We start from the raw sequence: 139,860 nt of genomic DNA, 5'->3' as shown, positions 1-139,860 counted from the left end.
TGTGTCCATTTATTCTTTTACGTAGAGACTGTCCAGCTTGGCCAATGTACATGGCAGAGGGGCATTGCTGGCACACGATGGCATCTATCACATTGGTAGATGTGCAGGTGAACGAGCCTCTGACAGAGTGGCTGATGTGATTAGGTCCTATGATGGTGTCCCCTGAATAGATATGTGGACAGAGTTGGCAATGGGCTTTGTTGCAAGGATAGGTTCCTGGGTTAGTGTTTTTGTTGTGTGGTTGCTGGTGAGTATTTGCTTCAGGTTGGGGAGCTGTCTGTAAGCAAGGACTGGCCTGTCTCATTTCTGGATCTTGTTTGAACTACAGGTGAAAAAGAATAATTACTGGAGGTCAAGGCTGCCACCTACTGGCCAACACACCTCAGTGTGGGCTACCACTTATTTCTTCATTCTAGTGCTTTGCTTTTCTGCAGCTTCTCCCGCCTCAAGATCTCAAAGCCTGTTACAAATCTTAATTAATTAAGCTTCCCCGTAAGGTGGTCAGTATCATTATCCCCATTTCAGGGATAGGTAAACTGAGGCATAGAGCGGGGATGTGGGTTGCCCAAGCCCACACAAGGATTAGAGTCAGGTGTAGAACCCAGGAGTCCTGACTCACTCCCCTGCAATAACCATTAGGCCAGACTCCGTTTTGCACGCATGGTCTGTACATCCGATAGTTTCAGTGTTCAGATACTAACTATAGGGGAGTCCCGGCTGAGGCCTTGTGAAGCCTGGTACTTGGGGGAGCAGTAGGACTCAGGGGAAGAGCTCCGGAACTGGGGGTCAGTGGGTGAAGGGATCTCAGGATGGGGGGTAATTCCTGGAGGGGAGTCAGTAGCTGCAGAAATTGGGGGGAAGGGTGAGAGGAGGGTTTGGTGGATACTCCTTGGAGGGGGGCAGGAGCAATGACTGGGAGGAGTCAGTCCCGGTTGGGGTCCTAGGGGGTGTCAGTGTCCGGGCGGAGTTGGGGGGTGTGTCAGTCCCATTTGAGGGTCCCCAGGGGTGTCAGTGTTTGGGGGGGGTCAGTCCCAGTTGGGGGTCCCGGGGGTGTCAGTGTCTGGGGGGAGTCAGTCCCAGTTAGGGGTCCCAGCGGGTGTCAGTGTCTGGGGAGGTCACTCCCGTTTGGGGGTCCCGGTGGGGGTCAGTGTCTGGGAGGAATGGGGGGGGGAGTCAGTCCCGTTTGGGGGTCCCGGGGGTGTCAGTGTCTGGGGGGGTCAGTCCCAGAGCGGGAAGAAATCAGTGGCTGGGGATCCCGGGGTCCGTGGCTGGGAGGGTCCGGCCCGGAGAAGCGGGAGGTCCCCAGCGGGGCGGGGGCGAGAGGCTGGGTGCAGGGCCCAGGAGCTCAGTCCCTGGGCCCTCGTCTGGGGGGAGGAGGAGCTTCGCCTCTTCGAGAAGCGTGTCCCGAGCGGCAGCCCGTAGCGGCGGGTCACATGGTCTCACCTGGCTCAGGTGAGGGAGGGGCCGGACGCCGTTCACCTGGGTCGGCACAGGTAACTCCAGGGCTGGGCCTGGCCAGCGACCCCCCCACGGCGGGAGGGGGCCCGCTTGGGGAGCCCCCCACCCCGCGACCGGGGGGAGCAGGCCCCGCCCTGCCCAGGTCGCTCCCCCCCGACACACTGCGGGGGGGCGGGCCCCGCCCCTGCCCGGCTCTGGGCGCCCCAGACCCACCTCAGAGACCCCGCCGGCGGGGGCCGCCCCGGGGGACCGTTCAGACCCCGCGCGGGGGGAGCGGGGGCCCTTGGAGCCGGGGCGGGGTTCTCCCGCCTCTGCTCGGTGGCTAGGGGTTTGTGTGCGGGCCCCTGTGGGGATCGTAGGCATTGTGCGCAGCCCCGCAGGGGTCCGCGGACCAGAGGGTGTAACCCGCCGGCCTCGTGAGATCCAAAGCCGCGGATTCCTCGCTGCCTTGAGGCAGGGGGAGCTCTCCGTCCCCCTCCCCACGGAATCGGTCTCCGCTCCTTGTGACAGCCCTTCTCCAACATCCCCCTCACACACACACACACACACACCCCACACCCCCCCAGCAGGCTGCCTGTTTGATGGTGTGACATTCACCCAAGCACTCTGTGTCCCCCTCCCTGCCTCCCCCAGCCTGCTCGCTCTGGGGGCGGGGGGGTCGCGCATGTTGTGCTCCCTGTGTGTTGCTGGGCTTGGGAGGGTCCTGGGCTCCATGTGGGATGACAGATCTGGTGTGTGTGTGTTCAAGAAATGTGATCAGCTTTCTAGGGAGCGTGTGATTGACTGGAACCACAAACGCCAGTGCAGCCCTTGCCACTTCATGTCCTGTCCTCTGAAAGAGCTGCTGCAGACCCAGTACCTACAGTGCCATCGTTACACTAGATGCACGTCTGTTACTCTTTCTTTGGAAAATATTTTTAGTTAAGTTTTTAAAAAGTAGCAGTGTGCTGTGTTGTTGGGAACGCCCAAGGTGTTTGTGTCAGAGATAAATGTACCTCCATTTATGTGAAAATAACTTTGTCTGTAGTCGCAAAAAGACAAGGAGGACTTGTGGCACCTTAGAGACTAACCAATTTATTTGAGCATAAGCTTTTGTGAGCTACAGCATCCGATGAAGTGAGCTGTAGCTCACGAAAGCTCATGCTCAAATAAATTGGTTAGTCTCTAAGGTGCCACAAGTACTCCTTTTCTTTTTGCGACTACAGACTAACACGGCTGCTACTCTGAAATTTGTCTGTAGTGAATCTTCAGGAGAATGAACAGTTTCTTATGATTTGTACAACAGTGGTGTCTAGGATCGCCAACTGAGATTGGCAACTCCATTGTGCTAATGTACAAACGTATAGTGAGAGACGAGCTTTTGATCTAAATAGACAAGACAGATGTGAGGTGGGAGGGGAAACTAAGGCACAGCAGCAAAGTGACTTGCCCCAGATTGCCCAGCAAATAAGTGGTAGAGCTGGGAATAGAACCTGGATGTCCTGAGGCCCAATCTACTGTCAGCAAAACCACTGTAAGGCAGGTTTGAACCATGGCAGCAGTGTGGTTTTTGAAGAAACTGTAAAAGCTATTGAGGGTTGTGTGTGTTTGGATGCAGGTCACATTAGAAATCAAGAAAGGATTAAATTTGAAATACAGCAGTTTGGATGTTCTGAAAGGCCCCCTTTTATCCAGTGTTTCCAAATCCTCCAGTACTAGATAGGGATGAGTCAAAGCTGTGGCCAGCCTGGTTATTGGCTTACTGGTTTCGATAATTCAGCTAAAATAACAAGGAGTCTGGTGGCACCTTAAAGACTAACCGATTTATTTGGGCATAAGCTTTCCTGGGTAAAAAACCACTTCTTCAGATGCATGCAACTGAAGAAGTGGTTTTCTACCCATGAAAACTTATGCCCAAATAGTCTTTAAGGTGCCACCAGACTCCTTGTTGTTTTTGTGGATACAGACTAACACTGCGACCCCTTAATACTTGATAATTCAGCTCGTTCTTATAACTGATTTTGAAGGAGATTTCCTCTCCCTCTCAACAAGGAAGATCTTAAACCCTGGATAATTAGAAGTTCCAACTACTCACAAATACCATTCTTCTGAAATGGATGCTTAACCTCTTTAGAAGGATCTTGTTGGTTCAAATAAGATTGATGCTTGAGGAGGAAGAAGGCTACCAACTTCATTGTCAGTGTCAATTTGGCAAGTGGGTTTTAACCCAAATATTTATTTGCCATTGTTATGCAGCTGGTTACAATTTAGCATCTGGGCTTACGGTCAAAGGGAACACGTCTTTGGAATCCTGGTAGTTGGGCTTTGACTGTAGTTTGATATCTGTGTTGGTTGAGAAGTCTTTATAGTCTTAAACTTGTGATCTTGTGGTGAATACAGTGTGCAGCTGTGATCTAATGGATTGAGCACAGGATGTGAGCAGGAGATAGGTTCTATCCCTGACACTGTATTTTGCACAACCTTAGATAAGTCATTTAACTGCTGTGCCTCAGATATTTTTTCTTCTACAGTGGCAATAATACCCACTTTATAAGACACTTTGAAACCTCAGGATACTAAGCGCTATATAAATGACCATTACTTTATGGGCTTTGGATATATGTCATTCTTTTAACATGACCTCTGTATTATGACTAATCTGTCTTCCTGCTGACCGGTAATAGCTCTCCACTTGGAGAATTTGATCAGCTCAGATGGGTTTTTTGGTGCATGAAAACTTGATGAAATTGAGCAAAAGCTGATGGCCTGACTCAACAGTGCCGAGCACCCACAGCTCCCGGTGAAGGCAATGCGAGCTGTGGGTGCTTATCCTCTTTTTCAGAAGGTGCTATCTGAGTTTTTATATTTAAAATGTCTAGGAGTCTAAATGTCTAAAAGGGGAACTCTCAGGGTGTGTGTTAATCTTATAAAATACATAGGTGAGACCAGATGGCCTGAAGAAGAGCTCTGTGTCGCTCAAAAGCACGTCTCTTTCACCAACAGAAGGTGGTCCAGTAAAAGATACTGCCTCACTCACCTTGTCTCTTTTATATCCTGGGACCAACCCAGCTACAACACTGCAAGATACATAAGTATCAGCCAAGGCTAATGAAGCCAAAATGTCCATGGAAAACAGTGGCACGGAGGCTAGGGAAGCTTATCCCCAATGTATAAATATCTGCCAAGCACTCCCAGTCCCCATGTCAGTTACTTTGGCAGGGCTACTTTTAAAAAGTGGCAGTGGTCGCCCTAGTTAGGGTAGGAGTAGAGAGGTTATATTACCTTTGTATTTGACACTGGTGTGACCACTGTTGGAATACTGTGTCCAGTTCTGGTGTCTACATTATAAGAAGGATGTTGATACATAATACAGAGGGTTCTGAAGAGATCTGCAAAAATGATTAAAGGATTGAAAAGCATGCCTTATAGCGATAGACTCATGGAGCTCAATCTGTTTAGCTTAACAAAGAGAAGGCTAAGGGGTGACTTGATCCCAATACCTATAAGTACCTATATACGGAGCAAATATTTGATATTAGAATCATAGAAATATAGGGCTAGAAGGGACCTTGAGGGGCCATCAAGTCCATCCCCCTGCACTGAGGAAGGACCAAGTAAACCTAGTCCATCCCTGACAGGTGTTTGTCCAACTCATTTTTAAAAGCTTCCAAAGATGAGGGGAGGGATAGCTCAGTGGCTCGAGCATTGGCCTGCTAAACCCAGGGACCACCCGCCTTCTGAACAACTTCAGAGTCTGAATCTCCTTCCATTTATGCTGGGGAAGCATCTTCTGAAGGTTATAGGGACTCTGATGCCGTTAAAAGTAGCATTTTTTAAAAAATAAGTGGCTTTTCTGACTTCCTGCTTCCTTTTGGAAGGCACTTAAAACTCGATGTTTAAAGCACTAGTAAAAGTACTGCAGGGAACATTGCCCTGGTCAGGGGTTGGGCAGTGGTTCTCAAACTTCATTGCACCATGACCCCGTTCTGACAACAAAAATTACTACATGACCCCAGGAGAGGGGACCGAAGCCTGAGCCTGCCTGAGTCTCACTGCCTAGGGTGGTGGGGTCAAAGCCTGAGGGCTTCAGCCCTTGGTGGGGGGCCTGTAACCTGAGCCCTGTCTCCACAGGCCGAAGCCTGAGCCTTGCCGCCCAGGGCTTGAAGCCCTCAGGCTTCAGCTTTAGCCCCAGACCCCAGCAAGTATAATGCCAGCCCTGGTGACCCCATTAAAACAGGTCACAACCCACTATGGGGTCCACACCCACAGTTTGAGAACCACTGGGCTAGATGATCCAGGTGTCATCCTTCTCTGATGATTCTTAGACGCTGGCTGGAGACAAAGTTACTGTGACAATGGCTCTAAATTTGACATGAGACCTTCTTGTTCTTCAGGTGCCTGAGGTGGTGAGCCATGCTGGGCAGGAGAACAAGACACCCCCAAGAAATAATCAGCAAGCACCGGATGAACCTATCCCACCAGGATGCTGTGCCCCAAAGGATCAACCCATCCAAAGAGTGTGACATCAGCCTGGAGGTGTTTAGCAAATCCACACCTGAACTCAAACAGAGCCGCAAGCTGGCACAGCAAGCACGGGACAGGAGAGCCCGCAAAGCTGACCTCAAAGACTCCAACGGGAGGGAGGCAGAAACAATTACCTTTATTTCTGGCACAGCAGAGGCTCCCCAGACCCAGAGCTTGTGCTGTCTTTCTTTGTCTCAGGCCTGGAACGCCTCCAAGGCTGTTCTCTGCTGTATAGTGGCCTGTGGGGGCTGCTTTAAGAATTGCAGCATTCACATCCCCTGCATGGGTCACACGGAGACTTCAACTGATGATGGAAGAAACAGAGAGCAAAATGGACGTGTGCCTAGCAACAGCCCTGCCAACATCTCCCCTGTTGAAAAGAATGGGAACCAGATCAAAAAGAATACCATGGGGAGCAGCTTCAGCTACCCAGATGTGAAACTGAAGGGGATCCCTGTCTATCCGAACCGGAGCCCTGGCAACCATACAGATGCAGATTCGTGCTACAAAGAGCCCCTGCCAGAGAAGACCTTCAGAAACAGCATAGAAAAGCCACCACTCCCCAGCAGCCACCGGAGCTCGGAGGAGTATTATTCCTTCCATGAGTCTGATCTGGATCTCAGTGAGTTGAGCAGCTCTATGTCTAGCAAAGAGATTGATGTCTTGATCTTCAAGAAACTGACAGAGCTCTTCAGCGTCCACCAGATTGATGAGCTGGCCAAGTGCACATCAGACACAGTCTTCCTGGAGAAGACCAACAAGATCTCAGACCTGATTAATAGCATCACTCAGGACTACAACCTGGATGAGCAGGATGCTGAGTGCAGGCTAGTCCGTGGCATTATACGCATCAGCACCCGGAAGAGCAGGGTCCGGCCCCCCATTTCCATTCCTGCCACCAAGAGCCACGAGGAGAAGATGAGCAGAGGAAACCCACCGGACAGCGGCAATGAAACCATGCTGGAGTCCCTAATCCCCAGCCAAGACGGTACGTGCAAGTCCCTTGTCCACACTAGCTTTGCAGCTCAACTCCCTGTGTTTGAGAGCTGGGTTCACCCTGGGATATGGAAACCCTGGTCTTGTGAGGCTCCTACTTTGGAGTTTGCAGGGAGTGGAGTTGGAAACTGAACTGTAGCATCAAGGTTATTTTCCTGAGTTAGGGGGATCCTTATTCCCCTTCTAAATCCTGAAGATAGCCACTTAATACTGTCCAAGTCCCTGAGAACCCACTTTGCAGCTAGTATCCTTCTTGATAACTCACCATACTTTACTCTGCCAGAGGGGTTTGTGCTCAGTGATATAAGGGGCTGGCGATGCTGGTTCTGTGCTAGTCCTGGCTCTCCTCCCTAACCCCATCTTAGGAAGCAAGGCCATGAGTCAAACTCAGGTCACTGGGATGATCAGATCCGGCACATGCCAGAGCACTTCCACTAAGGCTAGTAAGCTGGCCTTCTTAATTAAGCTTAGCCAATGTTGTTCTTGGATAATGTTCACCTCCTGACGCTTTCTTCCCCGTGTCTCATTCTCAAGCCAAAGGAATCATTGCCCATAGTATGAAGGAACTTTCCCAATCTAGTAACAAATCTGAAACAATTGTTTATCAACAGTCTTGGAAAACTGGCTGGGTGTGTGTGGTGGGGTTTCACCATGTTAATTTTCTAATCTTTCATTCCATTTCCGGAAAGCCTTTCCTTCCCCCACTCTCCTCCTTAACTTAGAGTCCAGTAACGTAACAGTATACACTTCCAGACTTCTGAACTGCACATTGAGGCCGGTCACTAGCTTGTCCCCTATCGTTCTTCTCTTAGGTGTTAGTTACCTGCAAGTATCTCAAGTGCTGCCTAACCCTAAAAGAAAAGGGGGAGCTGCTGACAGAGTGGGAGGGCCTCTTTCTTTGGAATGTGCACCCCCTGTCCGAGTACCTGAAACTGCTCACCTCCAGGACATGCCACAAGGCGCGCTGTCTTAGGGCTCTTGAAGAAGCAAATATTGTTGGATGTGATGGGGAAGAAGTAAGACTATTCTATTTTTGGGCTCGCTGGTTACTTAGTTATAGGGTTGCTTTATTGTATTTCAATAGTTGTCAGAGGCACAAGAATGTTTCTTAAACCTAAAGAATAAAGAAGTAGTGAGCTTAGTCCTGATACTCAGCTGGATACATGCAAATGATATTGGCTGTTGGGAGAGAACTTTATATGTTGCTGGCAGGTTTGTCTGCTCATGGCACCATATACACCTTCAGTCTCTCCCCTCTCAGCACTTCTGAATTCTCTTTCCAGATTTGGCTGTGCAGATATCAGAGGAAACCACAGCAGATGTGATAGCCAGGAACATGAGGCGGTTCAGCGCTGCAGGTAACACCTCTGTCTCAGTCATAGTGAGAAAGCAAAGGCTACAGCTCTTCCAGCTTCCATTGTGACTTTGGGATGCGGCACTTGTTGAATAGAGGCCATTTCCTTCATTGGGAGGACCCAGGCTAGTACGTATGTACGTACACGCACACTCTTTTCTCCTGGGGCCTGAGACCAAGCCTGAGGGTTTTCAGTCCCCAAACCTCTTGACAAAGTTTGAAGGGAAGTGAAAGCATAGTTAGGATGGGATTTTGACTTCAGCCTGAGGGTAACTTACAGTGAAGTGAAGCAGCGGGGGCGAATTATTTACCAGCAGATGCCTTGGGCTCTGTTCCTCTCCCATATTGCTTTTAATGTTTTGCATCAGAGAGCGGCCGTAGGCTGAGCTGCTAGTTCCCCTGTGTGTGTGAAGTGACAGGATCTCTTCTGAAAGTTGCCTCTGATACTCTGGGCTGTTCCCTGCCTGAGGGCGTCAGCTGCTTTCTCTTCCCTCGCCATACGTAAGCCCCTTCTTGGCAGCTGTATCTGTGTAGCTCCTGAGGATTTTGCTGCTGCAGTCTGTGCCATTTTATTTGAACTTATTCCCTCCCCCCCTTTTTTTTTTTCCAAGGATCTCCAATGAGCAGAGCTTCCTCCTACCAGGACACAGAGACTGATTCGTCTGGAGCACCGCTGCTTCAGGTTTACTGTTAGAATAATGGACCAAGGCAGGACTCTGTGGCGGGAGAGGTCGCTGGGCCTTACAGCAAACAGAGTTCCTCATCTCTTTTCATATAGAACATGCTATGCCACTTTATTTTCTTCAGTTCTCTTTTTCCCTTGTTAAAGTTCAACTTGCCCCTCAATCTGTGGGGTGCATTGGATTATTTTTCTGTGTGTGTGGGATCATAACAGAACCTTGAGGAAATGGACCATGAATCTAGTGAACTTATTCAGACAGTGGGACGTGAGTTCTGGGAACAGAAGATGGACAAGGGGATACTGACAAACGGAATATGTTCTGCCTTTGTGGGAACTTCCACTCTTGGAGTGCAGTTTTAGTACCCAATCAGACATCCAGCTGTTGCCCAGCTCCAAGAGTCAGCTGTACAGTTTTTGCCCTTCTGGTACTGTAGATGTTAATGTATGTTGTGTAGCTTTGTTGATGATAGGAATGTCTTTACATTTGTAGCAATTCTGTTGAGGTGAACTCCAAGGCTGTAAGAACACCTGTTTAAGATCCCAGATGTCTACTTACCGTTGCTGGCCTTGATTGTCCCAGAGGCTGAGTCCTCTAGGCACAGTAGCCAGACAAGCTTTCTTGACAAAGTGCCTTACACCTGTCCTGGAGGGACCACCTCAGAAAAGAGAGGGTAGTTCAGCCTTCAGGGTTCGTTTAATCCTTGGCCTCTTTGTAGTGGGTGCCAACAAAGCAACCAAGCCATTTAATGCTAACTACAATGTGGACAACTTGTTGACGAGACTAACTGGACTGCGACCCAACTCTTGTCTCTCAGGTTATCATGCAACCATTGAGTAACAACTTTAAATCACTGCCAGTCTGGTGAGAACCACTGACATGAGGTATTAAATAGACAAAGGTGTTGATTTATAACTCATTTGCCAATCAGCTTTTCCCTCACTCACCTGCCAAGGCTTACATAGCCCTTGGTGATCATGTGAACTGCTGGAGAAAGCCCTGACCTTGGGTCTTAGCAGGTAAGTGAAAGACCAGACTTTTTTTAAAATTACAAATCAGTCCTCCCTGTAACTCTGCCTGTGTGTTTGGGATCTTAAATGCTCCTTAGAAATGCTCCCTGGAAAACTTTGTTGTTGCCTTTAAAGGGAGGGAGAAGGGCTTTTTGGGGGAACTCTCCATGAAGTATATGTAGGGAACTGATTATTGCTGTGTAAATGTGACTCTCACCCCCCTTCGCACAGGGGTGTTCAGTGTGCTCAGCCTCTTTCCTAGAAGCTGTGGCCACCCTAAAGGCACCAAACTGGGTGACCTTGAGGGCTGCAGCTTTGCAGAAGCCTGAGGGCTGCACCTCATTGGCATCTCCACTGGCTCGTTATCAGAAAGTAAACACACCCAGCCGTGAGATTTGTTTATACACCTCGGTGCCTTAGCAGGGGAATAGGAAATGCTCGTTGGTGGAATTAACCAGCAGTGAAACCGGTGTCCAGTGTTGCTAGAGACAGACAGTGGCAAAGGTGGGCTCTTGCCCTGGTGTATGCCGCACTTCTGTGCTTAAGCAAAGGAAAGGTGTCTTGAGCTTGTAGGTTGGGACTCTAGAGCCTGTGTTTGCCTCCTGTGCTTTTCAAAGATTTGTAGCTTTTGGTTCCTCACTTCACTAAGTAGGGCTTATATAGCTGCCAGTTGTGGACAGAACCCCTTTGAAACATACCATTCACCTGAGCCACATTTAAGTCCCACTCAGACCTACTTGCTGTTCTTGTAAATTACTTGCTTTTAAAAAATACAGATTCAATCATATCACTTGAAACATCAGAAACACTGGCTCATGAATCAGTGTTGACTCGGCAATGATATTTAGGCTAAATAACTGATCCCACATCACTTCGAAGCTTCTTCCACATTTGCCTGTGTTTTCTTGTGGCGCTGTGTTCCACGTTTGGGCCTTTGGCGGGCTCAGAGGGATGGTCTGGCAATGCGGGGGCCACTGAAGTTTTGGTGAGTTCGATTGTATTTCCTTAGGCTTTGTTTTTAAAGCAATGAAATGTAAATTTGAAAAAGCCCTCCCACTTGTTCATGTGAGGACCTGACTCCTTGCAAACAGAGACTGACTGTAAATACGTAATATTTTACATACTACATTTGATGGGCCTTGCTGACTCTTGGCTTCTGAACTAGTTTGTAAATATGTATTTGGATAAGTTTGCTTTTTTAAATGCACATTTACGTGACAACGTAGCCTGGCGCCTACTGCTGGAACAAACTGGTTCCATATAGCACCTATGATGAGGCAGTTTCAGGAAGAGCTGCCAATGGCTGCTGCCCAGATGCAACAGCAGACTTTTACAACTGTTTATACAGCCATTTATGCCAATGGTGCCTGACAATGTATGCGTCTTAAAACTCCGAGTGAAAAAACCAGTGGGTGTTAGAGGTGTAAAACAATTCCTGAAACTGGCAAACCTGTTGTATGTTATGTTGGACTCCGTCTTTCTGTTTTTTGTTTTTTTAATTGCTCCCTATTTAATTATGCTTTTAAATTTCAGCCTGAAGCAGATTTTAAGCACATCCTTTGCTGAAGGGTCTGGGAGGGAAGGGCGTGTGTAGTGCCCTGCAGCTGGCAGACAGCAATGGTCCAGCTAGAAGTTTCTCTTGTGGTTGACCATTGTGTTAATGACAGATTTCAGAGTAACAGCCATGTTAGTCTGTATTCGCAAAAAGAAAAGGAGTACTTGTGGCACCTTAGAGACTAACCCATTGTGTTAAGTCTGTATATCTTTTTTCCCCGGTTGATTTAATGCAGCCTGGTGTCTGGGGAGCAATGAGGGTCTGTGTAAATAAAGTAGCCTCTTGGGAGCTGTCTGTGTGCAGGGAAATGTGTGTGGGGGAGTTAATAAAGGGAAGACACTGTCAATGACAATTCTACAGAACTGAGGACAATCTTCTCTACAGTGTCTCTCTTCTCCCCCCCATCCCCAAATCTTGTACTCATTTAATCCATCTGGAGGAGCCACACCCTCATGAAGCGGGGGGCGGGGGGGTCAGAGCTTTTTGTTCTCCTGACCCTCTGACTTGAAGGACCAGTTTTGCCTTTTTAAAGTCAGTTACTCATCTAGTAGCTAGTTTGCAAAGTCCTGCTCCTGCACCTGCTGTCGCGCTCCTTTTTTGGGGTGGGGAGGGGATGGGAGGGAGATGGTCAATCAAAGGAACTCCCATGTTTCTCTAGCCTTGTCATTAGACGAGGGAGTGTGGCTGCTTGTAGGGTAACTACCTTGTCATACACTTTTTCAAAGGTATGGGGGTGTGGTAAGAATTGGTGCCAGACCCTTCTTTCTCCTCTTTGCAAGACACTTCCTAGTGGCAGTGGGGCTCCATTGAGACCCGATTGTTGGATTGGAAGGTGGTTGGTTTGGGGAGAGGGAGGGATTTAAATCCCCCTTGTTAGGTCAGGGATTGCTAGGAGCCTTTCAGTCTGATCTGAAATCTGGAGCTTTCTACATCTAAGTTGCCATTTGAATGGTGCTGCAGGCAGTAATGATTGAAAACTCCCCACTGTTGCGTGGCTGGTGTGAAACAAGCTGGTTGGTGTCAAGCCAGTGATTCACACCATGATTGGAACACAACCCCTGTTCCATTTGGGAGCTACGGTTCTCTGTCTAGAGAGGCAAAAGATTGAGACCAAACTCCCCACTTGCTCTGCAGATAGACCCTCCATGTGGAGGTCCAGGGAAAGACGTTTGGACTGCATTTACCCGTTGGGCTAAGTAGAGGACATCAGACTGTAGGCCTGTCAAGCTGCCATCTTCCACCAGCACTAAATATCCAGTCAGACCCCTGCAGGGAGACAGCCTTCCTTTTTAATGTTCTTTATTTTCATTTAAAAAATATGAAGGGAGGAAAAAATCCTTGCTCTAGGCTGGTAGTGGGTGTTGGCTGGAAGGGATCTGCCAGGGAAGAACCTTTGCTTGTGAACAGAGCTGTTTTATTGGTGAACCAGGGCAACAGGTATATAGAACTAATACGGCCAGCTCCACTTAAGTGGCAGTAACTTAAGCTGCCTTTCAGCCAGCTTTCTGAATAGCTGCCTCATCCGGGTCCTGCAACTGGGCTCTGGCCACAGAATGTCTTCTCCACTATCCCAGTCTGTTTCGAAGCAGCTTTGGAAGAGGGCCCGACAGCTTGCAGCCAGCTAATCACAGGGCAGCCCCCTCACAAAAAGCCACTCTAGGATGCGCCACTTACTCTTTTCCAGCTGCTTTATGGGACCCAAGTAGGTTTCCCTTCTGTTTGGCCAGCTTCCTGTTTGGGGTTAGCTTATTTTGAATTAGTGGTGGGGAATGGCTGATGACCACAGAATTGCTCTGTTGTTTTGTACTAGTGATCAGGCATATTTTTGACACACCAGGCCATCCTAAAAGCTGTGACTCAAGTTATTACTTATTTGTACTGCAGCCGTGACTAGAGGCCTCACCCACAATTGGGAGCCCATCAAGTTACCCACTTTGTACACACATGGTGAGACATGTCCCGGCCCCCAAAGAGCCATGTAATCATACTGAGCTGGCCCTTGGTTCCAAACCCTCATTAATTGCTGTTCTCAGAATATTTCTAGGGAGTAACTAGGATGTCTTCTGCCACCTTAGACTGCTTAAAATAAAGATCTGACAATGCATCCATCTCACTTCTTGGTTCCTTGTAGAATAGCAGTGAAAGTGCTTTAAATTCTCACTCCCGAGCCTGGGTGTCACTTTGTTTCTTGACTGCCGTGTTCTCCCCATTCATGCCTGGGTGTTGAATGAATTTGCAACATCTTTTTGCTACTGGAAGAGTTGTCATGTTTGTCAGTCCAGCAGTTTCTTAGCCTGTGTCTACACTACACAGCTTTTAGCATAGCTGCTGTTTGTCGCCTTTTCTGCTGACAAAAAACTTCCACCCACAACGAGCGGCATTTGCCGGCAGCTCTCCTGCTGACAACACACAGTTCACGCTGACGCTTGTCGAGGCAGAACTTTTGTCTTTTAGGGTTGTTGTGGTTTTTTTTAACACCTCTAAAAGACAAAAGTTTTGTCATTCAGTTGTCAGTGTAGACCTAACCTTAGTTGCTGTATCTGGATCCACTCTGAGTTTCAGTATTGGGCGTGGTACTGAATGGGGCAAGTGATCTTTTGGGAAGAATATGGTGACTAGGGAACTAGTGCCATAACACTAAAAGAGACCAAGAGCTGAGCAACACAGGAGGACAGGGATTTTTAGGCAGACTGGTTTTAACATACATTTACCTCCAATGTCTAAATGAACACCTGTGAGAGAGGATTTCCCCCCTCCCACCGCTCAGTTGAGAGCTCACAAAACCTTCAACTTATGGGTGTTTCCTTAAAAGAGAGTCTGATTCATGATGAATCTAAGTGTCAGTACTATCTCATTGTCTCACACCTGTTAGTTACATAAATATCTGTGGATTTAACCCGAAGCAGTCTTCATGATGAACATGCAGCTAAAATCAGCAGGAGCAGGACTGAGGTACGTTGGGAAACCACCTGTGAATTTACTTCCTTTTGGGAACTTGAGTCAGCATCTTTATTTCACTGTTGACGTCTTTGATTTTTTTGGTTAAGTTTTTCAGTGAAATAAATAGCAAGTCTCTACTGAGCATGTGTCTTAATCACCATTGGAAAACCACCTAATGGTGCTCTTCAGAGATTTTATGATCTGTCACATGACTATGCCCTTAGCAGAAATCCAGGACCATGCAGGTCATTGACCAGAGCAACCATGGTCCTATTGGAAAACCCGGGAAGTGGGTAGGCGCAAGCCCATGGTAGCACCTTCATCCTGGCTGTGTTTCTCTGCATACATATGAATCTAGAACATCCTTGTGCAAAAATCAACTCTATATGCACAGGCCCCTGCTTTCAAACCCCTTGGCAGTGATTCAGTTTTATTTTGTTAAAGTTAGCAAAAAGCGATTGATCTTCCTGTGAATGAACAGACTCTGGTTAGGTTTGGCAATTTTGATTGTATTCCTGGAGGTTTCATCACATGACATCTTTAATTCCTAAAGACTCTGGGACAATTCTGGAGGGTTAGCAACCCTAACTCTGGTCTGTGTTTTTTTAATTACTGTTTGGAGCATGCAAAGAAAAGCAAATAAACACCATGTTCCTCTCACCCACCCACCTCTTGAAAATGACTGAATGGTTTCTTTCCATGTGGTCAAAAAGTGATGTTGGAAAATGGACTGTTCTACCTTGATCCTTTCCCAGCCCAGTCCTTATTAGCTTCCTCCCTTAAAGTGAGAGCTGCAGCCTCTGTTCAAACTAAAAAGCAGTGATTTTAAATGCCTAGTACTTGTTCTTTCTCCTGCAAGGCTTTGCTACTGAATAGTTTGTTTGTAAAATAGTACCACAGCCTGGTTTGCTTCTCGTACTGTTTAAACATGTAGCTTAAAAAGCTACACCGGGGCTGGTGTTAGAAAAAGGAAAGTGGGAGGGGGAGAGAATTGTATTTCAGCCTGGAAACACCTCTACAAAGAGTCTTCAGGGCTTTGCCTAAATATGTGGGAAGGGAAGAGCTGAGGCCCCCTGAGGATATGTCTACACTGCAGCTGAGAGTGAGCCTCCCAGCCCAGGCAGCCAGATTCAAGCAGGGCCTGAGCTAGCCTGGATGTTGCAGCTTGGGCTGGAGTTCAGGCTCTGAAGCTTAGGAAGTCAAGTGGGCTTGAGAGCCAGAGCCCCACTGTATACATGACAACTGTTAGGATGCTAGCTCGAGCCCTGCTAGTAAGTGTCTCTACCAGGGCTGGGAGCCTTGCTCCCAGCTGCAGTGTAGACAAAGCCAAAGAGGTGCATGATAAATTGCTGACCTAAGGAACCATTGTTGAACCCAAAGGCTCGAGTAGATTTTTCGTGGGTGTTGGGCTGCTTCTGTTGTTCCTGCTCTTGTCTGTCACTTATGCACAGTGCAGAGCTAGCTCCCCTGTCTGCTCCCTGTAGAGTTCTATTGCGTGGAGGCATGCTTGCCTTCGGCAACTCCAGCTCCTGTCACAGGATGATTGATTTTGTTGTGCTTCCTGCATGCAGTTTGAGTGTCCACAGCAGGGCAGTGAGCCTGGGGACATTGCCCCTATCTTGAAAACCACCTTTCAAGTTAAACCTGCTTGGGAATGGTGACTAGTATTAACATACTTGTGTGCTGAATTCTCCTTTCTTTGCCAAGGGGTGGCAGCACTGACCCGCATGATTGACTGACTGCTTTTGTAGCAAAGCAGTTAAAAGCAGTGGATGAGCTGCCAAAATCTTAACAACCGGTTCCCTATAAAAAGTTCTGATTTAAGGGATGTACCTCTGTCCTGCCCCCTCCTGCCTCCCTAGGCCCGTTCTCCATCCCAGGTGCCTGCTGGTGGTGCAGGAGTCCCACCACCCCCTGTTCCACCCCTTCCCCAAATCCCTGGCCCCACCTCCTCTCCCAGGCATGCCACATTTCCTCCCCCCCCTCATTGCTTCCTACGGCTTCCCCCTGCAACCTCCCGCCCTAGCTCACCTCCGCTCCACCTGCTCCCCGCACCACCCCGCTGCTCCGCTTCTCCCAGGCGTGGGAGAGGCAGAGTGGAAGTGAGCGAGGGTCACAGGGGAGCACAGGAAGTAAGGGGGGGGGTAGAGGAACCGCTCCCCACCCCAGCTCTCCTCCACTCCACCACTGCCGCCTCCCACAACTGAGCCGCAGCTCGGCTTCTCCCTCCCTCCCAGGCTTGCCGTGCCAAACAGCTGTTTGGAGAAGCGGAGCAGCGGCGGTGCGCTCAGGAGAGGAGGTGGAGCAGAGGTGAGCTGGGGCACATTTCCAGGGGCAGCACGGCACCGGAATGCCACCCCTAGAAATGTGCCACCCCAAGCACCTGCTTGTTTTGCTGCTGCCTAGAGCCAGCCCTGTCTCCAACAGCCCCCTTCTATAGCCCTACCCCGTACACCCTCCCTAGCACAGCGAGTCGGGGCCCCCTTGGCCTGGGGGGCTGCCCCAGCCGAGCCCCATCCTGGCTGGGACTTTCTGGGCCAGTGACTGCCTACCCAACCCCGCCCTGTTCCCTGACCGCTGCCCCCCCACAGAACCCCTGCTCCTTATCCAACCCCTCCTCCCAGCCCCGGCCCGGCCCCCTTATCATGCCACTCAAAGCGGCAGGCGCTGCAGAGCTGCCCGGGAGTGGTCCAGAGCGCTGGCGTGCTGAGGCTCTGCGAGCTGGGGGAAACCTCCCCAGCTGGGAGCTCAGGGAACCCTGACAACCGGTTCTAAAACTGCTTCTAAATTTAACCACCGGTTTGTGCGAACTGGCTCCAGCTCACCACGGTACTGGTGGGAGGTCTAAAGCTTTCACCATTACCAGGGATTACTGGCAATTTAGCTCTGGAAAAGTTTTTCAGCTGATGTATCAGGGCTTTTGGGAGCCTACTTACATCATGTGAAGTATGACTCCTGGTCCCAGGAAGTGTCTACAATGCGTGTAACTAGACTGCTTCACATCTGCAATTGTGGATCCACCTTCACAGCTGCTTGGAACCAGAAACCCCCTTTCCCTGCTTTGGTTTATTTCACTCCAGCATGACCCATTCAGTTGCGGGTGTTGTTTTTACTGACCTTTCCCTGGCAGGAGTCAATGACACCTCAGCAGTGGCACAGGACAAGGTCAGCAGGGAGAAACACCTTCCATTCCGCTGGCTGGAAGGGTTGAAGTTCAGGGGCTTAGGCCTAAAGCCAAGCTTTGATTCACAAACACAACCTCGGATGTTAGCCGCTGCAGTCTATTCCCATAACTTGAGCAGGGCATTCTTAGGGGGCGTAGATTTCCCTGCACACATGAATCAACAGCAGCTACCTGCTAACGTGATAGGGGTGCTGCTGTAGCAGATTCTCTCTCAAATCCTGGGTGGCTGGCACCTAAAATGGGAAGTCTGGTGCCAGATTGGACTAGAAAATTGAGATTTAATATCTTAAGGGTATGGCTGAAGTCAACCACCATCATGTGCTGTATAAGATAGGTTTTGTCCCCTAACAGCCATGAAGTGAACAAGAACAGCGGCTAAGCTCAGCGTCAGGCATTGTCTCAGTCAAAGCAAGGGGGAGGCTCTGTATTTAAAAAAAAAAATTAGTAGAGGTGCTTGTCAAAAGGTTTCTCACATCAGTTCTAGAGACAGCTGCATCCCAATGACTTTTGCTACCTTTGATCTGCTTATTTCCATTGCTGGGTTAGCAATAACTATTCTTAGGGCTGCCTATGGATGCGAGAGCCCTGCTTGCTGCGGACTGAACCCTGCTCCCACGTGGGGTTTGCACTATCTGAAGCAAGAGGTGCAGTTTGCTCATCTATCTTCCTCCTCACCTTTGATCTGACCCTACTTCCCTCCACAAAACAGGGTGACCGAACTCTATTTCTCCCACACCAACCCCTGCCAGCCAGGGATGAAGTGGGGCTGGTGAACTGAGGACATGGTTCGAGGAGGGCGGTGCTACAGGCAGGTCTGGCCTCTGATCAGTCTCTGCCACTGCAGCTGCTGAAACTTGACTCGTTAGGAGGGGCCCGAGGCTGGAAGCTAAGCCTAGTGCAAGCATGGAGGTTAGCCTGAACTTTCCCACTGCTCCTGCTGTTCTCCCACCTCAAGGGACGGACAGAACCCGACAGGCACCTGCCCTCAGTGACTTCCTCTCTACCCCTCTCTGAGCTCTGCAGTTCAGCATCACGGTAGGCTCTCAACACACATGCCGCAGATATACTGACCTGATTTTTTGGCCTGCTGTACACCAGAACTGGACAGAAAAGTTGGCATATATAAACCATACATTCCAGGAATTTAATGTAGCTGCTCAGCCTGCACAGGAGAGAGAAATAATGCTTACACATGTCATGTTAGTGGCTGGCCCAGTCAGTTTTAATGTAAGACCCTGAAATACTTTTTTCTTATGTCTGCACACTTGACTTCAGTGAGGGCAGAAATGATGAGAACTGGTGGTGAAGTGACAGCATAGCCTGTCCAGCGGGGGTGGAAGCTCAGGCAGAGTGTGTAAGGAAGCACCCCTGCACCTCAGAGTGACAGTTGTCAGGGCAGGTGCCCAGCTCCATGCTCTGTTACAAGGCTGCTGCTGTAGGGGATTGTGCAGGCAGTACTGACATCTGGGGCCAAAATGTACAAAAGCTGAGACAGAACAGACTGGCCTTGGCTCAGCTGAGCGCAAACAAGCTGCCGTGTCCTGCTGCTATAAACCGAAAACAAACAGCCCAGGCACATGGGCAGAGGGGACTTTACCCCTTTGCCCAACTACCCGTTCTGGCAGTTTGACTAGCCCCTCCAGTGATACCAAAAAGCAGCTTTTCCACTCCATCTGATACAGAGGCAGCTGATGTGAGAAATAAAGACCTGCTGCTCTCGCTCCATAAGCACACCAGGGCTCAGGCCTAGTTCCTGCACAGCAATGTGTGTGGTGAAAAAAAGCCACCATGGCATGTTATGCACCAAGCCTTTTTCACAGGCGCAGCACTGATCAGGCAGGGGGGGCAGCTACTTCAGATCGAGCACCAGGGCTGCTATAGGCAGAGGGTAGGCCAAAGAATAGGGCCGTTGGCCAGCCCGGACTAAAGTGTACAAGCTGGGCCCAGGCTCAGTCACAGGCCGAGCTGTGTGCTTCAGGAAGTGGAAGTCAGAGGTGGTGCCCGGCCTTAGGCAAGCTGAGTGTTAAAAGTCCCAGATCAGCAATGCACCAGCCTCTTCCTGCAGACCCCACCTCATTATTGCTTTCAAATGTTTCAGACAGGGCACTGCAGCTCACAGTTGGTCCAGGCAGAGTTTGAGACTCCCTGGCCTAAAACCCCTCATCAGTCCAGCCCTTAGTGTTCTCCATTTCCACCTTCTACTGCTTTCAGACCAGGTGCTGCCCCATTATCAATCCCCACCCTACTTACCACACAATTACACATGCACGTCACCCTATTTCCTTTATTTTACAAGTGCAGCTTTAACAATGATATGAACATGCAGAAAACAAGTTACTCAAGTCAGCAGCACCCCAGAGAGGAGAGAATGTAGGGGACACTTGCTGGCCAATCAACAGGTGAAAGAGAGGAGGCCTCTTGGAAAACACTAACTTGACATAGGTGGAGAGATCAAGCTTCCAGCGGGCTTCCTCCTGCCTACCATCCACCCCCTCCCTTTGCAAAGGCAAGAGGGCTTAAGTGCTCCTCCTTCACAGGACAGCAGAATTTCAGCACACCCCTCTGTCACTTTAGTGACCTCTCCCCTCAACTCTGTAGTGAGCCACTTGTCCCACTTTCACCAAGCTCAACAACAGCACTAAGCCAATCCCATGCAGTGGGCAGATCAGCCACTGAACCCCCTCACTCCCCAGGCCCAATTCAGCTCTAGGGCTTCCCCCAAGCTAGAAAGGCCATAAAGTCCCTTCCCCACTAATTTGAGCAGCAGTGTGGTGACTAGTGGCGCAATGTCCTCTGATAACTGAAATGGATTTGTACCAGTGTGGACTGGGAGGAGTAAAAAATCCTTCTCTGTTGTAGATAAAATGGTGTTTAATTGGCACATTAGCCTCTACTCCAAAGACCAAGGGTGAAGGCAGGCCTTATTGAGGACCTCCCCCACGGCAAACAGATGAAGGCTAGGAAAGCGTTACAGAATAAGCCAACTGTTCCTACAAGAGAGCAGAGCAGTCATGCAGGAAGAGTTAAGGGACTTACCCACTGTGAGCAGTGCTATATTACTGAAGGTAGGACTAAGACCCCAAACGCCACAGCTGTTCCACTGATAAACACGGGGGGGAAGGGGCTTAGCCAGGGTACTGTGTCCTGTAAAAGTTTTACAGGTGCAGCTTGCTTTGGAGCAGGTACATATGTGGGGGGGAGTGGGGGGAGGAGAGAAGATGGAATTTTGCCCATCAAGGCTCCAACTGCCCAGTTTCAAAGCAGGAGCTCGGAGGACAGCTGCATCAGCTGCCCTCCTGTCACAACTAGACTGGTTCTTAACCAAGGACTGGGGTTAGTGGGTCCCAAGAGGCAAGTGACAGTCCCACGAGATGTTCAAACATTGCTTTAGCCTGACTTGCCTAGCCTTTTTTGCTTTACTTCCTCCTCTCTGCCAAGCAAGGGCCTCGGGATCTATATAAATGTGAGCCAGCTGGCTACGGGTCTGGCAGGCGCTGCTGCTGCAAACTGATACAAGGACCTTGCATTGTGCTGGACTGACAACAGCAAGGATGCCAGTCATGAAGCTGCTTCCGTGGCAAGTTCACTTGGGGACGACAGGAGTGTTTACTCGCCCAAGGTCAGGAGATGACCCTTCCCTCCCCCCGACCCATGCACATCCTGCCCCATTCCATGGTATGTCTCAAGGGGGTGGGGGGGAAAAGAGGGGCTCAGTTGAATTTAGCCTTTGAAAAGTCCATTTCTGGATGCTGCTCCATGAACCTGTAAGAAAGAAAGGTGCACAAGTGAATGAGCTAGGTAGGCTGCATGCTACATAATGTTACTTTGCAACATCAAACACACCAGACAGTATGACATTTCCTAGGCACTGTTCAATCTATCCTCACAACAGCCCCTGTATAGTGGGGAGGCATTAATCGCTGCTTCCACATAGGAAGAGGATAGCAATGCCCCCTCTACTGTCACTTTCACTTGCTATCATGATGGCTGCTGCCCTCCCCTTCCCCAGGCCTGCAGGTCTCACATTAGCCATGTTGATTTGCAGAGCTTCCCGTGCAAGGAACCCTGGACACCACCTCACTCCTTCCTGCTCCCGTTAGTAATATCAGTAACATTACCCAGTCATCAAGGCCAACAGGTGTAAACGAGCAACGGTTATTAATGGGACACACCCTTGGGAACTATTACCTTCAGGCCAGACACGTAGCAGCTGCGATGTTGATAATGGGGGTGAGGGGATTCTGATCGAACCTTAGACATATTACTTAGTCATACATATTACTGGGGATGTTGGGGATGTCTCCGCTACTGAGGTAGTGAGAATAGTAGCAAGAGAAGGATAGCACAGAAACCCAGCTCCAGTAAAGTTAGGCCAAACCCTGCCCAAATGTACAGCTCTTCCAGCAGCTTTGATTAGCTTCATGCTCCGTCTGCCACTGCAAGCAGGTTTGGAAATACTGCATCATGCAATGTGAACAATATGGTACAAGGAGGCGACCCACCGATGTAGTTCAGCACTATGCAACTGCTGGCTAGGCAGAGGGCTATATGCAACCACATTCCCATTCTGCATGACGCTGGAGAAGTGCCGTTGCAGCGGCATGTCAGCAGAGAGGACTTTGTTGCCAGAGAGCAGGAATGTAGCTGGACATCACCAAAGCCCACTATGGGCCGGACAGTCTAAACTTCAAGCCCATTCTCCACCAGTCAAAGAACACTGAGACTAAGCTTATGGAGAACATTCAACAAGTGGTCTTGTGTACAAGAGATCCTGTCTACACTGCTCAGGGAAGCAAGGGCAAACCCAGATTCTTGGTGAGAGGAGACCATCTCAGTTTCGAGTCTGATGTACGTTTTGGAACAAGAAGTCATCTCACTAGAGGCACACAGCACATAACCCTCATGGACCTTTAGCTTGAACAAGCCCCTATGGTGCTGATCAAAAAACTACATCAGATAGTACTGCCAGTAAAGTCTGCAGAAAAACTGTCCTGCTAGACTAATCCTTGTTTCACCCCAGGGAAAAGAGGCAGTTTTGCATTTACAAGGGGAAGCTGCACAACCTACAGTTACCCTTCGTCTCACCACCAGCAGATGTGGGCACTGACCCCATATAGCCTTGCCAGGAAAGTTACTCACAGGAACTCCAAGGTGCAGTTACGCCAAACAGGGCTATAAAGATATAAACGTGCTATTGGCTTGGAGACAACTGTCTAATATAGGATGTGTGGGGGAGGAAAGATTATCTGGGCTACTAGGTTGAGGGAGATTAATGAGCTTTTATGTGATCTCACTGGCTCCATAGAGACAATACCTCCAGCCAAGACACCACCTGCTGTGTCTTACTCCCTGCACTTGAAGCTAGCCCTAGAGCAGAGCTGTGCAACACAGCACATTTCACGGAGGGTCAATGTCTAAAACATTGCAACTGAATTCTGCACGTGAATGCAGACAGGTTCCAAGGCCAAACCTGTCTCACACGCCATCAGTCATTCTCCCTCCTCCCATTACTCCATGACATATGGCTGACACACAAAATTGCTCAAGGGAGGTGGGGAAGAAAGTACCCATGGATGAATTCTCTGTACGCACTTTTTCAGTATATCCTGCTTCTTCTGTTCATCAGATGTGGGGAGCCCCATGGATTTCTGACGTTGATCATACATCATTTTCTCCACCATGCTGCGAGTTTCACTGTCCAGGTCTGACAACTAAAACCCAAAGAGATTCTGTTATAGATGGAGGAATAAACCACAGGCCCCATGGCCTACATACAGAACCTCTGCTTACAGTGAATTAAGACAGTAAAATTTCAGTCCACTATAGTATGCAAACTACAGACCTACTTATAAACTGACCTGTAAATCCAACAGCAAAACCTTATTGCAGTGAGTGCAGGATTCAGTTTGCAGGGTAGCTTTGAAGTAGCCAATACCAGCTCATGCTTTTGAATTATTTAACTTGCTAGATCATCTCTTTCTAGTTATGCCATCCATAACCCCAGTCAGGGAATACACTCACAAAGTCTCTCACAAATATTCAGTTAGTCATACTCTGATCCAAAAACTGTTCCATGAGGAGGCAACATGTCTCCTCATGTTCCTTTTAACATGCTCCCTACACCACTCCAGGTGAACACTCACTGGATTCTATAGGAGCAAACTTTTCTGGAGTAACACTGAACTCATGAAAACAACAAGGAGTCTGGTGGCACCTTAAAGACTAACAGATTTATTTGAGCATAAGCTTTCGTGGGTAAAAAACCCACTTCTTCAGATGCATCTGAAGAAGTGGGGTTTTTACCCACGAAAGCTTATGCTCAAATAAATCTGTTAGTCTTTAAGGTGCCACCAGACTCCTTGTTGTTTTTGTGGATACAGACTAACACGGCTACCCCCTGATACTGAACTCATGGTATTTGAAGTCAGGGGAAGGGGTTTTCCTTACACAGAGCAGAGGTTTCTTCTCAGACTAATGCAACATTGTCACCATGGGCAGTGGCAAGTTTACACCTTATTTTCCCAGGACACAAGAAATTCTACAGTCCCACTTCTAATTCAGACCAGGTCTCTCATGGGGCACTGAGACGAGTTGTGTGCCACACTTCTTATAGTTTCATAGGTCAACATTTCTCCCAAGTCTTCATCCCTTTTGGATTCTGTGTCCTTTGGCCCCATTTACTTTGCTTGCAGATTGAATACATGGTAGAGGCCAAAAGGTTTAAGAAAACCTTGATCACAAGTTGATCACCGTACACAGCCCCTGTTCACTATGGCTAATGGGGTGACAAACAGATATTACCTTTGAGTTCTCTGGGTTAATTTTCTTGGTGTTGATTTCTGGGTCCGTGGAGACTAGCTTGCTCCACCATTCCATCTTGTTGATCTAAAAAGAGGAGAGGAGGCAGTAAAGAACACTTCACAAAACAGCAGATTCTCTGAAAATGCTCATCTGGATATTTAGGTGGGTTACTTTTTTGTTACAAAGAAACAGAGTTACTGGAATCAAACCCAGCTCACGTAGCCCTTAAATGACAATGACCGCCAGAAGATAAAGCCTGGGTATAAGGTGGCTTTCCCACTCTCAGTCACCTCAGTTTAATCCCAAATGGCAGGAATTACCAACGCTAGCAACAATCTGCAAGGAGACAGCGTCCAGAATGGGCAAACCCATGTTCCTATTATTAATCAACTGCAACTGAAATAACATAAAAGGAACACTGCCACACTGAAACCTGCCAGCACATGACACACTAACTGTGCCCAGATGTTCACATACCACAGGTGAAAGACAGATCAGAACTTTGCTCCAATAATCCACCCAACTTTAAAGAAAAGCAGACTCCATTCTCAAAGAGTGAATGACCAATCCAGGACCAATTAAAAGTTACAGCTGAAGATCTGGTCAGACTCTAGTCCTCAATACACTGATGTTCCTAAGTGGAGCAGTATATAGGCTCAAGCAATACTGTACCAAAGAACAGGAGTGGAAGTACAATCTTAACTCTCAAGGTTCCTGGCTCTAGGAGATGTATAACAGACATGAGCCTGAATGCTATCACTGATTCATCCTGCTGTACCTTGTACAGGATGTGAGAAAAATTTCCAGACCTGAGCCATTCTTTTTAGGTGACAAAACTGAGGCCTGGTCTTCACTAGGAAATTAGATCAGTATAACTATGTCACAGTAAAAAATCCACACCCCTGAGCAACACGATTAAACTAACCAAACACTAGTGTAGACAGTGCTAGATCGATGGGAGAATTCTCCTGTTGATTTAGCTACCTCCTCTAGGGGAGATGGAGTATCCACTGCTGCACCATTTTAAGTCTACACATGCCCTGAAGAACTGTCCGAGATTGAGGTGTCAAAATACTGTGTGTATGGATCACTGGTCTGACCCAGTATGGCATTTATGTTCTTACCTTCTCCAGGTGCACGGTGACTATTTTACCATCCTCAATCAGCCAGGAGCTTTCCTCCACCTTCACTTCATTGTATAGATCTCCTTCAATCACTGGGGGGTGACCCTTCAGCCCCACTTTCAGGTGCCGTCTCTGAACGTCCACCACCACATCCTTCCCCTTCAGCCGAAAGCTCACCTTGAATGGGATGGCCAGCTGGACAGGAAAGAGAGAAAGAGGGATCAGAGAGATCTCTCACTTTCCCTTGTGTTACTGCTCCAAGACTTTCTACCTTGAGTTCATCTGAGCTACACGGTATATGCCAGAGTAGGACATGCTCTTTGTGCATTAAATATATGGATTCTGTGGGGGCTGAAGCAGACATTTGGCAAGATGATGCCCGACAGGTCTCAAGTGGGTTGCACAGGATGAGCAAACTATGAGTGCTGTCTCACTTCAACAAGGTCAAGATTGAGGCAGAATGACAAAAAGGCCTCAAAGCATCTTGTCTACTAAGCTCTCTCCCTCTATGGGTGTGCTACAGCTGAACACTGTTACTATTATCTTCTTGGACAACCAGAATACAAAGCATATCATTGAGCTAGCTGACCTTGTTACTCATCAACGGCTCCACAGTTCATAGCAGTGCCTGCCCTCAAGTTTCAAGGCTAGAATTCCTCACATCCCCAATCAAAGGCAGCACTTACATCCAATTCAGAAAGGGTCTGTGTCCACCTATAGTTTGGAAGGTCAGCCCCATTCCCAGAGTTTGGTTTAAGTTTTCCTTTATCCTTCTCATCTTCTTCTTCTTCGTCATCAGTCTCCTAAACAGACAATTTAAGCATCAGTAAAGAGGTCTTCAAGCCTGCATATACATTTCACTAGTAAGAATGGCTCTTTAAATTCATATGGGATTTTCCAGTTAATTATGTTTTTTGATGCCCAAGGCACTCCACATAGATCCAGCCTGGAATTAGAGGGCAGAGATTTCCTTTTAAAGCATCAGATTTTTAATACATTAGGAAATGTCTTTGAGAATCTTTTGCACTCGCCAAATGGGCAGGGAGTAGAGATGGCAGAAGCACTGAAGACCTCCAGCGCACGCTCTCACAGAAAGAGGACGCTCCACACTGTTCAAATGGCATACTCCTCCACATACCGAGAGGCCACCTCAATGTTGTTCAGATGCACACTTCCTCCTCCCCAGAACTGAGGAAGTCTCTGGGAACACATTACCTGTTTGCTGGGCTCTGGAGATTCTGTTTGATTCTCACAGGGTTTCACTGAGACATCTTTGGGCTCATCTTGTTTTCGCTCTTTTTTCTGTTTTAAAAAAAACCCCAAACCCCCAGACTGATTATCTGATATCTGTGAAACTCTGACAAGTGAAATGTACTAATAAAGCACTAGGTGGCCCCATTTCCTTCTATAGATAAAGCTGCAGACCTGCGCATGACTCAGAACTACAGGAAACTTGGGGGGGTTTCCAGCTCTACTGCACCACATAACAGGAAAGCCCCACTCTCCGAGAGGCAGTCTGGCATGGTGTCAGCCCTCCTCTGCTCCCTTCCCCAGTGTAACTGCACAGAGAGTTACTCAGAGACCGTGCCAGAGCGCTCTGTTGCAATAAGAGCACTTGCTGAGGGCACTGGGGCAAAGTAACCTGTAAGAGAACCAAGGAAAAGAAAGATTGGACAGGCTTAGATTAACTTGGAAATGCAACAGCTGCTCCAGCCTGGTATTCTGGATATTTGTACAAGCACAAAGCTTCTAACTGAATTATACCAGTCACTACTGATTGGGCTGCACACAAGCCAACAAAGAAGGCTGGCTCTAGCCCCAGACAGTCTCCTTTTAAAAGGCAGATGTGTGTGTGCACACACGTGCACCATACTGAGCTCTCACCTGGTCAATTTCCTGTTGCAACCTTTCCGCCTCTTCCTCTGTAAGCTCCTTGATCCTTGGCTCATTATCCTCCTGCTTCTTTTCTTTAACGAGTTTGGCAGCTCGCTCTGCCTTTTCACGCCGTTCTGCCTCTTGCCGGGCCTTTTTCTCCTTCCGCTCTTTCTGAGCCAGCTTGTTGTGGTGGTTGAACGTCTCTGTGATTAACTGAAAGAAAGAAGCCCAATGATGGAGGAGTTTTAAGACTTCACCATACTCCCGAACCTGGGTGGCAGCAGCTGAAGGGAGACTTCACCTCCCTTATACGTCTACTGCAGAGCAGACACGTTCCCCAAAAGCACTGACCTAGGGATATTTCCCCCTCTTTTCATCCCAGATTTGAGATGGTGTCTGACAGAATATCTGGGAAAGTTCAAAATACTTTCCAAATCCCTGCCCATAGGAGAAAAGTACTCCTTGAGCTGGATTCTCCATTGCCCTGTACCTTGTGTAGTGTAAAATCCTACCATTTGATTTGACAGTGTTTAACAGCTACTTTGCAGAGGTGAAAGTGCAATGGAGATTCAGGACCCTAGTTTGTATATTCAGCTCTGTGCCAAGGATTTGTAGTCTCACCTTAAACTATTCATGTAGTCTCTGTGCCTCACTCATCTGTAAAATGAGAAGAATACTGTCCTAACTCACAGAGGACCAGGAGGCTCTGATAACTAGTGTTTGTCAATGCTTTGAGATTCCCCCCGTGGAAGAAGTTATAGGAGTATAATAACTGGATCCGGATGCTTTCCAGGTGGAGTACACTGAAGACCTTTCCCATCTGAAGCATCCCCATATACACTAGATGGATAATTATCCAATTTAATATTTAGATGGTAAGCTATTTAGGATGGAGAACTTGCATTCATACTATTTTTTGTAAACACCTTGCATTGTTGGCAGAAGGGGGCTGGGGGGAAGAAATAACAATGAATACTTAAAAACCTAGAAGGTATAGTTTGTGGGAGAGAGATTTTAAAAATTTGAAAACCAAATTATATTGCTTGGGACCAAGTTACCATATAACCCTGCCCCAGGAGCACCCAAGAAAGGCAGAATATCAAGGTCTGTGACGTAAATGGCTGCACTGCTTGGAGGGAGAGTTGAGTAAACAGGCAGGAAGCCAGAGAAATAACCCAGCTGTTGATAATGCCAGAGGTACTGTGCAAGGCAGCACGTAGTGAAAACATAGTTCTACTATGGAAGACACACAAGCTCTTCAGACAGGAAAGAGAACATCTGGGGAGAATGTAATACAGGGCAGGTGGGAGCAATGCTGGGTACCCCTGGTAACCATCACAGATGGGAATCAAGAGGAGGGGAAGAAGAGATTCCTTATATCAAAGGGTATGAGTTTAATCAGAAGAAGTGCCAAGGATGTGATTGACACTTATCAGGGTGAACTAAGCCAAAGCAGCTCAGAGATTCTGGACCTCAGCTAATTATACAACTGACTGCAAACCAGTACAGGGGGAGAAAGATACAATTATTATTAAATCTTTATGTACACAGCAGGAGTGCAGTACTCTGTTCCCTCTAAGCTGAGGGACCACCCAGGAGTGAATCACGCACTTGATTAGCAGAGCCACGGCAGCATGTGCTCAGGTGGCCCTCCCCCAACTGCTCTGCAGTCACATTGCTCCTGCCCTCTATCTTGGAACCCCTGGACAGCTGCTCCTGGGACCCTCCTGCTTGCTGTGGAGGGGGACAGAGGGGGTGCCGATATCAGGGTGTCCTGCTTCCCCTGCCTCCCCCCCCCCCCCGGCCCATGTACCCCATTTCCACAGAGCGGGAGGAGAACACAGGGCTCAGGAGCAGGAGAGCTGCTGTGATGAGTGAGTGCCTTAAAGAGATAGCGCACAGTCCCTGACTTCCCCAGCGGCCAGAGCATGCACACTGTCTGTGTCTCTCTCACACGCACACTCTCTGACACATTCACCTTCCAACACATACTTGTGTTGTTGTTGGTACTTCTTGGTACTTCCTGCAGTGCACATATATTCTATGTCATTTGATTCTTTCGAAGTGCTATTATTTTAGTTTCTGGACTGGTCTATGCATTTCATAATTTTATTTCTTTTATGCTTAAAATTTAATTCTTTGAGTAGTGAGTTCTAAAATGCATAATTATCCCTATGGTAATTAAAAAATTATGGGGCTTTTTGTTTCTACTGGTGACACAGATCTGCACATTACCTCAATATTGGTGCACATTACAAATTTATTCCACACATGGATGGAAAAAATTAGAGGGAACACTGGCCTGTAGTATCTTCTTTGATATGATATTCAAAACACACTCCCTCTGTTGTATACATAGAAGTGGAATTGAGTCTCCAAAAAGCCAAAAGGATGGTACTACTAAAATAGCATTCTAATTCATTTGGGGAAGGGAAGTGAAAAGGAGACAGGTGTGTCACAGGGTAACACTGGCCCTTTAAGAGGGAAGAAGCCAGTGCACCTGCAACTGGTCAGTTGACCCCAAATTAAGCTTAAGAGAGGGCATCTGGGCACTAGAGGACAGGAGATTGGGAGAGTCAGAACAGGTGAATAGTGCCTGAACCTGAGAGTGAGCAGCAAGGAAAAGGTGGCAGGAGTTGCTTGGAAGAGAGCTGAATTCATATAAGAACTGGAACAGAACTGCTGGTGAGAACTCATTGAAGTGGGGAATCCTAGATGAGTGGAAGGCTTGGGTAGTGGCTCCTAGGAAAAAGGGGATGATACAGCTTGGTGAGGGGAAGCCAAGCCTGGAAGAAAGAGGGTTGATGCAGGAAGTGGATCCCCTGCCAAGGGGCAGGGCTTACAGGAAGGGAGGCCTGGAGGAGTGGAACACTGCAGGAGGGGAAGCTCTTATGGCAAAGACCTGAGTGAAGGGTTGCAAGAAGACTGGTCACTCTCAGGCAGGAAGGCCTGGAGAGAGGGACTCTACACGGGTGTAAAAAGAACTTGGAACAGAGTGCTGTTATTGACTTGGGTCGGTGATGTGGCAGAGCTCAACCTGAAGAGGGGAATGGCGGGGGGACCCACTGTATCTTCATATGTTTACTGTGGAAACTGCAGAATGGCTTTATTACAAGGTTTTTGGGGAATAACTGCAATGGTGTGTACCAGTTATGCCCAGGGCAAGCTTTGTATCAGAGACAGACTATGTTCTCTTCATGTGTGGATAAGAAGGAGAAACTGAGGCTGGGAGAACCTGTCAGGCCACAGCCTGTTGTGGGGGTGCTGCTTGGTGGAGCTGCCCTATGAAAAGATTTTCTCCAGAATCTTTCTCCCTCCACAAAAGAGGATTCAACATTATGGTTTTCCTGCCTCTACAGCTAGTCAAATTCCAAGCTATGATCCCAAAGAGCTGCGTGAAACAGGCTCAGTGTTCTTTCCCAAATGGAGGTGGGAGAAACATGCTATTTCTGTCCACCTAACCTACATCTCAGGAGAGTCAGGGGCTGAGATCAGGACACTGATGCATACCCAGCAGCAAGTGGCAGGGTGTTCTGCAACCATTTGACGGTGAAATTGGCTCTGTTTCAAATGTTGGAAGACCCTTAAAGTTGCTTCAGCATTTGAATAGCCATGACCAGAAGTACAAAATATGTATTTGCATGTAGTATCGTTTACTGCCTGTATAGTGATTTGTCAAAGACTTGCCCTTACTGAGGAATGAATCCAAAGTGAGGATGATAATTTTAAAAACAAACCCTCAGTCAAACACAGGAAGGTTCTTTTAAAAAAAAAAATGGGGAGGGGTGTCAGTCATCTGAAACTATCAGGAGTGCTAATCACATTTTCTTTCTATAACTATATGCCAATCTTTGTGATCTTGAAGATTTCTAACTAGTCTCTCCCCAGACTGAGGGGAGGAAGAAGAGTTAATCATTTGCATCATTTTCATCCTAAAGCTGCTTTTTCCATTTCATAGATTATGCAGCATTGACAAAACCATATGGCAGTGGTTCCCAAACTCTGGCATTCAGATCAGCAGTGGTTGGTAGAGCACAGAATTTGTTAAACTGCATTAAAGCACCTACAAATATATTAATTTCCCAATACTGATTTTTGTTTTCCATGCAAGAATGGCTGTAGTTGCCGGCCACACATGTTATTCAATAGCCAGTAGGAGGGGATGTGATCTGTATGGAAATTAATGTTTCCATGAGATGTTACTAAGACATAGTCCATAACATGAAGAAGTTTGGAACTCCTATGTAGCTAACTACAGAAGGCATTCAGAAAGTTTAGGTACTTCATATTTGAGCACTTAAGTCTGTTGTGAGATTAAATATGAAATGTAGTACTCTGCAGTAGGGTCAGGAATGCCAGCCTGCTGGAAACTGAAGGGTCCAGTTCTCCCACACCCACACAGCAACCACCAGCCTCACACCAACACTGTCGTATCCTGCAGCTCAGAGACAAAGTGGTAACTGCATATGCAGTGAGACGGACTTTGTGCTTTTTCTGAAATGAACAAACAAGGTAACCTGGGGTTATCAATCCTGCGGTGTCTGTCACAGTTAAATCAGTATGTCTGGCAGGCTTGCTTTCCAAACAAGCCTTTGGCCAGAGCATGGCCAAAAAAACCAACAACCTTTCACCGCTGATGCCACTCACACAAGCAAACATGCTCAGCTGTGGATGGGGCAGTCTATTATTACCTTGTTTCCTTAGTATGTTTCAGCAGTTTCACAGAAAGTCAGGCCCATAGAGCAGTAAAAAGAATCTGATGGCAATAGGAGAGCATGTGGAGGCAGAGCAGTAACTGGAGAATATGGAGAACTCAGTCTGCCACAGAAATGAGTGTTTCCAGATAGAGCAAGCTATGCTCTAGATATGTAAGAAATCAATCATGAAAATATCAGGGGAGTTACCTTCTCTGCTACTCCCTCTTCTCCTCCTATGAAGAAATCAGTTTTACGTCTGAGGAAACTGAAGAACGTGTTCACAAGCTGAAAGACAAAAGACAGGTAGTTTCAGAAGACTTGGAAAAAAGATTTCAACTTCCCAAGAGAAAACAAACAAAATAACTTTACTCTTGGCCTGCCAGGACACCAAACTGCCACCAGATCAACAAGAGATGCTAGTTCCCATCAGTACTTCTCGCCTCAGTAAGGAGAGGTTTGGTTTTTTTTGATGTTCTGTACAGTAATCCCCAGCCAAGTCTACTTGGAGATCTGTTTAAATCTTGACATCAAACTCCCGTACCTATTTATCAGAAACAATTAGCGTATTCTGCAAAGATATGCCTTCTGGATTCTCTACCTTCAAGAGATTTTTATGAGATTATACAATGGGCAAGGACTGATAAATTCCTTTTGAAGTCACCTTCCTTTAGAAGCACCATGACTACTATAGTTACAGTGGGGGCTTCTAGAATTATAACCTTAAAACTATCTGGTGCGTGAGGATTTTTTTTTTTTAAAAATAACTCTCAAACTTAGGTCTCTTTGCTCATGTAAAAACCCCAGTAGTTCTCTCTCACCAAGTCATTCCTCAGCTCTGAGCAATGCTGTAGTAGCCATAGGAGACCTTATGTGATCAAATCTTTTTTTTTTTGAGAGAGAGACTACAGCACACTTACTTAAATATGAAGAATTATAAACTGCAGCTATACTTATAAGAAGTAAAGCACATGTGAATCAGTATCCTAGACTTCACTAAAGAAAATTAATCTGTAAAATTTTGTAATTAACAATGGCCAGCAATGCAAACTAGAACAGGAGTATTTTTGGCACCTTAGAGACTAACATTTATTAGAGCATAAGCTTTCGTGAGCTACAGCTCACTTTATCAGATGCATAGAATGGAACATACAGTTAGATATAAACACAGATAAGTTGGAAGTTACCATACGAACTGTGAGAGGCTAATTAGTTAAGATGAACTATTATCAGCAGGAGAAAAAAACATTTGTAGTGATAATCAGGATGGCCCACTTAGACAGTTGACAAAGTGTGAGATACTTAACTTAAGGAAATAGATTCAATATGTGTAATGACCCAGCCACTCCCAGTCTCTATTCAAACCCAAGTTAATGGTATCTAGTTTGCATATTAATTCAAGCTCAGCAGTTTCTCGCTGGAGTCTGTTTTTGAAGCTTTTCTGTTGCAAAATTGCCACCCTTACATCTTTTACTGAGTGGCAACAATGCAAACAAGGTCTTAATACCTACTGCACTGGTTTAATAAAGCCAACCTGTTGCACAGCTGCAAGAAAAGTCTGTAAGTCTTGAAATAGTTGTTACAATCCCTTATCACTTTTTCCTAATCTTATTAGTATCACACTGAACAATTTTTTTTTTTAAACAGTCTGGTAAATGAGAACTATTTGAGCAAGTATTCTCATTTCCAGGCCCTAAACCAAGAAAAGTTCTTACTGTCCAAGGAAAGGATACATGGACTCAATAGAAGCAGACAAATAGATACTCTAATATGGCACAGCTAAAGGATAGCATTTCATAATGGTCCAGATGCATGGGCTGCAAAAAGGAATTGCTTCCATCGGACATCTGTAGGGCCATACAAAATTCACAGCCATGAAAAATGCATCAAGGACCATGAAATCTGGCCACCCGCTGTGAAATTTGGTCTTGTGTGCTTTTACCTTATATTATATAGATTTCACAGGGGAGACCAGAGTGTCTCAAATTGGGGGTCCTGATCCAAAAGGGAGTGGGGGGGGGGTAGGGGAGGTTATTTGGGAGAGGGGGGGTGTCACACTACTGGTCAGCCTTCTGCACTGCCTTCAGATCTGGGCAGATGGACGGCGCTGACTGTTAGCCGGGCGCCCAGCTCTGAAGGCAGTGCCCCGCCAGCTGCAGTGCAGAAGTAAGGGTGGCAATACCATCCACCCTTACTTCTGTGCTGCTGCCTTCAAAGCTGGGCGGCCAGAGAGTGGCAGTTGCTGACTGAGGGCCCAGTTCTGCAGGCAGCAGTGCAGAAGTAAGGGTGACAATACCATACTACACCATCCTTACTTCTGTGCTGCTGCTGGCGGTGGCTCTGCCTTCAGAGCTAGGCTTCCAGCCACCAGCTGCTGCTCTCCAGCTGCCCAGAAGTAAGGGTAGCAGTACCCTCCCCTCTACAATAACCTTGCAACCCCTCAACTCCTTTACAGATCAGGACCCCTAAAATAACAACACCATGATTTAAATAGCTGAAATCCTGAAATTTACTAATTTTTAAAATCCTATGAATGTGAAATTGACCAAAATGGACCTTTAATTTGGTAGGGCCCTAGACATCTGACAAGACTAGACTACATAGGTATGTTTCAGCATGGCAATTTCTGCAAGAAATTTAAAATTTCTGGGAGATGGTAGAGGAAAGGAAAATAGTGCTCACTGAGACTAAATCCTACCCACACCTCAGCTAAAAGCTATACTATGTCAGTAGGAAGTGCTGTTGCTACTATGGTTTCCCTGACTGATGTGGGCAGGGACTTGATCCTGAAACCCATGGTAACCTCACCATCCTATTTATCTTCCAAGGTCATTTGAAACACCATGTAAATGGTCATCATAACATTTTGGGATGATTATCAGTACAGAAATCTCTGTGGCCAAAGAAACGGCTCACGTTTAAACAATTTTGCTTGTATCAGGGTTGCGACGCTAGAAGCTGGGACTGGATGGCGGGATGTATCACTTGATAAATTGCCTTGTTCTATTCACTCACTCTGAAGTACCTAACACCAGTCACTGTTAGAAAATGGGATACTGTGCTAGAAAACCATAGGTCTGACTCAATATGTTTTTTCTTAGGGTCACACTCTCCAGGGATAGGACTCAATGACATGATTGACAAACAAGTAACCTGCCCTATAGATATATATGTAATGTAGCTGTGTTGGTCCCAGGATATTAGAGACACAAAGTGGGTGAGCTAATATATTTTACTGAACTGGGATGATAATTTCCAGACCTGAAAAAGAGGTCTGTGTGGCTCCAGAGCTTTTTTTCTCTCACTAATAGAAGTTGGTCCAATAAGAAAGAGAGACAAGGTGGGTGAGGTAATCTAATATAGCTACTCATTCAACTTACTTTTATATTACATCCCTTTGCTTGTATTTTGTCTATTGAAATTGTAACATGGGTGTGGATTTTGTCTTCTTGGCTGTCTCTGAAAGCCCATACATGTCAATAGCACCATATTAATGGGAAATACATTCAAGTCAATGTCTTCCAGCCATTACCCCAGGCACCCTGAGTCCTGGGGACTCTAGGGGAAGCAATAACAACGCGTGTAGAGGCTGCTGGCAAACAGCAACATGGCAACCTCTGGGTGACCAACAGGAGCATGCCTGCCTCTGAAACGACTACCCCAGCCGCAGACCCAGGACACAAGCACCATACCGACCCCTTCCTCTTTATTAAGAATCACCATTTCCCTACCAAAGTCGCCAAGCACGAAGGCAGGAGGGGAAATAACGGGCACATCAGATGGCGGGGGAGGGAAGAGAACCACATGGCTTAATGCAGCCACCAGAGCACGTGCACAGGAGCTGGGGGGTATCACAGCTTTACTCCAGACTCATCTCCAGGGGGCTCCCAACCAGGGTGGGGTGAGCCCTGCACCCCAGCTCGCCCGCCCCCGTTCCCATTTCACGCGGCCCCGGAACAGAGTTCGGAGCTCAGGGGGGAGGAGTCGAAGGTGGGGGAGGGGCGGCCTGACGAGCGCGTCCATCCGGGCGTTACCTCCCGCACGCCGCCCTGGTGCTGCTGGGCCATGGCCAACAGCATCCCGTCGAAGCGCTCCTCCTGCTCCGCCGCCTCCGCCGCGCTCGGCCCCATCATTGGCCCGCTGCTGCTGCTGCTGCTGCCGCTGCCGCCGCCGCCGATGCGGATGCCTCACACCGGAACCGGAAACCCCGCCACCACTCGGCCGCTGAGCCCGTCAGCCAATCCTCGCGCCCAAATCCCCCCAATCTGCTAGTTGATTGGCTGTCGCCGCGGCCAATCCACGGAGAAGAGGCGGGAGCCCCGACACAGGGTCTGCGCTTGGCGTTGGTTTCTATGGTTACTGACAACGTCCGGGACCTTCCAGAAAAATCTGCGCAGGGCCGCGTAGTCCTAAGGGGGAGGGGTCAAAGGTCAGGGGTTATAGGGGCGTAAAGGGTCCTGGTTCTGGGGTGGGAGCCCTAGGGTGTCCGGGGGACTCCTGTATTAGGGTCAAAGGGAGAGGCATGGTGGTAGATGCCTGTGATGGGGTCAAAGGGAAGGAGTCATGGGCCTTGGTGATCAAAAGGGAGAGGTTATGGGACTCCATGTTCCTGGGAGGGCATCCTGGGGGTTGAAGGGGGGGGGGGGGCGGGGTGCTACCTACCAAGGGAGGGCTATGTGGGGAGGGGTACCACACTTTCTGCTCATTCCACTTGGGTAGGGATTAGAGGAGCCTGTTTCCTTTCCCTCTCCTCACGGGCCTGGCGGCCTTGATGTCTGGGTTGCAAACGCTGTGAGGGAACGTTTAAACTAGGGCTTCTCAAACGCCTCCAAAGGATAGGTCAGCCTCACATGTGGAACCAAGGGCAAAGAAGCAAAACCAAGGAAGACAACTCTCTGTTGCTCGAGGGCAGCCAGATTGCTGATGACAAGCTTGCATACTGACTGAAGGAAGTAACATGTTCCTGACTCTAATCACAATGAAAAACACCAGGAGCAGCAAACACATGACCAAGCTGATGCATCCACTTCAATGGTCAAACATGCTGCTGTTGATAAAGGACGGTATCACTATAGTCACTAGAGGAAATGGCTCCTAACTCTTACCATGCTGTTATTAGTAACCCAGACCAATTTCATGACTGAGGCCTGGAAAGACAGATCATTCTCTTAAGCAACACCCAACATGTCACCCTTTGTATAGAACAGTTTCTCTCTGTTTTCACCCTTTCTGGGCTACTCTGCTCGTTGCTGAGGCACCTACACAATTTAGTGATTAAACTGCTTGGGACTTTTTGACCACAGTGTGACTGTATCAGGTTCCCCTCTTCTTGTGCACTGGAATGGGAAGGCAAAATATGGGCTCTTTTTAGACCGCTGCAAAACAGTGGGGTGGAACAAGAGATAAATGCCAGGTCCATTTGTTCTGAGTGCAATATATCTGATCAAAACAAAGCGCCCCATTTTCACTCTGCTCTGCTTCAGAGAGATCTCGGTGCTTTCCAGTGTTAGTGGTACAAAGAGGCTATCTTGGGGAGATGTTTGTTTAATGATCTAAGAATCAGTTTTGAAATATTGGGATTCTTTGGAACTGCAGGTACTAATAATTAGGCTCTCTTCAGCCCTTTGTTCTTCAGAAGAAGTTAAATTTATTTCCATGTAGTTTGCTACATGTGGGTTTTTCAGACAAGATCTTCAAAATCCAGTGGGATGATTTTCAGAGGTGCTCAGCATCTGAAGCTCCCCTTGACTTCACTGTGTGCTCAGCCCATCTGAAAATCAGGTCATAAGGCCCTTTCAAGCTGCACTTTCAGTAAGAACTGTGGATTTGTCTCACTGTCCTTAGCCAAAATCTCCATTCCACTCACTGTTGAATACAATATGTACCGACTATCCACTGTTGTGGGAGCCTTCAGCATGAAAGCTGCTGTAAAAATGACATCCAATAATATGCTGTAAGTGCAGTTCAAATAGAGGTTAGAAGGAATTTGGAAATGTGGAGGTACTCCTTTGGGTGAAATTTGTGTTTGTGTTTCCTTATCTTGTTGGTTGCTCAGATTTTGGAGGGGAGAGAAAAGCTGAAATAGTAGTTGGTTAAGTAGGTTCTTATATTTTCACTCACAAATCCATTGCTATTCGATCTTCTAAATCCAGGGCTGAAAAAATTAAGCAACATGTATGTATCATATTGAAGAGAAAATATCTACGTTAGGGTTCCTTGGAGATGATGTGTAGTAATGTGGAATTCGGGATTCTTAGTGGTGATTAGAAAAGGAGTACTTGTGGCACCTTAGAGACTAACCAATTTATTTGAGCATGAGCTTTCGTGAGCTACAGCTCACTTCATCGGATGCATACCGTGGAAACTGCAGAAGACATTATATACACACAGAGACCATGAAACAATACCTCCTCCCACCCCACTGTCCTGCTGGTAATAGCTTATCTAAAGTGATCATCAAGTTGGGCCATTTCCAGCACAAATCCAGGTTTTCTCACCCTTGGACAGTGGGGTGGGAGGAGGTATTGTTTCATGGTCTCTGTGTGTATATAATGTCTTCTGCAGTTTCCACGGTATGCATCCGATGAAGTGAGCTGTAGCTCACGAAAGCTCATACTCAAATAAATTGGTTAGTCTCTAAGGTGCCACAAGTACTCCTTTTCTTTTTGCGAAGACAGACTAACACGGCTGTTACTCTGAAACCTGTCATTAGTGGTGATTGTGATTCAGAATATGGAGCTCTTCCTTCTGAAGCAGTTCTGAGCTAATGCTCCAGTATGGTATTAGGAGATCTTGTGTTGCTGGAAGTGCCATCTTTAGGCTGAAATGTAAAACTGAGATCCTGAGCATTTGTGATCACTAAGAGTTCCATGGCACATTTTGCAAAGGGGGCCCAGTGTCCTGTATTTATTTATTTAGAATCCTAGACTATCAGGGTTGGAAGGGACCTCAGGAGGTCATCTAGTCCAACCTCCTGCTCAAAGCAGGACCGATCCCCAATTAAATCATCCCAGCCAGGGCTTTGTCAAACCTGACCTTAAAAACTTCTAAGGAAGGAGATTCCACCACCTCCCTAGGTAACGCATTCCAGTGTTTCACCACCCTCCTAGTGAAACAGTTTTTCCTAATATCCAACCTAAATCTCCCCCACTGCAACTTGAGACCATTACTCCTTGTTCTGTCATCTGCTACCACTGAGAACAGTCTAGAGCCATCCTCTTTGGAACCCGCTTTCAGGTAGTTGAAAGCAGCTATCAAATCCCCCCTCATTCTTCTCTTCCGCAGACTAAACAATCCCAGTTCCCTCAGCCTCTCCTCATAAGTCATGTGTTCCAGACCCCTAATCATTTTTTTGCCCTCCGCTGGACTCTCTCCAATTTTTCCACATCCTTCTTGTAGTGTGGGGCCCAAAACTGGACACAGTACTCCAGATGAGGCCTCACCAGTGTCGAATAGAGGGGAACAATCACGTCCCTCGATCTGCTGGCAATGCCCCTACATATACATCCCAAAATGCCATTAGCCTTCTTGGCAACAAGGGCACACTGTTGACTCATATCCAGCTTCTCGTCCACTGTAACCCCTAGGTCCTTTTTTGCAGAACTGCTGCCGAGCCATTCGGTCCCTAGTCTGTAGCGGTGCATGGGATTCTTCTGTCCTAAGTGCAGGACTCTGCACTTGTCCTTGTTGAACCACATCAGATTTCTTTTGGCCCAATCCTCCAATTTGTCTAGCTCCCTCTGTATCCTATCCCTACCCTCCAGTGCATCTACCTCTCCTGCCAGTTTAGTGTCATCTGCAAACTTGCTGAGGGTGCAATCCACACCATCCTCCAGATCATTTATGAAGATATTGAACAAAACCAGCCCCAGGACCGACCCTTGGGGCACTCCACTTGATACCGGCTGCCAACTAGACATGGAGCCATTGATCACTACCCGTTGAGCCCGACAATCTAGCCAGCTTTCTATCCACCTTATAGTGCATTCATCCAACCCATACTTCTTTAACTTGCTGGCAAGAATACTGTGGGAGACAGTGTCAAAAGCTTTGCTGAAGTCAAGGAACAAAACGTCCACTGTTTTTCCTTCATCCACAGAACCAGTTATCTCGTCATAGAAGGCAATTAGATTAGTTAGGCATGACTTGCCCTTGGTGAATCCATGCTGACTGTTCCTGATCACTTTCTTCTCCTCTCAGTGCTTCAGAATTGATTCCTTGAGGACCTGCTCCATGATTTTTCCGGGGACTGAGGTGAGGCTGACTGGCCTGTAGTTCCCAGGATCCTCCTTCTTCCCTTTTTTAAAGATGGGCACTACGTTAGCCTTTTTCCAGTCGTCCGGGACTTCTCCCGATCGCCATGAGTTTTCAAAGGTAATGGCCAATGGCTCTGCAATCACATCCGCCAACTCCTTTAGCACTCTCGGATGCAACGCATCTGGCCCCATGGACTTGTGCACGTCCAGCTTTTCTAAATAGTCCCGAACCACTTCTTTCTCCACAGAGGGCTGGTCACCTCCTCCCCACGCTGTGCTGCTCAGTGCAGTAGTCTGGGAGCTGACCTTTTTCGTGAAGACAGAGGCAAAAAAAGCATTGAGTACATTAGCTTTTTCCGCATCCTCTGTCACTAGGTTGCCTCCCCCATTCAGTAAGGGGCCCACACTTTCCTTGACTTTCTTCTTGTTGCTAACATACCTGAAGAAACCCTTCTTGTTACTCTTAACATCTCTTGCTAGCTGCAACTCCAGGTGTGATTTGGCCTTCCTGATTTTACTCCTGCATGCCCAAGCAATATTTTTATACCCATCCCTGGTCATTTGCCCAATCTTCCACTTCTTGTAAGCTTCTTTTTTGTATTTAAGATCAGCAAGGATTTCACTGTTAAGCCAAGCTGGTCGCCTGCCATATTTACTATTCTTTCTACACATCGGGATGGTTTGTCCCTGTAACCTCAATAAGGATTCTTTAAAATACAGCCAGCTCTCCTGGACTCCTTTCCCCCTCATGTTATTCTCCCAGGGGATCTTGCCCATCACTTCCCGGAGGGAGTCAAAGTCTGCTTTTCTGAAGTCCAGGGTCCGTATTCTGCTGCTTTCCTTTCTTCCTTGTGTCAGGATCCTGAACTCGACCATCTCATGGTCACTGCCTCCCAGGTTCCCATCCACTTTAGCTTCCCCTACTAATTCTTCCCGGTTTGTGAGCAGCAGGTCAAGAAGAGCTCTGCCCCTAGTTGGTTCCTCCAGCACTTGCACCAGGAAATTGTCCCCTACATTTTCCAAGAACTTCCTGGATTGTCTGTGCACCGCTATATTGCTCTCCCAGCAGATATCAGGGTGATTGAAGTCTCCCATGAGAACCAGGGTGTGTGATCTAGTAACTTCTGCGAGTTGCCGGAAGAAAGCCTCATCCACCTCATCCCCCTGGTCCAGTGGTCTATAGTGGACTCCCATCACCCTTGTTGCTCACACTTCTAAACTTAATCCAGAGACTCTCAGGTTTTTCTGCAGTTTCATACTTGAGCTCTGAGCAGTCATACTGATCTCTTACATCATTACATAAAATACCGCAATCCTAACTCAGACAAACATACTGACTTCAATGGGAATTCTGCATAATTCAAAACAGTGAATCTAACTAACCTCTCTCTGTCCAGGTTCTTATAACATGCTCATCAGCATAGTATCTGAGTCCCACTGCAGGAGAAGGTGAGAGGTTCTGCCATTAAGTTATTTCCTCCTGTGATGCTGGTAGATCAGATGCCAGCTTTTGCCAAGGCTGAAGATGTCAGCTGAGCACTGACAGATAGATAGCTGGAAGGAAACCAAACTAGCTCACCTGTATGTTAGTATTATTCAAGATAGGTGTTAGACTTGTAAAGACATGTTTAGTTTCTGTAAAATGCTTGTAAATTGCTGTATGCATTAATCTTACTTGTAATGTCTGTATCCCATTCTATAATGTAATATGTCAGTTTTATTTTATAGCTGTAAAATGTTGCTCTGAATTTGTGGACCCAGGCAGGAGGAGTGGTTCCCCCACCCATCAAGAAGGGCTATCAAAACTAAGTGGACCATTGTGAAACATCACGATACAAGGACTGGATTAATGGTCCTCTCACACCTATGAAGGTGCTATGTGCAAGGAAGCTCATCTCATCAACTTGGGTTATGAAAGGACATGTAGATAGCTGGCACAAAAATTTGTCGTCTCTTTGCTGTTTGGACTCTCAAAGGGCTGGAGCTAGGAAATTAGCAGAGATCCTCGGGGTCAACTTGGGTTAGCCCTAAAAGACATTTGGTTCTGACAGATTACTACATCTCTGTCACCTTTTGAAACCATAGACTGTAACTCATGTATGTATATCTGTTGCCTGCTTTAACCTGCAAATAACTTTTTTCTTTTTCCTAGTTAATGAATCCTTAGTTAGTTTACTATAGGATTGGCTACAAGTGTTATCTTTGGTGTAAGATCTGAAATACAAATTGACCTGGGGTAAGTGACTGGTCTCTTGGGACTGGAAACAACCTGAATCTTTTTGTGATCTTTGGTGTATGGCAACCAACTATCACTCATCCAGCTTGCCTGGGTGGCAAGATAGACTGGAGTGCCCAAGGGGACTGTCTGGGACTCCATGGTAAGATTGTTATAGTGCTTCAGGAGTTCACATTTGTTACTGAGTTGGTGAAATTTAATTATTGAACATACAGCCGGTTTGGGGTGTTTGTCTGCTTTTTGACAGTCTGCCCTGAGGTTGGCACTCATGGTCGTGAACCACTCCAGACAGCATGACACCTCCCCCTCTGATCCTGCTGCTATAGGTAGAGAGCTATAAAGCTTGCCTGGGATGCAGAACTCCTGAAAGAGCAGTCAATTTTCCTTTCTTTTGCTAAATGCTAACTCTGGTCACAGAGCATCTGATTAGGCAGGTTTGCAGCCCTTTCTCCAATGATATGCCATCTTAGATGGCTTTCTCTTCAGTTCTGCCTAATCTGATCATAATAGCTCATATGTAACCCAGACCTTCCTCTAGCTCTCTTATCCTGGTTTTAATTCCACAGTGAGATTTGTGGATTCTGGCACTGATCATATAGTAAGACATCTGGGGACAGAAGTGCTGATCTTATTTTATTCTAATTTCATGCAGAGAGTAAATCAATGAGAGCTCAAATCAAACCTTTACTACTTACAATGCTGGTCTGGTGGACAGATGCCCGTGACTCAACCTGTCTAAATGAACCTATTAACATTATGAAAATTACACCGTTTACCATTGGGAGAAGGGGGCCGGCAGTCATTATTTTCCTAAGACTTTTCATAGTTTGGTGATCTCCACTGGGCACCTCTAGTGACAAAAAGTTCCCCTCTGTCCTGCACTGGGGAAGTGGATGTCTTCTGCTCCCTTGTAAACATGTCATCTACCTCTTTCTTCACTCCATTAGGTCCCGCTCTGTATTCCCACCTAGCTTTCCCAGCTGCTTCCCTCCAACTCACTAAGGCAAGGAACTAGACAGCATGGCTCTTCCTTCCTTCATGTTCTTTAGGATTGGGCTCCAGGAGCCTGGATGGGATAGGGGTTTCAACTAAGTGACTTCTTCCTGCCCTAGAAATTCATCTGAGTCATGGCACTCAAGTTCAAGTTGCAGTGGGGGAGATTTAGGTTGGATATTAGGAAAAACTTTTTCACTAGGAGGGTGGTGAAACACTGGAATGCGTTACCTAGGGAGGTGGTGGAATCTCCTTCCTTAGAAGTTTTTAAGGTCAGGCTTGACAAAGCCCTGGCTGGGATGATTTAATTGGGGATCGGTCCTGCTTTGAGCAGGGGTTTGGACTAGATGACCTCCTGAGTTTCCTTCCAACCCTGATATTCTATGATTCTATGATTCACTCCTTGAAATGTGAAGACATATCAATCCATGTATCTAACCTGTGTCTAATGCAATTCCTGTCTATAAACTGATGAAATCTCCAGGGAAATCAAGACAAAAAATAAAAAGACCCTCAGACTCCCCTGTATTTCCCCCCTCCCTGAAACACGCAAGAATACCTGAGGCTCCAGCCTTCCTCTGAGTACTAGAGATGCCCTTTGTAGTTCGTTGGGTTTCTTTTCTTTATCTGCAACAACGGCAGCCTGTTGTCAACAAGGTTAAACAAACAACCTGCTGATAAAATGACTTCCAGGTTGCTCTTTCCAAGGCCGGAGTTTACAGGCTGTTTTGCTACTGGTCTCTTGCTCCAGACAAGGGCTCTGTGTGTGTGTGTGTGTGTGTGTGTGTGTGTGTGAACTCTTTGGCAATGACACCTGTCATATAGCATTGCCTGATTACATACCTGGGGCCTTGGTGCCATGGTACGGGCAAGGTTAATGACTTCATTTATACTGTTTGGGTAATCCAGATAAGAAGGCCACTCAATCTGTCATCCAGATCCTGTCCCATCCTCCTGGCCCCAACTGGCACTTTCATTGAGAAAACTCTTATCGGCACCACGTGGAGGCCCCACTTCCCTAGCCAATTAGTCCAGGGTCGAGTTGTTTTTCAATGAATGCTGCTCGGTCAAAGAGAAGTCAAGGCTGCTAAGGGGGTGTTTCACTCATCAGAGTCTTATAAATAGAGCCAGGAATAACAGCCAAGGAGGTGAGAGGGGCTACTGAGCTGGGAGAAGCAGGCTGCAGTCAGAGAGCTTTGATTGATAGAGCAGCATTTGCAAGGGACTAGTCGTGCTCACAGATCCATCCGGCCAGGTGCACAAGAGTTTCATCCTCCTTGGGACCTGACAGGATCCGCTTGCCAGGCTCAGCAATGACTACAAGCAACATGGACCTGGACTATGAGAGGTGCCGGTGCCGCAGTGAGGAGAACCGAAACGCCATCCTCTATACTCTCCTGAGCCAGAACCTGAACCACAACTGGGGCAGCCATAACCCATCCCAGCAGCGCTGCCTGTGTCAGAAACGTCGCACCGTCTGCCTCCAAACCCCCCAGGTCACCTGCCAGGCAGCCTCTGATGTCCTTGTGAAAACGGTCAGCTTCATGAAGAACCTGCCCTCCTTCCAGCTGCTTCCTTGGGGAGACCAGTTGCTGCTTCTGGACAGCTGCTGGGCTCCCCTCTTCATTCTGGGGCTGGTTCAGGAGATGGTGACATTCGAGGTGATAGAAACCCCAGCCCCTAGCATGCTCAAGAGGATTCTCCTTGATGGCCAGAGTAAGAGACAGGAGCCTGAGAGGACACAGCCCACCCTAGCCGGGGTGCAGCGGCTGCAGTGCTGCCTGAACACATTCTGGAGCCTGGACCTGAGCCCTAAGGAGTATGCTTACCTGAAAGGAGCCATTCTCTTTAACCCTGGTGAGTGCCTAATCCTCACATACCTTTCCATCGGCAGGGAGAGAAGGCATGGCTCACAATAGCATCTAGCAATGAATATCTGTCTATCTATCTGTCTATCCATTCATCCAGGGAGCGCAAATCACTTTACAAGCTGGAAGGAGTATCCCCATTTTACAGACAGGAAAACTGAGGCTCAGAGCATTTTAGGGGCAAATTTTCAGAGGTGCTGAGCATCTCCAGCTCCCATTGACTTCTGGAATTCAGGCTGTAAGTGACTTTCCCCACTCAGTCACCTGCTTTAATTCATAATTTCGGAGTCAACTATGCTGATAGGGATGGCTCATTAGGTTTGCAGTCTCTCAAATCCTAACAGGGTTGATTCAGTTCTTCATCTTTCTAAGGCAGATAAACAGAGTCCTATGCAGTTTACTGTGTGTGAAGAGGGAAGGGGATATTTTAAATAAGACTTTAAAATGGAGTTCTTGCATATCCTTCAGGGACAATAGGATGTTAAGGCATGTTTTGCTAGAGCTGGGGTTTGCCCTGGCTTCACTGATCAACATTTCGCCTCCCTTGTTGTGTTACACACTATTAAAGAACTGGTGCTCTCCACCCCAGAAGTGGCTGCATTTCAGTGGTGCTCCATGTATGAGTTAGTGAAGTACTTTAGGGTCCCTTGGAAGGTATGTATACATGCTAAGGCGGCGTGTATATTTCTCTGCCTGTGCCTGTGTGCGGTCAGTAGAAATTGATTGTGACTCGCTAGCAATAGTGCCTAGCCAGCCTTCAGCAGAGGCACATGCACGGTAAGAGTCTGGGACTGAGGCTCTGCTTCCCAAGCTAAGTCCAACTTTAATTTGTATTTCCTGTTGTTTCTCTCTCCATAGACGTCCCAGGTCTCAGGGCCTCTTTGTACATTGAGAGCCTCCAACGGGAAGCACAGAGAGCGCTCCGAGAAGTCCTAGTGCCCCTCCACCCAGAGGACAAGGGCCGCTTTGCCCGCATCTTGCTGATTGCCTCCACCTTGAGGTCCATACCTCCTGCACTTATCACCAATCTCTTCTTTCGACCGATCATTGGCAATGCAGACGTTATTGAGGTGATCACTGAAATGCTGTACGAAATAACCAGCAGGCGACTGACTCTTTCATCACACACAGCCTCCTAAGAGATCAGATTCAGCGGCCACTCTCACATGCACCTCCTGAGGATTGAGTTGCGTTCCAAGGGACGGTAATGTTAATCTGGGAGTGAGGATTTAGTGGGAAAGATACTGTGGACTTGCAGACACCTGGATTTGTGTTTATATTTCACTTGGGCTCAGGCAACAGCTTGAGCGATTGAAAATCTCAGCTAAGGCACAAAACACTTAAGAATGTAACTCTTATTTAGCATTTGTTTACAGCAGACATCAGCCCCTGTACATACTGAACTCATAAAGTCAAGTCGTTTCTGAAGTGTGTGTGATGTTACTATTTCACTGCACAGTAACGTGAAAAAAGCACGACCAATGTCCTTAAAACATTCCATACAAAATAATCCTCTGGGCTAACATTTTCCCTGGGAAATATTCAGGTCAGAGAAGCACTTATCTGAGAAAGGAGGGGATTGAAACAAGGGCTTTGAACTAAATGGAGTCTTACCGTTTTAAAGGATAAAATTGCCATAGAAAGCCTCTGTTACACACACATAACCTGATTTTTAGATGTGCTCAGCACTCACTCTGCCTGCCATGCTCTGTGGATTCTGTGGGTACTCAGTACCTTTGAAAACAGGCCTGCAATACACAACACATTGGATTAGAGCATGATCCAAATTTTGTGATTCAGGGTCAAATCTCAGCCTGTTCTGCCATTGATTTCAGTGAGGCCAGGATTTCACCCTCACAGTCTATGCATACATACGGGCCTAATTCTGCAAACTGTATTAACGCTGAGCAGTACTGAGAGTGAATGGAATCACTGATATGAGTGCTACCAGGTATTGTGGAATCAGGCCCTTATATAGTACCTGTGTGTGTATTGTGTGACTGGTTAACTAAGTGCCTTGGAATCTTAGAGAAGTAGCCATAAAACATCTATCCCTGTTTCAAACAGACGGTATTAAAGCTAAAAGGGTTCACAGAGAGTCACATTTTGCCACCCTTACTCAAACTGAGTAGTCATGTAGAAGAAAATGGGACTACTCTGAGTAATGTACCACTTAATGTTTGTACCACTAATGTTAGGGTGGCAGAATCTAATACCTTTTGTTAATGCATGAGCTCAAGTGGCTGAGGGCTCCATTTTAGCTAAATGTTATGAAGGTGTTTGCAGTGATATTAAGAACAGGTAGGGCTGGTGATCTTATGTCCATTTGTGTAACAGTGAATGATATTACGTAGATGGTACACACTATAGAGGAGGAGCTGTAGTGGTTGCACAAGAGCATTCTGCAGCAGAGCGTCTGCTTCCTAGCCTACTGACTGGTTGCTCCCGCTCCCCCATACTAGGTGCTGATCTATACAAAGAAAACAGCCTTTGCACAGAGTTCAGACATCAGTATTTTGTGAGTGAATGTTAGTCTGTGATTTGTATATAAAATTCAGTAAATTATTTTTTTTTAAAATAAAATGTATTACATTTTGGAAAATGGTGGTTCTGTTTTGGAAACATTGGTGCATGTTGCATTTTACTGAAACTTAGAAAAGCCTGCCACAGGTTTGAGAACCCAAAGATGATTCAAATGGGATGAGGCACAGTCTCCAGAAAATGCCCTCAAAAATGCATCCTGTCTTGACAGCATTTGTCATCTTAAACTGCAAAACAAAATTAATGTTATACATAAACATTGCTGAGGAAAGGTGTCTGATTAATAGTGATGGAGACTGAACAGGAAAATCACAGGAAGCAGAATTGCAACTTTTCCCCTCTGATGCTTCCCTTCACCAACCATACCTCAGTCCCACCCTGAAGGCACTGGGCCAGGTTCTGAAGTGATACGTAAACGAGACTCCCTGACACTCACTTAGGGTGTCTCCATTAGAAAAGCTAGAGTGGCGCAGCGGCAACACTAGACTCCCTTAGGCCTGGTCTACACATAAAACTTCGATCAACCTGGTTACGTTGCACAGGATTTGAAAAATGTTGTTCCCTAAGCACTGTAGTTAGGTAGACCTAACCCCTGGTGTAGGCATGGCTATGTTGACAGAAGGATTCTTCTCTCGACGTAGCTACTGCCTCTCAGAAAGATGGGTTACCTACATTGACTGAAAAAACCTTTCCCTCGACGTGGGAAGCATCTACACTACGGTGCTACAGACACACAGCTCCAGTGCCCTAACTGTGCTGCTGTAGTATAGACGTGGCCTGTATAATCTGTATACCGGGGGCCAGATTCAGAACTGATGCGGAAGAGTTGGGTGTAAGTGGGTGTTAGCCTCAGGGAGCCTTAGTTGGTGTAACATAATGTGGGTGGTCCCTACCCCTGCCCCCAGCATAGACACACCTCAAAATTTAGCCCCCGGGCACTAGTGGTGAAAATAAAGTTCAGGCTCCATGTCCATTCAGTCTTTGGCCTCTCTGCAGAGCCTGCTGATTAACTGGGCCAATTTGTGCCAGTGGCTTAGTGTTGTGGCTTAGTGTTGTGGGCTGAGATCCATTAATTGATTTCACACAGTCCACACCAGTCGCCAGATGGTTGTTTTATTCTTATTTTATTGAGCATGTAAGGAAGTGATGAATGCGTGAGTTATAGCATAGGTCAGTGGTTTTCAAGCTTTTTTCATTTGCAGACCCCTAAAAAATTTCAAAAGGAGGTGCAGACCACTTTGGAAATTGTAGAGACAGTCTGCAGATGCCCAGGGGTCCATGTACCACAGGTGGAAAGCCACTGTTCTATGGTAATGACACCCTTTCACGGACCCCTTACACATGATCTGCAGACCCGAGAGTCTGCAGACCACAGGTTGAAAACCACTGGCATAGGACGTAATAAACAATGTCATTACCACAGATACACCTGCTAATACAGGGCCCATTTTGTCAAAGGTCTAAAAAAGCATCAGCACCCTCTGCTGTCTGTTCACAACAGGGGTTGCCACAAGGCTCTGCTTGTAATTTCTGGGTTGCTCCCTGTTTTGTCTGGTCATTTTTTCTTTGATTTCAGCTCCCAGTACTGCCAACCCCAAGCGTTCAAAAAAAATGAGTCATGACCCCGGAATCATGAGATCACCTTAAATACAAGACTTTAAAATAATCCATTTGGGTTCTTTTTATTTACCTGTTGTGTTTTTAAGCTTTAGGTTGCACCCAGGTCACGCTGCCAAGCTTTTTTCTGCAACCACGAGGGAGGTGGTGGAATCTCCTTCCTTAGATATTTTTAAGGTCAGGCTTGACAAAGCCCTGGCTGGGATGATTTAGTTGTGGATTGGTCCTGCTTTGAGCAGGGGGTTGGACTAGATGACTTCCTGAGGTCCCTTCCAACCCTGATATTCTATTTCTATGAAGGGCTAGTTGCTTTGGTTTTTGTTTTAAGAAAGCTGACAGCCTCACATGACTCCAGGAGCTGGGGCTTTAAGAAAAAACACCAATTACCATGAGTCTTGCGATAAAAATCACGAGAGCTGGAAACACTGTGGCACACGCACAGATCCTAAAATCACGGTGTTCCAGGCCCCCGGGGCTCCCATGACGATATGATATGTTCATGTGCTGGGCCATGCTGGGGCACATTCCTAAAGGGAGGCTGAGGTCATACCGCTGCGCCATAGGGTCACCCAGCTGTGCCACTGTTGTGACATCATCAATGCGCGGCAGGGAAATGAACCCCTATCCCTGCCCCCTTGCAACAGGATGACGTCGCCCCTTCTAGTGACGTAATCACTTAATCTCGCGAGAGGCGTGTCTGCGTCGACCCTCCCCCTCCCCCACGGCGCTGCTCACGTGACCTCGGCCCAGTGGGTTGAAGATGGCGTCGCCCGGGAGCTCTGAGCCTGGCTGGGGCCCTGCCCGCTACTGCCTGGTGAGCCGCATCCCGGCCGAGCTCCGCTCCGCCCAGCTCCGCTCCTACTTCAGCCAGTTCGCCGAGGCCGGCGGCTTCCTCTGCTTCCACTACCGGCACCGGCCCGAGCGCAGCGACCCCCCGGGCCCGGCCACTTGCTGCTGCCTGGTCGCGGTGCGGCCCGGCCAGGCCCGGCGTCTGCTCCGCATGTACTCGGGCAAGCGCTGGCTGGATGCCCAGGGCGACGGGCTGCCCGGCCGCTGTGTGATCCGCAGGGTCCGAGTCTCCCCGGGCGCAGGTACGGGGCGGGCGGGGAGGGGAGATGGCTTGAACGGGTAATAGGGGTGGGGGGCGTTCGGGGGCGAGGAGGGGTTGCTGACCATAGCAGGGGAGTCTGTGAAGCAGTGGCTCCTACTGATGGGAGAGGAAGCTGGTACAAGTCCCCTATCTACCTTCTTTCATTCCCACCACTGCCAGATGCATCCGATGAAGTGAGCTGTAGCTCACGAAAGCTTATGCTCAAATAAATTTGTTAGTCTCTAAGGTCCCCCAAGTCCTCCCTTTCTTTTTCCCAGAAAGTAGTTTACTTCCTAGGCTTGCAGGAGCCTCGGTGGCCTAGAGGTGGTGGGTTCAACCCTTGGGGAAAATTGTTTATGTAACCCCCTGTTTCTCCCCTCCAAATGGCCAGTGATCTTCCTTGTGAAGCTCAAGGGGTTCCACCCAGTTCTTTGTGGGTTGGAAGGATGGCATTCACAACAAAGATATCAGTGGGCGGTAAAATGGGTAGAAGTAGGACAGAGGGGTTGCTGAATTGCAGCTGCAAAATTCACCCACCCGCCAGGGGGAAAAAGTAGTCTCTATATACTTTGTTGGGTTACATGACTTTCTGGGAGGAAGCACTTCAGGTTTGTTATGTGCAATTACAGCTAGCATGTGTTCTGGCCGCAAAGTATGAAAGCTCATCTGGCATACGAGAGCCCTGAACTATAGATACCTGGTTGGCGGTTCCAGTAGTAGAACGCTTCACAAAAGCAATTGCACGCTTCAGAGAATGATATATTGCTTATGACTTGAGTAACTGAAGACCAGAAACAACTCTGTCCTGCTGCATAAAACAATGCCACCTTGCTATTGGTATGGACTTGTAAAAGCTTGAAACAAACGGCTGATGAAATTCTCAGTTAACATATTTTCATAGCTTGATTCTTAAACAAGAACAGCCCTCTGACATATCCTCTTCTGCAACTCTTTGTTAAAATCTGTATCATGGGCTCCCTTTCTTAGTCTGCCTTCTATTTCTAGCTTGGTGAAATTGCGCTCTTTGAGACAGAATCACAGATTTGATAATCTACTATTTATTTCTCTTAGGTTTGGGCGTGTTCCCATATAAAAATAAAAAGGAGCTTCATAATAAGACCCAGAGTGAAATGTTTACCCAGGCAGACTTAAAGTGGCTGCCTGAACTGAATCCTCCTGTGTTTATGCCCCATGGGAATGTGGGAACCCCTCTGAGAGTCTTTCTGGAGCTGATCAAGGCCTGCAGGCTGCCTCCCCGAGTTATTAAGAAACTGCAGCTACGATTCCCCAAGACAGGATCCTCTCGCAGGTATGGGAATGTGCCCTTTAAATATCGGGACACTGAGACTGTTGAACAAGAAGACCTGGTTTATACAGACATGGGGGAGGAGATCACAATGGAAAAGGGACCCCTGGCAAGAACTGGGATGACTCAAACTAGTGATGAGAGAGACTGGGAAGGACCAGGAAAGGAGGAAGCAGAAGAGTCTCATTCAGATGATGTAAGTGGCTTTCTCCTGTCAAATTGCAAGACTAACCATAGACACTTCTACCCCAATATAATGTGACCCAATATAACAGGGGTTCGCATACAGCACGGTAAAGCTTCGACACACTGCTCTGAGCAGTGTGTAAAAGAGGCGGGGCCAGGGCCGAGGGGTTGGATAAGGGGCAGAGGGTCTTGGGGCTGGTCAGGGGCTCCCCCCCACACCAGGGTCTGGGAGGCAGGAGCTGTGGGGGAGCACTTTTGGGGGCCCCGCAATCCCAGAGTGGTCCAGGGGATTAACAGGGGGCTGGGAGCAGCCTGCTTTGCTTTTCTTGCCCCAGCCCCAGCTGTGTCGCTCGGAGGAGGGGGCTTGGGGAAAGGGATCCTCCTCCTCCCCCGCACTCACCGGCAGCCCGCTCCGCTCCACCAGTTGTCAGCTGTGGCGCTCCGCTTCCCGTTGCCAGTGCGTGCGGGACCTTTCTCTCCCCACCCCCCGCGACACGGCTGGGGCCAGGGCAAGGAAAGCGGAGCAGGCTGGGGCCGCGTCACTCCGCTTCCCGCCACCGCTGAGTGCAAAGGATGTCCTTTCCCCAACCTTCCCACACTCACGGGTGGTGGGAAGTGGAAAGCCGTGCCTGGGAGGTGGTGGAGTGGAGCGGGCTGGGGCCACATTGCTCCACTTCCCGTCGCTGCCGGTGAGTGCCTGTCGGGGTGGGGTGTGTGGATAGGGGTCTGAGCAGACAGGGGACAGGGAGCGGGGAGTTGGGTGGGGTCCTGGGGGTGATTAGGGATGGGGGTCTCTGGAGGGGGTGGTCAGGGGACAAGGAACGGGGGGGAGGGGCAAAGCAAGTTAGATAAAACAATCTCACCTATAATGCAGTGAGATTTTTTTTGTCTCCCAGGGACTGCGTTATACTGGGGTAGAGATGTACCTGTAAACAGCAAGGAGGGAATGCTGCTGCTTCCTGGGGTGCTGATATCTACCTACGTAACAGTACCATACAGATAGTATCTTGTATCTGAGAATTGTATTATAAAGCATGAATATATACTAATCTGTATATGCTAAGCTCTGGCTATGAGGCTTTTGGTGCTATTTCATGTTCTCTTAGATAGCAAAGCTTATTTTATCGTAACCAAGTTGTTCTCCATGGGAAGCTGATTGCAGGGTGGCAGTGCAATCTTTCTGATGGGCTTGGCATAGAGTTGTGAGCACAGGATCAGGAGGCTGGAACTTTTAAACACCCACCTCCACTTTGACGCACTTGCCATGTGGCAAGTCCTCTAGCTGCATTCCTTACTCATAAAATGGTGCATGAATGGGGTTAGGGTGGAAAGAGGGAATTAAGCTCTTTCACCAGCTCTCCCAAGTAATTGACTCTGAAAAGCCTTGCTCAGTGGAGGAGTGAGGGGACTTGCACTGATAATGCCAGTGATTGGAATTTGCAGGTGATGTGCCCACAATAGAGTGCATTGACCAAAATGCCTCTGTTCTATAGAGAACATATTCAGCAGGGCAACTGGAGAGTGGGTGATATGATGGGAGCTGGGGGAGACTGGGTCTGGGCAAGTGCCCTTGCTTTATTGGTATCAACCTTCTTCCTTGTTCCTTTGCAGGATGATGATAGGTGTGAGGAGTGGGAACGACATGAGGCTCTGCATGAGGATGTAACCAGTCAGGAACGCACAGAGGAGCGACTGTTTGAAGAGGAGATTGAGCTGAAGTGGGAGAAGGGAGGCTCTGGGCTGGTCTTCTACACAGATGCTCAGTACTGGCAGGAAGAGCAAGGAGGTAATATTGCTCATGGCTCCCTGGGAGGGTGGGGCATTTTGTGCACAGTAGTTATCTAAATATGAACACCTTTTATCAAGGGCTCAGTTGTATGAACCTTTACAAGTTGTCCGATAATCAAGTGTTCTGCAAAAGGATTTGATTACAAATTACAGCAATAAATCTGGAGAAGCTCTGGGTATGTTTTATAGGAATCAAGTTAGACAAACTTATAAACAGATGGGAGAGAAGTTGTAATTTGTAGGAAGGACTCCTTCCTTTTATCTGGTTGGTCATCCACATGGTCAGCAACTGGTCCACAGTACCTCACATGGAAGAGGTTGTATTTATAAAGAGTTTATACGAGCCAGGCAGTCAAAGTACCCTTCAGAAGTCCCAAGTCTTTCAAGTACTCAGTAAACTTAGCGTTGGTGTGTTGATGCCATGTTGGCAGCCCTGGAGATGGTCTCTAGCATGGACAAAAGCAATGCAGGTTTCCTGCCATTCAAATGTTCTGCTAATGGTCATCCTCCCTGAGCTGGAGGGTGACTGCTAGGGATGAGAGGGCGGCTTGTTTTCAGTGTCCATTCAGAATTCTTGGTCTGAGATACCCACCACTGCCAGCAAGAGTGCTAGTTATTTTTTTGGATGTAAATGTGTGTCCCCTGGGTCTGGGACTGAGTGCTAACTCTGATTACGTAAGCCACAGACTCAGTACTGGGGGTAACGAGACTTGGGGCTGAATTTTCAGAAGTGGGCCCAACAGGTATAACCACAAATAGTGATCGGTGAGTACTGAACCATCCCTGAGTGAACTCCTCTGTGGCTATAAGCACTGCAACCCTGTTCGGAAAACTTACCCCTCAGACATCACAAATCTGGGCTGGATTTGATCCAGTGACTGGAGACAAGGCTCATTATGCTATCACCAATCCCCCTGGCAGGTCTTTCTGTAGACCCCACAAATGTTGTATATTAACACAGACAAGGTGGGGGAGGGAGTATCTTTTATTGGACCCACCTCTGTTGGTGAGAGACAAGCTTTGGAGCTTACACAGAGCTCTTGTTCAGGTCACAAGAGTTTCTTCATACTCGATTTGAGGAAGAGCTCCAAAGCTTGTCTCTCACCAGCAGAGGTGGGTCAATAAAAGATACTCCCTCCCCCACCTTGTGTCTCTAATCCTCAGATCAACAGGGCTACAACAACACTGCATACGGATATTAACACACTACTTCTACTGTGCTGGGGAAAATGCTGTGCTGGATGGAGGGCTATGCCCCTGACAGAAAAGCTGCTCCCGTGACCCAGATCCTTTATCTAATTTCCACAAACTGTTTTTCTCTTGACAGACTTTGATGAACAGACTGCAGATGACTGGGATGTGGACATGAGTATCTACTATGACAAAGGTATCTGAGCTGAAATGTGCGGTCTCCCATATGTACAGGTGGTGGTGGCAGCCCAGCAGCAAGACTCATTGCACTCCCACTGGGGCTGCAGTTAAACCAAGATATGCTCAAATGTCTAGCATCTCCAGAACCAGGAATGCAGAGAAGCATGGCTGCCTCTCCACCAGGCTCCTGTGGGGCCGAAGGGATCTGAACGTTAAGTGGAGTTGGGAGCCACAGCAAGTTCAAATAGGCAGGGACCTTTGAACAGAAGTCTGTGTAGTGAGGCTCTAGTTTGGTAAGAGGGAGATATTTAATGCTTTGTATAAAGCCTCCTGTTTTACCCTCTCTGGTACAGGGATGCAGACGTTAAATCTCATAATGACTTTTCCTCGTGCCACTGCCAACTATAATATTCCAAGGCCTTGGCTCTGAAGATGACAGTTATAAAGGGACATAGTTAGTCAACAGTTCAGAACTGAAAAGTCTAATACTGTGTCTTATTGAGTGTCCGTAGAAGACAGGATGCTAAACTTTCCCAGATTAGCACCTGAGAATATTGAAATAGGAAACTTTAAAACTCTGAGCATAAATGGCTACTTAGCAAGGCATTGTGCTTGGGACAGCCAAACTAGTGAACTGGTTTCACTCCTGTTCTCATCAGTTTTGGTTTCTGTACTATAGAACAGTGGCTCTCAACCTTTTTAGACTACTGTACCCCTTTCAGGAGTCTGATTCGTCTTGCATACCCCCAAGTTTCCCCTCACTTAAAAATGACTTGCTTACAAAATCGGACCTAAAAATACAAAGTGTCACAGCACGTTATTACTGGAAAATTGCAGACTTCCATTTTTACCATATAATTATAAAATCGATTGGAATATAAATATTGTACTTACATTTGGTGTATAGCAGCAGTTCTCAAACTTTTGTACTCATGACCCTTTTCACATGGCAAGCCTCTGAGTGTGACAACCCCCGCTTATAAATTAAAAACACTTTTTTTTTAATATATATTTAACACCATTATAAATGCTGAAGGCAAAGTAGGGTTTAGGGTGGAGGCTGACAGCTCGCAACCCCCCATGTAATAACCTGGTGACCCCCTGAGGGGTCTTGACCCCCAGTTTGAGAACCCCTGGGTGTATAGTATATAGAGCAGTGTAAACAAGTCATAGTATGAAATTTTAGCTTGTACTGAGTTGCTTGTCCTCTTTATGTAGCCTGTTGTAAAACTAGGCAAATACCTAGATGAGTTGATGTACCGCTTGGAAGACCTCTGTGTATCCCCAGGGGTACACATACCACTGGTTGAGAGCCACTGCTATAGAATGAAGCTGTTGAGTTTCCAGCATTGCAGGTGAATGCGCCAACTTAAAACAAATGAGATTGTCTCTGAAACGCTTTAATGAAATTCTCTTGTTCAAATCTGACTTACTGTAAAACCTGCATTTGGAGCCAGGTGCCTTCCTCTCAAGATGCTGCTGTGTAGCTTGTCATTTAAAGCTAGTTTAAATGAGAAATAAGAGGTCAACATAGTTGGAACAACAACATTCCTGACTTGGCAAAGGAAGCTGCCAGAAGCTCCCCTGCTCACTGGTCTCTGGGGAAAGGACTGTAATATCACATTGTTTTCCCTTATAAGTTCTGCTGTGTCTCATGTTTGTCCTCAGATGGAGGTGATAAAGATGCCCGTGATGCAATACAGATGCGCTTGGAACAGAGACTCCGGGATGGTTTGGAGGATGGCTCTGTTTCAGGGCAACAGATTGGAACCTTTGAGAAATATACCAAGGTAACACTAGAATATGTGCTGCTCATGGTGTCTGGGCCGGAGGCAAATGATAGTTGGCAAGAGGAGGCTTGAAATGACGGAGAATTACAGGACTTGGACTAACTAGCAAACTGTTTTTTCTCTTAGGGTTGCTTTTCAAAGTTATTTATAAATCCCTGTAAAAGTGCAGGTGTCATGGAGCTGGGTTTTAGTTAGTGGCATATTGGGAAGGTTGGGGGCTTTGGAAATGCATGTAACAGCTGCAGAAGACACTTGGCCAGGATTGACTAGCCTTCTCATTAAGGCTCTGCAACAGAGGCTGTTTATGAAGCCTGATCCCTTGGTGTGTCACTGACCTCAGTGTAATAGCTTGGCCCACTCACTCCCAGAATTGATGATGGTTTACGTGGAGTGGTTTCTTCTCTTCCAGGGTATTGGTAGGAAGGTGTTGGAGAGGCAGGGCTGGATGGAGGGACGGGGTCTGGGGAGCAGCAACTCTGGAATGGCCGAAGCGTTGGACAATGAGGGTCAGCATCCCAAGTGCAAGAGAGGATTGGGGTAAGTGCTACAAACTTCTGGTGTTCTTTGCTTGTGCACAGTGCCACTCAATGGCCCCATACCAAGAGGTAAAATGTAGTAGGTAATTGACAACTAAAAGGAATGTCCCCGGGGGTTCTGCGGCAGTCTCTATAGGCAGCGTTGATGTGAGTATTGATACAACTCATGCCATTTAGAGGTGAATGGAATATGCTTCTGTCCTTATGGTTGTGCAGCTCAAGTGAGATCAAGTCCTGAATCTTGGACCCTTGTTTTTGCTACTCAGCAGTCCTCCAGCAATACCTGGATTGTCTGTAATGGTCCCTTCAAGGCTTGAGAATCTGTTCTGGCTCTTGCTTTGTGAACGGTTTCTTTGCTCCCTTATAGGGGAGATTGAAACACATGTGGTGCGTGACCTCAATGATGCAGGTGATGGGGTGTGCACACTTTTGGAAACTAAAGTGCTGTGGCAGAGCCTACAGGGGGTGGTACCTACAGTACTTGTTTGGCAGATCCAGCGAGTGTGGAAACAATTGATCTAGGTACAGATGCTATGTGCAGACCTAGTAAACATTATTAATTGTTCTGTCTCAGCTTTGAGTTGGCCAGCTCAGGTTTTATGCCTAAACTACTTCAGATTCTCTGCACCTTCAGAGCTCTTCATGTATATAGGATACAGATACTTTACAAACATGCCTCTTAACGGCCTGCAAAACGGGTATTCGCTCATTTTGGAGCATGTTAATGAAACTATACCTAGAGGTTGGTGCCAGTCAGGAACAGGACCTAGGAACTATGATTCCTAGTCCCCATGCCCTAACAATGGGCCTGGCCCCTTTATTAGTGTTTGGTAAATATGGGCTAGTGTAGAGCAATTTCTCGTGTCCTAAACAATGATGCACTGACACTGCTCTCTGCCCACTCCTCTCTAGGTACCATGGAGAGAAACTGCAGACTTTCAGCAAGCCGAAAAAGCCTCCCCGGGATGGCCCCATCCTCATCTCCACGGTCTACGATGAGCCCCAGCCTGTAGACCATGGGGACCAGCTACTCCGGCGCCAGCTGCCCACTGCCATGAAGTACAGACAGGACATGGCATTTGTCCGAGCGACTCAGAGTGCTCACCAGAGCCCCAGTGCCTCATGAGAGTTGCTGCTGAACGGAGACTTCGGGACTCCTTCACTAGAGCAACAGCAGAACCTTTGTATTAGAACAGCCTCTTCCACGCTGCTTTTCACCTGGAGGCTGACTTCTCCTGCTGTCTGACCCTAAGCAAAACGTTAATATATTTTCTGGAAGAAATAACAGACTCTTCTGTAGCATTTGCAAGTCTTCCTGTTTTAACAATTGCTTTATTAGGAGGGGGTCCCAGTATCCCTGCCACCAGCTGAGGTATTTGATCCTATTTGTTTGGCAGTGGGAAGGTTAACACTAATACTGTAAGCAAGGCTGTTGGGTGAAGCAGCCAGTGTTTTGTTTAGGCTCCTGCAGTGAGATGTTTTCAGATGAACTGTCTACAAGCAGGAAAAACCTAACTTTTCTAGAAAACTTACTACTGGTCCAGAGCATCATTCAGTCTCTGGTATTTATACTGCACTCAGATAAAAACTTACTGGGGCAAGATGACCTTTTTGGTGGCCTTCACTGTACTAAGTGCCAAAGATAAAATGAAGACTTCTATAGTAGTAGTGAGACTAGCTGTGCTTCCTCTCTGTACAGCACCTGACACTAAGTGGGTAAAAGCACAAGCTAGGATGTGCATATCAAGCTCCCTTCTCCAGTGACTAGCACTTGTGTTCTTTTTACCCACATGTATTTAACTACACACTTCTCCACTGAGAGTTGCCCCACCTTCTCCCTCATGGCTTTGCACTGCAGCTAGAAGAACTAATTAGCAGCAGTATCTGCCCAGGAAGGCTGTAGCCTGTGCCTGTTGACATAGCCACAGTCTATGGCTGTGGCATAAACTGGCCATGTGGTGAGAGGAATGCAGAGTTCAGGTTTCTGTTCTTCTTTTACAGTTTTAGGTAGCATCAGCTCTATATTTAGGAATCTCATTACTGGCCTCTCCTGCATTGAACTAACCTAGCTGTCACATCTTAATTAGTTTAGCACAGGCTATAACTCTAGTTTCTCTTCCTTCACTCAGGCATGCTTGTTAAAACAACACATGCTAAACATTGTACCTTCTTTCCTTGTCTTGACAATCTGCTTTACCCCTAGACAACCATGGCAGAGGAGCAGCTTATGGCTTATTCTTGTAGTATGAGCCCGTGGGGTGAGTCCTTAGTAAACGAGGCTTAGAAACAACCTGCTGGAAAGAGTTTGATCTAATTATCCACTCCCACTATGGCACTGTTGCCGGCACCCAGTGCTGAGAGGCAATACAACAGCAGGGTTTGATTCGCTACCCGGTGTGCTTCACCCAATAATCACAACGGGGTGGAGAAGCGGAAAAGTTTATTCGAAGCTTCAAAAAGACTACAGGGAGAATAGAATCTCAAATCCTGCACACAGAGCAGGAAGTTACACAGGCTTTTATAAAATCCTTTCTTCAGCATACTTATCCAATAGCAAGCTGCCCTAAGTATCCATATAGCCAGCCAATCCAGTTACCAGCTAGTTCCCTTGTTTTTTGTATCATTTGTTAAACTATACATAAAGCTGCTTTATTCAGCATTTTTCTTCCCTATCTGCCCTGTTTGGCCTTGTTTAGTTTCAGGCAGTCTGACTCTGCAACATATTGTTGCAGATCCTCAGCATAACTGCTGTGTGTGCCTCCAGGCGGGGGGGCCAAGGACACTTGGGCCTAGTACGCAGAGCTGCTGTGAGTGCCTCCAGGCAGGAGGGGGGGCCAAGGACACTTGGGCCTAGTGCAAGGGGGCTTCACCGACACGCGTGGCCTTCCATACCCTCGAGTTACCTAGTGGCCATGCCCCCGTGACCCCAACAGCACTAAAACTAGTTTAAGGATGTAGAGTAACTCCCTTTCCTCACAAACCTCTGAGAGCCTCCTCTGCTAGTAGGCCTGGTCTGCATCCTCCACAGCCTGGCTCTGGGGAATCATCCACTGAGAATAGATGGCTAGTTTCACACACAGAATGAACACACCGAAACTCATGCCTATTTATTTTTAACAATAGCTGGGCAAATTCATTTTGGGCTATACTAATCAAGGCCTGACCAAGAAGTTTAACTCTATTTTCCAGCTTTTTAAAATCTATCTGTACAGCACTTACCCCAATGGGGTCTGGGCCATGAGTGCTACTCCTAGGCCTGCTCATACAAAAACTTTAAACATGTCACACACAACTACTTATTAGGGGAGGGGCAGAGCTCCTTTCTCAAGTAAATCTCTATCATTAAAGAAGCTTCTTACAACCCTTTTATTTCTACAGGAGGGCATCTGTAAATATAAAGCTTGGTCTCTGCGGGACGTGCCCCTGGTCAGCAGTGCCTGGGTGCTGTGTGAATGCTCTCCTCGTTTCAGCTGGACCAGAGGGCCACCTTGATACCTCTTGCTCACTACTCTAGCTGTTACTTACAGGCTTAGCCGCTGTGGGGGCAAGGGCGCAGCTTCCCTGCAGGAGGGGGGCTGAGGCTGGCCTTAAGGCTGCGGGTGCATGATTGTTAATGGTGTTCATAGAATATCAGGGTTGGAAGGGACCTCAGGAGGTCATCTAGTCCAACCCCCTGCTCAAAGCAGGACCAATCCCCAATTAAATCATCCCAGCCAGGGCTTTGTCAAGCCTGACCTTAAAAACTTCTAAGGAAGGAGACTCTACCACCTCCTTAGGTAATGCATTCCAGTGTTTCACCACCCTCCTAGTGAAAAAGTTTTTCCTAATATCCAACCTAAACCTCCCCCACTGCAACTTGAGACCATTACTCCTTGTCCTGTCCTCTTCTACCACTGAGAATAGTCTAGAACCACCTCTCAGGTAGTTGAAAGCAGCTATCAAATCCCCCCTCATTCTTCTCTTCCGCAGACTAAACAATCCCAGTTCACTCAGCCTCTCCTCATAAGTCATGTGTTCCAGACCCCTAATCATTTTTGTTGCCCTTCCCTGGACTCTCTCCAATTTATCCACATCCTTCTTGTAGTGTGGGGCCCAAAACTGGACACAGTACTCTAGATGAGGCCTCACCAATGTCGAATAGAGGGGGACGATCACGTCCCTCGATCTGCTGGCTATGCCCCTACTTATACATCCCAAAATGCCATTGGCCTTCTTGGCAACAAGGGCACACTGCTGACTCATATCCAGCTTCTCGTCCACTGTCACCCCAGGTCCTTTTCCGCAGAACTGCTGCCGAGCCATTCGGTCCCTAGTCTGTAGCTGTGCATTGGGTTCTTCCATCCTAAGTGCAGGACCCTGCACTTATCCTTATTGAACCTCATCAGATTTCTTTTGGCCCAATCCTCCAATTTGTCTAGGTCCCTCTGTATCCTATCCCTCCCCTCCAGCATATCTACCACTCCTCCCAGTTTAGTATCATCCGCAAATTTGCTGAGAGTGCAATCCACACCATCCTCCAGATCATTTATGAAGATATTGAACAAAACCAGCCCCAGGACCGACCCCTGGGCCACTCCACTTGACACCGGCTGCCAACTAGACATGGAGCCATTGATCACTACCCGTTGAGCCCAACAATCTAGCCAGCTTTCTACCCACCTTATAGTGCATTCATCCAGCCCATACTTCCTTAACTTGCTGACAAGAATACTGTGGGAGACCGTGTCAAAAGCTTTGCTAAAGTCAAGATACAATACATCCACTGCTTTCCCCTCATCCACAGAGCCAGTTATCTCGTCATAGAAGGCGATTAGATTAGTCAGGCATGACCTTCCCTTGTGTTCCATGCAAGTGGGCTGCCTCTGCCTTAATGTTAAATTAATTAGCTCAGAACGAGGGCTGTGGGCGGGGAATGGAGCCCCCCCCCCCCCCGCAGCATTTAGTGTCCTGGATAAATAATTTTCGGGGGTCTCTGCCCCGCACGTGAGCCATGGCCAGGCCTGGAAGCTAATCAACAGCGAAACCAGTGCAGTGCTTGAGCAGCGTCCGAGCAGGCTGCCTGTCACCCCCAAGGCTGTAGGGGGCGCTCTGCTGTGCTAGCTCCTGGCGCCAGAGCCTTTGGGCTTTCCCGCTCTGCTTCCTTTTCCTGTCTTGCCGCCAGGGGGCGCCAATCTCCTAGCTCAGCCCTGCCCGGCGGGGGCAGCGCCTCATGAATATTCATCAGCTTCGGACAACGAGGACGTAGCGGGCTCCCGGAACCTTCCCGCTCGCTCCCGCCCCGCCCGCCGGACCCGAGCAGCTGGGACACGCGCCGGAAGCGGCGCGACGGGCAGGAGGGGGCCCTCGGCGGAGCCGCGGAGGTGAGGCTGCTCGCGGGGCGTCGCCCGCCCGCCGCTCCCACGGGGCCTGGCGGGGCGGAGGCCGCGCTGCCCCCGCTCCCCGCCGGCCCCCCAGCGCCTGAGGGGCGGGCCGCTCCCCCGGGACGGGCCCCGGCCCCTCAGCGACCCCCCCCGCCCCGCTGACGGCCCCTGCACCCCCCAATCCCAGAGAGACCCCCCCCGCCTCCCCGAGCCTCACTCAGCCCCCAGAGCCCGCGGTCGCAGGGTGTCTAACGCGAATCACGTGTGCGGGGCTTTGTCGTTCCCGGTATAAACGGCAGCAGTCAGCGGGGATCAGTAGCTTAGTGAGCTCAGCGTGTGATCATGTCCTAGGTGCACAGGAGAAAGGGTGACTTGTCTGTTTCAAACGCGTGAACGTTTACTTGGCCAGGGGTTATGAGACCCCCGCCCCCCCCCACACACACACAGTCTCTCTCACGCTTTTTTCAGGCTGTTTTATGAACTGGCTTTAACCCTGTTGGTGGACCCCTGATCGCCTGCTCCGTTAGACCCTCCGTCCCCCTGCCCAGCCTTCCCCAGACCCTCCTCCTCTCTCTAAGCTTCTCCAGATCTCCTAGGCATCTGCTAATATCCCCCACTCTCTGCCCCCAGTGGTCTAACCTCCCTCAGGTTCCCTCCCCAAACCTCCCTTACCCCATCTGCTCCTCCTGACCACCACCCTAGCATCTCATCCCTCTCCGTTATCCCTCAGGCCACCTCCCCAGCCATGCTCCCATCAGTGACCCCACAAAGCTGAGCCTGGCAGTGAAGAGGTGTTACAGGCTCCAGGGCCTTAAATAAATGTGCTTCCTATTGTTTCTAAGCTCTCTGCCCAGGGATTTTTCTCTTGGGTTTGATATTAATATTTTTACTAGCTTGAGAACCAGTTACAATGACTTGACTTTGTGTCCCAAAATGAGACTGACCACTGAATTATAACGTCAACCAAAAGCCATCTTCATCCAGTGGAAAATAAAATCCTCTGACTATCCAGGTGCAGGAATCCCTGTCGGATAGTAAAGGTAACCGTAATGGGTGCATCTGAAAGTAACAGTCCTAGACAGGCTGAAAGAACTTCAAAGACACTCAACATCTTGTCAGCAAGAATCTGAATCTGCTCCCCTTTGCGGCGTAGCCCTTTATATCGTGGTTATTTTCTGCAGCTGGTTTGGGCCAATGGACAGACTGAGATATTGCCTACTCCACTGCCTGGAAGGGACTGGAGACTGTCCAGACAGGAAGGATAAAATGAGGCTTACTCTCCTGTCTTGGCATGGTCCCTCCATCTTGCTCAGGAGGTGAAAGGGGGGTGTTACGTGATAGGCCCCCCTAGGTCTGAGAATTACTTGGCAACTTCAGTTTTCAATGCATAATATTCCTATAAACACGAATAAAGAGCACTGTCTTAACCTTTTCCTTTTCTCTTTCTAGGAGGAGAAAGAAATGAGCTGACATGTCAGAAAACCATGTGTCTTGCCTGGCCTTTGGCCAGGCAGTGATTGGGCCACCTGGCTCGGGGAAGACCACTTACTGCTTTGGCATGCAGGAATTCATGTCCAGGATTGGGCGGAAGGTGGCTGTGGTGAATCTGGACCCAGCCAATGAAGGGACTCCTTATCAGTGTGCTGTGGACATCTCAGAGCTTATCACCCTGGCTGATGTGATGGATAATCTGAAACTGGGCCCCAATGGTGGTTTGATCTATTGCATGGAGTACCTGGAAGCCAACTTTGACTGGCTGCAGGAAAAGCTGGCTAAACTCAAGGGTCATTACTTTTTGTTTGACTGCCCAGGGCAGGTAGAACTCTGCACCCACCATGGCGCATTGAAAAATGTCTTTGCACAGTTAGCTAAGTGGAACTTCAGGGTATGTTTTGGGTTTTATGTATAGTAATAAGATGGTTCAGCACCCGTAGCTCTCGCATGTTTGCTGAACCACGTTTAAAAGTGTTATGTCTTGCAGACAGGCCTTATGAATCTGTGGAGTGTATGTAATAATTAATAATATGCTCTTGCTTTGTATTGGTCCATTCAACCAAGTATATAAAAGCACTTTACAAAGGTAGGAAAGTATTTTGTGGGGAATGAGGCACAAAGAGGACTTGCCCAAGGCTACCCAGCAAGTCAAAAGAATAGAATCCAGGGCTCTTCCTTTGCTCTACTCCTAGTGTCTTTCTACGAAGTTTTCACATTTTAACCCAGTGAACGTTGTAGCTTGGGATAGGGAGGAATGTTTGTATGCCAGATTACTCTGGACCTGAAGGATTCTATCCCAAGAAATTCAAATGATCTTTCAAGATGTGTAACCCAGATCTCATTCAGTTAACAAAAATTATGGGGCAAATTATATTTTAATGTGCTTGATGCAAACATTTATTTTAATGCAACATTCTTGTACGTTGAAACACACAAGCCAGCAAATGCACAAGTGAAGGTTTCCATAATAAAACTGTCTTGCTTACATTACATATATCTCATACTTTGGATTACTGGCTAGACCATTAATGTATAACCGGTATACTGGACAATCAAGGAGGGTAAGGTAATTTTACTTTCTGAGTAACAGCCATGTTAGTCTGTATTCGCAAAAAGAAAAGGAGTACTTGTGGCACCTTAGAGACTAACCAATTTATTTGAGCATAAACTTTCGTGAGCTACAGCTCACTTCATCGGATGCATCTGATGAAGTGAGCTGTAGCTCACGAAAGCTTATGCTCAAATAAATTGGTTAGTCTTTAAGGTGCCACAAGTACTCCTTTTCTTTTTGCGTAATTTTACTTGAGAATCTTATTTAGAATCTTAACTTTTGCATTTGTGTGTGTGTTTGAATAAACATGGTGGTGCATTCACATAGTTCTTTGCATCTAATTTTTATCCTTTCTGAAAAAAGAAAAATCACTATAGAGTTGTATAGATGAGTTCTTATGCACGTCTGTAAGCTTCAGTACACTATAGATACAGGAAAAAATCTATCTGTTGACACAATTGAACTCTGTAATATGGAGTTATACATTTGTGCAATTTCATAGTATGACAGGTAGTAACGGAACTAAAATCCTAAACCAATCTGTTTCATATGTATGAAAAATAATTAATCAAATTGTTTATAAATTTATTAATTCTTTCACAAACCACACTGCGACTGTTCGTCCTAGAGAAGTTGGATGTTATAAAATTACTCTGTTATTGAGTTATTTTGGGGTGAATACTTGTATGGGAAAGGTGGAAAAATTGTATACAGTCCAGTAATTCAAAACTGGTTTTAACGTGGACTTCCATCGCCTTTGGGCTGAGACCAAGCATGGAAAGTTTCATCCCGAAAGGAAAGAAATTCCAAGCAAGTGAATAGAGGGGGCTGAAGTGGAAGAAGAGTTGCAACTTTAACAATCTCTCTTGTTGTTGGTGAAAGTTTGGCACGTCTGTAACCTTTTTTCATCCATTGATACCAAAGTACTTTATAAAAGTGGGTCAGTATCATTATCCCCATTGTACAGATGAGGAAACTGAGTCATAGCAAAGTGATTTTCACAAGGTCATTCAGCAAATCAGTGACAAAGGTGGGAAAACAATCCAGGTCTCCCGACTCTTTGTTTGGTCAATATCCTATACAGTGGATCATGCTTAGTGGTCAGAGGTATACAAATAAGTATATCAAACATCTAGGGAGAAGTTGGCTGATGGTTTTTTTTCTGATTAGAACCACATGAGTCTGGAGGGCTGGATGCCTTTATCTTTCTCCTGTGTCACAGATTTGCCTTAGTGACTTCTGCATATTTGCATAGGCAGATTCTGCCCTGCCTCTGATTTTGCACTATTTCTCGTTTCCATTTTGCAGTTGGCTGCAGTTCATTTGGTGGATTCCCACTACTGCACAGACCCTGGAAAGTTCATCTCGGTTCTCTGCACCTCCCTCTCAACCATGCTGCATGTGGAATTGCCCCACGTCAACGTCCTCTCTAAGATGGACCTGATAGAACAGTATGGCAAGCTGGGTAAGAGCCTTTGGGAAGGAGGCCTGCGTGGAAGGAAAATGAGTGGACCCTGCAAAGGAGCAGAGGGTAGAAGGGAAGTGCTGTGGAGCTGACTCTTATCAGAGAGAAACTAACCTCCTGATAATCGGCAACTTGGGGATGATGGACAGGAAAAGTATATAACATCTCCCAGAATTCTTGGTGAAATATTCTGGACTGTGCAGTTAGCTGTGTGCATGAGTACTCTCGTAAGCGCTTTCAAAGCCATTCAGTAAGAAAAAGGAGATCCTGAAGTGGCCACAGGGTCCACTGGTAGCACCGTAGACCTGTCTGTTCTTTCTTCTGCCTTTTCTGTTCCAGCCAATCATCAGCCTCCTCTCTCTGACATTTCACACAGCCTCGCCACTCTTGGGGCCAAATTCAGTAAGTCTCAGGTGGTATAGCTTGCACCTTTAACATATATTTTAAACCAACTTAAACTCAGTGGGCGAAATTCAAATGATGTGTAAGGTGGGGGTGTTAGTTGTACATTGGTGGGTTGGTGCGAATCTGAAGGAGTCCCTGTTTCAGTAACGTATTTGCTGAGGAATCTGGAAGTAGTTGCACCTGCCACCGTTCTAGATGTGATTTGATTCACCTGCTCTCCCCTCTCCAGCCCCTGCCATGTGGAACAGCCTCACTCCATCTCTCCACCTCTCTAAATCTCCTCTGAAGATGTATCGTCTTGCTTGTCTTCACATCTCATTCCTTCCCTGCTTCTTGTCACTCTGTATTTGACTCTAAAAGCAGATGGGACATAGTCTGTGTGAGACGCTACACGAAATAGTTGTCTTGTACCTGTTGGGGAAACTCTCAGCTCTGGAGCCTCTTGTGCTAATGGGATTGCTGGGGAGCTGTCTGACTCACCCCTCTATGGGGAGACTCGCTGTTCACTGGGCTTTGTTGCATATTCTCATTTGATGGTAGGATGGCATTGGAGCCTTTGAAGAGGGAGCTTGCCCTGCTAGCCACACTGAGGAGTTAATGTTGTCACAGAGCATGTTCAGAGGGCAAAGAAAGGGGTGGGCCAGGACCCCCCCACCTCCAAACCCATAGGAAAAATGCAGACCCTGGAAGCTGGTCCTGAAGCTGCTTCTCTTGTCTTTCCTTGCAGCCTTCAACCTGGATTATTACACCGAGGTTCTAGATCTCTCTTATCTGGTAGACCATTTAGCCACCGATCCGTTCTTCAAGAACTACCGTCGCCTCAATGAGAAGTTGGTGGAGGTGATTGAGGACTACAGCCTAGTCTCCTTTGTTCCACTCAACGTCCAGGTAACCCAGCTTGAGGTGTGGGTGGGTTGGAAATGACAAGGAATGTTTTGCACGTAGCTTTCTGATTCATTAACTGCCTAGAGTAAGTTTGTGGGCTTCTAAAGGGAGCTCCGTTCTCCCAATGAGCACCTGACAATAAAATCTTGTGTCACTGCCCATGTTATTTTTTTCCAGACTTCAGCTGTGTCAAGTAGAACTGTAATTTCACAGCTTGATTTCTGTAGCCTTGAATAAGCATACTTACAGGGTTTTTGGGTTTTTTTAATATATTACCCATGCGGTATTAAGTCCAAGTTTACTTAGTGCCTTTGATAATGGTCTAGAAGTGGGCTTTGGGAGACTAATGAAACTCAAATGGTACTAAACTTGGAGAAATTGCAAACTCTGGTCAGGACAGAGAAATACAGAAGGGAGGTACAGAGAGTGAAAACTTGAGCAGAAAATAACAAATGAGTCTCCTCCTAGAAAAATACAGCTAATATAGCAGGGTGGGGAAGGAATCCAAAATATGAGATACTCAGTAGTATGGAGAAAGCCAGGAGGCTATAATATTGAGAGAGACACGGTGGCGAGAATGGAGAGCAAATCAGGCCTGAATTTATAAATGCCATGTGGCAGCAAAAGTAAAGCTAATGCAGTTTAGGGATGCATAGGCATTGCATCATGGAGCAGGGAATTAAGGATCCCCACTCTACACAGTTGTCTTGTAACTGTATGTGGAGTTCTGCATTCATTGCTGGGCACTGTGTCACCTGAAATATGCCGATAAATTTGCAGCAAGAGAAGAGCAACAAAAATAAGCTGACAGGCAGAATAATGTTAGAAGAAAGGATTAAAAGGAGTTAATATATACTAGTAATGTATACTAGAGTTGTGTAAGTGACTATAGGGGAAGATACAAATATTTGAATGGAGCAGGAGGGAGAAGAATTATTTATATAGCACTTCACGTGTTGAAGCACTGTGCTGGCATTGGTATCACCCGGCACCACTTATAGGTTAAGTTTGTAAGTATCAGTATCCCTGTTTTATGGACAGATTAGGAAATTGAAGCATCAAGAGCCTGATCCAACTTTCATTGAAGCCAATAGAAAAACTCCTATTGACTTCTTTGGGCATAGTATTGGACCTGGAGCGGGGAAGTAACTTGCCAAAGGCCACGCAGCAAGTCAGTGGCAAAGCCCAGTTTGCATCTCGGGATCTCCTGACTCTCAGTCCTGCACTCGTTCCTCCAGATCACGCTACTTTGCCGCAAAACCCTCTGACAGTGGGGTGTGGAATGCTGTGGAGGACGCTTCCTGTGACACTGGTGGAAGCCTCATTACCTGGTCTTTTAAAACTAGACTGAACAAATCCCTAATTATAGAGAATAATTTTGTACTGGAAGGGAGACAGTTCTTCAGGTCCCAATATTGGCACGCCTTTTTTTCCCCTCTGATGTCTACGATACAGCATGTTACTTTCTTTAAAGTGTTTTCCGCACATTAATCCTCCTACACACTCTGTGATGTAGGTCAGGGTAAGTGTCGTTCACTGCGTTTTAGAGATAGGGATGCTGCGGCAAAGTTGGGTTACTTGCACAGGAGGGAGTCATTATTAGAGTTCTGACTGTAATTTGGGACTTGCTGACATATAGTGCCCTGCGCTTGCCACTAAACCACTTCCTGTAGATCACTGAATTTCTTCAGGGGAAATGGAAATTTTATTTCAAGAGTAGGCTGCAGAGCATCCTCAATGTAGGTTCAGAGCAACTGCCTTATTTAGACCAGGTTATCTTAAAAGATGGCCAAGTCCATCCATTATATTGTAAGCCCTTTGCTACAGAGATCTGTCGGTTATGTTTTTCCTTGGGCATTTTGGCTGTTACATGAGTAGAGCCAGTGCCCAATGGCTGGAATTCTGCGCCCTTGAGTGAAAGAATACGCAATATAGCTGCTGCAGTTTTCCCCCATCTCTCTCTCTCTCTCTGTGTCTTCTCCCCCATGACCCCCCCCCCAAAAAAAAAAAAAAAGCCCTGAACCTCACATTCGCTGATGTTGGGAGCTGCACACACACCTCATTTCTTCATAAGGAAGAAATCCCTTTCCAGGGAGAATTGTGAGGCTTTCCCTTTCCTCTACCCAGGCTGAGCATGCGGCTGTGGCATTGCACCCATCCCTGCTAGTTGTTCAGACTGCTTGACTGTTTTTTCTTCTTAATGCTTCTATTAAAGCTGCTGCTTCTCATTTTCACCCCCACTGTGTGTCACTCTTCCCAGGACAAGGAGAGTATGCGACGGGTGATGCAGGCAGTGGACAAAGCCAATGGCTACTCCTTCGGAGACTTGGAGCAGAGAAGCCTTGAAGCCCTGATGTCTGCAGCAGTGGGAGCTGATTTCCACTTCACATCGTATCCTTTAGCTGCGCTTCTCTCCTGTGTGGAGTCTTGAACTCGGATTTGTGGCTCTGGGGATTTCATATAGGCCTGTTATCTCAAGGTCTGAATTCAGGCCATGTTATTAGTACCTTTTATCTGATGCTGTTTAATGGCATGTGTACAATGAGTTGTTAGGTCTCAACTCAGATCCTATTGGACAAGGGTCCACATCAAACCCACCACAACCACATTTGGCACTAATTGGGATCTTATTTGGGGGGGTGTCATTGACTGTATCTCTGTAATTCATGCTCACTGGGCTTGTTCCTTCCACAGAGCGTAATTAATCATTTGAATTAATGCCACTTTGTTTGGAGCTTGTTTGGACCAGCAAGAACTACAAATGCATTTGAATATTGCATCATCTTACCAATGCTACTAGTTCCCATGTTAGCTTTCAGGCTAATGTTGAAGTCTATTCTCGGATGAGAAGGTTAGAGCTCCTTTGTCTCATAGGGTGTTTTGAACCCCAGCCGTTCTTGCTGCCTTGTTTTCCTTGATTCCTGGATTATCAGCACACTTGCAGTCCAGGAGAAATATGTGCAGCCTCAGGAGAAAACCGTGGAACAGGAAGCAATGGAAATATAGTGCTCCTGTATCTTTCAGCAGGCTTGTAGTGGAAGGAGCTCCCTTCCTGTTTTAAGTTTGTCCCACCTCTTCCAATCAGGAGCATGAGGGGGCCCTCTGTGTAGTGTGACTTGGACCTGGTACTTCCTGGGCAGAAGTCCAGCTGTTAAGCTCCCTCTTGGTATGAATGCAGTCCTGCATCTGGATCCTGCTGCATATGAGCTATGTTTTTCTGGGTGACAATGAGATCAGGACCTCCATAGCTGAGTGCAGGGCAAATTCAAGATCTCCTTACAAGAACAAGAGAGAATTTTAACCTGATCTAGGACATCAGCAGCAGCAGAAGAACACAACTTCTCTGTAGAGCAGACAAGATGTAGGAGCCCACTATTGCCAAGTCTCATCCCTCACCACCATGACCAAGGCCACGTCTCAAGTGAAAGACAAATCAGCATTTACTGCAGTGAATGGAGCTCCTTCTTGTGGAATGAGTTCTCCATGTATTGAATGGGACCTCTGTGCATCCTCACAGTGAGGAGTATCCACTCCTTAGAGAGCCAGCCACCTGTCCATTCATCCCTGGGAGGGAGGAGAGGTGTGAGTTTTGTTGTTGTTGTTTTTTTTTTATCATCAGCTCTTTCTTAACAAAAATACTTCTCCACCCCTTAGTTTCACCCTGTACTTTTGAGTTTGCTGTGAACTCCCCTGAAGTGGAGAAAATGCAACAGTGCTGCAAAGCATGGGGGACAAGACGAGCCATGAATAGGTTCCTTATCGCAGATGCGGCCACATGTTTCTATTAAAAGCACTCTATTCTCTGTGGTTTCCTTCTGTGACCTACCTGGAAGCAGGACAAGTATCTGCTTGGGATGGGGTGGAGGAAAGGAGGTCACTTCTTGTGCACTCTGTTCCAGTGGACAAATTCTGTCTCTCTGCCCTGCATGACAAAACCCTGCCAATGTCCTGTTGTGAGCTCCTGAAAGCTTTGCCCAAACTGTACTAACAGGAGTGTTCATAGGCTTATGACTGGGGAAGAGCCTGTGTGGTTCAGCAGAAGAATGTCTTTGGCTCCGCAAAGGTTGTAGCAAACCATAGAAGTTAACGGTCTTTCTTTGTCTCTACTAGGTCCTTCACTGTAACCTTCCTTTGCTATATCCCTCCGTCTTTGTGGGATTGTTTTCTACAATTGATTGTCCAGTGCTTTACCCACTTGAGTTTTAAACATCCCAAGCAATGGTGTGTCCACTACTTCCCTGGGGGAACCCTGAGTAATTCTGCTCCTACTTACTGTAGAGACAGTTATCAGGCTAGTTAACTGCTGGTGTGAACGCACCTATCTCTGCTAGAATGGCATCTAATGATCTGAGTCTGCCCTGAAGGAGGCTGCTTGAGACAGGTACATGTTGTGTTTTTTAAACTGATCATGCCTGGCAATTAGCTTGTAATGTTCAAAGCCATTTACAAATGGATTAATCCAAAGAGCACCCTGGTGAGGCTCGTGATTAAGTTGTTACAGTTTCATAATGTTTTACAGATGGCAAAACTGAGACACTGAAAGGTTAAGAGACTTAATCAAAACTTCAGCAGCAGAGCTGACATTTTAATGGTCAGCAATTCCTGGCTCCCAGTCCTGTGCTTAGGCCAAGTTTTCCATCTCTTTTCGACTGAAATATTGTAAAGAATAATCTAGTTGCTTTGTGCTGTAGAACTTAGCAGGAGAGTTTCCCTCTCTTCCCCTGTACCCTCCCCTGGGCAAACAAAAGAATTGTAGGCTAACAGCTGGTAGGAATATAAGCGTGGGTGGTACTAAAGACTCATGGTAGAAGAATGAGATCTGCATTTTCCTACATCTCACGGTATTGTGGCCGGGGCTCAGAGTAGGAAACTTTCTACTCTGTTGCTTGTTGGTGACGGAATGGGGATGCACGTGACACATACATAGGGTTGGGTTGCCTCATATCAGTCATGTCATGAAGACCACTCTGGAGTTTAGAATTGAAAAAACAAAGTTCTGTCTGCTCTGCATGTTCAAAGTTTTTGGGGCACTTTTTAGAAGAGTAGGGTCTTGCCTGCATTATTAAGCAGTGGGTGTTGTGTCTGCTGGTGGTATTCTCTGCCACAGTGGTAACTACATTGCAGTGATTATGCATATAGATTGAAGTGCCGTCTCATCATGTATTTAGATTGAAACTCCCTCCTTGACTCACCTTGTTGCATGTTGGTACTGTAGTCCACATGGGACATAAACTTACCTGCTCTTCTGTTAGCCGTACTGTCGCTTGAGTGTGTGTTTGGAATGTATTCAATCTTAAATGTGAATTTTATGACTCAGAGAAATGTGGTGCTTTAAGAGGGCATTTTTAGGTCAAATTCGATAGAAATGTTTCTATTGGTCTTCAATTTTATATGTTGTTTGGCTTTTTTTAATTTCCAAGGCAGAAGTAATTTTTTTAAAATTCACCTGTAGTGTTTGCCATTGGAGCACTATGCTAGTGCAGGAGAATTGAGAGTCCCTTTTCTTTTTCCAGGCAGAGAGAAATGCAAAAAAACCAAACAATATCAGTAGTGAAAAGTAAATGTTCAGAGTTCCAGTATTAAGGTGTTCTTAGTAATAGGTCAAGAAATCCATTTCTAAGTCCCATCTAAATTTTAACCTTTTCAGCTTCTCTAATTAGAAGACATCTTGATAGCTGGAAGTATCTTTCTTTATTATTTTACTTTCTCTCCGTTCTGGCTAATGGTAGAAGTTGCTCTCTGTGCTATCTTGTCACTTAGGAACCTTAAAACCAAGTGTAATGTTGAAATTCTCTCCCTGCCCTTGGAGGGTTTAGGACCCAAGGAGGTGGGGGAGATGGAAGGAGCATAACCAGATGAAAGCAATGTCTCACTTGGGTATTAGAATTTCCTCATTATGCGAACCCACAGAGATCATAGAGGAGAGAAGATAGCAATTGCCTGATCAGCAAACACAAGGCAGCAGACCACCACGTATGGTAACAGACCTCTACGAAAGTAATAACGAGGCCTCTCCTGTTCGTGAACTAGGTGAGTCAGACAGAGTAATTAAATTGTACCTCTCTATGAATTATTGCTGCTTAGGCATAGCTGTAAGTGTTGATATTACAACTGGATGGACGTAATGGGATGATTGCTCCAGTGGAAAAACCCGCAGGGAAATGTTGCTGTCTCCACCTCTCAGTGCAAGTCTTGTCTGTTGAACACTCAGGCCCCAGTGTACCTGCTGATACCCACATGTTAGAAGACAGACTCAACATGGGTGAAGAAGAAAAATGAAATGCAGGGGGACCAATTCCATTCCTGTTGATAACTCTTTCTGCTAAGTGCCCTTGAAAGTGAGCTGGAACTGGAGAGCCTTAAATCTGAGGTGGTAGAAAAATTGCTGATATAAGTGAGTTTGCACCCACTGAATTATACAGCCGATTATACAGGATGTATAATCTGGGAGTTTCCCGAAGCAGGGAAGGGTTATGTTTTGGATCATGTCTCTAGTTAACAAAGACATCATGTGGGGTAAAGGACAGTAGTTATTTCTGAAATGTGAGTTAAATGCAGGGCAAGCTTATGTGGCTCTGAAAGTCTCATCTTATGGAGCAGGAACTCTACAGAGCTGATCTATCAGCAGGACTCCCCAGCTCCCAATTGTAAGTCACTGCTTGTATCAGAAGCAGCAAATTCCTTCTGGTCTTCCCTCTTTCCCGCAACCTCGCATTGCCACATACCTCCAAGTTAGATATTTGTCGACAAATGACTCAGGCTAACCTTCTGCTGACACCTATGTGTGAAATAGCCTCACTCCTGGAACACCCAAGAGCCAAAGCCTCATTCCCACTTCCCTGATTCATTTTCATTTAGGAGGGATCACCAAAGCAGAGCTGGGCTGGGTATGTTTACAAATTAGCTATTTTAGAGAGCTTTCAATCTTGAAATGTTCCAGTGACCTGAAGTGAGAATCTGGAATCCAGCTGGGATTTTTAATCCATTCTCCAGGAAGTGATTAAATACACTGACGGTTTTTCTTTTTTTAAAATTTTTTATTTTTTTTATTATAATATTTGTTGGATGACATCTCACTGAAGCACAGTGTGTTCTCTCTTCCCTTTTCCTAAGGAGCATAGTAAAGTTTGACCCATGCTAAAATGGTGAATAGTATTTCTTACTATTAATGAATATATATTTTTATTCCAGTCACTTTAGTACCTGTAGCTCTGGGTCTTTGACCGTAGGGGAAGAGGCAGGGAGTGGAGGGTGAAGTGAGTACAGAGGCACAGGATCACACTGACTAGAGGTGGCAAAGCCTTGTTGATTCATGGAGCTTATGATCCCCCAATAAGGAGAGGACCGAGTCCGCTGGATGAACTCTTAAGCATTCTAAGCACTGCATTTTATGACATTATATTGTTTTGTTGGGTGTTTGGTTGTGTGCCCCCCCCTCTCTCCGGGTTGGTTTTCCAGTAGGATCTGGGAAGGATTTGAATAACAGGCTCATACACACATTTTGAGGAGCTTTGAGAGCAGAGGTAGTGGAATCTGTAGAGGAAGGGGCTGTAATGATCGGTCACAATAGGCCAATGGCTTATTATGTGTGTGGATGAGTCTCTCTATTAAAGTTTGAGGTTTGCCCTATAGTTAGTCTTAGTAGAGGGTTTGCCAAACTTCTGGGAACACATGCGGTCGGCTGCTTAATTTGGAGGAAGCAGTCTTGGTATCTGAGATCAACTTCCATAAGGGAGGAGCAGGAAGATGGTAAATTGAGAGCGTGATTTCTTACAGCCAGGATGCCTTATTCCAAAAATTTATACCTGCTCCAAACCCCCTTATCAGCACTTAAATCTGTAAGAACTCTTGGAGGGTTTCAATCTTCAGCAAAAGGCAAACAACACTTAGTTTTCAGAAAGGTTTATTTACAAGTGAAGTTCTATAAATAATACACAGCTTTTCAAGATCTTGGCCCATACATTTGAAGATCTTATTTCCTTTATTTGGGTCTCCTATGTGCAAGTGATAACATGCTGACTGGCTGGACGTTTGTTATGCTGGGACATGCGCTCTACAAGACAGCATTCATTTGCTCCACCATCCTGAGAGTCGGACAGGTTGCATCTTTCTTCTTAGCTTTACCCCCATAGTTTGGAAAGCTAAATCTCTCCTTGGAGATATGCCCTAGTGCTGCTGAGCACAGATTACCACCTGTATCATCCTCTGGTTGCTCTATAAGAGTCTGTCTTCCATCTTATGCCACAGCCTTTAAACAGTGGAGGTTCTTAGACATGTTCTCATCTTGTAGGACTATGCAATCAGCTATGTTCTGTGAGAGTAGAGAGGTTCACACCATTGTGCAGCTGCCCCTTTCTTTGCCCTCTGCCAGCTTCTTTCCAGTTGTTTTTGAAGATGGAAGAGGGCAGCTTCTCAGTGTCAGTAAGTCTGAGTGACTGTTGCCCAAGTGGATGCCAGACGGGGGATAGCGGAGTCACACTGACCATCACTCGAGGGCACCTCTGCCAGAGCATTGTTGTAGACTGGGGATGTGGAGGGGGCTGATATAGCAGAGGCCAAGCTGCTATAAGAAACCGAAGATCCTCTCAGGAACTGGGGGTTGGAGCTGGACTGCGGAGCAGGACTGATAGAGTTGCTGGTGACGGACCACAGGCTGGGATATTGACTGTAAGGTGAAAAGAGAGTTACCATCATGGCTTATCTCACTCACTTCCAGTAGTGCAGCTGGTCTTTCCTCTCCTTGGCGTCCTTATTCTGATACACTCCTCCATGCTCAAAGTCATTCAGCTGTGAGGAAACGGGATGAGACTAAGGCTTATGAATGCACTTACAGCCCATCTGTAACTGCACCACAGGCTTATCAGGAGACTGGTTAAAATTTGCAATGTGGGCAGAACATAACTGTGTTGTAACTAGGTCATGTAACCCCTCTGGAGACATGCCCAAGGCTTATGGCATAAATATAACGCGGGTAGGGTCCCTCTGCGCTACACATTTTCACTAAGCCCTTGATGAGGTAGCTCTTGTAGAGGAGACAAGCCCCCTTCAGGGTGAGGGGTGCCCCTCCTGCAAAACTCCCTCCTCACATCTTTGGCAGGGGAGAGTAGGGAGCTTCACCTCCTGCCTTTGTCCTTCCCTACAAAGCAAATTCTAGGTGGGGAGAAAAAAATTGTACCTCTTTAGCAACAGGCTAAGAGTTTAGCTTGCAGCCTACCTGCTGTCTTGATTCTCCATTCACCTGGTGTTCACTCCCCTAAATGCTGTGCAAATCTACCCCTGCAGACACAGCTGTGCTTGATTTACACCCTCAATTTCTGCATTGCTGCCCCCTCTACCTGCACCGGTCCATGCTACTCCAGTCGTGAGCCCTCTTACACCTATCAGTAAACCTCAGCCGATATCTCCTGAGTACCTGCTTTCCTCAGTCATTACCATCCCCTGGGCACTGCCAAAGCTCCTCCGCTCTGAGCTGTCAGGCTCATTCTAACCCTAAACATATAGAGAGGACAATGTGCTCAGTGTCCTGATGCAGGTAAAGTTCGGCTAAGGACTAAACTGAGACACCATGTTCCCTCTCCATGTGGTTAAAATCAGGGTGTGAAACCAGCTACCACTGGACATTAACCCCACTTAGCTTCCTTAATTCTTTAGTCTAGGAATAAAAGCGCTCTCCCCCTTTGAAGAAAGGATCCAAGTCTGTGCCATACCTTGTGGTAGAGGAAGTGCTGGGTAGAACCCCCATAGAGCTGGAGAGACTCCGGCCAGGCCAGCTGTCAGGGGCAGGCACCATGGAGAGGCCCGTGGAGTTATCTGCATAATTAGCTAAAGCAAAAATAGATTATTTGGACGTAGAGCAAATGGTGACACACAATAATAAAGAAAGGAAGGATCGCCTGGTGCAGTGGTTCTCAAACTTTTGTATTGGTGACTCCTTTCACGCAGCAAGCCTATGAATGCGACCCCCCCCCCACTCACCCCCATAAATTAAAAACACTTTTTAATTTAACACTATTATAAATGCTGGAGGCAAAGTGGGGTTTGGGGGTGGAAGCTGACAGCTCGCAAACCCCCACATAATCTAGTGACCCTCTAAGGGGTCACAACCCCCATTTTAAGAACCCCTGGACTAGTGATTAGAGCAGTAGCCTGGGAATCGGGAGACTTGGGTTAAATTCCCTGCTCTGCCACAGACTTCCTGTGAGACCTTTGGCAAGTCACTTAGCCTCTCTGTACCTCAGTTCCCCATTTGTGCTCAAATGCTACAGTAATAGATGCCAGATCAGTAGCACAGACTGAGATTAAATGAGATTTTTGTCTACGCCCTTTACAAATGCTATATAGAAAGACTTCCCCCAATACTGAAATCCAGCTGTCTCTGGGTGGAGCATAGAAGTGATTGTCAAGTAGCGGCCCGATTCTGTTTTGCATTGTTTGGCAGCAAGCTCTAGTTGTGCACCCGCACTGGACAGGACTCCATGCAGCAGGCCCCCCCTTACCCAGAGAGGAGCAGGCCTGGGTGCTCACTCTCATCGGTGGAGATGGGCCTTTCTACCCTGAGGGTATCCAAGGGTGAAGGCAGCTGTGGTGATGCCTCTGCTGGGCAATGAGGGTCTGATTTCCAGCAGGTGCTAAGCACCCACAACTCCAGCTGAAGTCAGAGCTGTTGTGGCTCAGCACCTCTGAAAAGCCACCCCTAAGGGAACAATTTAATAATGTGCTCCATCTGTTTAAAGGACAATTCTCTTTCCCCTGCCCCGCTCTCTGCATTGAGTCCTGCAGTTAACTTCATAGGCAGCCCAAGTCTTGGGCCAGTCCAGAGTAGGGAAGATGAATGTGGTTGGGGTGTCCTTACTCGGTGAGGCGTTGATCTGGCTGTATGGGTTCGGATAAGGGGAGGCCCTCTGGTTCCGCAGGCTGGAGTGTGTCTCGCAGTATGAGCTGTGGCCAGACGAGAGGCCAGGACTGCCTGAGAACGCAGACTGGGCAGGAGAGGAACAAAAAGAGCTGGTGCCTGGCAGAAACCAACCCCCAACTGCGAAAGGAAAACAGTCAAAGGTAACTCAAGGCTCTTTAGGCAGCTAGCATCCCTGTCAGAGATCTGTCCAAAGGCATGGCACAGAGCTGGGCTGGAAACGAGCAATATCAGAAATACAAAACCATGGAAACAAGGGGCGCATTTTCAGAAGTTCCTAAGTCATGTAGTAGCCAGAGTCTAATTGGTTTTCAATTGGACTTGGGAGCCGAGGTCACTTCGCTGCTTTTGAAAATGCTACCCATAGTCTCTAGAATGTCAAGAAATGACGATGGCGGTATTTTAAATGGTGGTCTCTAACTTTTAGGCTTGTTGCAAGAGACGGACACCAAATCAGATACCTGTTATAGGTCAGCATTGGGAATCGGAGCCTGAGAGAATTTCACATCTCAACAATGCGAGGTCCTGTTGGCTCCATTTGGAGATCATACAAACCATGGACTCTTCATCCCTCACCTGAACCTGTTTCCAGTGCAGCAGTGAGGGGCTAAGGAACCTGAGACTCCAGTTTGAAAGTGTTGTAAATGCTGGTAGGGTGTGGTCCTGTGAATGTCCTGAGCACTCACTGACTCCAGGGGGAGTTGAGGCACTCAGGCCCTGCTCCTCAAAGGTTTTTAGACTCCTAACATCTATTGAAATGAGTTAGGAATCTAAATACCCTTGGGGGGATCTAGGCCTCAGTGCTCTTCAGGATTGGGCCTTTTGTGTGTTCATGTCCTAGTGTCCCAGAGATCAGTCAGAAAAGAGGAAGTCTCACGCTGTGAATAGCCAGACTGATGAGCTTCGTTGCTGGGGTCCAGAACGTCTTTGGACTCGCACCTACATGGAGAGTATAGAGAGGGAATAAAGTCTCCAGTTAACCAATGTCAGGCATTCATTAAATAGAGTTCATTTACAGGATCCCTTTAAGCAGTGCCATACAGCCAGTTGCCATCCTGACTCCCAGCTGCTTTAGGGGGAGCAGAGTGGTTAGAGCGGGGAAGTGAGGTGGGATCTCTGGGCTCTGCCACTGAGGTACTGGTGTGGTTTTGAGTGAGTTTTTTTCCTGGGCTTCAGTTTTCCTATCTGTAAAATGGAGACAGTTGCTCACAAGGGTGTTGTGAAGATTAATTCATTCCCTTTTATAAACACACTTAGATGAAAGGAGCGCAAGAGGGGCAAAGCACTGCTAATGATTCATGCAAGCTGACCTCAGTCTCCCTCAGCCACCACTCACCTCTCCTTGGCATCCAGGAAGGCTTTTGCAAAGGGATTATGTTTAATTTTCAAGGCAGTGATCTGAAATGACAGAAGACGGTTGCAGTTCAGCTTTTTTAAATATAAACCTTCAGCCACTCCTGACCCTTCTTCATGTCTCCAACACCCCTCCCCACCCCGCCAAATCTTACTCTGGCACACTGGTATCAAATTGAAATTAACTCTGACATTAAGCAAGGTACAATGGCTCTACATTTGTATAACAATAGAATTTGGCCCTTTTGTTGTTTCTATGTTGGATCATATCAAGGTGCTTCTCATGAATTCCTAAAATCCACTTGTCTTCACTCCTTGGAAGCATGAAATGGGAATCGTTCTAACTTTCCTCCCTTTTATTTACATGTTCGTTGTAGGATTGCTCATGAGTGGTACATGCCTGCTAGTGGTTTTTATTTTTTAATAAGCACTTGTCTAACAGCTTCTCATATTGAAGCTGTTAACAAAATAGTGTCGTCATCCCCCCTGCTGTCCCCTCACCCCGAGATTCAGAGCTGTTCTGTTTTCTACAAGTGGCGATGCTGAAACACATAGAGGAGGGGACTTGCCAAGTGTCAGAGCCAGGATTAGAACTCTCAGGTTTCTTGCCCCAGGCTCTACCTTAGACAACACTTCCTCAGTATTCAGAGTAACAGCCGTGTTAGTCTGTATTCGCAAAAAGAAAAGGAGTCCTTGTGGCACCTTAGAGACTAACCAATTAGTAGCCATTTTAAACTAAGAACGGAAGAGAAGCAGCATTTTTTCCCCAGGGAAGGCAGAGCAGGGTATTGCATTAAGAGCCAAATTCCACCCAGCCTTACATCCCAGGGAATACCATTGAAATCAGGGCTGGATTTGGCTCTAATTCTTATGTGGACTTCAGCTGTTAGTCTTTAAGGTGCCACAAGTACTCCTTTTCTTTCAGAGATACAGAAGTTGTTTCCAGAGCTGGCTTTCACTAGCAGAGACCTAACGTTCCTTTGTTTCCAGCAGCATCCAGGCCTAGGGTTAGCACTTCACTTTCCCCGATCTCCCAGGTGTGAGGGATTGTTCTCTGTTCTGCAGGCTTGACCCTGTTGCCATGGCTGTCAGTGCGAATGCTCCCGTTGGCTTGGGGAGCAGCGCGAAAGAGACAAACAGAAGTTTGATATCTCCCAGGCCCTGCTCTGTGAATCAAGTCTCTGCATGGTGGGGGGAGAGGCTTTATGATATACACACCATAAAGGGAAGTGGATTCCAAGTGACATACAGTGTATTGGATCTGCCCAAGGGAGGAGGGCATGCCCTCGGAGACAGGTGATGGTGGGAACAGAACGGGGACATTGAAATGAAACAGTTCATTGTGCTGGAAAGTATTGGAAGGGTTCCAGTTGGATACGTTCTTCACTTTGTCTTGAAATGTTGTGCTGTTAAAAAGCTGCCTCGTTCCATCTCAGAGGTGGAACAGTTGCAGGGGAAGTGGTCCACATGCCTCTGATCTACAGTGCTGTGCCTTTCATGATAAAACCCCCTAGCGCACTCTTATCTGCAGGAAATAATTATTCGACTTACCTCCTCGTTCTGATAGGCAGTGACGGCAATAAACTGGGTCTCCGGGAAAGCAAAGCTGCTGATTGCTTTCTGAGGCCCCCCGACCTTCACGATGTGGACACGGGGCTCATACTTGTGGAGGGAGTTCAGCATGATCTGAGGGACAGAACAAACACACTAAACAGTGGCCTTCAGGCTCAGCTTCATCATCTGAGGACCTGATCTTTCAGTGTGCCAGAAAAGCAGTCAGTATGCAGGCCAGAGACATGCATCCCATGCCTGCAGTATCTCCTTCACTCTGTCCTGCAGGTGCATGGATAATGTAATATGATAGGGCCTGGTGTAACCACATGGCTATTTGCTCGATAAGTTTTCTCTAATCTAGGCTCCTGCACTGTGCTCAGTGAGCTTTTTGAGTATGTATTTGCTCAGGACAAACTAGTGGCATCTTGGGGCCACTAACTGAAATCCAACTTGTCCACTGGAAGCCTTAGAGAATGACTGCACAAGCGAATGCTGCTGCTCCAAGAGTTTCCATGGGATAAGGGAAATAGAAACTTAACTTGCTGTCTTGGGCAAGTATCTTAGAGCTCTCCAGAGGGCTGTAAGATTGGCTATCCCCTCACCCTACTGTGAGCCCCTTCCAGAGTTACCTGCCCCCCTCCATTCATCTTGTTGGAGAGCTTGACTTTGCTGAAGGTGACGGTGGCTTTCATCCAGTGAGCCCCAAAATTGGGGGATTTGGGATGGATGTAGACGCAGCTCGGGCTCTGGGGTTCAGGCTTGCCGCTAGGAATCCACTCCCCGTTGACATACTTCCAGCGGTTCCCATCTGCAGCCACAAAGTCCAGGAGGATAGAGTACATGGAATTGGGGTCCAGGCCCGAGATGCCGACCTTCAGCACTGGGAACATTCTCCTACGCAGGGGATAGGAGGAGGAGATGTTTAGTTGTTTGCTTCACCTTTATTGGCTGCTTCGCTCCTCTCAGCTGTCATTGCAAACCCACTTCTGCCACAGGTTTAATTACAGCGCTGGTCTCTCTCCTGCCACCTTAACAAGTGTATTTCTTAACCCTTCACCTGTATCACAGAACTTCTCCCCACAGTGGCATTTCAGGTTTCAGAGTAGCAGCCTGTTAGTCTGTAATCGCAAAAAGAAAAGGAGGACTCGTGGCACCCCAGAGACCAACCAATCCACTTGAGCATAAGCTTTCGTGAGCTACAAAGTGAGCTGTAGCCCACGAAAGCTCATGCTCAAATAAACTGGCCAATCTCCAAGGTGCCACAAGTCCTCCTTTTCTTTCTCCTTACAATGTGTATGATAATCAAGTTGGGCAATTTCCAGCACAAATGCAGGTTTTCTCACCCCCCGTACCCCCCCCCACACACAAACCCACTCACCTGCTGCCCCCACTCCACTCTCCTGCTGGTAATAGCTTATCTAAAGTGACCACTCTCCTTACAATGCATATGATAATCAAGGTGGGCCATTTCCAGCACAAATCCAGGGTTTAACAAGAATGTCTGAGGAGGGGGGGAGTAGGAAAAAACAAGGGGAAATTACCTTGCATAATGACTTAGCCACTCCCAGTCTCTATTCAAGCCTAAGTTAATTGTATCCAATTTGCAAATGAATTCCAATTCAACAGTTTCTCGCTGGAGTCTGGATTTGAAGTTTTTTTGTTGTAATATCGCAACTTTCATGTCTGTAATCGCGTGACCAGAGAGATTGAAATGTTCTCCAACTGGTTTATGAATGTTATAATTCTTTTCTTTTTGCGAATACAGACTAACACGGCTGTTACTCTGAAACCTGTCATTGTAAGGAGAGTGGTCACTTTAGATAAGCTATTACCAGCAGGAGAGTGGAGTGGGGGAGGTATTTTTTTCATGCTTCATGTGTATAAAAAGATCTTCTACACTTTCCACAGTATGCATCCCATGAAGTGAGCTGTAGCTCACGAAAGCTTATGCTCAAATAAATTGGTTAGTCTCTAAGGTGCCACAAGTCCTCCTTTTCTTTTTGCAAATACAGACTAACACGGCTGTTAAACCTTCCTGGTAACTGCTAGTTTCAGAGTAAGTAGGGGCAGTACCTTCGTTTTCATTTTAATATAAACTGATCTGTTTGCCATCAGTTTTCTTCCTTTTCAAACCAAACAGACTAGTCTCTCCCATTCCCGTAACTGGGAGGGGAAACTACTGACCATTTTTAATTCACCTCCCATCAGATCAAAGTGATCAGCCTGTTACCGTTTTCCTTGATCATTCTTGGATGGTGGGGCCGGCGGGAACACCCCAGTTTGTAAATTCTGAGTCCTCGCCACCTGCCTACATAACTGTCCCAGCAACAGAATCTATCAGAGCCATCTTCTCTGCAGCAGCTCTCGGTCTCCGTATCGCTCAGGTGAAATTCATCCTTGTGCAGAGGGCCAGCACAAAGACTCTGTGCTATTTACAGCCCAGGTAAAGCAAAGCCCCTGATGGGGAATTTGTATGAATCAGACAAATGTAGCTATGCAACTCCGCTAAAACCCTATGGATTCAAAATAAGGGTGCTTCCTAGACCTTGGCCCCTACCCCCAATGGTGGGGGGGAGAGGCCTCCCCTCCCAGCCCCCCATGTCTGGTGATCATGCCACAAGGAGCTCAGAGCCAGAAAACAACCAGTGGCACCTTCCTGGAGACAAGAGCAGCGTAAAGGGGGGCTAGGAGGAGAACAGGGTCCTGGTGGATCAGTTGGGTAAATGTATGTATCTGGTGCCTGGAGGCACTGGTGATGGGCATCTTAAAGATACTTAAGGGAGGTAGATAGAGGGGTGGAAGGAGAGGCTACCTCCAGACAGCTCAGAGGAGGGGTAGAGAGAATTCTTTGCACTCACCGGCCAGTTTTGGTGACTATCATCTCATTGGTGAGCTCCTTAAAGTTCATCCACAGCTCTTTCTCCTCCAGCACCACCTTGATCTCCCTCTCCGAGACATCCTCTTTCTCAGGGCCCATTTCCAACTCACTCTCCACCGCACTGAAGACATGGTCCAGCCACTGGTGGCTGGGGACCGAGCTCATGGTGTCTGGCTTCCTCTCTGCCTCCCTCTGGGAATCCCACCGCAAAGCCCTGGAGCCCAGCACCTAGCATCAGGCCCAGACCTGCTTGTCATTGGGACTCACTGGGAAGGGGATGGAGATACTTCTGGGATTTTAAACCTCTCCTCCCCGCCCCCCTCAGCAGGACTTGTGGAGGCTTGGGGGGGGAGGATTCCTTTCTCATTGGCTAAAAAGAGCTAGCTGGTGCCCCCTCCCAGAGAGATGAGGAGGTGATTGGCCAGCCTGGGGAGGGAGCGGGAGGTATGGCTGGTCACTATGCTCTCCTCTCATCTGGAGGGGGAGAAGCTTTCATGTCTATGTGAAACTCAGTGGGAAACCCAATCTATCTCCCTGCTCTGGAGATGGGTTCTGTCAAATCCATCCTGTCCCTGGACCCACTGCTTCCCCAGGTTCAGGGGTCAGGGGAAGAGATTGCACTGCCATTGACTGCTGAGCATCTTTCGTCCAGGAAAAGGCAGTCCCTCTAACAAACCATCCGAGGGAGTCTTCAAGCGAGGAAACTATTAGCTTTGAGAGGTGGGGAATGCTGTAGCCCCTTCCACCCCTCCCTCACCTGCCCCCCTCTGCCCCAGCATCTCCCTTTCCCCTGTGAAATCCCTGGAGGGTGGGGAGGAAGGACAAAACTGTGCAAAAGTCTCAATATCACATTGGCAAATATATGTAGCAAATTGCCACAGAAAAATATAGCAAGGGGCGAACTGCTGCTTGCCCCAGCTGGGCAGTGACTGAGTGCTTAGAGCAAGTTAAGGGGGGGGAATCACTGCCTTTTCCTGCTCCAATGGCAGTAACAATCCTGTTTAAGGCCCCGATTCAGCAGAGCACATGCTTCAGTCCCAGTGCACACCCACACAAAGGCTTGGCTCAGGTCTAGTTGCTTGACTAAACGCGCAAGGGGCCCGACGTTAGTGCTGAGTAAAAGTGTTAAAATCCCACTTTGCATGTGTGGCTAGTCTGGACAAGGCCTTGCCTGGAGGTATAAAGTTGTTGCTAGACACCAGTGACCAGCTAGGGCCCCGGTACTTGTAACCCAAACACCCCAGGTGCACCCCACCTCCTTATTGCAGTGGGGCTGAGGCCCTGGTGCCTGGATTGCTCTGCAGAGAAAAGGATACTTCTACTTCTGTAGCCCTTTGTGTTTTCAAAGTAACGAAGCTCACAACGTAGATGGTCAGCTCTCGGGGCGGGGTCTGTCTTGTTGTTCGGTGTCTGTGCAGCGCTCAGGACAATGGAGCTTTGGTCCATGAGTGGGGCTCCTAGGCACTATCACAATAGGAATAATAAATAATACTTGTAGAAATATTAACCTAACGAAGCGTCACAACCCCACTGTGAGATCGGTAAATACCCTCTGCCTAGGCACGTAGATGGCCCCCATCTCTGGAGTACCTGAGCATCTCACAAGCAATGTATTTATCCTCACAGTATCCCTGTGGGGGATAGTATATGATAAATATAGTATCATCCAGATGGGGAAACTGAGGCACAGTGATCACACAGCACATTAGGAACAGAATTCAGCTCTCTTGGCTCCCACCCTCTGGCTCTAACCACTAGACCACACCTGTTGGGACGTAAAATGTTCTCCCTATCAAGTCTGTCTGGAGCACCAGCAGGCGCAGACATGGGAAACTCAGCTGCTTGCTGGCATTGTAACTCGAACGCAGTTGATTTTATACGGCCTGCTGTTGAGCAATGTTCCCTGAGCCCTCGCTGTCTCCAAGGGCTCTGTAAAGTGAATTGCAGAGATGGGCCAGAGCAGCCGTATTTGGATCCAAAGCAGAGTTGGAGAGTGTTTGAATTTGGGTTTCCCTTTATAGAAACGCCCAAGTTATGAAGCTTGGATGTGACTGGTTTTGTCCAGAATGTGGGATCAGGTCCATGTCTGACTGAGACATGGTTAGTGCGTAGGAATGACATGGGATTGCTCTCCTAGGATGGTCCTATTCTAATCTTTTTGAGGACTCTGGGGGATTTTTCCTCTGTCTGCTCTGTTTGCAGGCACAGAGCTGGCATGCTGGCTTTTCTGCAGGCCAGTGAAATGTGTGTGTTTGCCCTTGGGCTGGGGAGCTGGGATTTTTAACACTTAAGTAGCTTGAGCTTCTGGAGAAGTGAGATGATGATGCAGGGTCCACACTGTGGAGGGTTAGATGGATGGATTCTGTTTCAGGATATTGGCAGCCATTTAGTTTTGCTTTGTGCCTAACGTTTCTTCCATCAGAGTGTGAAGTTTTTGTAATACGTGGTGGGTCCTGTCAGGAGAACCAGGCAGTGAGGAAATGCCAGCTTCCTTCCAAACTTTGCTTTGCAGCCTGCAGGGCCAGGGTAAAGAGATAGCAAGCAGGGAAATTGCCTGGGGACCCAAACATGATTATTACCCCATTTTTACAGATGGGCAACTGAAGCCAAGAGAGATTAAGGCTGACATTTTAAAACCTGCCTAGAGGATTTGGATACCTGAGTGTCCAAATCCCTTAAAGCATCGTTGAAAATCTGAGCATAAGTGACTTGTTCAGCATCACACAAGGAGTATATGGCAAAGACAAGAATTGAACTCTCATCTCCTGGCTCCCAGCCCAGTGCCTTTACAATTTTAGTTTCCTCTGTTGTGTTTTGCTTGGTCTCGCCTTGTGCTCTCACTGGGTGCAATGACGTCCGAGGAGTTAAAGAGGTGCCTGAACAGCGGCAGTGATCCATCATCACCCATATGTGAAATATTGCAGGGTACTGGACATGGGGGCCGGGACGTTGGCTCATGTGTCATGGAGTCTTAGCAAATATTCAGCTTGGGATGGTGGCTGGAGAGGGAGGGCAGCACATATGAAAACAATGAATCAGGAGCCCAGGTCTTGGTCATGCTGAATTTATTAAGTCCGTCTCAAAGTTCATAACGAAAATGCACTTAGCATGCAGCTAAATGGAGCCCTGTCGGAAGTAGATTCTAATTCCTTTCCCCTCAATCAGTGACCTGGTGAGTCTTTTCCATCTGATCTCTGTTCTTTACACTGCAGATGACTTTATTCATTCATTTGTCCCACCCACCTTTTAAGCTCTTCTGCATTTCCCCTTAGCAGCCTCAAGCCTCATGTCCCCACCCCCTGTACTGTGGAGCATGGAGGAAGGGGGTTGCAAATCCAGATTGAAAGCATCTGGCTTGAGTCCGTCTCTAGTATGTTCAAACATGGGGCCCGCAAGAGAGGATCTAGCCAATGACCCATCGAGTTGGGTGTCTTGCCTCCAACCGTGGCCACTACTTGATGCTTTGGAAGTAGGTGGGAGAAAAAATGATGCACCTGATCAGCTGCGTGATGCCATGTGAGAGAGATGTTTCCGTTGGCCTCAAGCCTGGATGACATCCAGTGCCACCCAGAGGAGCAATCAGTGAGACACAGCAGCATGTGGTGGTGCAGAACTTCCCATCCATTGCTTCTGCTTGTGTGCCCACAACACCTGCCTGATTTCTCCCTGCCGGTCAGCCTGCTGGCTCCCCGCCTGCTGTGCATTATGGATACAGAAACTGCTTGAAAGGCATCTCAGCCTTCCCACCCACAGGGCTGAATGGGGGCCAGGGATGTTTCCTGCCTCTCTTCTTCTCCCCACCATTTCCATGTGGGACCCAGGAAACCTGGATCTCTCTGCCTAATCACCCCCCACCTTTCAGAGGATGAAGAGAATTAACAACAGATCAGATTCTCACAGGACAAATAACCTCTGCTGGGGCTCATCTGGAGACAACGGACGATGCTCTGGCATGCAGATTAACAAGCCACTGGGAGCTGGTACAGGGCAAGGAGTGAGATTTTCTGCCTGGAGTGACTCAAAGTCACTGAGGGCCGGGTGAGAATAGCCTAATCTCCAGCACGCTGGTGCTGAGAATTGCACTAGAGAGCTGAGAAACCTCTCACACCATTCACAGTGCGAGCTGATCAAAGCCACCAGCTCAGCTTAGCTCAGGCTTCCATACGGGGTGGGAGAACACTGGGGCAAGGATTGGTGGGGTTCTGGATGAGCTGCAGTGGAGACCTCTTATTGTGAGTGGCCACTCAGTCATGTCCCCCCACCAGGGGTATTTGGGAGAGATCTGGACCCAATGAGATATCATCTCCCACTGTGGGAGGGGGAGGTTTCTCTTGAATGATCAAGTCTATGCATGACAGTGGGGCCCCAGATGGTCATTTCTGTTTCAGCTGCACCCTGGCAAATCAGGTTTCAGAGTAACAGCCGTGTTAGTCTGTATTCACAAAAAGAAAAGGAGGACTTGTGGCACCTTAGAGACTAACCAATTTATTTGAGCATAAGCTTTCGTGAGCTACAGCTCACTTCATCGGATGCATACTGTGGAAAATACAAAAGATGTTTTTATACACACAAACCATGAAAAAATGGGTGTTTATCACTACAAAAGGTTTTCTCCCCCCCTACTCTCCTGCTGCTAATAGCTTCTCTAAAGTGATCTAAGGTGCCACAAGTACTCCCTTTCCTGGCAAATCAGTTGGGATAAAATGAGATCTGACCCAAACCTGAACCTTCAGCCTGTCTGAGGATTGATCAAGTTTGCAGATCTTTCCCCATCCCCGCAACTCCTTTTCCTTTACGCTTCATGGTCCCAAATCTCACAAGAAAGTGACTGAGAACATGCAAGTCCACAGGACAGGGGCGTATGTGTGACACACACAAGTATCCAGAGCCAGTTCCCAGTGGGAATAGAAGTGTGTCCGTGAAATTAACTTTTATGTTTAAATTGAGATCAATTTTCTGTTTGAATGTAAACATGCCCCTGCAAGTTTGGCTGCCCAAACACAACAGCACTGGCCTAGTGCAAACAGGTAGTGAAAGTGACTGGAAATAATGGTGACCCTGAGCAGGGTAGATCACAGATTCTTAACCTGAAGGCTGCAGGGATGTCCCACAACTCCCTCTGTGTTCAGTTCCCCAAGAGCCTCTAAACATGGCAGCCAGCTCTGTGCTGGGAAGGAGCTAGGCTGACTGCCAGCTGCAGCTGCTCGGCATTAAAAGGACATGGGAGTGGGGAGTGGAACTGGATCTAGATCCTAAGACCACACCTTCCCCTTGTCCTTCTAAGGAGGAGCAGCTGGAGCAGACCCAGCAGACATGTGTAGCAGTTTCTGGGGTTTGGGCTGAGCTCCACCTCAGCAGTGATGTCTGTATCCCCTTAGGGCAGGTCTACACAGGAAATGCTCTCTCCTGTAGACGTGCAGCTCCTTAGTGTTCGGGGTGCTCATACAGCAGGCAGCATTGCTGGCCCAAGCATTCAAAAATCATGAGGGTTTTTTTTAAAATTGGTTCTTTTTCTTTGCCTTCTGGTCTCTGAGCCTTGGCCAGTGGTTTTCAAACTGCGGGTCGCAACCCAGTGCGGGGTCGCAGAATGTAAGACACTGGGTCACGGCGGCTATGGTCAGCACTGCCGACCAGACCGTTAAAAGTCCCGTCAGTGGTGCTGCCCTGCTAAGGCAGGCTAATCCCTACCTGTTCCGACACCGTGCTGCGCCCCGGAAGCAGCCAGCAGCAGGTCTGGCTCCTAGGCCGGGGGGGGCCATGGGGCTCTGCGCACTGCCCCTGCCCCGAGCAACAGCTCTGCAATCCCATTGGCCACACAGCCAATGGGAACTGGGGGTGGTGGTGCCTGCAATTGAGAGCCACGCAGAGCCGCTTGCGTGCCTCCACCTAGGAGCCGGACCTGCTGCTGGCTACTTCTGGGGTGCAGCGCGGTCCGCGGTGCCAGGACAGGCACGAAGCCTGCCTTAGCAACCCTGCGGCCCAATCCCTTGCCCCAAACCCGGAGCCCCTTCCAACACCCCAAACCCCTCATCCCCAGCCCCACCCCAGATCCTGCATCCCCAGCCCAAAGCCCTGACCCCCTCCAGCACCCCAATCCCCTGCCCCAGCCCAAAGCCCCCTCTCACATTCTGAACCCCTGCACCCCAACCCTCTGTCCCAGCCCTGAGCCCCTCTCACACCCCAAACCTCTCATCCCCCGCCCCACTGGGTTGTGAGCATCAACAATTTTCTTCAACTGGGTCACCAGAAAAAAAGTTTGAAAACCACTGCTTTAGGCTGCACCCAGGCCATGGTCACAGCCTTTCTCCACAGCCATGAGGACAAGAGACTTCTGTTGTTAATGAAAGCTTGAGAATCTCACAGAATCACCTGGCTCCAGGAGCTGGGGCTTTCTGCAAAACACCAAGTATCACAGAACCCCTTGATTAAAATCACGAGAGAACTGGGCAATCTTTACAGCAAAAGAAAAAGTGAGGACCCCATGCCTCACTCATCTACAGGCTGCTGCTTGTGTTCAGCCCAACTGGTTCTCTTATAATAGGAGAGTGAGGGCAGGCTGTGTATGTTAAAGCACCAGGGCACAGTGCACAAGGAGATGTTGTCTTTAGGGTACCAAAGTGGATTGGTTGATTAGTATAACAGGGGTCATGAGTCAACAAAGCAGGTTGTGTGTAGGAGGTGGCTTATGTTTAAAATCTCTAGTGCAACCTCCAATGGGAAAGAAGTGGCAGCCTCCCTCCCTCCGGATGGGTTTGCTTCTGGGAGGGGAGGAAGAGAGGCTTGGAGGGCTTTGTGACAGCTACCAGTCCAGCTGAGCTCCAAACCCCGTCCCCTGGCCTCCCACCTTCCTGTTCCCCAGTCACCGGCTCAGAAGACCCCCTGGGTAATTTCCTTCCGCCTTCCACCCTCAGGCACAATGACAGCTGAGCATCCTGGACCTATGAGAATGAGTCCTGGCCTTTTGCTGTGCTAGAGCCTGGGTTGGAGGAGGGATGGGAAACATTCCCAGCGTTGAAGGGGGAAGGGCAGAAAGAGATAACACCCTCCCTTTCCTGTAGTGTTAACAGGTGGAGACAATAGGCCTCCTGCAGCTGGGCCTGGGGCTGCTTCCTGCCAGGACCATCCAGAGCTGCCTTTTACTGACCCACAATCAGCCACCTTGACATCAGCCACACAAAGGCCACCTTCAAAGACTGCTCAGGCTAGAGGCTCTGCCCTGCATGCAGTCTGGCCTTCCAGAAGCTCCAGATCCCATTCCTGCTGCATAGCACCCTCCAACTATTTACGGCAGGGTGACCAGATGTCCTGGTTTTATAGGAACAGTCCCAATTTTGGGGGCTTTTTCTTATATAGGCACCTATTACCCCAAATCCCCTGTCCTGATATTTTACACTTGCTATTTGGTCACCTTAATTTACGGTTTAATACTAAGATCCCTCTTTCCGGGCTGGTGATTTCTGCTGTTGTGGAGAAGGCAAGGAAACAAGATCTGATTTGGAACAAAGATGATGTAATTAATTTAGAGAGACAAGTGACATCAAATGAAAGATATTCCCTCAGACTTACATGGCTGCAACACTGCAAACAATAATTAATTCAGAACAGTTTGCTTACAGGGAGCAGAGCTGACTAAATTACATGTTTTTTGCAGTGTTGTTGTAGCCATGTTGGTCCCAGGATATGAGAGAGACAAGATGGGTGAGGCAGTATCTTTGACTGGGCCAACTTCTGATGATGAAAGAGATGAGCTTTCGAGCTACACAGAGCTCTTCTTCAGCTCAGAAACCTGAAGAAGAGCTCTGTGTTGCTCAAAAGCTTGTCTCTTTCATTAACAGAAGTTGGTCCAATCAAAGATATTCCCTCACCCACCTTGTCTCTCTAAATTACATGCTGTCTTTCATTCTTTGCTAGGGAGCTTTACTATATGTAGAAGTTGCTTCTATCTGCCAATGAAAGGCAGCTGCCTCTGGGGCAGAACATAGCAGCTGTGTAAGAGCAGGCAGCAACACTGCTTATCAGTTTAGGGCAGGATGTGGAGAAGCCGATCCCAGCCAGTAGCGAGGCAGTCTAAGCAATTGGTGTCTGAATGGAGGGAAGGTGGAAGGTGAGCAGAAGAAAGGGGCTGGGACTTATTCTACAGTCTGTTTTGCAGGGGTATTTTTAGTCAAAATGGGGACAGTGGCCCAGTGGTTAGCGTGCTATTCTGGCACTCAGGAGACCCTGCTCCACCACAGACTCCTTGGGCAAGTCACGTAGGCCTGGTCTATACTTAAAAGTTAGATCGACATAACTATAGTGCTGAGGGGTGTGAAAATTCACCTCCCCGAGCACTGGAGCTATGCTGACCCGACTGCAGTGGAGATGCGGCTACGTCAGCAGAAGAATTCTTCCCGCAGTATAGTTACTGCTACTCAGGGAGGAGGATTTCCTACCGCAGAAGAAAAACCCCTGCCATTGCTGCTGGCAGTGTCTCCACTCCGGCAGTGCAGCTGAAAAACGAGCCAGGCTGCTGGCGCACCCGTAGTGTGAACCTGCCCTGAGTCTCTCTGTGCCTCATCCCCCCATTGCAGATGGGGAACTAATAGCAGTGCCCTGCCTCACCGGGATGCTGTGAGGATAAATACATCAGACAGTGGGGTGCTCAGTCAGATACAGTGGAAATGGGGGCCAAGTACGTCCCAAAGATAAAGAGAATGGGGGTAGTCTTGGGAATAAGACACTGGAGATTTTGTGAATAAGACACTGGGAATCTTGGGAATAAGACACTGGGACACTGGAGATCTTGAGTCAGTCCCAGTTCTGCCGCACACCTTGGGGCAAGTCACTCTACCCTGTCTTTGCCTCAGTTTCCCCATCTGAAAAAAAGGGGCTAATTGTCCTTCCCTGTCTCCCCGGGGGATTGTGAGGATAGATTCATGGCTGCATCTGAAGCCCATGCAAACTGGTGATGGGGTCAGAGAAGAATCTAGACGTCTAGTATCGAAGCTGTTCCTTTGGGATTGTGACTCTGCCTGGTCTGAAATAAAACCCACTGGGCTTTTTATCAGTCAGAGCCAGGCATTCGCAGTGACTCCCACCAGAGCCAGGCTTCCCCTTCCACAAAGGCTGTCTCCATGTTTCAGCTCACTCACTAGGTTCTCTGTAAGGGGTTCTTAAGTGCAAGGCCGTCAGAGCTGATTGACGCACTCATGGGTCAGGACTGTTTGTTGTAGTAACTGGAGCCTCAGAAAAATGCCAGAACAGCTCGGTTGTTTGCAGCGTTGTAGCCATGTGCGCCCAGGATATGAGAGACACGAGGTGGGGGCGGTAATATCTTTTATTGGACCAACTCCTGTTGGCGAGAGAGCCAAGCGCCATGTCTCTCTGAAGAGCTCAGAGCTGAGTGTGAAAGGGTAGCCCCTGGGGCAATGTCTGATTAACCCCGCCCGTCCCAGCTGAGATCAGCAGCTTTATATGTCATTCATGGACTTGTCATTTCCTGTACACCCCTCCTGCCCAGCATGCTGTTAGCACTAAGCAAGCCGAAAGGAAACCTGCAATGTGGCATTACATGGTGATGTTTGTGCCCTCCAAGTGCTTCCCAGCTCTGGGCTAGATGCTGGCAGCTCAGGGACTGAAAGCGACTGCAGCAAGCGGTCTGATGCTTCCCATTCCTGTGGTACCACGCCTCGCAAGCTCCACGCACACAGCACTGCTGCCACGCCCTCTGCTCAGCTCCAGGGGGCTGCATACCACTGCTTCTTCCCACAGTCCTGCCCAATTCTCATAGCCTGGCCATCCTCTCTAGGCCAGGCCTTGTGGCCTCCTGGATTGCACCCTTTCGCCCCATCAGCCTACCCACAGCAAATACACCAGCCGCTGTTCTCTGCCAATTCCCTTCAGTCCGCACCCTCCCACCCCTCAACACCCTGCCCAGCTTTTCCAGTCCTGGGCGCCCCGCACCACTCTGCCAGTGCATCACAATCCTGACCTCTTGCACGCCCTGCTGTTCTAGTCCTGGGCAAATAACATGGACAGCTGTCTATTTCAGGATCCCTCTAGAAAGGTATTCAGAGCATCTTCACATGGGAACATCCCGGTGGAACCACAGGATCTCCTTACATTTCCAGTGAATGCAGACAATAGAATGCATTAGGCTACCCCTAAAGTGGGGAGAGCTGCCAGAAAGATCCCCCGGGGTGAAATTAGGGGAGGCTTGGGTGAAACACAAAAGATACGTTTGATACAGGCGATGGTAGGAGTCAGTCCCCATTCACCTACCTAATGCCCACCGATGGGCCTCACCCACCCATTCAACCATGCGACTCCTCATTAAAAACCAGCTCCTGTAAAGTGAGGCATAAAACAGGCAGGTGCAATCAATCTTCTGTGGGTGACTGAAGGACTTTCTGATCTGCAGCATCCATCACTCTGCCCTAAAGTAGGTGCAATTCTGCACTAACTGGTCACATAGCCAGGGTCTGCTATAGACTGGGTTAAAATCACCATGTTGCTCACTGCAGGCACCGTGGGGAAGCAGGGGGGCGCAGGGGAGTGAAAGGTGCTGGCATCTATGTCCCTTAGTCTGAGCAGTTTGGTTTGACCCTGGTGAGTGTAGGGCCAGCTCTAGGGTTTTTGCCGCCCCAAGCAAAAAATGTTTTGGCCGCCCCCCCCCCTCCTTTTTTTTGGGCTTTTGTACATTTGCACTTTGCAATGTTTTTTTGTTTTGTTTTGTTGACTGTTTAAAATTAAAAAAGAAATGAAAACAGAATTTGTAGTTAGTGAAATAAAACAATTTCCTACTAGTGTACTTATCTAATTTTAACAAAATCACAATTACAAACAATTTGGGTTCAACTATACACTGTAATGAAAAACGTTAGTGTCTTCCAGTGCGCCCAGTTTCTCATACTTTAAAAGAATTTATATGAAGTGAATTTTTCTGGTTTTTATACTTGCGTCATCTTTTAATAATTCAGTGAAATCTAAATTTTTTGCAGTGGTACTTTCAATCGAAATGATTGTGAGTCCTGACAAACGATTTTGAGACATGGTGGACCTCAAATAATTTTTTAGTAATTTCAGTTTTGAGAAACTGCACTCACCAGAAGCCACTGGTACTGTTAAAAGAATGTGTAATGCTGTAGCAGTGTTTGGAGTGAAAAAATCATTTCTTCATACTGGATGGCATAAATTGACGATTCAACTCATTAAATGGATATTCAAATGTAGGATCTAGTTTTGAAGGACATTTTTTTAACAATAATCATTAGCACTGGATCAGTAATTACTGTCGGCCATGTACTTGGATCCGATCCTATGTCAGTCTCTCCACCTTCCAATAATTGTTCTTCAGTTTTAGATTTGGATAACAGTTCTTTGTTTCTGGACTCTTCAGCTGAAGAAGTAAATCTTTGGATGGATTGTGATTGTTCGTCTTTAGCAGTTAGCGAAGATAATCTTTGGTCGGATTGTTGTTCATCTTTATTAGTTGATAAAGATAATCTTTGGTTCGATTGGTCTTCATCAGTTGATGAATATTCACTTTCAATTGATTGCTTAGAGCTTTCTCCTTGATTGACAGCTTTTTAAAAATACTTTATTTGAAGTACAAGATAGTTTTTCCAGTTCTTCTTGCCGTTTCTCTCTTTGTTGCCAGTAGGCAGCACCGGAAAGTCGTTTTCGTTTTTGTCCCAGCATTTTAGCCCTATAACCACTTGCACCGACGCGACACGGAAATTGGTGCGAATGGCGCCGATAGGGTGGCACAGTACATGCGAGTAATCGTGATTCCTGATTTAATTAATCAGTAACCGTTAACGTTTACACATTTATGCACGTTCACATTATGAGTGACCGTGTCACGACGTGACACGATATTTTTCACGTCATGTGCCTAGTGCACTAGTGGAGATTTTTTTGATCTTCATGTATTATTTTTTTTCCGTACATTGGTGGATTTTTCTGAAAAAAAAGGGTGGCCGTAATGCTGCCCCTGGAAATGTGCCGCCCCACGCCCGTGCTTGCTTTGCTGGTGCCTAGAGCCGGTCCTGGGTGAATGTCACCCCCAGAACCTGGGAAGGTGGCTCTTTGGCTAGGGGACGAAGGAGTCTCGTAGCCAGAGGCCAGGCCTAGGAGCCAGGAACTCCCAAGTGCTAGCCCCTGACTGTGATCTTGGGCAAGTCACCTCAGTGCCTTTTCCCTGCCTGACAAATAGGAATTGATCCGCGCCCCTCTCACAAGGGAGTGGGGAGGATGTAGGGGCTGGAACTTCCTCCGAGGATGACTCAGCTCGGGATGGGGGGCCGAGTGCTAGTCCCCAAGAAGAAGCCAAGCCAAAGCTGCCTTCTCATGCGGGCCTGTTGGCTCAGCAGGTTGGTGTTCTTCCAGATTGGGGGAATTCTTGCTGTCGCTCCTGGGAAGCAGGGGGGTTGGGGCTAATATACGGAGTTTCAAGGCCTCGCCCTGATCAGTGCCCCATACAGCGCCAGGTGACCCTGCGGGCCGTATCCACAGCTTCACGCAGTGATGTCCTGTAGCCTCCCCCACCTCATGGTGCCTGGGAGGCCTCACGCTGGCACCTTTGCCTCTGCAGCTGTTGCCGCCAGACAGCAGGGGGCACTCCTGGCTAGCTTCTCTGGGTTCCGCTAATGCAGCCCCCTCATGTCCCGGTGCGCCAGGATCCTGAATTGCTGCTGGATGTGCTCTTTGCACTAAAACGGGGGCGGGGGGAACAGCTGCTTGACCGGGTGAAGCTCTTTCCCTTGCAGCCCTGGGAAGGAGGGGAGCTGGCAGACCTAGGCTATGCACCGTTTCTGGAGGTGGCTATGTGCAATCTGAGGGGTTCCCCCCGAGTCCTCCTGCTGTAGGCACATAAAGCCAGTGTATGGAAGAAACACACACACACACACCCATGTGCCCCATGAACAGGCGGGATAGTGACAGGGTACTATGGCAAATGCTTCAAATAACAACAGAAGAGGCTGGTCGGTCCCATACGGTCCACCTCCCTTGCAGACTCGTGGTGGGCTCATCCCCGACACTGTTCCCTTTGTGTCCCCAGAGATGGGGCTGCCACCTTCTCACAAGGCGAGACAACTCCACAGGTCCTTTGGCTTCACTGTCAGGAACGGTTTCCGGCCTGCAGGTCCCTGTTCTGGGCGCTGGAGCTCACCTGCGAGCAATGCCCAGCATTCCTGGAGCATTGCTGAGTGGGGTGAGGAATGCTGGCTTTGATGCCGGGAAGATCTGGGGATGATTCCTAGCAGGGAATCTGTTCATTTCTTCCAGGCTCCTGCAGGCGTCAACATGTCCCTTCGCTCCTGCTGGGCGGTGGAGATGCAGCTGGTCTTATACAAATCTTAGTATCTTAGCAGCCTGGCTGGAATGGCTGCATATTCCACTCCTTTTGCGGGGGGAGGAGGCTGTGGCTTTCATGCCATCTTATTACTCCCCAGGTGCCACAAGGTGGGGGGTGTGTGTGTGAGAGAGAGAGCCACAAGGGGGCGCTGTGTGTGTGCGCATACCCATGCACTCCACAAGGGGGCGCTGTCTGCGTGTGTCACTGTGTGTGTGTGTGAGAGAGAGAGAGAGAGAAAAAGTCACATGAGGGAGTGATGTGTGTGTGTGTGTGGCCGGGGCGGCGGGGAAATTGTACCATGCAGTCAATTTTTGCCAGTATAAAACTGGCTCAGTGCAGGGTCTTCTTCAGGGCCCCACTAGCCTTGTGACAATACAGGGGGCTGGGTCATGAAAGGGGTGGGGGGTCTCCGTCGATGGCACCTTGCCACCTAGCCTCAAATCTGTTGGACATCAAGGCAAAGTATTTGGAAAGCGCTGGGTTACCAGTGCTGCAGTCTGGGGCTCTCGGCTCCTGTAGCTGAGCTGGGTGCGGGTCAGGCTGAGACCGAGAGCCGCCGATGCGGGTATCGAGCTGCGATGCAGCCTTGGTCCCAGCCACGCTGGCAGGAGCTGGTCCCTGACGCCGTCTTGGTCACCATGGGGCTGATACTGACCGACGGCAGCGGTTGCACCCTGTGCTGCCGTGGAGGGTCAGCAGTGAGCTCAGGGCCAAATGGACGTGCAATGTCAATGTCAATTTGTTGAAAAAGCCCTGAGTGCATTTTTGGGTCTTGCAGCCCAGCACACGTGTTGCTGTGGCTAGGACGGGCCTGCTCAGGTCGCAGCCTAAGCTAGTGCTCAATGCCAGGCTGTCCAGTTCTAGTTTTGGGGAGAGGGTGTTGGGCAGAATCCCTTGTTGCCTCAACAGGGCCCCTAAATATCGACTAGGATTCAGGCTGCAGCCCATGTGACATCTGCCCTCACACCCAAGTGCATCTTCTACGCTGACCTAGCCAGACAGGAGCTGGGGGGAGGCTCTGGGTCAGAGACCCCCCCTCTTCTCCTTGGGCTGGAGTTTCCAGAAACCCAGGAATCTCTGCAGTCCCAGTGAGAAGAACCAGCTACACTTTATTGCCAGTTGGGCTTATTTCCGGTATGGCGCGGCCCGAACTGAAGCCTGCCTCTTCCTCCCACCAATCCTTGTGGGACAAATTTGGCAGTTTGGCTCCGGATCCAGAGATGATCTCTGGGGCTAATTCAGATCAAGATTGAAATCCATTTAATCTAGAGCACCTCTAGAAAGGCCCAAACCAGAGCACTAGCTGTGAAAAGCGCCCTCTGCCTGCCCACTGGGTTCTGGCTTAGACGTTGACCCAGGGGTTACTGCACTGGAGACAGGAGCGGTAGCTCTGCTCACCCAGGCCAGGGAGGGGTATGTGCAGGGACAAGCCCCCTTACTTAGCCCCATGTGCTGGTGTGAATCTGAACGCCCCCCCCCCAAACTCTGGGGGAGGCTGGATCTGCAGGCAGGCTTGTAGCCCATCACTGTTCCCAGTGGGGGGTTCAGCCCCAACAGGCTGGAGGGTTTGTGTGTGGGGTGGGTGGTTGCAGGCACTCCCCGCCCCCCACACACGAGGGGCAAACTGGGCATGTCAGCCTAGCCTGGGAACCGTGCAGTGTCACATGTTGCAAGGGAGTGGCAGGGGCGAGCTGTAAGTTATAACGCTCTTCCCACTCAGGCACCAGAGGTGTAAGCAGCTCCCTCCCCTGGGGTGCTTTGCCTGCTGGTGCCAGGTGCGTCCCTGCCTCTTTATGGGCTTTGCAGGGTGTGCGGCTGTGATTCTGCTCGTTTTGCTCACTTGTTCTCCATGCACCCGATGAGTTTGATAGCTTTGCTTTTATTTCTTCACGGCCGGGGGCGGGGGGGGTCCATACACAAGCTCCTTTCACGTCTCACCATACTGCAGGTGGGCTCCACTCCCAGCTGCACCCGGACGGCCCCGCGGACTCTAGTGGAGTGAGCGCCGGGGCCCAACCCTGCTCTGTGAGGCTCGGCAGTTCCACTTCACAGGGGCTTGGAGGAACCTTTTGCCCAGGTCTGCTTTGCGTGGGTTGTTGTGGGAATTGGACCCAGCATAGAGCGCCAGCCGGTGTCGTGGGAATTGGCCCCGGCATAGGGTGGGAAGAAGCAGCAGTATGCAGTCCCCTCTGGAGATGGGAGAGGGGGGCGTCTAAGGTTCCATCCAACCCTGGGGCTCTCTTGAGATTTGGGGCAGGCCTGGGATTCCCCAGGGGGCTGCCAGAGGAGGCCAGTGCCCTCTTTCCCCCACAGTCGCCTAGGGAGCTGGCGGGTGGCCATGCCCCAGAGTCCCCGGGCTTGGGAGCCCACGTCTCCCCATGCGCAGCCAGTACCAAAAGCGGGTGCGTTTCAGCTTCTGTGCCCAGTCTTCCTCCTCTGTCCCAGCCACCCAGGCTCACCCTCTTGCTGCAAAGAGCTGTGTTAGCAAAGGCCCAGCTGGTCCGGGGCCTGTGTAACGTCCCACACGCTGCGCCTGCATAAAATGCTTACTAGCGGCTTTGCTGCTGAGCCCCGGCCCCTGCGGCACATCCTGGGAAAAGCTGCAAGACCGGCTCTGAGCGCAGCCAGCATCGCCTCCCACCCTGCCCAGCAACACTGTAATTTCTGCTCTGTCGAAATCCAGCTCTGCAGCTCCCACCTCAGCGCCCTATTAACCCTTCGGAGTCAGGCGAGTCCATAGCTGGCTAGCACCTGGGCACCGAGCGGGGGGACATTGCTGCAAGAGCCCCCCAGGGTTCCCGATGGCAGCGAAGGAGCAGCTTGGGGGCACTGAGCTGGAGCAAATCCCACTTTGCCCTCCTTGATCACCTGCCCGTGATCTCTGCAGCCAGTCCGGGCTTTATCCCCAGGCCCGGAGCTCACAGGGCGCTCACAGAACCAGTAGCCTGGCTGGACTGGTGGGTCCCCGTTCCCCACAGTTGAGGCCCATGTCCTATGTGGTGTGCTTGCTCTACACTATCCAGTAGTGACACCCCCAGTTTTCCTGCACCTACCCCCCACCCTGGCTTGTCCTGCCCGGGCTATATCCCTTGTGTTATTTGTGTGCCTTGCTATCAGATGCAATCTGTTTTGTTCCCTCCCCCAGGCTGTGCCTCACGCTCCCCTATTGACTTGGAGTAACTGCCATGTAAGAGTGGGGCGAGCAGGAGGCTTTGGCTGCTGAGCTGGGAGGCATTCGTGTTTGTTTGGCCCCCAGGAGGCTGGTGAGGCTTTTGGTATGGGGCAAGGAATGCTGGGTGGGGGCTGAAATGACTTTCAGGGAGGGGTCAAATTCTTTGTCCATTCTCCCTCTGCTTTCCACCCTCAAGCAAACTAAGAACAACAAGCTGCCCAAATGCCTTTGCTCCAACTTCCGCTTCTACATCCAGCAGTGCAGTGAAATAGTTAACAAACTAGACATTGGTTTTATCAGTAGGTTTCAGAGTTAACACCCTCTGTCGAGGAACGGAACGGGTCACACTACCCCCCAGGATTTGTAGGGGGTGTTCAGGCTGTGTGCAGACCTGGCTGCATCAGTTCCACTGGGTTCCCAGCTGGGAGGTTTTCTTTATAACTGTAAGGGCTAGAGACTCGACTCTGTTACCCATCTCCCAATTTTAAACTAATCTCCAGTTAGGTGACTCTGTCAACTCCCTATACGCAGGGAGGATATGCTAACAGGATATACTGTACTCTGAGACTGCGTCTAAATGTCCCATGCACTGGGACTTCATCCACTTACCTGGGAGAAGTGGCTGCTAGTTACTGATAATCCCATCACCCTAGTATCTGAGCGCATCATAACACCCCCTGGGAGGCAGGGCAGTGCTATTATCCCCAGTGTACTGAGGGTGAACTGAGGTGCAAAGAGATTAAGTGACATGTCTAGGGTTACACACAACATTTGTGGTGAAGTAGAACCTGACCCCGGGTCTTTCCCACAGGCCAGCCCTTTCTCGGCTAAACACATTGCCCTGTGAGGAAGCTTCGCCTGGTGAGAGTATTTCCATTCTTAGGTCCAGCCCTTTGGGGTGGCTAGCCTAGCTAATCACTGGCTTGTTCCTATCTCCACTTAGCCATGGCTTGGCTGAGTCAGACCAAATCAGCCCGCTGTCTTCCTCCAGCAATCAATTCCCACCCACCCAGTCATTTCTGTTGCTCTTCTCTGATTCTGCCCCAGGTGATCGGTATCTTGCCCGTGATGAGCTGAACTCTGTTCCAGGTGCAAGCGCACCATGGCTGGGTGCAGAGAGGGACGAGGCCTTTCTTGCTCTGGTGCATTTTGCATCGGCATGTGCCGCCCCACACAGGCCATGCTGCATGGCAGCCCCATGTCTCACTTGTTCTGCACCCCCACATCCAGGTCTGGCTGGGCATTGCTCTTTGCAGCTTGCCTTCCCCATTGGGTGAGCAAGTCCAAAGCCTCAGTCCCTTTGAGGGTGCAGCTGACTCTTGCTGTGTCTCTTGCTCACAAGTCTAATAATTAGGTCCTTGTATTTGTTGCCCAGTTTAGCATCCTTTGTAAGTGCCAGTAACATGCTGCTTGCCCCTCTTCCAGCCCATGACAGGCCATGGTGATGTGAGTTATTGGACTCAGTAAAGGGGTAGCTAGATGAAGGTCTATGGCCTGTGATACACAGGAGCTTAGATTAAACGATCTAATGGCTCCTTCTAGACAGTGAGCCGGTCCCATCTCTCCACTCCAGCACGATGCTCTGTTGCATGCGGTGAAATTCCCCAGCCGCAGCTTGTTCTCATCTCGCTGAGCGTTCAGCCCCCAAACTGACCGCAGTCATGCCAGAGCAGCATGCTGGGCGGTGCTAGCAAACAGCAAGGTGGCTGCAGGGGAGGTGGGGCGGGACGGGCACTTTGCAGGGGGTGAAGACGGCAGAGCTGGTCGAGCAGCTTCAAGGACAGCACAGGTGCTGGAAGGAGGGGCAGTAGGGGGCAAAGCGTATGGGGGGTTAGTGGGGACTCTCCAGGCTCAGTACTGCCCGGGGTGATGCAAACGGTTCGGATTTACACAGACTGGCCTCCCACGACATTACATCAGCGCACTCACCCAGGAAAGCACCAAGGAATCTCACGTTACCTCATCAGTAACTGGAACTCGGGGAGTCCCAAGGGGACAGGCAGGGGGTGCCTGGATTCTCTTCCCAGCGCTGCCACTGACTCCAAGTTACCTCTCTGTAAACTGAGTATAATAAGGCAACCTCTCTCACAGTGGGCTGTGAAGCCCGATAAATCTTGTGTCTCGCACGCCCACGGTCCAGCTGATGCGGCCCATTTCAGAATAATGCATGTCGTTAACGTGCAGACATGGCGGCAAGATCAGGGCCTGCCAGTGACAGATGCCTCTGAAATCTTAGACAGCCCTGGAGATGCTTCATTACACAGGGACAGCATGGGCGGGATGCCCACCCAGCCTAGACACGTGCCCTGCAGGGACCTCTGCCAGTGGTGGCGGGGGAGCTCAGACTCCAGGGCTCATTGGGGCCGGGGGCTCAGTGATGTGGAGACTGGGCTGATGGGAACAAGACTGAGTTGACCAACCTGCGTCCCAAAGACCAGAAAACAGCCTATGGATGGGACTGAGTTTAAATGGCTACCAACCAGGGGTGGGTTTGAACCCGCAGCCTTAAGCCTGGTCTTCTGGCTGGGGCAGGCTGGCAGCAAGGAGGAGATGCTGGACATGCTGGTCACGGGGGAGAAAGCGACAGCGGTGTCAGCTGTCTGGGGGAACGTGTGACTCAGCCGGGCCAAGGAGACGCACCGCTCATTTTGTGAGGGGCCAGCACCAAGCCCCAGCTTGTTTGTTGAACCCACCGCTAGCCAGAAGTCCTGGGTCCTTGCCCCACCTCTTCCCCTGAGTGGTGCACAGAGCTGGCAGTCACGCCCATAGCTGTACCAATCTCTCCACTTGTTCCCAGGGCTAAGGCTCCCCCTCACGGGGACTTGAGGCTCCATCAAAAGCATTGGGTGACCAGGTGTAAAGGGCCATTAGGGAAGGGCCCATGCCACACAGCGGGGGGCCTGGGTCCAAGCTTCCCTGGTGCTGGGGCATTGGGCCTATGGCTACCTCCCGGCTCTGCTTAGATAAATAATGGGAACTGTCTGGGGCAAACAAGGCGCAGGGCGGCGCTTTGCCCTGGCATGACCTGCACGAGACACTGGGCCTGCTGCTGAACGCCCTGTGCTCCCTCCCCAGCCCCGCGAGTGTGCAGCAGGAAGAGCGGGGCTGGCTTGGACCCTGCTCAGTGGATGTGCTGCACATTCCTGGGCAGCATCTGCAAATCGCAGCCTGCCCGCAGTATTCCTGACGGCCGCAAGTACGCGCACCGAGCCCTCTGGGCCCTCGACAGCCGCTGCACCCGAGGCCCTGCCAAGAGAGTCCCAGCCGCCAGGAGCTCCAGGGTGGAGCCTCCTTGTGCCCGATGGAGCCCGGCAGAGGTGTGGCTGGAGATGAAATTGGCACAAGCCGGCAGCTCTGCAGGGAATGTTCCGTGCTGACGTTAGTGCTGAGGTCGGCACAAAGCACCTCGCTCCCCCGTCGCTCAGTGGGGAGGGGCGCCCAGACTGGTTTGGTCGCACAGAGCTCCTCCCGTCCCCGGGCTGGTACAGTGACGTCCAGCATGTAGTTTGGGGGGCATTTGCTAGGATGCATGACACCCAACCTGGTCGCTTTACAGGGCCAGATCCTGTTTTCTGTCTTCATGGCTAGTGACCCCTTTGATGCTGCATCTGAGTAGGAGGAACAGGGTGTAGCCCCGAATACTGGACCACTCATTGCTTACCGCGGCCGCTGACATGATCTAACCTGCCTTGGAGCACATGGTGAAGGAGGGGCTTAGTGCAGCAGCTGTGGAAACCTGAGCTATTGGTTTGACTGTCAGTCCCCTCCCTAAGGGGATGTGGAGCTCCTGGAGGAGAGGAAGGATAGATGGTTTTGGGGTTCAGCTCTGGCCAAGGAATCAGGAGACCCCTGCTCTTGGCTCTTCTGCTGACTCTGGGATGCCTTGAGCAAGTCTCTTTCCCTGCTCTCCCTGAGTTTTCATTTTGTGGACGTTATGTATTGCCTTGTCCCAATGCTTACCCATGATACTTTCATCTGGCTGGCTGTCTGGGAGCCCAGAGAGGTCAGCGTTTCAGAGTGGCTTTTCGTGGGCTGGGGGCCACCCACTCGGTTCCCAGCCTGCAAGGAACTGTCAGCTCTTCCTTGGCTGCAGCCTGTGTGCCGTGGGGAACCTGGTGCCAGGCGTTTGGCGTTAGAACCCTTTCCTCCCACTGCTGTGGGCTCAATGGAGCTTAGGTCGGAATTTACTCCTCACCACCACTTGCCCCTGCAATGCAGCAACGCCGGAAGCTCACCGCATGCAGCTGTAAGTGCACTGAGCTTCTCCTCCCAGCTGCGACGCGCAGGCTGGGCTCTCTAGGCTGACTTTCAAAGCCTCGGTAGGGATTTAGACCCCCAAGTTCTTACTAACTTGAATGGGCGCTGGGCAGCCAGAGCTCACAGGCAACTCAGCAAACCTCAGCCTTAATGGCCACAAGTGGGCAGGAGCTTGGTATCTGTCCCCTCTGAGAGGTGATGCCGACGGCAGCACAGCACGGGGCGTCCGGTTCTGCGCTGACTCAGCGCTCGCTGGACTCCCTCCGTGCGGCTCGCGTGCAGCCGGGCCCGTGCTCTCTAACCCTGCTCACACAGCGCGACATGACAAGGTCGGCTTGGACGAGATGACCTCCTGAGGTCCCTTCCAACCCTGATATTCTATGATATTCTATGAAGGTGAGAAAATGCCAGGAGCCGGCTGCGCCCTGTCACTACTGGCACTTGTGATGGTGGGAGAGCTACAGAAAGGCTAGTGTGGGCAGGGCCTATTGACTCACCACCGCCAGGATCTTCCAGCAGCCTGGTTTCCCATCCAAATGCCGGCCCAGCCCACCTGTGCTTTGCTTGAGCCAATGAGCTCATAGCCCAAGGTGGCATGACTCAAGTTCATGGTAATGATTTGTCAAGTTGGAACTAGTGGAGGGCAAAAGCTGAACTCAGTACAGTCTGTCAGCTACACCCATTCCCCAAAGGAATGAGCTGGAAAAGCGCCAGTTTAATAACTGCTGAGCTTCCCTGGTCTTCTATGCATCCTCCCCAGCAGCAGCCCCTCAGCTCCGCCGTGGCTTATGTAGGTTTGCAGCCCAACAAACAGCTCTTTTCTTTAATGCTGTTACCGCAGGATGCCTAAGGCTGGACCCTTGTGACCTTCCACTTGCTCATGAGCCCACGGCATGTTCATAGGGCTGACACATGGGTACATTTTGTGCCTGCATTGACCAATCCTGTAGCAGTTTAGCTGCTGCTCCCATGTGAAATCCTGAAATGGTCCACATTTGGATAAGGAAAACAGCACGCTAAACTGTGCAGTCCAACACGTCCTTACACAGGATTTAGCACCTGGTGTAGACAGAGTAAGTTGTGTTTACTTACGTGGAGGCCGGTCAGGATCAGCCCTGGGGAGGGCCCTAAAGGCTCCCAATTGCAAGTTCTTCTTAAGAATTTTTCTATGTACACGGTGCACCCGTGTGGGTTTTCTGAGTTAGTTACACAGGGCAAACCTGTGTGGTCACTCTCCTTTCGGTTTGAGCAGCTGATTTCAGCTTAATTTAAATATCATCCTAATTAATTTATGCTTAAACTCAAATAGACCTGTTCTTTACCCAATACGTGTGTCCCCACTGCAGGGGTTTGCCACCGTTACACTACGTCAGTTTTAAATAACCACTTTAGTTGGGCCAGTGCCGCTATCTCATGTGGACAAGGCCTGCATCTCTGGAATCTGGCATAAGGCTCCTAATTAGATTCGGGGTTTCTGACCCCTAGTTCCAGGGACAAAGCTATAATTTGCCACAGGAGTAGAAGTGAATTGGAGTCATAGACGTGGGCTTGTAACGCAGAGGCGTGTACCACGCTGTGGGGGCAGAGCTGGATGTGACTGTTAGTGCCCAAAAAATTATAGTGGCTGTTTCTGAAAACCAGTATTATTGGCAACAGCCCGGGGGGCGGGGGGGGGGGGGTCATGCCACCTGGTGCTGGCCTGAAGAAGGGTCACTGATGCTGTTCCCTTCAGGTGGGTAAGAAGTCCCTCGCTTCCAGGAAAGCTTCTGCCCCTCCACCCCACCTATTTCTATCACTTATCAGATGTAACCAGGTCTCACGTCATGTTGGTCTCTCTGTGGGCACAACCTGCTCACAAGGCTTACTGGAGCCTAGCTCCTCTGCTCAGGTCCAGCACTCATGCACAGAGCCACTATGGGTAGCCTAGCATGCGTGAACCTGCCTGAAAAAGTACCATGCTCACTCCCTGCTTAGACTTGTGCATGCCAGGAACTCCCTCTCCCCTTCCAGTGCCGTGGAAATGCATGCTTTGTGGTGTGCCAGGCAGGGCTGGCTGTGCCCCGGCAGGGCCGGCTGTGCCCCGGCAGGGCCGGCTGTGCCCCGGCAGGGCCGTGCTGCGTACCGGGATGCAGTAAAGAAGTGACTACGAGGACTACAAAGGCAGGAGCGTAAGTGCAGTTTTATTGGCGAGGGACAGGCAGGCAGGGGCTTTGGCAGTACACAAATACAGGAGGCACCTCAAGTTTGTCATTCTTAACCCACTACAAAGAACCCCCCATGGCCCAACACCTCCAGCTTCCTACGGTCTGCAAGGAATACCCAGTAGCCTGTAGAGGAACCCTGCAGAATAAGTCACTACAGAAAGCAAAGGAGAGCACACTCTCTAGCTGCAGTTGACTAGGTTTTGGTGTCTTTACCCCAAAAACCAAACTCAGCTTCCCCTTTTTAAATGTTAAGTGCCAGGAGGCACCCCCCAGGTCCCAATGCTGGGGAGGGTTAGGAACCCCCGGTGTTACTGACAATGGGTGGGACACCCAAGTTTGTGTGAAGCTATTAGTGCTCTTCCACAGCAGTAACTGCCCCAGTGGGCAGATCACAAGAAATGTGGAAGGAGGGGGGAGGTCAGGGAAGGGGGATTGTCCCAAAGCTGCCACGAGAAAAGGCAAGATAAAACATGTGAATACCATACGCACAGACCAGTCAGTCCCCTTTGCTGTCGGAATCCAGGCAGAGCTTTTGGGAGCCGAGACGTGTCTTACAAAAAAGGAGGAGGGACAGGGAGAGTGACCACTGCTTGGTGGGCTGCAGTTCAGTTCTTAGGCTCTTCCCCGGCTTCTCCAGCGTCTTCTCCCGCGCACTCTGCCGTCCATAACGTAAGGTTGTCCCTGAGCAGCTGCATGATGAGGGTGCTGTCCTTGTACGAGTCTTCACTGAGTGTGTGCAGGTCTCCCATGGCTTCATCGAACGTGGTTTTGGCCAGCGTGATGGCCTGCTCTGGGGTGTTGGCGATCTCGTAGTGGAAGACGGAGAAGTTGAGGGCGAGCCCCAGGCGGATGGGGTTCGTGGGCTGCATCTCCTTCTTGCTGATGTCCATTGCTTCCTGGTAAGCTTTCTGAGCATTTTCTATGGTTTCCTTGCGCTCATCCCCAGTGGCTACCTCGGCCAGGTATCGGAAGTAGTCACCCTTCATCTTCAGGTAGAAGACTTTGCTCTCTGCGTCGCTGGCTTTCTTAATGAGATACTTGTCCAGCAGCCCCAGGACAATGTTGCAGACGTCCTTCAGCTCCCCCTCCACCTTCTCCCGGTACTCGTTCACCAGCTGCGCTTTGTCATCGCCCTCCTCAGTCTTGTGCTCGATGCTGGAGATGACCCTCCAGGCGGACCTCTGGCATCCCACCACGTTCTTATAGGCAACAGAGAGGAGGTTGCGCTCCTCATTGGAGAGCTCATCCCCGTGCTCCACCACTGCCTTCATGAAATCAGCCATGTCCTCGTAACGCTCGGCCTGCTCGGCCAGCTTGGCTTTTTGCACCTGGTGGTTTCTTGCCATGGCTGGGAGCACTGGTGGAAAGGAGACCACTTTGCAAGGAGGCTGGTTTGAAAAGGAGCAGGCAGTCACTCTGGGAGCCTTCCGAGTCTCTGTTCAGCTCTGCTGACGGGATCAGCTTTTGGCTTGGCGTCTCAGCCTGGAGCGATGGCTAGGCGTGGCAGAAAAGCTCTCAATGAACCCCTCCCCCCACTTCCTCTCAGACAGTACTCTCCTTAAAAGGAAAACTGCAGTGATTCACCTTGGAACTAAACGAATTATGTACTAGCCAATGTCAGAGAAATCCACCTTAATGCAAGGCCTCCTCCCTGAGACCTGCTGGGCAGAAGGCTGGTACCCGGAGCAGAGGTCTTGCAGTTTGGTTCCAGTTTGCATGGCTGACTCTTCTCAGTGTCATAATTGGCCCTCTTTTTAGCAGCCAATGCCTTGCTAGGCCATGGAGGGTGAGCTAGTCTCTCCTGCCTAGAGGAGGCCCCTCCTGATCAGAGTTAGGCTCCCTACCAACGTGTGTGAGGGAATCTTGCCCCACTGATGTCCCTGCTCTCTGTCTCGATAGAGGCCATCAAGCCCTGGGATGGCTGATCCTGCAGCTTCCAACAGCCCTAAACTCACCTTCCAGAATCTCACAAACATTTTATAATTTTAAGTCTGACATAAATGCAGGAGATTTCAGATGCAGCTCTTCATCCCACTAATGTCCTCAGCTGTGGGAACCTGGTGGCAGATTAGCGGCAGAAGTGGCCAGAGGCAGTGAACAAGCTCCTAAACCAAAAGTGGCTGAGCAGCTCCAGCTTTATGGGGCAGAGTTCCGAAAATGCCGTTTCTGTTCCAAAATGCTGGCAGGTCTACAGGGCTCTTCAATTCCGCAAGGCCCCAGTATTTATCCCCATTGTACAGCTCAGGAACCAAGGCAGAGAGGATAAGTGACTTGTCCAAATCCACAGAAGTTTGGGGGATTTTTGTTTTTCTTTCTTTTGTAAAGGAGTGAGATTAGAATCAAGGAATTTCTGGCTCCTAATCTTATGCTCAAATCATACCTCAAATTGAAGTCCTCTTACTTCCGTTAAAATTGAACTACATGTATCAGAGCTGACCTCTGTTTCCCTAGGCATATGTTTATGGGCAACTAGGAAGGCGTAAGAAAGAAGCCACCTTCTACTTGTGTCTGTACAACCCAAAGCTGTCTACTGAGCAAAGGAGCAGGCTAGGAATGCACCGTTAAACAAGCCTGCACTGCCTGTCGGAGGTGCTGGTGGGGAAAATTTCCACATGATGCCAAGTTCATTTTTAAATCACCTGCGCCATTTTCCTTTGAGGGACAGACTAGTGTCAGAGAGAACAGGATGCTATTGTTCAAGTTTGTTGCACACCACACTCTGGAAGCATGTCCAAGAGTCAGACTGACTGTGGGAGGGTGTGGAACACCTATTTCACGATGGTGAACTCGTGCAACTTGATGTTAAATGCCTCAGATGAAAGACAGCACCATTCCCCACTACAAACATCAAAGAAACAGAAGTTTTGCTTTAAAATAAGAGCTTCTAAAGTCACTTCCTAACAGCATGGCTCATAATGTGAGAGGCAGGGAACACGACTCAGATCTAAACGCAGGAGGGACTTGTGGCTGTTGAAAGGGTGTACTTGAGACACAGACTTGTCTTTGTCAAATAAAAGCTGCCCTGTATTGTATCCTCCATCCGATTGTCAAACCAGGCCTTTCACCATTTATTGCTCTTTCTTCTTTTTGATTACATTGAAGATGCTTGAAAAACAATTTCTGCGATTGCTTGGCTGCTTTGTAATTAGCTACTCCGATTAGAATCTGTGTCTCATGTTACACTAAGTTTCACTCTCAAACTGATTAAGCCTGTTCCCACTTGCCAGGAGTGACTGCTCCTCTGTCTGATGCTGCCTGAAGGCTTCATGACAAATTCACCGCACTGAAACCTGCCTTAATCACTCGCCTTATCTGCTGCGTGGATACAGTTGCTGTAGCATGGGGAGGGGAGGGTGGGGTCAGTAACTCAGCTGTCCCAGTTTGCAGGTAAATTGTTATAGCTGCATGACTCACTGATTTATTCATCTGTGCAAACAGCAGTGGAGTGTCTCCCCCAGCTGACGTCTGAGCCCTTCACTGCAGAAGGTCCCTGCCCCTGCTGAGTGAAGCCAGATGAAAATAGCATGGCCTAGTGTAGCTCTTGCTCTCATCCTGGGGCTAGAGAGCTGGTTTTTAAGTGTCGAGGAAAACCCACTACTGAGGCTTGAAACTAACTTTCCTGAGCCTAGAGATGGAATTAACACTGCATGGTGGACTCTCTAGCTAACTAAGGTACGTATCTGGCCCGTATTTCCACAGTATCTGAGCACCTCACACATAATCTTCCCCATCTTCACACCACTGATGTGCCATGGGGAAGTGCCGTTATCGCCATTTTTGTATAGGGGGAGCTGAGGCACAGAGACTAGTGCCATTTTCAAAAGTGCTTTTGAAAATCTGACTGCAAGCGACTTACCCAAGGTCACGCAGGAAGCCTGTCACAGAGCAAGGACTCAAACCCAGTCTCCCAAGCTCCAGCCTAGTGCTCTAGCCACCGGCCTCTCACCTGACTCCACTGGAAACTGTTCCCACACACACTAATTCCTAGCTGAGGGCAAGTATTTATATTTAACATTAACACAAAACTAGGACTCTGGCAGCCTAATACTCGTCAGATCTTGGTATTTCAGTAAAGCTGGGCCGGGTCACTTCTGGGGTGGGAGTCCTAGATGCTGCAGGGAATGGTGGTGGTTCTGCTTCGTCAGCGCTCAACCCAATGCCCCAGCAGGGCAAAGGGAAGCTGTGTTGCTGGCAGAGTCCTACTCTAACTGAGACCTACGTTCTGAGCCCGTGATCTTTATGAAAGCAGCCAGAAAACTCTACAAGCCGTGGGTATTAACGCTAGCACCAGGATCAGACCCCAGCTTGGACAGCTACACGCTGGTGTCTGAATCTGTACTGTGGGCGGAGTACATGAGGCTGGGGGACACCCTGTGCAAGCCCCACAAGATTGCCAGCTTCCATGGGTGACTGGCCATCCTTTTCGTGTTCCTGATGCCACCACCTAGGAGTGCTCACACACTCTAGCTGAGTGCCACTTCATATCAGTCTCCCCTACCTTTGAAAATACTTGTTCCTTCCCACAGAACATTCCAAGGGACAAATTGTTCATCGCCCCCAGGAAACGGAATTTGAGAAGCAATTTTTGACCCATCCAGCCATTGAACCTACTGTACAGTGCTTGGGCTGCTGCCTTCAAATAGAAGGCAAGCCCACCAATTGTCTTTAGGGGAGGTCTAGCCTCACTACCCCAGCAACCACTCTGCACAAGGGGCTTAGTGCAGTTCCCACTCATGCCATTCAGGAGCTGAGAATTACACTGAAGAGGCCTCTGTTCTTGAGAGGAAACTAGCCCCACATGTGTGTCAAACTTGTGAAAACTCTCTCCATTCCCTGCCCGAGTGGTGAATTAATCACTCTTATGCAGCACTTTTCAGCAGTAGATCTCTATTGGTCCCTGAATTATCCCACCATTTCTGTTCCTGGCCGGGTGAAGGCTCTGCCAGCCTGCTACCAGGAAAGTTACAGCCTAGTTACAGTTGGAATCTTTGCTTGCTTCCATTAGATGACGAGTATTAAAGAACAATCACCAAACAATCTTCCTTGGTTTGCCTGGTATGTACACTGAGAGCTCGGTGTAGGCCACCAGTGCTGACTATGCCAAGATGGGCTGAGCTGCTTCCATTTTAAACTGTCTGCAGCTGAAGTGCACAGACTGGACTGGTAGAACGCCCTTGGTGAGGACAGCACTGCACGAACCTTAACCGAAGGCAGCTGCATAAAGGACGAAAGTCCAAACTAACCTACCTCAAATATGCAACAGGTTGGGGTACATGCGTTTCCCAGTATTACACATTATGACCTACAGCCTGGGGCACTTGTCCTTTCTGTGGGGCTTGCAGCAAACTTGCACTCTAAGCACTAAATCCATTCACTTTTGCAAAGCTGTTAGAGCACCAATGCACCTGTGTGAGGTTTTTTTAAACAATCCTTCCCATTTACTCTTTCTAATCTGCCCTGGGAAGGCCAACGGCACAGATGGACCTTGGGAGTTGTGGTGCTGTATGAAGGACAAAGCCAGCACCAGTCTCAGCAGTCTACAGCTTTCCATCCCAGGTCGTGTCTGTCATACATGTTTTAAGCATAACGTCAAATGCTGCTCTCAACCACGTTTTGTTTCTCAGTAGCCAGCTCACCTTGACTGCAGCTGTGTGTGAAAACAGCTCATTACATCCTCATGCTGCTATGGCTGACTCTGCCCTGCCTGTGGGGCAGCTGTGAGAAATATGGTGTCTGGAGTGGCCTCCAGCCACTACTGTCGGATTTAAATGCATGTGCATCTGAAGTAACATCATATAAAACTAGCTCTTACCAAGGGAGGCCTATTAAATAGCTTCAGCAGAGGCTAGATGCCAGTCCCCATGTCTTGTTGCAGGGCCATGGATCGCCTCCTCCTCCCGTCTTGTGCACTCACTTCAGCAGCTCTCACATGCGAGGCTTGAGGCAGAGGTCTGCTAGCTCGGCTCTAGAAAGCCACTTAAAATAGCCCCCTGTAGCAGTCAGTTGCTTGCTGAGAGCCTGCAGAGCCTATGCAGGACCGTGAGCCCTGCCAAAAAGCTTGTTTGAAGCAACCCTTCCTGCCCCTCAAGAGCCATAGCCCACCCTGTCTCAGTTTTGCAGAGACAGCCAACAGGGCCATGACTTGACTTGGATTTCTGGCTGATATTTCAGCATTGACAGGGTTTGAATTTGGATTAGTACTGATCAGGAAAAATGGTGACAATTCAGCACCAGACATCTGGTGCTCTTCAGTTACCACTTCCCATTCCTGGGAACAAGCCATTTTTCAGTCCCACTTTACGGGGGGGAAGGTGGCTCGAACATGCCCTAAGGCCACAGGCCAAAGCTGCTTTCAGATGAGGGAGTTCCTGGCTTTCAGCACTGTGATTAACACAAGAGGTCATCCAGACATACGCAAACCCTTTTATGCTCCATCTTCATTCACTCCACCCACTAAAGGAAAAGCACACACTGGTAAAAGCAGCCTGGAGGCGTTCCCTTTGGGTGCTGGGGACACAATAACCCAATGCCCATGTACAGTAAATAGGAGAAACTTTATTTTGTTACAAAAGTAAAAGGCATGAATGGATTTCAAACCCTACCAGACTGGAGCCTAGCTGAGAAGGGGTGGGGTCTCACAGGTTTACACTAGCTCACTTTTACAAACCCTACTTGGTTTGCCAGTGGCTGCTGGAGTGTCAGAGCATCCAGCCTCCTCCCCCTCTTTTCTGCTCTGTCCTTTCGAGAAGGCGGATGGCAGTAGCGGAGGAATCTATACAGGGACTGCAAATGTCACTACTGAAACTACTGCTGCACTTAATCCCTTCCTCTAAACTAGTGTATCCCAAGACACAGAACTTACTGGTAAGTGTTTGAAAGGTGAACTCTTAACACACACTAACTACCTCGGAGACAGGAGAGTCCTTTGCCTGCATACATATGGTGCAAGCAGTTCACGGCTGGGGAGGTGGCCTGCTGGCCAGCTCTGGCAGAAATTCTGCTTCACAAGCCCACTGTTCCAGCTGTGAACACACCGCACTAAACCTGGTAAAGTCTCACGTGCCTGCTCATCTAAGTAACTATAATTACATCTTCAGTCTCTTGCGGGGGAGACCCCATCACTGCAGAGTAAGGCTAGTTCCCAGGAGCCAGCAATGGCCTTGGTTCAGTTGCACGAGTCTCTTTCCAGCAGCAGGAGACGGTAAAAACTCCAGTTATTGCACTCAGAACAGATGCATTTATGGCTTTATGCTTCCAACCCACGGGACAGAAGAGCGCACCAGCACCACACGTGGGTTTGGAAAGGCTTTCCCACCTGCACAGCGGCTTTCCCCCCTCTCTTGCCACGGGAGGGACTGAGGTGCAGTAGCGTAGCCCCGGCGTGGGGAGGCACAGGCGGTGGTAATGGCTGCTGTTTCAGGTATTATCCATGTCCTCAGGAGCGCTTTAGTCCCCTGAACGTACTGGATTTCCCCCCCGTCAGTGCAGAGAAAGGAAAGTGGAGGAGAGAAAGAGAGGGTTAGTACAAGACATCCCAGAGTGAGAGTCAGGTAACAGGAGCGAAAGCAGGAGTGGATCCTCCGAGCCAGCTACAGGAAATAACTGAACAGGCTGGGGTCAGATGAGGGCCAGTCCTGTGTTAGCAGCACAAGCGAGGCTCCGCCAATGCTCTCCTCAGGAGCTAAAGCAGCTGCCCTCTGGTAACACCCACACCCAGCAAGCACCAGCTGTTTAGACCCCTCAAAACAAGACAGGTAAGTGAGTACTTACTGAGCAATCTCTTAAGCATCATGCAGTAGGAGAGGGGGTGATTAGGAGACTACCACATGAGCAAGACAGCACTCAGCAGGGAGAGGAAAATGAGGGGGCAGGGATATCGCTTCCCACAATAACAACGGAGCAAGACACATGCAGCCACCACTAGACACTCTGCAGGTGTGTATCTATCCGTTTACACCACAGCTGCTAGGCCATGACTTCCTTTGCACCCACACCTGTTGTGGCTAGCACACAGGAGAGACCACCAGCAGCACCAGCTGTGGAACAGGCTACAGGGGTCACTGACTGTGTGTCATAAATACAAACTGTTCTATGGCCTGTGCTGGGAAGACGGGGAATAGACACGGGCAGGGTCCATCACGCTTCCTGGCAGCTGCGCATTATCAGTGCTCCCCTTCTGGCGGACACTAGCTCATCAGCGGTGTGTGGAAAGAACAAGAAGGGCAGTTAGGCAAGTGTTAGCAGGGCTGTCCTTGCAGAATCTCCAGTCCTCGTCACTGAGTAATAAGCACTGATGTAATACTACATTCTCTTCAAAGCACTTTTACAAATTACTCACCTGTGTCACAGGCATGTTGAAGAATGAGTTTCATGTTACAGAGAGGAAAACAGGCACAGAAAGGGGAAGTGACTTAGTCACAAAGTGCATCAGTGACAGAGCCAGGATTACAAATCTGTTCCTGGCTCCCAGTCCTGTGATCATGCCACACCTTGCTGTAAATGTCACACCACTGCATCAGCAGGACTTCTCTTCCACCCAGAGCAGCATCTCGTTTGCCATGGCTAAAAGCCACCACTGCAATCCATCCCATCCTCTTTGCAGCCACCATTCAGGGCTTAAAGCCCTACTGCCCTAACCCTTCTGTCTGTGCATCCCATCTCCCTCCAAACTAAGTCCAATCGACACTACTCTCTCAACCCTGCGTGCTCTAGTAACAACTGGCCTAAACCCAAAGTAATGCACGGCAGCTCTCAGCCAAGCACTTCTGCTCTGCCTTCACTCAGTCTGCAGTGCAGTGCAATGAGAGCTTACTTAATCCTCTGCAAGGCTGGGGGTAATTTACCTACCTACCACACAGCCTCGCACGGCTCACTGCCCATCACTACGTTGGAACGCCAGTAGGGTTCTTGGCACACACTACACACCAATGCCTACACAAACCAGAGGGTAGCTGGGGCTCGATGTACAGAGCAAACCATGCAGTGAGGATGAGATGAGTCACTGGACTGGGGAGAGAAGAAGAAAGTGCTCTCTTACCAACTACCCCTCAGAAAGCAGGGCTAACATCCAGAAAGGGGGGTGTTAGATCCCATCAGGCTGTGCAGGAAATGGCAAAGTCCTGGCAGGCATCCTCCTGGGGAAGACACCAGAGATTATGCACTTCAGCATCCACTGGCAGGGACAGAGCAGACTGCGTCAGCGACAGAACGCTCTGTCTCAGGCTGCTCTCAGATCCTGGGACAGCACTGGACTGGGTTAGAAGGAGAGTGGGATGGGAGAAGGGTGCTTAACTTAAGGCCTCTGTAGGAAGATGCAGTTTGAGCTGTGTCAAATTTCAGCAGCCGAATGATGAAACCCCGAGAAACCATATGGCCAGACCAAGTTGCTGGGGTATGCAGCTATGCATACCTTCCAGCCTGGTCCTGCGGGAAGTGATTACAGTGGGCAGGCAAGACTCGCAGCTGGAAGAAGCCATCTAACCTTAATTGGATGGACAGAGAATCATTACTCACCCCACTGCAGAAGCTGAGGAACATGCCTCCGAACCAATAAAAGGAAACAAACAGATCCCCAAGCAGTTAACTTTAAAAATATAACTTTATTACAGCAAATAACAGGAGAGACCGGTTCAAATAGAAGTGAGAGAGTTTGCCTCCCTCTCCCTCCTTCTGAACTCCTGTAGGAGGCAGGGTCAGTTTTCCTATCCCATCCCATCAAAGCTGCAGCCTCTTAGAGTGTAGCTTTACTGACCCTCTACACTCCATCTGCCTGTCCTACCATTACACAAGCAATGAAACACGGCATCAGGGCCAGGGGAGAGTTAGTGCACCGGCTATTTGTGGCTAAGGGAAGACAGACGGTAACTGCTGTGCGGGATGATTTCTGGAAAGGAATTTTGGAGTGTTGTTTTCCAGACACAGCAGCAGCTTTTTACACTGTTGCATTGATCCGTCTGGGGTGAAGATCAGTCTAGGAGCAGCAAGGCACATGAGCTGTAGCCTGGTGTGTCAGCTGCCCTGCCAGCCTGCCTCACCCCTGAGCTGCCAGGGTCACCCCCAGGGCTCAGGTGGTAGTTTATTCTACATGCTGGTACCAACCCTTCTTGACCTCAGCTGCCAGCAGTGGGAAACATTAACATTGGGGGGGGTGTGTGTGTGTGTGTGTGTGTGTGTGAGGATACTTCTCTGAGAAACAGCTGGTAAATGCTTTTGGTCACTAACAATAGGGGCTGGCTTTGGACTAGACACCCTGCTGGAAAGGGGACTGACTGAGAACAGCATATGAAGCCCAAGTCGTCCAGTCCCCAGCCACACCTATAACAGGGCAGCAGCACCGCCAACCCCTGGCTGTACTTTCAGATCAGTCCACTGACAAGCCCAATCTCACTTGAATACTGAGCCAGAAACATGAAGCAAGAGGAACATTTACAGGGTGGAAGGAGCAGATTTTTAATCAAATCTCCAAAAAGGAATGGTTTGAAATCGTCCAATATTCTTCTCAGCTAAAGCTTCTCTCAAAGCCCCACCTAAAACCACTGCCTTCTGCAAGAAGCCTGCAGCATGTAAATGCAGGCCCAAGTTCCCAACCCCAGGACGTGGGTGGTGGAGGGGCAGGGCACATCTCATGCACTGCTCTTTGAACAGTCAGGATTTGTGACATTTTCTGGCCAGCAACAAAACTGGGCTACAAAAGAGTGCCAAAAACTAGAGAGGAAGGGAATGCATGGAATGTGAGAACACCATGTTGGGGGGTGCATTTAAATATTGTCCCATTGAAGTTCACCACTGCTCAGCAGACTGACTCACAGGGTAGGGCAATGAGGGGTGCCTTAAGCAATACCAGCCCCTTCCACGCACCCTATGTTCTCCTTAAGTTTGCAGCAGCTGGCAATTCTCTGCTAGGGTGCTGTCATTCACGATGTGCAAAGCAGAATACAGGGGAATACCTCTGTGACAATCTGCCCCCCAAATGCACTGATTAGTGATAAAAGCACAGGTGAGAAAGATGAAAGGGCTTTGGGTCCGATACATACCGCAACGCCCAGGGGTGTCTAACCAAGTGGCTTAACACAGAACAAACATTGCAAATCTCTACCCTGGTGCCAGGAATATGTACAGCGCTATCTACACCGACACACAAAAAAATACTACCTAGAAAAAAATTTAAAAATTGTGCAAAAATACCCAGCAGCTTTTAATAAACGCATTTCAAGTATTGCTAATGTGTCTGTAACTTTCCTACACGCACTCGCCAGTGTCAGTAATCCACAAGGCAGACTGGTGAACACCTGGTAAGGAGCAGCAACAGGTATGGTGCCACCCTGGGGCAGACAGACTCAGAGGAATCATTCCCAGAGGGCCAGCAAGTGGCCCCACTCTCTATTCTACTGGCCGGGAATCCAAACCAAGAGCAGGCTAACTGACACCAGCACTCAGGGTAACCCAATTTGGGCAAGCTGTGCCTCTTCAACACCAACATTGCCATTAAAGCTCTTTACACACAGAGCCCACTCACGCTTTAGCCACCTAGTGTTGGGCAGAGATCTAACAGGTTATCATTTAAGGGCAACATCTCACAGTTAAACCCACAAAATGCTTTGCTTATTTTGTTTCTAACAATTAAAACTAAGAGCTCCTCTGGGCTGTATCCTTGTCCCTGCATGGCTTCTTACTGGCTGAAAGGGCTACAACACTAGGAAGGGTTGGTCAGCACCTTCTCCGTGACCAGGTGAGAGCCAGCACTCAACAGCAACTGGGATGGCACATCTATTTCCCTGCCTATGCTCAGTGCCCCATAGGGGTCTGGACCCTCAGTGCTCTCCCCAGCACCTGGGAAAGGGAATGTCATCCCAACCAGCCAGCATCAATTCTGAAAAGTACCGGTGCTGCTGGGAAAGGGACGCTACGTATTCCACAGGCCCAGATGGGAACGTAGTTTATACTGACACATGAAGCTGCCCCTCACACTGCTGGGGCAGAGACGGAGGAGGCATTTGTAGAGACACAACAGGGAGACCTAGCTTTCAGCCTTCATCGTCCCTCAAAACCCAACCCCCATTCTAGAATGGAGCACAGGAGATGGGACATGGACTGTGTCCACCTCCCCATCCTCAGCCTCCACAAGGCACTGCAGCCCATTCAGCTAATCCCCGCAGGAAAGATGGCAGGTCTCTCGAGCGGACACTCCAAGCTTGGATGGTTCTGAGAGGTTGGGGTTTCCCAAGCAGCCCTTCTTGCTTCCCAGCTGTGGTTGGAACCCCTCTCCCTGGCTGAGGCCAAGGTCTTGCTCGGCATCAGGCTGTAGCAGTTGAAAATCCAGGTAAGCCACATCACAGTGAAACAAAAAAATAAATAAATAAAAAGGTAATGCATGGCTTGACTGAGTCTTTGGCAGCTCTGCACCACAGGGCTGTCTTGCCCGAGGTCAGGGAGATAACGGGAAATGTACTGACTGGAGCTAGGCACAGGCCCTGGACTATATCACAGCACCACTAGGGAATGCCTCCTACCATGCTAGTGTCAGTCTTGGATCCAAAGGAGGGGATTTCACTCTTGGGACTGGACGGGGTCCCGGCATCAGGCTGGATAAATCCTCTTCTGTCTATTAAACTAGAAAACAAGATGGAAAGAGAGAGGAGAGGTTAAAACACCAACGTTCATCACGAAACAAACCCCTGAAGCTGTGTGCTAAGCCAACCAGTGATGCTGTAAAAATGAGCTGCTAACACCTGTTGAATCAACAGTATAATACTGATGCAAAAACGGTGATCCCAATGCTGGGATGCATTAGCAGGAGTGTCGTAAGCAAGACACGAGTAGTTGTTCTTCCATCCTACTCAGCACCAATAAGTCCTCCACTGGAGTAGTGTCTCCAGTTCTGGGCACCACGCTTTGGGAAAGATGTGGACAAACTGGAGAAAGTACAGAGGAAAGCAACAAAAATAATTAAAGATCTAGAAACATGACCTACAAGGAAAGACTGAAAAAAAGTGTGTTTGTTTAGTTTATGGAAGAGGAGACTGAGGAGGAACACGGTAACATTCCTCAAATATGTAAAAGACTGTTATAAAGAAGAGGGTGATAAATTGTTCTCCCTATCCACTGAGGACAGGACAAGTAGCAATGGGCTTAAGCTGCAGCAAAGGAGATTTAGGTTAGACAGGAAAAACTTCCTGTCAGGATGAGTAAGCACTGGAACAAATTGCCTAGGGAGGCTGTGGAATCTCCATCAGTGGAGGCCTTTAAGAGCAGGTTGGACAAACACCTGTCAGGGATGGTGTACTGTAGATAATACTTAGTCCTGCCTCAGTGCAGGGGACAGGCCTAGATGACCTATCAAGGTACCTTCAAGTCCTACATTTCTATGATTCTCAGGGATTTCAAAGGCAGGAAGCAAACCCTGACAGCATTTGATCATTAGCACTGGATAGCTGTGCCTGCCAGCACTGTCCAAAGTTTAGGGAATTTGAATGCAGGCAGGAAAATCCCCTCGGCCAAATCTCATGAGGGCGACTGGAGAGAGGGAACAGACTCCGCACACAGGAAAGCACTTAACTATGGCTCAGACTTTTCTTGTGCACGTTTTTAAACATTTGTCGCTTAAAACTCAAGGTGACCGGCAAGGCTACACGCACCCACCTGAGCCCAAAACACTTAGCACTCTGGGCAGGAAGACGTTTCTTCAAATCTCTTGGCGTGAGCTGAGTGCACCTGGAAGCTGCAGGCTTGTCCGCCCTGGACAGTCAAGTCCCCACTGCAGCCACAGAACCAGTACCATAGTGACAGCAGCAGGGTAAGCTTCCCCAAGTCCTGCTTGTGTCTTTGTGGGGACTGCCAGACAAAGTGTCAGTGGGAGGATGGATGACATGGGTTCCTGACCACTCAGAACTAGAGACAACGTTGTGTCACTACTATGCTAGGCTGGAGCTGGAGAGGCCCCCTACAGCAGGAGCGAAATACTATTATCCCATTAGCAGTCATCTACCTCACAGTGCTCTCATCATGTTTAAATAGATTAGCTCACTTACTGCCATGGACTCCATAGTAACAGTAGCACTGAAAATGACAAGAACCTTAGGAAGTACTTTAGAGGGAAAAAAAACCCCTCCTTAAATCACGGTGTAACAGCCCTCTTGAGCACAGGTTAAGCAACAGCAGACCTTCCCTGTATTATTTCATTACACTTACATTAGGTTAGTATTTCTGGAATGCTCCCAGTAAGTTCAAATTGGTTCCTTCCAGCAAAAGAAACACTGTCTCAAACCTGCCTGAAACATTCAACAGGCTGAGAGCTACAAAATGTGGGTTGGGATTGAACTCCCAACAGCCCAACACAAGAGATTATTTTAAATTTGCCCGACTGCGCCCTCATGTGACTAAACCATGGTAGTTTTATTTTGGGATGGGGTTAGATTCATAGCTGTTAAAGCCAGAAGGGACCATTCTGATAGTCTAGTCTGAGCTCCTCAGTTGGAAGGTGTTCGGTAGGACAGACCCAACATGGGGTTTTTGGTTGTTTTTTTTGAAAGTTACAAACCAGGTTTCATTAAATGATTTTTTAAAATGGAAATACAGTTTAAGCAGTGAACAACATTGCCCCATGAACTCTGCAACCCAGGACCCTGCACCCTGCCCAGGGAAGAGCAGAGGGTGGAACTCACTGTTCTTGTTTCATTATCCAAAACCAGTGAAAAACAAGAAGCAAATAAGCAAAGATGAGGAAATGTTTGGCATTATTCCTTCCTGCTTTAATGACAGTTGCAAATAATTCACAGGTAAGGGAATTTGTCAGGATCAAATTAAACAGGAAATCATTGTGTCCTTTTAAGGCAAGAGTCTCCAAATTGTCTGAAGAAGGACAGCATTGGCTACTTGCCAGAAGTCTAAGGTTTCCAGCATACTGCATAAAATGGAGAGGATTGCAGTCAACCCCATCTCTGAAAGAGGTGAAGACCTCCACAAGACCACACATCCCAGCATGCAATGCTCCATCTTGATCTGAAAAGCAGCTGCAAGATGCATGTAGAATTCCAGCCACTTAGAGATGACCTGGTGGGCTGGAAGGGGTTTTGATGCTGGTTTTTCACCTTAGAAATATCAGGAATGTCAAGTCTGCTCTCACCTGGAGATCCTGGAGCTGTATCAAGAGCACATTTAGCAAGAGTCCTCCTGCCTTCTTTGACAAGTGAGGAGTGAGACAAAGCTCTCGCCCTCAGGCGGTCAGTTAGTCATGGAAATTAAAGATTTGTTCAAAAATAAAATAAAATAAAGAGCTTTATTTAACCAGTCTAAAAATCTGTACTCTCCCGAACACTCAGCTTTCACTGCCTTGAGTCTGGTGAGAGTGTCATTCCACTAGTTCTCCAGTCACCAGACTCTGCCAGGGCAGACAAGACCTGTATTTGCAGTGTAAAAACAAGCAGTGAAGAACTTCTCCATCATCTAGAAGCCAGATGTATTGAGAAGTCCATTGCAGGGCACCTTTAAGCCCAGGGTTATTCCTTATGTAGTGCTAAAGCTCACAGGATGCATCCTTTAGCCCTCCTGAGGTCCTTAGGGCACTGGATTTTTAAATGTCTAAAGAGGAAATGCTAATCTAGTAAATATTTCCATAGCAAGCGATTACCATTAGCTGCCGGGCCCTCCTGTAATGGGCATATCCCACCCTTACTACACTGCAGGGGGATATTCCAGTTGCACTCAGTTTACACCCTACAACAAGTCTGGAGTGCCCTGAACTAAGCAGATTTAAATTGATGAAAAGTAACAGTCAGCACCCGCCTGTACATTTACCTATCCTCTGGGCCTGAGCCTCAGAATTACCCACCCCACCCGAGAGCCCTGTGCCATCGCTTTGGCCTGGCTCCTGGGAGCCAGTATTAACCTCTCCTGTCTCCACCTCCACATATGGCTGCTGTGTCAGGGCAGGGTGCAAGTCCCGAGTCCAGTGAGGATCGGAGGCTCTTACCTGGGATGGAATGGCCCACACAATACTGCACAGCAGTTGGTGAGGATACTCTTATGGCTGTAGGGATTGGCAAACTCTGAGCCTCTCTTATTTGACCACGACCCTTTGATCTGCAATTGAAAGGACATAGGCTGATTAGAAAGCGACAGCCTGGTGAGAGGGGATGGAGATGGTCAGCGCACTGCCCAGGTCACACGGGAGGGTGTCTTGGACAGTATCATCCACACATTGCTTGAAAAGCCCAGGACTGAAGTGACAGAAGTGTCCCAAGTCAGGGCAGAGGGGTGTGGAGCTCTGCACTGTGCCCCATAACACGGCTCTCGCTTCCCTGACCTCTAAATCCTCTCCACAGCAGTGCAGCAAGCTGATAGAACGTCCCTGTGCGAGACATAGCTTCCCCCACCCATTGCACCAAGCAACCTTTAGCTGGCCTTCTGCAGCTCGCGTCCTCTCTAGAGCAGTTTGCCCTTTTGCCTTTGCCCAAGCTTAGTCTCAAAGTCGCAATGCCCACTAGTTACACATTTCCCACACCATGTACTATGCATCACACTTTGTCTAGTGGTTGTAAACCCCCCACCCTCCCATCCATCTGTTTCACTTTAGTCATTTCTTGTTTGCCAAATTTAGACTGAAAGCGCTTCCAGGCAGGGGCTTATTTCTGGAAAGCACACAGTGCACTTACGGAGCTAAGCTAACAGCAAGAGGGTTCATAGGCAACTCTGTTAATGTAAAGAAACCCTTTAGTTTCTTCATGTTGAGCCACCACAGGAGCCTGTTTAAGGAAACACTGTTGCCTTGAAATCTTAGTCATGTAAGCTGTAGGAATTAGATGGTGTTCCAGATCCTACCTCTGCCCCTGAGCCTCGGCCAGCTTGTGTGAGTTTACAATCACACTTCCCCTTTTTACTTCCTTTCCCCAGCTGCTGTGACAAACAGGCCAGTCAAGCAACACGGGAAACCAACAGACTATGCACCACGGGCTCAGTCACGCGGTGTAACTCCCATTGACTTCAGTGGGAATCTCCGCTGTATAACCGAGAGCAGAAATTGCCCCAAAGTGCTGTTAAATGCACTAAGTAAAAGAGTAGAGAAACCATTCTCTCTGAGACAGCAATTGTGTCACTTGTAACAACAAGGTGGTACAAATATTTCAGACAGAAGTGTGATCTTCAAATCCCTTTAAGCAACCAGACAGACACAAACAGCTATGCTATCTAGATACTTATCAGACCCCCATTACAGTAGTATCTCAGCATGTCACAACCTTTAATACATTTACCTTTATAACACCCCTATGTATCAACTCCCTTTCATAGAGGAGTAATCAAGGCAGAGAGAGAGAGAGAGACAATGGGACTTGCCCAAGTCACACAGGAAGTCTGTGGCAAGGAAAGAAACTGAACCAAGTAATGGCCACCCACTCAGCCTCCTTCCTCCCTACTGCTTTCTCCGTGGTCCAAATATTAACAAAGGACACATCTAGACTGGGAAACAGGTCATGCTTCAAAACATGTTAAGCTCTCATGTTTTAACTAACACGATTTTAAACAGGACTTTGCATCTAGTGTACCCAAGGTAAGTCCTGTTTACAAATATGTTAGCTGGTTGTGGTCCATCTTAGGGGCAGCCCAAAGGTTAAAGGATATTAGCTAGTATTTTAAAATATGACCTCTTTTCCTAGTCTCCACACAGCCAAACAACACACACTGCTCTCCCTTTTGAAACCTGTGCACTCTGCCGGTGTGTGCATGCACTGGCATGCTCCGCTGGGCTACTCGAATTAGAGGATAAACTCTGGGGGCAGCCCAAAGGTGCTGTCTTTAATCTGCTCTGTAATAAAGTGCCACAAGCACCTAGGGCCTGTCAAGATAACCTCCTCTGACACACTGCTGCAGAGACAGCAACAGAATTTTGGCTGATCTCTTCATTGCTTAGAAAGGAATGGGCTTCATGCCCAGAGCACCTTTCTGGTCCCATTCTATGGAAGGAGAGACACACGGCTACTTACGTCTTCATTCGTCGTCAGGTTGGAGGCGACTAGGTAAGTGTGAAAACCTGAGAGGCCCAAAATAGACCAGACTGAGAAAAAACATATCACCAGCTCCAGCACGGTGGAAGGAGAGTCAAGGAAGCCTCCAAGACCACACACACACAGAAAGCAAGGAGGGGCCTCAGGCCCAAGTAATGGATGAGTCAGTCACTGGAGGCACTCTCAGCAACTGTGAGGACTCTCAGTGGGGGGCACAAGCACAGGGACTTTGCGAGGGTCATAAAGGGCTCAGCAAGGTGCCCTTGCTTTTGAGTGGCTGGCTGAGACTCCTAGCAAGGAAATGGACTCTCACCCCTATCCCTTCCATTGGGGAAAAAGGGTCAGCCCTGGCTATAGCAAGGAGAGTGCATTCCAGCCAACAAAGCAGGCATGCAGCTTCCTTCCCACTGTCTGTGCTATTCTGCGAGTGCCCATCAAGGGAGAACTCACTACAGCCAATTTAGTCACATCCCCCCTTTTCCCTGTGTCCTCCCACGTGTCAGAAAGGGAGCTTGTTTCCAGCCCTCGTCTGTGCATGACCAAGCACACGTACCATGTCTGGCAATGGAGAAAGAGACTGTGTCTTGAACAAAGGGTCTCACCAGCTTGGCTACAGGATCACCACCTCCTCCTGTAAATGCAGAGAAGTCTGCCCGTCCCCGACTGTGGTGTAAGGAGGCTACGTGCATTAGGGTTTGTAAAGTACAGTGAAATGTCCTGACAGAAGGGGCTGTAAATCAGAGAACACTTTTCAGAGAGCTATAGCTTTAGTATCTCTGCTCCAATACCCTGCAGGGATCCAGCTGTGTCAGTGTACAAAAAGGGGAACAGATGGGAAGGTGCAGGCTCTAAAAGGATATCTCGCCGGTGTTGCCTTCAGAGTGGTGACAAATCCACTTCCCTGAGAGCCTACAAAGCAAACAGGACAAAGTATTGAATTCAAGAAGGCACATTCACATCTCCAGCCAATTTGTCCTGCTTCAAAGTACACACCCATCCCAAAAGGCTTCATGGATCTGCCCAGCTGACTGAGAAACCCCCACAATCTAGATGCTGGTGTGCAGCATGCTCTCCAAGAGGTTCAGGGGCTGAAAAGCAAGCTGCCTTCTATCAGAGGCCATGACTAGACATAGATGCAATGTACACATACACCTCCAACCCACTGCAGCCTTGACATACTCTGTAACCTACTTGCTATGGAGGGAAATAATCCACTCACCAAAACTCTCAAACTATTTTCTAAAATAAGGTTTACAGTTCACTACTGCAGCCCTCGACCAGTTCATCCAGATGACCCAGCAGTGAAAGGCCCTGAATCTCGCCATCGTCACCTGAGCCATCCATCACCTAGTCTAATACAAACTTAGAGGCTGCTTCCCTGGATGTGCTAAGCCAGGTGCCCGTGGTGATGGCCTGAGGGCGAGGCACGTGTTACTCACAGCAGCCACGGTACTTACGCAGAGCGAGGTGGGTGACGACACAGGCGAAGATGAAGGCCGTCAGGAAGGAGAGGGAGAGGATGAAGGCGTAGAAGTAGCGATAGTTGCGCTTCCCCACACAGTTGCCTACCCAGGGGCAGTGGTGATCAAACCGCTCTGAAACCAGGCAGCAAGAGAAGGTTATTAGCGCATCTTACTCCCCACACATGGGTGAACACTGCAGAGCCCCTGGGAACCTCGGGGCTACAAGCCAGCCCTTTGCCCTATCCTGCCCACCTAAGATTTTAGCCCAGTACCTCTGAATGACAGGACACCGTCACTATATTTATATAGTGCTTTGCATTCTGTATGTGTGCTCGTCTTTAACTTTATAGGGACACCAACCTTAAAAATCACTTTGCCCGAATACTGATCTAACTAACCGTGGTTTCTTGTAACACCTACAATTACTAAAACTGAAAGACATTAGAGAAAATGCATTTCTATGTCTTCAGTCTGTATACTTTGTACATTTGACAGAACTGTGGGGACTCAGTTTCACTGTTCCCTTGCATTAGTCATTTCCCCTATTCATGTGAAGAGAAAAAGCATTTTAAAAGTTAGGAAAATTTGACTGTAAAGCCACAAAGACTGGCAAGGGAACCCAGGGCAGATGCAATATACCTGAAAATACTTCTGACTCTTAAAAGAATGGACTAGATTTCAAGTTGGCAGGGCCCTTTCAACAATACACACACCGCTTTACCCACCACTGAAATGCAGCCACCTCTGAGGTGAAACATATCAACTCTTTCACAGCTCATGGTAATATAACCTAAGAGTTTCATACAGGACGTGAAGAATATCCTATCCAGTTGAAACCGCAGGGGGAATTTAGGATGGCAGAATGAAATTACCCACATGGAAATTTTGCCAAGACACATGGGTTAACACTCCTACGCTAGCAAAAAAAAAGTACCAAGCCATCTTTTATAACCACAAGCGGCCAGGACCTCCAACTTAGGTTTCACCCACAAAACTGTAACTCTAGCAGCCCAGCACTGCTTAATACTACGGTGAGGCTTTGGTTCAGAAGGAAGAATGCCAGCTACTAAAACCTGAAGCATCCTGGAGGTCTCCCATTCAAGTAATGCTCAGGCCTGACAAAGCTGGGTGGGGCTGCATCCTGTGCCACCAAGTGACACTCGCTGATGTCAAGCCTCATCCTTGAAAGCCATTCAATAGTGCCTCAAACTCCCTGTCTTTGAGCTGTCTTCTTTAGAAAGGTGACCTTGAATTTTGTGGTAGTTCTCAGATCAGTAATTTCATCTGTCTCCAAGCTGCCCCAGCATCCACAACTGTTAGTGCAACATGCTGATTTGAACAGAAGGTTGCACCCATAGGTTAATGAATGAATGAATTAATGACCATTAATAAAGTAACAGTGTGCTCAGTGGACCTGCCATTCACCTATACTCCACCATCCTGCCCACACGTCACACCAGACTGACAGCTTTTAAAACTGCTCCTCCAGAGACTCTAGACTATGCAGGAATCTCACTGCCACACCAATATCTCCTGCTGCATGCCAGTCCCTCTCACATCTGCCAGTTTGGCTGTATCCAACCCTTTTTTCACTCCTTCATTCAGCCTCCAGCTCTCCCTCCCATCTAGCACCAGGTGCCATGGGGCAGAAGAGCTAAGATAGAACATATGCTGGCCCCTCTGCTTCACATTCGCCATGACTGCAACACAGAGTGGCCAAGGGAACAGAGATCCTGCAGCTTTATTTCATACCCAGATGCTTGGCGGTAGGTTTAAATAGGAGATATGCTGCGTTTCACCTGTACAATCCTACCTCGTACTGTTGGAGAGGGCATTAGAGCACAGCACCTGCTGTGTCCTGGCTCACAGGCCACTGTTGGCACAGTACATATCTGTCATTAGTTTGAAGTGGGGAGAAGGGAGAGAGATTATTTTATCACAAGTTTGTTATTTAGTTTTCAAGCCCTTTATGGTGAAGCAGAAAGGTTTTTGCTCAAGAGCTTAAACTAGAACCCCATTTATCTATGCAGATTTCACCTGCTCCTGAACCCCTTGGACTTACCTACACAGTTATCACAAACACTGCAGTGAGAGGTCCGGGGGGGTCGGAACATTTTGCAGGTATAGCAGTACTTTAATTTCACCACGTATTTGTTTATAACCACTTCCATTGTCCGGGCGGGCGGGCGGTAGGTGGAGGTGCCCATGCTATCTGTGGAGTGAAGTGGGGAGAGTCAGACTCACACAGGCCCATTCCACATGGCACCCCAGCCACTGGGGCCTTGCTCCCCTCTTGCATGGCACAGCTCTGGCTGGTATGCAACTGTGCGGTGCTCATACATATCCAAGCTGAACACTGGAGAGGCAGCGTGATGGAGGGGACTGAGATCAAGATGGGAAGCCAGGGCCCCCAGAGCTCTAATCTCAGCTCTGTCCATTACTCAGAGTGTTATTTAATCTTTGTGCCACAATTTCCCCTTCTGTTCAACAGGGATGACCCTTGCAGGGCTGCTGAAAGGAATTAACATCAGTCACACTTTGAAAATCAGAGACACTATATACATAGTAAGCATTAAAGCAGCACTCTAACACACCTGCTAACATTAACACATCTCTAGAACACAGAAGGAGGAAGCAAAGCTCCTCTCTAACAGTTCTCAACCAAAGGAAGTAACAAGCTGTTAACACACGTGTGATTCTTCTACAACCGTTCTGTGCACCAGCAGCACAGCTACAGTTAAGGAGCAGTAGCCTTTGGGGGGCATCGTCATGGGAAGCCCTGTCCTTGCTCCCCATGTCCCCTGAAGCCAGCAGGGGCTCAGCTCCAGCAGGTGGCCTGGAGCTCAGGCTTGCAGCCAGGGGCTGGGGCGGCTCAGGCTGGCCCGGGGTCGGCCAGCTGGCCGTGGGGGAAGGAGGGAAGGAACAGGGGCAGCTCTTGGCTCTGGGCCGCTGGGGGTGGGGGTCGCTCAGGGCTCCGGCTCGAGGGCCTCAGGCAGAAGGGGAGTGGCCAGGGAGCTAGCCTTCCTGAAGGGGAGGTTCACCCACCACCTATGGACAGGGTGGCTTAGGGGCACAGTAGGCTTAGCAGTAGAATTGTGGGCAAGATGGAGGGGTGATCTCTTGACTGTTTCAGACAGATTCCATTGAAGTTTGATACATACTAGTAACACAAATGGAATTTACTTCCTCCAAGGCCATGGTTGGAGATTTTTCAGGACACTGCAAGATACACTTGTGCATATAGCCAGAGGGTTCTGACCTGGATGGGTGCAGTGGTGGGAAGGATGGCTTTCGACATTCATGCATGTCACTTTTTTAAAAAAATAAGCCCTTTGATATCACAACAGGGAGGGCACCACACACCCTTTTATGAGGGCTTCAAAAACCTGATTTGACACAGTCAAGCATGTTAAGAAGAAAATGAATGGATTGTATTAAGAGCAATAGCTGACATGACAGGTAGCCCCTGCAGTGGGCTAACGGACTAACTACTTCAGGAGATTTTGAAACAGAAAGTGAAGAAGACAGCTAGCTAGTTTTAAAAACCACCCACAAAATGGTTGTCTGGGCAGATACAGAGAAATTACATTTCTCTGATCATTTCCAGCAGTGACAGACTCTAGAAGTCTCACAGTAGCTTTGCTAGAGCATTTGTTACTATGGGTAACACACTACAAAAAGCAGGCCATATATTCTGCACACACACAGTTACAGTCATACAGCCATCATAAAAACACAAACATACATTACATCACATCAATGCTTGTCCTCTTATAAGAGCTGTGAATACAGGAGTCCTACTGGGCTAGTGACAAATCCTAGCCCCTAAAACATTAATTCCCAAATTCATTACCCTAAATTCACAATCTGCAGAATAGATGCCCACTGTAAATACAAGCTCTAACTAGAGATTTTAAGTCAGTTTCAATCAAGAGGAAGATTCCACTGGATGTGGATATGAGGACTGTTTCAAATTCATTAATAAATTGTAATAGGACTTTATGCTGGGCACTCTGACTCAACTATTTTGGCTATTCGTTTGGCAACACGGTATGAAGATGGGGGCTCTGTATCTAGTCTACAAGTCAGTTACTGGGATCAGCCACCTATTTCTGAACTCATAAAAGAGGGACAGTCAAATGGGGAATCAAAGAGTGGGTAGTTAGCAGCAGCTGCTATTGAGGGAGTGCTGAGTAGAGTCTTCTGTTGGCTCTGAACTCAGTTGTATGATATGCTTCATTAATATTAAGGCTGGGATTTTCAAAGGAGCCTAAAAGAGTTAAGTACCCAATTCCCATTGAAAAATTCAATGGGAATTGTGCACCTGACTCTCTTAGGTTGCTTTAAAAACCCCAGCCTATAGTTTTATGTATCGGTGCATTGATATTATTGATCAGCACAATGTAAACACAGCACAGTCTGTATAGAACAGCACCCCGACTCCCCTCCGCCCAAGCCTTGGCACAATTACACCTGGGCCGACCTAGCATTATTACAATTGCATTAAAACGAACTGAGACATGCAACCTTTGAGAACTAGCAGAGAAGAGGGGTCTAAAATGCCTTTTTAGGCAAAATAATCTGGGATCAGTCCCCATTGTCTGCATTTTAACATGAGTGGAGATTTGTTGTGGTTTATCAGAAGCTGCTCTGAAATCTACAAAAGCTATCAGGCGTCTCTAGCAGGGCAGCAAGATACTTTGCACTTGGGTAACACATGGGGATGTTCTCTGTGGTGTCTAACACACCCACCCCATTTTCTTCACAAGACAGGCTTTCCAACAACCCCATATGAGCGTTTGCCCCCAAAGATGTCAGACAAAGCTTCACAGTCACAAAATCCAAGGGAACTGGTCTCAGATGCTCTGGATGTGGCCTGCAATTAGCAGCGTTACCCAGAACTTCTTCTCAGTGCCAGTTCTAGTCACCAAAACCCATTGAGACAATCACAGTCAGAAACAAAACAAGGGCTTTATTTCTCTCTGCTCCTATCAAGACTTTTTATCTGATCTACCAGAACCTAAGTGGGGCTTGAAGAGCTTACTCAACACACACTACGATTAGGCCTACCAACCCTGGTGAAAAAACACCTGTACTATCATATCTCCTGCTGTTTAACGAAATAAGCATAAATTCTTAGCACTTACATAGAACGCCACAGCTTCACAAACATCATCTAATTAATCCTCATAGAAGCCCTGAGAAGAAGGGAAGTTGGTATTACATCCATTTTACAGATGAGGAAACTGAAGCAGTGAACTGACTTCCCCAAAGGCTCAGAGAGTAAGTTTCATAACCAGGGCTAGAACTCAGGGCTTCCCCAATCCCAGCCCTGTGCTTCAACTGCTGTCTGAACCAGCACACCTCTCTCTACTCCACACTCTAGGATGAGAGTAATAGCACAGTATTTAAGAGCACGGTACGCAGTCACTCTGAACTGAGGATTTCCCATAATGATACTTCAGGCTGAGGTATCTGGTACTCCAGGCTCTCTCTCAATTAACCTCTGTGCTGGGCCAGAGGGGCAGTCAAATGGGGAATCAGAGAGTGGGTAGTTAGCAGCTGTGCACACTGTATTCTACTACATACTCCGCTCGTGGGAAGCAAGAAGCAAGCTGAGCTCCATGGCAGGAAGAGCACATAGAGTTGACTGTAGTGTTTGGTACAGTACTTTGTCTGGGAAATTGGTACTGTTGACCAAAAGAGTTTGGGAATCACAGTTTTAAACAGAAGAATAAATTACTTCTAATTCTACATCTCTGAAGATACTCAATCTTGGGACTCAGCTTGCTAGCACTAGACAGGTCAGATAGTCCCCTCCTATCACCACCTGCTCTTTACATTTTTTGCCCTCTGAGATACTGTCAATTGGACACAAGTGTCTGTCCTTAGACTCTACTCCAAATGCCATCTCCAATCAAAACCTTCCCCATCTACTGCCAGGGTGCCAAGACCCAAGAGAGGGACCCCCATGTGCCTTTAAAGAATTGGCTTTTCCTAATACATGTGCATGCATAGTCCACAGTAAATGCAAGAGAGAAAGGCTCACCAATCCGTTTCTCCAGGTCTGCAGCCTCACTGGGGGTGGCTCTGGGCAGGATACCTGGGTCTCTGAAGCTTGTCTGCAGCAGACAGCTGATGACAAAGAAGAACAGGACACCCCCGATGATGGGAATGGCCAGGGTCAGGTGACTGGCAAGGAAGGGGCAGCTGTAAATAATTAGACAAACAAGTTTTTTACATTCCCGGCATTCACCCACAAGCACCTCAATCAGCTGCTCTAATGATTACTGTTTATTATTTGAATGGGAGTAGCGCCTAGGAGCCCCAACTAACACAGATGATTTTGTCATGAAGATGGGACCCAAGTTTCAGAGCTAGGGAGTCCATCTGAAGAACAAACCATACTTTGTTTCCCAACACTGAAGAGAACGACTGGTTAGAATGTAACAGTCTCCATACAACCACCACACTGCCTGAGTCCTGTATGTACCTTATTGATGTGTGCAGATTCAGGGGAAGAACAGTTCTAGGGTGCTTTTCAATGGAAAGAGCCCCCAGTACTTTACAAACTATATACCCACAGCACCACCGATATGCAGCCACCTCTGGAGTGGCAGGCAACAGCCAGTCATAACACAGCACAATTGTGGGTAGAGTGAGTGCATTTAGGGTAAAGTTATATTTCTTTGGAGATACAGAATTGTATCTCAAAAATCAGTGACACGTTGGGAAGTCTCACCTTCTGAGAAAATGACATCAGTGAGGTGTCAAGGGTGAATGAGTTATGTGGCAGCCTTTTATGGACCTTTCTATACAGATAATGGGTCAAATTCAGCACTACTGCGATTCCATTTGGCCCAACGTGTGAAGCTGAAAGGGAAACTGGCCCTGGTTCTATTCAGATTTGCCATCTATAGATGACATGGGTGTCCTTCATGCTGCACCAGGGGTTTAAAAAGGGACATATTTCAGTATTAGACGCTGCTGTAACATGAGACAATGCTCCTCCAAATAGATGACTCTGTTTGAACAGGTACAGAGAGCCATCATTAGTGACTACACATCATGGAGACAAGGGCCCACGTTTGCCCTCACATGAGCACAATGGGAGGGCAGCCTCAGTCACTCACAGCAAGACAGTTAAAGACTTCTAAGGCACGCAGCTGTTCACATAATGCAGCGCTGCAGTCCTGCTCCCACTCCTCACTCTGCAAAAGGGATTTTACTATTATAAGCACTGATAATCACCCAGACGCCAACCCAGACACGCAAGCTGTCCGACTCCTGGTGTCCATGGACAATAATCAGCCTCACTATACAACGAGGCAGTTCAAAGGGATTAAGAGAACTTTTGTTTCAACTCCCAAACTCAGCTGTTCAGAACAAGACAGCCACCAAACAACAAAACCCCACTGGACTAGAACCAATTCCACCACGCAGTGCAGCCTTGTGCTTTCCTTTTTACAGAGGGACAGAATAGCCTCTGAAGCAGGGTGGACTGATTTAAGTCAAAGTGATTTAAATCCCCGATTTTAATCATGATTTAAACCAGCAAGCAGAAAACCTTGATTTAAATGATCAATTTTAATCATGTTTATACCTTTTAGATATTTTCCTAAAGGAAGGTTGAGTCTCATTGATTGGTAACCTTTAAAACATGTTGATTTACAACTAAATATAACCTTAACACTAAATTTGCTGCTTCTTTTTACCAACCAGGAGAATACACATTTAAGAAATTATATAGTTTAACTTACATTTATTCAGATTTTTAATTTTTACATTTTTATGTTAGAAAATGGTGAATAATGCATTTATTATTTGCCAGATGATGGTTAATTTTTTTTACTTGTGATTTGTGTCCAGCTCTGTTTGGATGGAAATTCAATTTAAAATACACAAAAATAGCATTTAATTTTTGTATGAAATAAAACTACCTTAAATGTGCAGGACACATAAGAAAAAAGTTTATCAAAACATGTTTTGCATCTAAAACTCATTTATTAAACAACGGAAGTATCTGTAGTTAGTGAACTGAACTGATTGTTTTTAATATCATGTCCTTCAAGATGTTAGAACTCTCTCATAACTAGTTTTTTTACTGATAGATGAGAAGAAGAAAACAAGCTTTTCCGCTTCTTCAACTCTCAGTTGGTTTTGTAACAGTGAATGAACTAGTCATTGAACTGCACTAAATGAATAAACCGAAATGATAAAAATGTTCTCTCTGCACCTGCAGAAGCTACTGCTGATTTAACACTTCAACAAACCCTGATTCCAGGTGCTTACACAGCGACTTACCCCATGAACTGGTGGAACTTTCTTTAGAAGTTGGCAGAAGACATGTACTAAATTTTTTTATTTAATTTTTAAATTATGTTAATAGATTATGATAAATTTAGGCCTTAACATAGGCTAACAATTTTTAATTTGATTTAAAAAGTGTATTATTTAAAACTAAACCTGTATTTAATTTAAATCAGAATTCCAATTGTAATAAAGCTCTCCCACCCCAGACAGGAAAGGACTTGGGGACAATGGAAAGGGGGCTGGGGACACCAGAGTTCCCCCTCCTCAGACAAAGGGAATAAGTGGAGTGAGGGGTTCCTAGAGCTTCCCCTCTCCAGAAAGTGGAGTGATCTGGAGACAATGAGTGGGTTAGCAACCCACAGAACCCCCTCCATTGACAAGAGATGATGGGGAGTCAGGTTGTAGAAGGATGTTGGGGACTCCAGAGCTCCCCATGCCCAGGCAGAGAATTATTTGAGGGGGATAAGAGAGCTAGTGATGCAGAGCTTCCCCTGCTCAGGCAGGGTGTGACTGGGGGCCAGGGACCTTTGGGCAGGGGGTGGTTCGCTGGCTGAGCCAGGGTGTCTGGGCAAGGAGTGGAGGGGTGATTGGGGAGCAGGATCCCGGGCCAGTGGGATGATGGACCAGGGCAGAGGACGGGTTTAGTAGCTAGGGCTCATAGGCGGGGGGGTTGGGAGGCGGAGGATAATGGGATAGTTGGGGAGACAGGGTCCCCTGGCAATCCATTTGAAGGGCAAGGGGTGATGAGGTGGTTTGGGAGCTAGGTTCCCAGGCAGATGCAGGGGACGGGTTGGGGAGGCAGGGGCCCCAAGCAGTGCATTGGGGGGGACAGGGAATGATGGGGTGGTTTGGGGGCTGGTGAGGGGTGGTCAGGGCCCCACAGGCGGGGGGCCCCAGGCAGAGGGCGGGATGCAGGTGTAGGGGATAAGGGGGCCCGAGCAGAGGCCAGTTCGGGGTTAGGGGCAGCCCGGGACAGAAGCAGGTTGCGGGGGTAGGGGACGGGGGGGCCCCCGGGCAGAAGCAGTGGGTGTCGGCCCGGGGCAGAAGCGGGTTGCGGTGTAGGGGATAAGGGGGCGGGGGGGCCCGAGCAGAGGCCGGTTCGGGGTTAGGGGTGGCCCCCGGGCAGAGGCGGGCTGCGGGGGGGGGGAGGGGGGGCCGGGCCGGGCAGAAGCGAGGGTGACAGCCCGGGGCAGAAGCGGGTTGCGGGGTAGGGGACGGGGGGGGCCCCCGGGCAGAAGCGGGGGGTGTCGGCCCGAGGCAGAAGCGGGGTGCGGGGGGGCCTGGGTCAGAAGGGGTTGCGGTGTAGGGGATAAGGGGGCGGGGGGCCCGAGCAGAGGCCGGTTCGGGGTTAGGGGTGGCCCCCGGGCAGAGGCGGGCTGCGGGGGGGGGGGCGGGGCCGGGCAGAAGCGAGGGTGGCAGCCCGGGGCAGAAGCGGGTTGCGGGGTAAGGGACGGGGGGGCCCCAGGGCAGAAGCGGGGAGTGTCGGCCCCAGGGCAGAAGCGGGTTGCGGGGGGGCCCGGGGCAGAAGCGGGCTGCGGGAGTAGGGGGGCGGGGGGGGGAGCCCCGGGTCAGAAGCGGGATGCGGTGTATGGAATAAGGGGGCGGGGAGCCCGGGGCAGAAGCGGGCTGCGGGAGTAGGGGGGCGGGGGGGAGCCCCGGGCAGAAGCGGGATGCGGGGGTACGGGGGGCCCCGGGCAGAAGCGGGGGGTGTCGGCCCGAGGCAGAAGCGGGTTGCGGGGGGGCCCGGGGCAGAAGCGGGCTGCGGGAGTAGGGGGGCGGGGGGGGAGCCCCGGGCAGAAGCGGGATGCGGGGAGCCCCGGGTCAGAAGCGGGATGCGGTGTAGGGAATAAGGGGGCGGGGGGCCCGGGCAGAGGCGGGCTGCGGGGGATAAGGGGGCGGCGGGCCCCAGACTCACTCGAAGGCGAAGAAGAGGCCGCTGGTGGCCAGGATCAGCCCCAGCGTGAGGGCGAAGACGCCGCTGTGCCGCGCCAGCATGAGGCGCCCGCCGCAGTAGAAGCGGTTGCGGCCCGGGAACGCCTCCCACTTGCGGCGCGGGGCGCGCGCCGGCGGCTCCGGGGCGGGGGGCGGCGGGCCCGGGGGCGCGGCGGGGGCGCCCGGGGGGATCTGCCGGTACTCGCACGCCTTCATGGCGCCGCCAGGCCCCGCCGCGCCGAGCCGCGGCCGCCACCCGCCCGCGCTCGCTACGGGGACGTGTCCGCTCCGCCCCCCGCGCCCCGGCCCCGCCGCCAAGGGAGCGGGCCCCCGCCGGCCTCCCGCCGCAGCGCCCCCCACCGGCCCTGCGGCGCCCTTCGCCCTCCGCCGGCGCCCCCTCCCCCCGCAACCCCCGAACCCCTCACCCCACCGCCCCCCAACCCTTCACCTCACACCCCGTACCCCCCAACCCCCTCCCCCATCACCTCACACCCCGTACCGCCCACACCCCAACCCCTCACCCCGCCGCCCCAAACCCGTCACCTCACACCCCGTACCCCCGCAGCCCCCCAACCCGTCACCTCACACCCCGTACCCCCCCACCGCCCCCCAACCCCCTCCCCCATCACCTCACACCCCGTACCGCCCACAACCCAACCCTTCACCCGCCGCCCCAAACCCGTCACCTCACACCCCGTACCCCCACAGCCCCTCACCCCACCGCCCCCCAACCCTTCACCTCACACCCCGTACCCCCCCAACCCCCTCCCTCATCACCTCACACCCCGTACCGCCCACACCCCAACCCCTCACCCCGCCGCCCCAAACCCGTCACCTCACACCCCCCACCCGTCACCTCACACCCCGTACCCCCACAGCCCCACAACCCCTCACCCCACCGCCCCACAACCCCCTCCCCCATCACCTCACACCCCGTACCGCCCACACCCCAAACCCGTCACCTCACAGCCCGTACCCCCCACAGCCCCCCAACCCCCTTCCCCATCACTCCACACCCCCAACCCCTCACCATGCCGCCCCAAACCCGTCACCTCACATCCTGTACCCCCCACAACCCCTCACCCCGCAGCCCCCCAACCCGTCACCTCACACCCCGTACCCCCCACAGCCCCCCAACCCGTCTCCTCACACCCTGTACCCCCCACACCCCCAACCCCTCACCCCGCCGCCCCAAACCCATCACCTCACACCCTCCAACCCGTCACCTCCCACCCCGTACCCCCCACCGCCCCCCAACCCCTCACCCTGCCGCCCCAACCCGTCACCTCACACCCCGTACCCCCCACAGCCCCCCAACCCGTCACCCCGCAGCCCTCCCAACCTGTCACCTCACACCCCGTACCCCCCTTCCGCCCCCCAACCGTCACCCCACACCCCGTACCCCCACAGCCCCCGAACCCCCTCCCCATCACCTCACACCCCGTACCGCCCACACCCCAACCCCTCACCTCGCCGCCCCAAACCCGTCACCTCACACACCCCAACCCGTCACCTCACACCCCGTACCCTCACAGCTCCCCAATCCCGTCCCCCATCACCTCACACCACGTACCACCCACACCCCAACCCCTCACCCCACTGCCTCCCAATCCCTCACCTCACACCCTGTACCCCCGACAGCCCCCCAACCCGTCACCCCCCAGCCCGTCACCTCACACCCTGTACCCCCCACAGCGCCCCAACCCGTCACCCCGCAGCCCCCCCAACCTGTCACCTCACACCCCGTACCCCCCTTCCGCCCCCCAACCGTCACCCCACACCCCGTACCCCCACAGCCCCCGAACCCCCTCCCCCATCACCTCACACCCCGTACCGCCCACACCCCAACCCCTCACCTCGCCGCCCCAAACCCGTCACCTCACACACCCCAACCCCGTCCCCCATCACCTCACACCACGTACCACCCACACCTCAACCCCTCACCCCACTGCCTCCCAATCCCTCACCTCACACCCTGTACCCCCGACAGCCCCCCAACCCGTCACCCCCCAACCCGTCACCTCACACCCTGTACCCCCCACAGCGCCCCAACCCGTCATTCCGCAGGCCCGCAAC

At 48.9% G+C, this 139,860-nt stretch overlaps 8 protein-coding genes across 17 annotated transcripts; 4 read left to right on the top strand and 4 right to left on the bottom strand.

Moving 5' to 3' along the window:
* The first annotated feature begins 5,850 nt into the window (after positions 1-5,850).
* On the top strand, positions 5,851-8,380 carry KDF1 (keratinocyte differentiation factor 1). Its single transcript, XM_077838108.1, has 2 exons — positions 5,851-6,949; positions 8,241-8,380. Exons 1-2 carry the CDS (start codon positions 5,851-5,853, stop codon positions 8,378-8,380), a joined length of 1,239 nt encoding a protein of 412 aa, XP_077694234.1.
* Positions 8,381-19,950: 11,570 nt separating this feature from the next.
* On the bottom strand, positions 19,951-36,368 carry NUDC (nuclear distribution C, dynein complex regulator). 2 transcript variants are annotated; one of them, XM_077838031.1, is made up of 9 exons: positions 36,209-36,368; positions 32,385-32,462; positions 27,490-27,693; positions 26,821-26,907; positions 26,292-26,408; positions 25,606-25,800; positions 24,482-24,565; positions 23,273-23,391; positions 19,951-21,442 (listed from the first exon to the last, which is right to left on the bottom strand). In XM_077838031.1, exons 1-9 carry the CDS (start codon positions 36,305-36,307, stop codon positions 21,391-21,393), a joined length of 1,035 nt encoding a protein of 344 aa, XP_077694157.1. In that variant the 5' UTR covers positions 36,308-36,368; the 3' UTR covers positions 19,951-21,390. The 2 variants fall into 2 exon arrangements, with proteins under 2 accessions (XP_077694157.1, XP_077694158.1); XM_077838032.1 differs by lacking the exon at positions 36,209-36,368 and adding an exon at positions 35,906-36,092.
* An 8,603-nt stretch (positions 36,369-44,971) lies between these two features.
* On the top strand, positions 44,972-46,665 carry NR0B2 (nuclear receptor subfamily 0 group B member 2). The gene is made up of 2 exons (XM_077838096.1): positions 44,972-45,515; positions 46,385-46,665. The coding sequence occupies exons 1-2, from the start codon at positions 44,972-44,974 to the stop codon at positions 46,663-46,665; spliced, it is 825 nt and encodes a 274-aa protein (XP_077694222.1).
* A 3,760-nt stretch (positions 46,666-50,425) lies between these two features.
* GPATCH3 (G-patch domain containing 3) lies at positions 50,426-59,515 on the top strand. The gene is made up of 7 exons (XM_077838131.1): positions 50,426-50,775; positions 51,846-52,276; positions 53,878-54,052; positions 55,382-55,441; positions 57,094-57,215; positions 57,625-57,752; positions 58,664-59,515. The coding sequence occupies exons 1-7, from the start codon at positions 50,445-50,447 to the stop codon at positions 58,875-58,877; spliced, it is 1,461 nt and encodes a 486-aa protein (XP_077694257.1). The 5' UTR covers positions 50,426-50,444; the 3' UTR covers positions 58,878-59,515.
* Positions 59,516-62,968: 3,453 nt separating this feature from the next.
* On the top strand, positions 62,969-72,214 carry GPN2 (GPN-loop GTPase 2). Of its 2 annotated transcripts, none has more exons than XM_077838140.1 (6): positions 62,969-63,111; positions 64,561-64,996; positions 66,965-67,121; positions 68,254-68,414; positions 70,672-70,802; positions 71,345-72,214. In XM_077838140.1, the coding sequence occupies exons 2-6, from the start codon at positions 64,583-64,585 to the stop codon at positions 71,415-71,417; spliced, it is 936 nt and encodes a 311-aa protein (XP_077694266.1). In that variant the 5' UTR covers positions 62,969-63,111; positions 64,561-64,582; the 3' UTR covers positions 71,418-72,214. The 2 variants fall into 2 exon arrangements, with proteins under 2 accessions (XP_077694266.1, XP_077694267.1); XM_077838141.1 differs by lacking the exon at positions 62,969-63,111 and adding an exon at positions 63,709-64,151.
* A 4,092-nt stretch (positions 72,215-76,306) lies between these two features.
* LOC144277381 (T-box transcription factor T-A-like) lies at positions 76,307-85,842 on the bottom strand. The gene is made up of 8 exons (XM_077838138.1): positions 85,089-85,842; positions 82,860-83,124; positions 82,228-82,362; positions 80,660-80,721; positions 80,201-80,262; positions 79,264-79,443; positions 78,119-78,233; positions 76,307-77,076 (listed from the first exon to the last, which is right to left on the bottom strand). The coding sequence occupies exons 1-8, from the start codon at positions 85,271-85,273 to the stop codon at positions 76,830-76,832; spliced, it is 1,251 nt and encodes a 416-aa protein (XP_077694264.1). The 5' UTR covers positions 85,274-85,842; the 3' UTR covers positions 76,307-76,829.
* A 97-nt stretch (positions 85,843-85,939) lies between these two features.
* Positions 85,940-138,000, bottom strand: ZDHHC18 (zDHHC palmitoyltransferase 18). 8 transcript variants are annotated; one of them, XR_013348442.1, is made up of 10 exons: positions 137,768-137,918; positions 133,589-133,749; positions 129,602-129,751; positions 127,534-127,671; positions 126,937-126,985; positions 126,056-126,158; positions 124,048-124,157; positions 120,590-120,689; positions 117,118-117,214; positions 86,505-86,572 (listed from the first exon to the last, which is right to left on the bottom strand). XR_013348442.1 is itself a non-coding variant. In XM_077838132.1 (9 exons), the coding sequence occupies exons 1-9, from the start codon at positions 137,998-138,000 to the stop codon at positions 86,318-86,320; spliced, it is 1,299 nt and encodes a 432-aa protein (XP_077694258.1). In that variant the 3' UTR covers positions 85,940-86,317. The 8 variants fall into 8 exon arrangements, 6 of the variants coding, with proteins under 6 accessions (XP_077694258.1, XP_077694259.1, XP_077694262.1 ...); XR_013348441.1 differs by lacking the exon at positions 86,505-86,572 and adding an exon at positions 115,461-115,543; XM_077838132.1 differs by lacking the exon at positions 117,118-117,214 and having other exon boundaries at positions 85,940-86,572; positions 137,768-138,000.
* SFN (stratifin) lies at positions 108,130-111,418 on the bottom strand. Its single transcript, XM_077838142.1, has one exon. It carries the CDS (start codon positions 109,424-109,426, stop codon positions 108,686-108,688), a length of 741 nt encoding a protein of 246 aa, XP_077694268.1. The 5' UTR covers positions 109,427-111,418; the 3' UTR covers positions 108,130-108,685.
* Positions 138,001-139,860: the final 1,860 nt, after the last annotated feature.

Source organism: Eretmochelys imbricata, chromosome 19, assembly GCF_965152235.1.
Source record: "Eretmochelys imbricata isolate rEreImb1 chromosome 19, rEreImb1.hap1, whole genome shotgun sequence".
Taxonomy (NCBI): Eukaryota; Metazoa; Chordata; order Testudines; family Cheloniidae; genus Eretmochelys; species Eretmochelys imbricata.
The sequence above is the reverse complement of the archived record's forward strand: the minus strand, read 5'-3'. Positions and strand labels throughout refer to the sequence as shown.

Excerpts from the sequence above, each read along its gene's own strand:
- KDF1 (XM_077838108.1), top strand. The coding sequence starts at position 5,851 with ATGCTGGGCAGGAGAACAAGACACCCCCAAGAAATAATCAGCAAGCAC. Across the intron at positions 6,950-8,240 it reads CCTAATCCCCAGCCAAGACG|ATTTGGCTGTGCAGATATCA; the intron begins GTACGTGCAAGT and ends TTCTCTTTCCAG.
- NUDC (XM_077838031.1), bottom strand. The coding sequence starts at position 36,307 with ATGATGGGGCCGAGCGCGGCGGAGGCGGCGGAGCAGGAGGAGCGCTTC. Across the intron at positions 26,908-27,489 it reads TGCAACAGGAAATTGACCAG|AAAAAAGAGCGAAAACAAGA; the intron begins GTGAGAGCTCAG and ends TTTTTAAAACAG. Across the intron at positions 24,566-25,605 it reads TCACCGTGCACCTGGAGAAG|ATCAACAAGATGGAATGGTG; the intron begins GTAAGAACATAA and ends TCCTCTTTTTAG.
- NR0B2 (XM_077838096.1), top strand. The coding sequence starts at position 44,972 with ATGACTACAAGCAACATGGACCTGGACTATGAGAGGTGCCGGTGCCGC. Across the intron at positions 45,516-46,384 it reads AGCCATTCTCTTTAACCCTG|ACGTCCCAGGTCTCAGGGCC; the intron begins GTGAGTGCCTAA and ends CTCTCTCCATAG.
- GPATCH3 (XM_077838131.1), top strand. The coding sequence starts at position 50,445 with ATGGCGTCGCCCGGGAGCTCTGAGCCTGGCTGGGGCCCTGCCCGCTAC. Across the intron at positions 50,776-51,845 it reads CCGAGTCTCCCCGGGCGCAG|GTTTGGGCGTGTTCCCATAT; the intron begins GTACGGGGCGGG and ends TATTTCTCTTAG. Across the intron at positions 52,277-53,877 it reads AAGAGTCTCATTCAGATGAT|GATGATGATAGGTGTGAGGA; the intron begins GTAAGTGGCTTT and ends GTTCCTTTGCAG.
- GPN2 (XM_077838140.1), top strand. The coding sequence starts at position 64,583 with ATGTCAGAAAACCATGTGTCTTGCCTGGCCTTTGGCCAGGCAGTGATT. Across the intron at positions 67,122-68,253 it reads AGAACAGTATGGCAAGCTGG|CCTTCAACCTGGATTATTAC; the intron begins GTAAGAGCCTTT and ends CTTTCCTTGCAG. Across the intron at positions 68,415-70,671 it reads TTGTTCCACTCAACGTCCAG|GACAAGGAGAGTATGCGACG; the intron begins GTAACCCAGCTT and ends CACTCTTCCCAG.
- LOC144277381 (XM_077838138.1), bottom strand. The coding sequence starts at position 85,273 with ATGAGCTCGGTCCCCAGCCACCAGTGGCTGGACCATGTCTTCAGTGCG. Across the intron at positions 83,125-85,088 it reads ATAGTCACCAAAACTGGCCG|GAGAATGTTCCCAGTGCTGA; the intron begins GTGAGTGCAAAG and ends TCCCCTGCGTAG. Across the intron at positions 80,722-82,227 it reads CTGCCTATCAGAACGAGGAG|ATCACTGCCTTGAAAATTAA; the intron begins GTAAGTCGAATA and ends CTGTCATTTCAG.
- SFN (XM_077838142.1), bottom strand. The coding sequence starts at position 109,426 with ATGGCAAGAAACCACCAGGTGCAAAAAGCCAAGCTGGCCGAGCAGGCC.
- ZDHHC18 (XM_077838132.1), bottom strand. The coding sequence starts at position 138,000 with ATGAAGGCGTGCGAGTACCGGCAGATCCCCCCGGGCGCCCCCGCCGCG. Across the intron at positions 126,159-126,936 it reads CTGAAGGCAACACCGGCGAG|CGTGCTGGAGCTGGTGATAT; the intron begins ATATCCTTTTAG and ends CTCTCCTTCCAC. Across the intron at positions 86,573-120,589 it reads CCAAGACTGACACTAGCATG|TGCCTAGGAGCCCCACTCAT; the intron begins GTAGGAGGCATT and ends CTATTGTGATAG.